At 40.4% G+C, this 144179-nt stretch overlaps 1 protein-coding gene across 1 annotated transcript; it reads left to right on the forward strand.

Annotated features, from left to right (window-relative positions):
- The first annotated feature begins 2673 nt into the window (after window positions 1-2673).
- Window positions 2674-89187, forward strand: LOC124595658 (oxidized low-density lipoprotein receptor 1-like). Its single transcript, XM_047134500.1, has 5 exons — window positions 2674-2719; window positions 48061-48145; window positions 65023-65295; window positions 84638-84826; window positions 87605-89187. Exons 2-5 carry the CDS (start codon window positions 48076-48078, stop codon window positions 87907-87909), a joined length of 837 nt encoding a protein of 278 aa, XP_046990456.1. The 5' UTR covers window positions 2674-2719; window positions 48061-48075; the 3' UTR covers window positions 87910-89187.
- Window positions 89188-144179: the final 54992 nt, after the last annotated feature.

A 144179-nucleotide genomic window follows, 5' to 3' on the forward strand; every position in this document is an offset into this window, starting at 1 on the left:
AACGATCATTCGAAGCAAAAAAGTCGAGTAAACACGGGCACTAAAATGCATAGCTTAAGAGCTGTGAGCACTTCATCTTCGATACTGTGAAACAAATCTCCTCTGCTGCAAGCTCTTCGCATTCCATATTTTGAGAGGAGGTTGTACAGACCAAAACGAGAAAAAAAGTCTGGAAAGCATGAGCTCTAAAATGCATACCTTAAGAGCTATGTCAATTATTCAATAGAAGAGATGCGTTTCACAGAATCGAAGCTGAAAAAGTGTTCATAGCACTTAAGAAGTACAGTTTAGAGCCCACGGTTTTTATCTTTTTTTGGTGTGAATGAGCGTTCCTGTCATATTCCTGAATAATAACTCCTCCTGGAGCACTCCCTATAGTAAATTATGGAGGAAATTACTCTCAACAGCTCGGTAGATAAGACTGGAAGACAGTGAACGAAGTACTCGGATTAAAAAGGCTGAAAGACAGGGGTGCAGTCTTTCGCCACTATTGTTCATTCTATACATCGATAAACCAGTGACGAAAATAAAAGAAAGGTTCAAGAGTGGGATTAAAACTCAGTGTCAAAGGATATCAGTGATAAGATTCGCTGACGACATTGCTATCCTCAGTGAAAGCGAAGAAGAATTAGAGGACCTGTTGAATGGAATGAACAGTCCAGAATATGGACTGAAAGTAAATCGAAGGAAGACAAAAGTAATGAAAAGTAGCGGAAATGAGAACAGCAAGCAACTTAACATCGAATCTGGGGATTAAGAACTAGACGAAGTTAAGGAATTCTGCTGCCTAGGCAGCAAAAGAACCCATGATGGGAGGAGGAAGGAGGACACAAAAACAGAATAGAACTGACAAAGAGGGCATTCCTGGCCATCAGTAGTCTAGTATAAAAAAATGGCTCTGAGCACTATGGGACTTAACATCGGAGGTCATCAGTCCCCTAGAATTTAAACCTAACTAACCTAAGGACATCACACACATCCATGCCAGAGGCAGGATTCAAACCTGCGACCGTAGCGGTCGCGCGGTTCCAGACTGAAGCGCCTAGAACTGCTCGGCCAATGCGTCCAGCTTCTCTAGTATCAAACATAAATCTTAATTTAAGGAAGAAATATCTGAGAATGTGCGTCTGGAGGACAGGATTGTATGGTAGTGAAACACAGAGTATGAGAAAACCGGATCAGAAGAGAATCGAAGCATTTGAGAAGTGGTGTTATAGAAGAATATTGAAAATTAGATGGACTGATAAGATACGAAATGGGAGGTACTCCACATAATCGACGAGGAAATGAATATGTGGTAAACACTGACAAGAAGGTTCAAAAAATGGTTCAAAAGGCTCTGAGCACTATGGGACTTAACTTGTGAGGTCATCAGTCCTCTAGAACTACTTAAACCTAACTAACCTAAGGACATCACACTCATCCATGCCCGAGGCAGGATTCGAACCTGCGACCGTAACGGTTACGCGGTTCCAGACTGTAGTGCCCAGAACCGCTCGGCCACTCCGGCCTGCACAGGAATAATGCACAGGATCTTAGGACATCTGTTAAGACGTCAAGGAATATCCTGTTTAGCACGGTAGGGAGCTGTAGAGAGTAAAGATTGTAGAGGAAGAAACAGGGATGGGAAAACAATGTAGGTTGTAAGTGCTAATCTGAGATGTAAAGGTTGGCACAGGAGAGGAATTTATGGGCGGCCGCGCCAAGTCAGACAAAAGACTGATGATTCAAGAAATAAATAAATAAACAAATGAAATCTTCAAGTTTTGTAGTCCTGTCTTCCTCAGTTGCGTGTAATATTACGGTATATTGATAATTTTTACTTATGGACCATCTGACAGCAACTGAATAAAACACAATTTTAGTGCCATACGCGTTTCGCCTTTATTTTCTGCAAGGCATCATCAATGACAGGTTGCGTGGACAATTTCTTACATATTACGTTCCTGTTGCATTTTTGGTGTTGTTCTTCTTCTTAAGAATGCCAATTTGCGGTTTTTTCCCCCACATTCCACAGCACTATGAAATGAACGCTTGTTCTGTCCAGAAACCAAAACATTGCATTGAAACAAGCGTTCAGTTCATAGTGCTGTTGAATGTGGGAAAAAAAAACCGCAAATTGGCATTCATAAGAAGAAGAACAACACCAAAAATGCAACAGGAGCGTAATATGTAAGAAATTGTCCACGTAACTTGCCACTGATGATGCCTTGCAGAAAATAAAGGCGAAACGCGTATGGCACTAAAATTGTGTTTTATTCAGTTGCTGTCAGACGGTCCATAAGTAAAAATTATCATTATACCGTAATAAAAATGAAAGCTCGGTAGTACGCAGGCGGACGTAATAAGAAGTGTAATGAGAAGTGGTTCTAGGAAAGCTGTGCCAAGTACTTAAGTATGAATTGCAGAGTAACCATACAGATGAAGGTGCTGGTCGTCTGCGTTCTTCCTGTTCTCACTGCTCCACTAGTGGCGCATCCTGAGAAGGCGGAGAAAGTGCGAAGTGCGTGCGTCACCGTGGGCTGCACAAAACCGGCGTTCCGGAATCACGTTCCCGGAGCCTGCCGAGGCTAGGGCCGGCGATGCCCCCCCCCCCCCCCCCTCTCCCACCTGGCGGACTTTCCGGGGCTCAGTGGGTCAACGGAAAGACTCGCGGCGCAGTGCGCACAATAAGCAGCCCCCGCAGTTGCTGCACGGACGTCTCCTCCACCGAGCGCAGGTAAGCTCTCGGCTGACACTGACCTGCATTTACTCGAGTACCGAACCGTTAGTACACGAATACGAATCACAAAAAGTGTAAGTGAGCGTGAAGTACCGTGCGTTTAACAAGCGAGTAGATTACGTGTGAATGAATTGACTGTGGTCGTTTTTCGCTGTGGCTACATAGATACTCGTTTATAAACAAAACGCTCTTTTCTTGCCAGAACATTGGTATTTAATTTTCCTGACGCGTTTCGCCTTTCATATCAGAGCATGTTCCTCAGTAGTTGACAGTTTTATTTTTACGTTAACATGGTATATCACAGTCGACGGCGAAAACTTAACACGGGTGAAAGCATTCAGTAATACAAGCAGTTCCGCGTATCCGCAAATGAACTGTTTCGAGATTATTACAAATTTGTGGTTACGAGCCACCACTGGCTTCAGCATGAAGTATTGTCCTAATGTATTTGAAATGTAAACTGTTCGGTTAAATTCCCGTATAATTGGGCTTAAAATTCACCGATGGTCTATCGTAAAAAGTCTAGTTATTAGAATGAGAATTTCACTCTGCAGCGGAGTGTGTGCTGAAATGAAACTTTCCGAGTTCGAGTCTCGGTCCGGCACACAGTTTTAATCTTCCAGGAAGTTTCAGTCTAGTTATTGTATGGCATGATTCCTCCTAATTGGAAACGTTTTTCATTCCCTCACAGTCAATGTCACCTTTCCTTCCCAAGACTTGTGTCTTAAAGTGTACCTATTGAGTGTAGGCGATTATAGTGGGTGTGCGCAATATTGTCACTTTCCGCTACCTACTTACAGCAATATCTGCACTCGGTAGCTGCGCGCACACGCTGCTGGTTCACCATCAACTAAACACTTACGTGAGAGCGTTCTGTGACCAACAATGAAAAGTCAGATAGGTGCATTATAGTTACACACGGAAAATTCTTCCTATTTTTATTTATGTCACTGATTTCGTATAGATGATGACCAGGTTTGAAGCAGTTTAATTGTTTCTAACAGGTAAGGGGAACAGAAAATTGCGAATCACGCAAAAGAACATTAAACGTCACGTTTTCTGCTAGTGTTTACAAAGTAACTATTAAAAATCCTAATTAATAATGGGAATTTGCAGTTCATTAACAACAATCTCAACAGTTCTGAAGTATATTACAGGTACACGAGACTTTAATAATCTTCCCACGGTATCCAATGGCAATAATTGTACATCTACGCAAAGAATTTTACTCGCATTCCAACAGGCCCTGCTCACAATCTGCAAGTGAGTTCATACGACACTGCTTATTCAACATTAAATTGTAATATAACGTTTTCCGAGGCTGATGTAAATAAACACAGATACGAGAACCACTGCATACTTTTCTGTAACCGAAACGTGGTGCCGAGGGAATAACAAATGTAACCCAATGACACGATATTGCAATGCTAAGACTTCTGAAATCAAAGCTGAGACTTAACACGTACTGACCGAAATGAAGTCAAAACTAAGAACGACAACTGTTTGAAATGGCGCGAGCGTTGGCCTCATAAGGAATCCCGCTAGAATATTAAGCAATTTTGGTTATTAAGTTACAGTCTGAAAATCCCGTGGGTTAAAATTGTCATTCCTAACTGGCAGCTGAAACTATGGTAAGTTTGGTTTAACGGATATTGGATATGGCCGGTAGCTATTAAAATGTATAGAACCAAATTATGTATACAGACTGGGATTCACAGGATTACAAGTTAGGCAATCATACTGAATGTTGAAATTTACTGAAAATCACATAATTCATAATTAGTGAACGTTGTCACATTATACGGGTGTCACCGGAGGCACAAACGTCAGATTAACAAAAGTCTGTGAATAAATCCTGGAATGTTACAGCACTTTGGTCATGATCTATTCCGAACGTTTGGGCTAGTTGAAATCTTTACTTAACAATATCTGATAAACTAAGTTTGGACAAATATAGTTACCTTACTGAACTCAGGGTACATTGCCCTTTGTAGCGAATGGAGTCTTTCCTTTAGATTGAACATATTAGCTCACAGTTGTTTTAGGGCTAGCTGGCTGTACAGAATTTTATGATTACAAACAATTTTTGAACTACTGATTTGTAGTGAAACTAATAATTACAATTCCATCAGAACAGTAAGTAGCATGATCTCAGTAATGAGGTATTGAAGGGGATAGCCGTTTATGCAAAACCCACATTTTGTACAATATGTGCTCACTATCGTAATATTACCATTAATATTTGAATAAGAATATTAGCAAAAAAATTATATATGCTTTAACTTTTAAATTAGGGGTGTAGATAAAGTAGGATGATGTGGGCTAGTCCAGCTTTGTCACTGTCTGTTGTCATGTACGTGTTGCGTGTCGTGACGAAGGAACGGAGAGGTTGGAACCCCGTGCCGGCTCGTAGCCTATTGTAGACCTCTCAGCTAGCGTGGGGCCACCAGGCTTAACATTCCCATCCGACGGACGGGACACCATAAACAGTGCCTCGTGGCCTCACTTCAGGAGACACTACCGAGAGATTGCGAATTTAATGCTGGATGTTGTTTGTTGCTGTTGTCTTCAGTCCTGAGACTGGTTTGATGCAGCTCTCCAAGCTGCTCTGTCCTGTGCAAGCTTCTTCATCTCCCAGTACTTACTGCAACCTTCTGAATCTGCTTAGTGTATAGATCTCTTGGTTTCCCTCTACGATTTTTACTCTCCACGCTGCCCTCCAATGCTAAATTTGTGATCCCTTGATGCCTCAGAACATGTCCTGCCAACCGATCCCTTCTTCTTGTCAAGTTGCGCCACAAACTCCTCTTCTTCCCAATTCTATTCAATACCTCCTCATTAGTTATGTGATCTACCCATCTAATCTTCAGCATTATTCTGTAGCACCACATTTCGAAAGCTTCTATTCTCTTCTTGTCCAAACTATTTATCGTCCATGTTTCACTTCCATACATGGCTACACTCCATACAAATACTTTCAGAAACGACTTCCTGACACTTAAATCTACACTCGATGTTAACAAATTTCTCTTCTTCAGAAACGCTTTCCTTGCCATTGCCAGTCTACATTTTATATCCCCTCTGTTTCGACCATCATCAGTTATTTTGCTCCCCAAATAGCAAAACTCCTCATTTCCTAATCTAATTCCCTCAGCATCACCCGACTTAATTCAACCACATTCCATTATCCTCGTTTTGCTTATGTTGATGTTCATCTTATACCCTCCTTTCAAGATACTGTCCATTCCGTTCAACTGCTCTTCCAAGTCCTTTGCTGTCTCTGACAGAATTACAATGTCATCGGCGAACCTCAAAGTTTTTATTTCTTCTCCATGGACTTTAATACCTACTCCGAATTTTTCTTTTGTTTCCTTTACTGCTTGCTCAATATACAGATTGAATAACATCGGGGACAGGCTACAACCCTGTCTCACTCCTTTCCCAACCGCTGCTTCCCTTTCATGCCCCTCGACTCTTATAACTGCCATTTGGTATCTGTACAAATTGAAAATAGCCTTTCGTTCCCCGTATTTTACCCCTGCCACCTTAAGAATTTGAAAGAGAGTATTCCAGACAACATTGTCAAAAGCTTTCTCTAAGTCTACAAATGCTAGAAATGTAGGTTTGCCTTTCGTTAATCTATTTTCTAAGATAAGTCGTAGGGTCAGTATTGCCTCACGTGTTTCAACATTTCTGCGAAATCCAAACTGATCTTCCCCGAGGTCGGCTTCTACCAGTTTTTCCACTCGTCTGTAAAGAATTCGCATTAATATTTTGCAGCTGTGACTTATTAATCTGATAGTTCGGTAATTTTCACATCTGTCAACACCTGCTTTCTTTGGGTATGGAATTATTATATTCTTCTTGAAGTCTGAGGCTATTTCGCCTGTCTCATACATCTTGCTCACCAGATGGTAGAGTTTTGTCAAGACTGGCTCTCCCAAGGCCGTCAGTAGTTCCAATGGAATGTTGTCTACTCCCGGCGCCTTGTTTCGACTCAGGTCTTTCAGTGCTCTGTCAAACTCTTCACGCAGTATCGTATCTCCCATTTCATCTTCATCTACATCCTCCTCCATTTCCATAATATTGTCCTCAAGGACATCGCCCTTGTATAGACCCTCTATATACTCCTTCCACCTTTCTGCTTTCCCTTCTTTGCTTAGAACTGGGTTTCCATCTGAGCTCTTGATATTCATACAACTGGTTTTCTTTTCTCCAAAGGTCTCTTTAATTTTCCTGTAGGCAGTATCCATCTTACCTCTAGTGACATATGCCTCTACATTCCTGCTTAGCCATTTTGCACTTCATGTCGATCTCATTTTTGAGACGTTTGTATCCCCTTTTGCCTGCTTCATTTACTGCGTTTTTATATTTTCTCCTTTCATCAATTAAATTCAATATTTCTTCTGTTACCCAAGGATTTCTACTAGCCTTCGTCTTTTTACCTACTTGATCCTCTACTGCCTTCACTACTTCATCCCTCAGAGCTACCCATTCTTCTTCTACTGTATTTCTTTCCCCCATTCCTGTCAATTGTTCCCTTATGCTCTCCCTGAAACTCTGTACAACCTCTGGTTTAGTCAGTTTATCCAGGTCCCATCTCCTTAAATTCCCACCTTTTTGCAGTTTCTTCAGTTTTAATCTACAGTTCATAACCAATAGATTGTGGTCAGAGTCCACATCTGCCGCTGGAAATGTCTTACAATTTAAAACCTGGTTCCTAAATCTCTGTCTTACCATTATATAATCTATCTGATACCTTCTAGTACCTCCAGGATTCTTCCATGTCTACAACCTTCTTTTATGATTCTTGAACCGAGTGTTAGCTATGATTAATTTATGCTCTGTGCAAAATTCTACCAGACAGCTTCCTCTTTCATTTCTCTCACCCAATCCATATTCACCCACTATGTTTCCTTCTCTCCCTTTTCCTACTGTCGAATTCCAGTCACCCATGACTATTAAATTTTCGTCTCCCTTCACTACCTGAATAATTTCTTTTATCTCATCATACATTCCTTCAATTTCTTCGTCATTTGCAGAGCTAGTTGGCATATAAACTTGTACTACTGTACTAGGAATGGGCTTCGTGTCTATCTTGGCCACAATAATGCGTTCACTATGCTGTTGGTAGTAGCTTACCCGCACTCCTATTTTTTATTCATTATTAAACCCACTCATGCAGTATCTCTTTTCGATTTTGTATTTCTAACTCTGAATTCACCCGACCAAAAGTCTTGTTCCTCCTGCCACCGAACTTCACTAATTCCCACTATATGTAACTTCAACCTATCCATTTCCCTTTTTAAATTTTCTAACCTACCTGCCCGATTAAGGGATCTGACATTCTACGCTCCGATCCGTAGAACGCCATTTTTCTTTCTCCTGATAACAACGTCCTCTTGAGTAGTCCCCGCCTGGCGATCCGAATGGGGGACTATTTTACCTCCGGAATATTTTACCCAAGAGGACGCCATCATCATTTAACCATAGAGTAATGCTGCATGCCCTCGGGAAACATTACGGCTGTAGTTTCCCCTTGCTTTCAGCCGTTCGCAGTCCAGCACAGCAAGGCCGTTTTGGTTAGTGCTGCAAGGCCAGATCCGTCAATCATCCAGACTGTTGCCCCTGCAACTACTGAAAAGGCTGCTGCCCCTCTTCAGGAACCACACGTGTGTCTGGCCTCTCAACAGGTACCCCTCCGTTGTGGTTGCACCTACGGTACGGCCATCTGTATCGCTGAGGCACGCAAGCCTCCCCACCAACGGCAAGGTCCATGGTTCATGGGGGTATTGGCGCAAAATCTGGTAACCGGGAACTCAACACCATCATCTCTCCTCCCCTCGCCGGCCAAATTCTGGCTGTGAAAATTTCTTTCTCCATCGAGATTTGAACAAGCTTAACTCCGAGTAGAGCAGCATCACATAGACATATGTTGCAGACCCCGGCTCGGAGGTGGGTGCATTAACAAAAATTACAGTAGTAATTCATTACGTCACATGTTACAATTTTCTGTACGCTCGTACTTTTTAAATGAGGTGCTCCATTAGTCGTCCTCGTATTTGGTTGCAATGGTACCCTCCCCTCTGCAATGACTGACGAATTCTTTCAAACTCTCGCAAATTATTTCGTAAATCTTGACAAGACGCTACAATTTGCTTCTCCAGTACTTGAACGTAATTAATGAGAGTTCTGTATGCAGGGTGGTTATAATTAAACTTTCGCTACTGGAGAGGGCTCCAATGAAAAACTAGTGATAGTAGGTCAATGAAACTTTTTTACAACATTTGTAAGAATATGCAAGAGAAATAACAAATAAACCATTGAAAGAAACACATTTTAATTTCATTACGAGAGAGTTCCAGTCTGGTCCTCTTGGTGGTTACGCATTTTGGAACGATCGGCCAATGATTCGGTTTTCTCCTAAATTGTTACTGAGTGACCGAGTGACCTCACGAGCAGTGTGAGCAGGAGCTCCATCGTGCATCAAAACAGTTGAGTCCAGAGAACCTCTGTCTCGTAGAAGAGGAATCACATGTTAGCGAACCAGATCACCGTAACGTGTTGCCGTTCGCGCTGCAGTCCTTGGTCCTTGTGCCGTGAAGCCACACCGCTTTCACTGCGCAGAGGAACTTCATGAACGTTCGTTGGCGGTGACGATCCCCAAATGCGAAGATTGTATGTTCACTGCCCCAGTGAACGTAAAGTGTGCTTGGTCACTCTACAGAATGTTCCAAGTCCACATGTCGTCAACTTCAAGTTTTGCAAGAAATGTAAGAGCAAAGTCTACTCGAACGGCCGGCCGCGGTGGACGTGCGGTTCTAGGCACTTCAGTCCGGAACCGCGTGACTGCTACGGTCGCAGGTTGGAATCCTGCCTCGGGCATGGATGTGTGTGATGTCCTTAGGTTAGTTAGGTTTAAGTAGTTCTAATTTCTAGGGGACTGATGACCTCAGATGTTGAGTCCCATAGTGCTCAGAGCCATTTGAACCAATTTTTTCTACTCGAACGTCTGCCTCACGTGGCAAAAGTTGGTGCGTAATGTGAAGTTTGTACAGGTACCATTTCACAGATGTTTGCAGCACTTTTCGAACGATGGACCATGGAATGTTCTGATGTAGTGGCGCAGCTCAGGGCATTGCTTGAAGATCGCACATTGCGTCCAGCATTCGGAGCCATGGCAATAGTAACTTCAACAATTTGCGGCACAATTGGCCATCAGCCTCTCCCAGGATAAAACGATTCATTGCCTGATCGTTCCTAAATGCGTAACCACCAAGATCTCCACATTTTAACCCTCTCATGTGGAAATTAAAACGTGTTTCTTTCAATGGTTTATTCGTTCTCTTTCATATGTCCTTATAAATGTTTGCAAAAGCTTCATTGCCCTACGATTACTCGTTTTTCATGGGGCCCTGTCAAGCAGCGATATTTTAATTATAACCACTCTGTACTTCACTTTTGAAATGATCCCAGACAAAAATATGCAGAGGATTGAGGCTATATGATCTTGGAGCCGAAGGTAAAAGGCCCTTTTGGACCTAATTATGTCGGACCACGTTGGCGCTTCAGATTATCAATTTACACCAGCAACAAAATGTGCCGCTGCGACATCATACGTGTACCACATTTCCCAACTATAAGCCATGGCTGAAATTTGGCCCCAGTTAGATGGGGACTCAATCGAAATATTTGTATTTTAAATACCTGTTTACTGACTATAACAATACTTCATACTGAACTCAGTGGTAGCTCGTAACACATATTTGTAATTATAGTGCTAACGACGATTTCCGGCCCTATGTTTACCACAACGTTTCTGCTTTTACAGTGTGTCCATAAAAGAATGACTCAGTTTCAGTGGCATTTTGTAACAGTTAAATTTAAATTTTTTACAACTGATCATACATCACATTGAACGTAAACCAGTATTTTCTAGGGGACTGATGACCTCAGATGTTAAGTACCATAGTGCTCAGAGCTATTTGAACCATTTTGAAACCGCTTATCACGAGCAGTCACCTCAACCACTTTTTCGTTTTTTTTTTTTTTTTTTTTTTTTTTTGTTATATTTCGTTGTATTTGGTCGCAGCGGACGTCACATGACATCTGCTGAAGTCCATTGTTGGTCCTTACACTCGGTTATTTGTTAGAGAGACCAGCCAACTCTCTGACCAAACACGCTGAGCTACCGTGCCGGCACCTACGCTCATGCTTCCAGGACGAACCCAAACCTCCATACATCATTGTATGTCTACCTCATTTACTTGAGCAGTTACTGTGATTTGCGCACAGGGAGAAAGTTCCATTATTATTATCGGGGCCTTGTCTAGGCATGAAATAGTATGTCTGTGTTAAATGATGAACTATGCAGTGTCCTTCAGACATGCATGCACTGAACACCACATGATCAAGAAAGTCATCTTCCCACTGCAACACTTCACTTGCAGAGTTATAATGTACACCGTAAACGTCTGCCTTTAAAGCGTACACTAACTGTAACTGCTTTGAATGCATGTGAAATTTTCTAAAAATATTCTACACTGTCGTCTTTGGCAACTGAAGTGTAAGACTTACTTTCTGAAAAGAATTCTTAGGACTACGAAGACGAGATGCTCTGAATTGATAAGCATCCTCCGCAGTGCTTTTCCCTTTTGATCGACTTAACGCACGGAATTCCATCCCACAGATTGACATCCAACACCTGTGCAACACAATGCATGCACGTCTGCACGCTTGCATTCAACATTCTAGCGGTTACAACTGCTATTACTGTACCGTCCGTCTAGGTAGCTGAATGGTTAGCGCGGCGGAATGCCATGCCATGCCATGGGGCCTGGGTTCGATTCCCGGGTGGGTCGAAGATTTTTCTCCACTCAGAGACTGGGTGTTGTGTTGTCTCCATCATCATCATCTCATCCCCATCGACACGCAAGTCGCCGAAAAAAAAAAAGTGGCGTCAGCTAAAAAGATTTGCACCAGGTGACCAGACTACGCAACGGGAGGCCCTAGCCACACGACATTTTCAATTCCATCAATGTACCAGCATGTCACATTTCCTATAACTCATCTCCCACTTGTGATATTCCAGTTTTAATCATTTACACTATGTGATCAAATGTATCCGGACACCTGGCTGAAAATTACTGACAAGTTCGTGGCGTCCTCCATTGGTAATGATGGAATTCCCCCATCCTAAGCCTTGATGACAGCTTCCACTCTCGCAGGCATACATTCAATTAGGTGCTTGAAGGTTTCTTGGGGAATGGCAGCCCATTCTTCACAGAGTACAGCACTGAGGACAGGTATCGATCTCGGTCGGTGAGGCCTGGCACGAAGTTTACGTTCCAAAACATCCCAGAGGTTTTCTATGGGATTTAGGTCAGGACTCTGTGCAGGCCAGTCCATTACAGGGATGTTATTGTCGTGTAACCACTCTGCCACAGACCGTTCATTATGAAAAGGTGCTCGATCGTGTTGAAAGGTGTAATCACTATCCCCGAATTGCTCTTCAACAGTGGGAAGCGAGAAGGTGCTTAAAACATCAATGTAAGCCTGTGCTGTGATAGTGCCACGCAAAACAACAAGGGGTGCAAGCCCCCTCCATGAAAAACACGACCACACTAAAACACCACCGCCTCCGAATTTTGCTGTTGCCACTACACATACTGGCAGATGACGTTCACCGTGCATTCGCCATACCCACACCCTGCCATCGGATCGCCACATTGTGTACCGTGAGTTGTCACTCCACACAACGTGTTTCCACTGTTCAATCATCCAATGTTTACGCTCCTTACACCAAGCGAGACGTCGTTTGACATTTACCGGCGTGATGTGTGGCTTATGAGCAGCCACTTGAGCATGAAATCCAAGTTTCCTCACCTCCCGCCAAACTGTCATAGTACTTGCAGTGGATCTTGATGCAGTTTGGAATTCCTGTGTAATGGTCTGGATAGATGTCTGCCTATTACACAACTGTCGGCAGTCTCTGTCAATCAACAGACGAGGTCGGCCTGTACGCTTTTGTGCTTTACGTTTCCACTTAACTATCACATCGCAAACAGTGGACCTAGGGATGTTTAGGAGTGTGGAAATCTCGCTTACAGACGTATGAAACAAGTGACACCCAGTCACCTGACCACGTTCGAAGTTCGTGAGTTCCGCGGAGCGCTTCATACTGCTCTCTCACGATGTCGAATGACTACTGAGGTCGCTGACATGGAGTACCTGGCAGTAGGTGGCAGCACAATGCACCTAATATGAAACACGTATGTTTTTGGGGGCGTCCGGATACTTTTGATCACATAGTGCATTATTCCTCTGGCGCTTGCTATGCTCGGAGTAATCTGCTGCGTCAACCGATTGGCCTGGAGGAACCTTAGAGCACCTGTACCAGTTATCGGAATAGGGAGACACCACCAGATTATGGGACCTGTGTAACTGTCCCCTTAATTATTCAGCGTGTCACAACGGTAAACCATCCCATATTGAATTCCAGCATTACCGGTGGAGGGCGCCACGAACTTGTAAGTCATTTTCAGCCAGGTGTCCGTGTACTTCTGATCACATTGTGCAAGAAAAGCGCCAAGAACTTCATACTTATTCTCGATAACTCTTAATCCATATTTACCATTTTTCTCGTAAATATTTTACGCGGACTCAGCCATGTGGGTATAAATTAGTGGTGGAAGTTCACAAATTATGCTGTTTCCACGCGGGCTAAAAAGGCAGTAGTCGCCTAGCGACAAGAACTGCTGTGGAGTCCTGTTGAATGTTTTCTCTTGCTCGGCAGCAGCAACCTGGCACACTTCGCTGCCGTGAAGCAGCGGTTCGGAGTCCGGATTTCTTTGCTGCTTTTCGCCGCAACAGTGTACTCAACTTATTTCACTATTTTCAAAGAGTTCGCTTATCTGTCTGTTGTGGTCTTTCAGTCCCAAGACTGGTTTGATGCAGCCCTCCATGCTACTCTATCCTTTGCAGGCCTCGCCATCTCCGAGTAACTACCGCAACCTACATCCTTCCGAATATGCTTAGTGTATTCATCTCTTGGTCTCCGTCTACGATTTTTACCCCCAAAACTTCCCTCCAGCACTAATCTGGTGATCCCTGGATGACTCAGAATGTTTCCTACCAACCGATCCCTTCTTCTAGATTTCTTTTCTTCCGAATTCTATTCAGTACCTCCTCATTAGTTACATGATCTACTCATATATTCTTCAGCATTCTTCTGTAGCACCACGTTTCAAAAGCTCCTACTCTCTTCTTGTCTAAACTATTTATCGTCCACGTTTCAGTTTACATAGCTAAACTCAACACAAATACTTTCAGAAAAGACTTTCTGACACTTAAATCTATACTCGAGGTTAACAAATTTCTCTTTGTCAGAAAGGCTCTTCTTGCCACCGCTAGTCTATATTTTATGTTCTCTCTACTTCGACCATATCATTTATTTTGCTGCCCAAATAACAAAACTCATCTACTACTTTAAGTGACTCATTTCCTAATCTAATACCCTCAGCATCACCTGATTTAATTAGACTGCATTCCATTATCCTCGTTTTGCTCTCGTTTTTGTTCATCTTGTATCCTTCTTTCAAGACACTGTTCATTCCATTCAACTGCTCTTCCAGGTCCTTTGATGTCTCTGACAGAATTACAGTGTCACCGAAAACCTTATTTCTTATCCTAGGACTTTAATTCCTGCTCCGAATTTTTCTTTTGTTTCCTTTACTGCGTGCTCAATATAAAGAGTGAATAGCATCGGGGATAATCAACACCCCTGTCTCACTCCCTTCTCAACCACTGCTTGCCTTTCATGTCCCTCGACTCTTCTGGTTTCTGTACAAATTGTAAATAGCCTTTCGCTCTATGTATTTTACCCCTGCCATCTTTTGAGTTTGAAAGAGAGTATTCTAGTCAACGTTATCAAAAGCTTTCCTAGGTCTACAAATTCTATAAATGTAGGCTTTCCTTTCCTTAACCTATCTTCTACGAGAAATCGTAAGGTCAGTATGGCATCACGTGTTCCTGCATTTCTCCAGAATCCAAACCGATCTTCCCCGTGGTTGGCTGCTACCAGTTTTTCCATTCTTCTGTTAAGAATTCGTATTACTTATACTATTTTGCAACTGTGACTTATTAAAATGATGGGTAGCTAACTTTCACACCAGTCAGCACCTGCTTTCTTCGGGATTGGAATTATTACATTCTATTTGAAATCTGAGAGTATTACGTCTGTCTTATACATCTTGCTCACCACATGGAAGAGTTTTGTCATGGCTGCCTCTTCCAAGGCTGTCAGTAGTTCCAACAGAATGTTGTCTACTCCCATGACATTGTTTCTACTTAGTCTTTCAGTGCTCTGTAAAATTCTTCACGCAGTATCATATCTCCCATTTCAACTTCATCTATGTCCTCTTCCATTTGCATAATATTGTTCTCAACTACATCGCCCTTGTATAGACCCTCTAGATACTCCTTCCACCGTTCTACCTGCCCTTCTTTGCTTAGGACTGGTTTTCCATCTACGCTCTTGATATTCATACAGGTGGTTCTCTTCTCTCCAAAGGTCTCTTTAATTTTCCTGTATGCGATATATATCTTTTCTCTCGTGATATATGCTTCTTTGCCCTCTAGCCATTCCTACTTAGCCATTTTGCACTTCCTGTCAGTCCCATTTTTAGACGTTTGTATTCCCTTTCGCCTACTTCAGTTACTCAGTTTTTATATTTTATCCTTTCATCAGTTAAATTTAATATCTCTTATGTTACCCGAGGATTTCTACTAACCCTTGTCTTTTTGCCTACTTGATCCTCTGCTGCCTTCACTATCTCATCTCTCAAAGCTACCCACTCTTCTTCTACTGTATTTCCATCCCCTGTAATTGTCAATCTTTCCCTAATGCTCCCTCAGGAACTCTCTACGGTCTGTGGTTCTTTCAGTTTATCTGGGTTCCATCTCCCTAAATTCCTACCTTTTTGCAGTTTCTTCAATTTTAATCTACATTTCATAACCAATAAAATTTGGTCAGAGTCCATATCGGCCCCAGGAAATGTCTTACAATTTAAAATTTGGTTCCGAAATCTCTGTATTACCATTATATAATAAATCTGAAACCTTCTGGTGCATCCAGGTCTCTTCCACGTATAAAATCTTCTTTCATGATTCTTAAACCAATTGTTAGCTACGATTAAATTATGCTCTGTGCAAAATTCTACCGGGCGGCTTCCTCTTTCATTCCTTTCCCCCCAGTCCATATTCACCTACTATTTTTCCTTATCTTTCTTTTCCTACTTTCGAATACCAGTCCCCCACGACTATTAAATTTTCATCTTCCTTAACCATGTGAAAAATTTCTTTTACCCCGTCATCCCATTTCTTGAATCTCTTTATCATCTGCGGAGCTAGTTGGCACATAAACTTGTAAGCTACTACTGTCGTAGGCGTGGGCTGCGTGTCTGTCTTGGCTACAATAATGCGTTCACTACGCTGCTCGTAGTAGCTTATCCGTGTTCGTATTTTTTATTCATTATTAAACCCTCTCATGCATTATCTCTTTTCGATTTTGTATTTCTAACTCTGAATTCACCTGACCAGAGGTCCTGCTGCTCCTGTCACCGAACTTCACTAACTCTCGCTATATCTAACTTTAACCCATCTATTTCCCTCTTTAAATTTTTCAACCTACCTGCCCGATTATTAAGGCATCTGACATTCCACGCTCCGAACCGTAAACATTCCTCGCTCCGAACCCTAGAACGCCAGTTTTGTTTCTCCTGATAACGACATCCTCCTGAGTAGTCCCCGCCCGGAGATCCGAATGGGGGACAATTTATCTCCGGGATATTTTACCCAAGAGGATCCCATTATCATTTAACCATGCCCTCAGAAAAAAATTACGGCTGCAGGACCGCCTCTCTAGAAAGAAATGAAGTTGTAGGAGACACATTTGTTTTGTATGCAGGTGTACGTCCATGATTCGTCAAAAGTAAGAATATAAGGCCAAAATGCAACTGTTCCTTAAATTTAGCGGCCCCAGGAACTAGCACTTTCAATACTTTCGGTCTTCTGAGGGACATTCAAAAGGATTGAAACATATGCTAAACAGTCTTATCGAATTTCAAGTGGTGCTAATATTCCTGTTAAAAGTAGGTCACCCGCCTCTTCGAATGAGCTTTTGAACTTTTTCTGAGGTAGGGTCCCTTCATAGTCACAACTAACGAATCATGTTAGCAACGCCATCCCTCCACCAAAAAAATACTACATTTGTAGATTTCAGAGATTTGAAGTTCCAGCACCAAACTTTGCACACAGACTCTTCAGAGTTTCATCCTTTTATACATCTCCATTTCGCAAGAAAATAGACAACAACGCAATGTGGTCTAGCGTGTATAATTCCTGTCGCCCTCATCGTGATGCAAGACTCATTCAAAAACTAAGTTACACTCGTCCTTTATCAGTGGTAGTAGTTAGTGTATTTAGCGTACTTTACAGATAAGAAAGTTGACGTCAATGACGGCGTGCGTTTAGCATCTTAGTGGTAGATGTGAGAAAGTAGCATAGAACAAAATAAAACACCAGAAATAATCTATGCAACGGAAATTCTTAAACCGACTGCAAAAGAGAGCTCGAAAAATTAAAAAAAAAAAAGAACTGGAAGAAGAATCCTAAGAAAAAACTGAAAGAAGAATCCTAAGAAAAATACTAGGAACCAAAAACGGCAGTGATTCCGAATGCAGATGGCAAATGGTTCAAATGGCTCTGAGCACTATGGGACTTAACATCTATGGTCATCAGTCCCCTAGAACTTAGAACTACTTAAACCTAACTAACCTAAGGACAGAACACAACACCCAGCCATCACGAGGCAGAGAAAATCCCTGACCCCGCCGGGAATCGAACCCGGGAACCCGGGCGTGGGAAGCGAGAACGCTACCGCACGACCACGAGATGCAGGCTCCGAATGCAGATTAAGATTTAATACAGAAATATGTCTGAAAGATGAAAAATTAACAAATGTAATGAGAAAAAGGAGATTAGAATCTTACGGAGACAAATACAGGATAAATTATGACAGAATAACTAAGCAAATCTTTGACTTACTAGTCAGTTACGAATTAACAATCACGTTTCTGAGAGGTAGGCAGAGATAGCGAAAATGAGAAGTTTGTGCCCATGTGTAAACGAAGAAGTAGAAAAAAATCACCTGATCATTTGAAAAATCATTCCAATCTACATCTACATCTGTACTCTGCAAACCACTGTGAAGTGCGTGGCAGAGAGTGCTTCCCGTAACACGACAGAAAGTACTCGCCATCTAGCACGTATTAGGTTTCTTCCCGTTCTAATCGCGTATGGAGGACGGGAAGAATGATAGTGCATCCGTCCGCGCTGTATTACGTAGCGGGCAAGTACTACGTAGGCTGTTGTAGTATAGTCCTAGGTTCTTCAGTTAATACCGGTTCTGGCATCTTTCTAAGTAGGCCTTCTCGGGATGGTTTGTATCTGTCTCAACGTGTCTGCCAACTGAAGTTTTTCAGCATCTCCGTCATACTCTCCTGTGAGTCAAATAAATCTGTGATCATTCGAGCTACATTTCTATGTACACTTTCAGTACTCCTTGTAAGTCCCATTTGGTATGGGCCCCATACTCGTAGCAATATTCTACGATGAGTCCCAAAAGTGTTTTGTTCGGAATTTCCTTTGCAGTATCTTGCCCAAGAACCCATGTCTACCACCTGCTTTAACTACGATCGAGCCTATGTGATCATTTCATCTCTTATCCCTACAAATTGTTACACGCTGGTACATGTGTGATTTGACTGATTCCAATTGCGACATATCGGTTTTGTAGTCATAGGATACTAAGCTTCTGCATTTTGTAGAGTGCAAAATTTCACATTACTGAATATTTAAAGCATTTTGCCCATCGTTATACCATTTTGAAAGGTTATTAATTTCTGACTGATTGGTAAAATCCGTGGAACTACATTTTCTGTGGGCCGAGTTTCGTCGCATAATAGCGTTGTGTGGGTCACATTTCACGGCTAGTTGTAGTAAATAGTGACATTCCATAGATGACCCATTCACCTTTGGCATTTCAGAATGCCAAAACAGCTGCTTATTCCAGGCACAATATGTCCGGCGCAGCGTACATGGCACATGATTACAACTGACGAGTGAGCGTCACAGATATTGTATAGGAAAAATTGGAGATTTGTGGTATGTTCCTATGGGACCAAACTGCTGAGGTCATCGGTCGCTAGGCTTACCCACTACGTAATCTAACTTAAACTAACTTACGCTAAGGACAACACACACAACCATGCCGAAGGGAGGACTCGAACCTCCGACGGGGCGAGCCGTACGAACTGTGGCAAGGTGCCTTCGACCGCACGGCTACCCCGCTCGATTATTGTATAGGACATAAGTTTACATATCCATTGGCAGTAAGCAAATACACTGAAGACCAAAAGAACACACCTGCCTAATATCGCGTAGTGTCCCCGCGGACATGCAGAAGTGACGCAACACGACGTGGCATGGACTCGACTAATGCCTGAAGTAGTGCTGGAGGGAATTGACACCATGAATGCTGGAGGGCTATCCATAAATCCGTTAGAGTACGAGGGGGTGGAGAGCTCTTCTGAACAACACGTTGCAAGGCATCCCAGATATGCTCAATAATGTTCATGTCTAGGAGTTTGGTGGCCAGAGGAAGTGTTTAACTCAGGAAAGTGTTCCTGGAGCCACTATGTAGCAATTCTGGACGTGTGGGGTGTCGCATTGTCCTGCTGGAATTTCCCAACTCCATTGGAATGCATAGTGGACATGACTGGATGCAGGTGATCAGACAGGATGCTTATGTGTATGTCACCTGTCAGGGTCATATCTAGATGTATCAGGGGTCCCATATCACTCCAACTACACGCCTCACACCATTACAGAGCCTCCACCAGCTTGAACAGTCCTCTATTGACGTACAGGGTCCATGGATTCATGAGGTTGTCTCCATACCCGTACACGTCCATCCGCTCGATAAAATTTGAAACGAGACTCGTCTGACCAGGCAACACGTTTCCAGTCATCAACAGTCCAATGTCGATGTGACGGGTGTAAAGCTTTGTGTCGTTCAGTCATCAAGGGTTCACGAGTGGGCTACATCAATGATGTTTCGTTGAATGGTTTGCACGCTAACACTTGTTGATGACCCAGCATTGAAACCTGCAGCAGTTTGCGGGAGGGTTGTATTTCTGTCACGCTGAACGATTCTATTCAGTCATCGTTGGTCCCGTTCTTGCAGGATCTTTTTCCGGCCGCAGCGATGTCGGAGAGGGGATGTTTTACCGGATTCCTGATAGTCACGGTACACTCGTGAAATGGTCGTACGGGTAAATCCCGACTTCATCGCTACCTCGAAGATGCTAAGTCCCATCGCTCTTGCGCCGACTATAACACCACCATCAAACTCACTTAAATCCTGATAATCTGCCATTTTATCAGCAGTAACCGATCTAACAACTGTGCCAGACGCTTTTTGTCTTATACAGGCGTTGTCGACCGCAGTGCCGTATTCTGCGTGTTTACATACATTATCTTTGTATTTGAATACGCGTTCCTATGCCAGTTTCTTTGGCGCTTCAGTGTACATTATCAATAACTAGCTGTAATTTCGGAAATTGTGTACGCACTACTTACTACATCTACATCTACATTGATACTCCGCAAGCCACCCAACGGTGTGTGGCGGAGGGCACTTTACGTGCCACTGTCATTACCTCCCTTTCCTGTTCCAGTCGCGTATGGTTCGCGGGAAGAACGACTGTCTGAAAGCCTCCGTGCGCGCTCTAATCTCTCTAATTTTACATTCGTGATCTCCTCGGGAAGTATAAGTAGGGGGAAGCAATATATTCGATACCTCATCCAGAAACGCACCCTCTCGAAACCTGGCGAGCAAGCTACACCGCGATGCAGAGCGCCTCTCTTGCAGAGTCTGCCACTTGAGTTTATTAAACATCTCCGTAACGCTATCACGGTTACCAAATAACCCAGTGACGAAACGCGCCGCTCTTCTTTGGATCTTCTCTATCTCCTCCGTCAACCCGACCTGGTACGGATCCCACACTGATGAGCAATTCTCAAGTATAGGTCGAACGAGTGTTTTGTAAGCCACCTCCTTTGTTGATGGACTACATTTTCTAAGCACTCTCCCAATGAATCTCAACCTGGTACCCGCCTTACCAACAATTAGTTTTATATGATCATTCCACTTCAAATCGTTCCGTATGCATACTCCCAGATATTTTACAGAAGTAACTGCTACCAGTGTTTGTTCCGCTATCATATAATCATACAATAAAGGATCCTTCTTTCTATGTATTCGCAATACATTACATTTGTCTATGTTAAGGGTCAGTTGCCACTCCCTGCACCAAGTGCCTATCCGCTGCAGATCTTCCTGTATTTCGCTACAATTTTCTAATGCAGCAACTTCTCTGTATACTACAGCATCATCCGCGAAAAGCCGCATGGAACTTCCGACACTATCTACTAGGTCATTTATATATATATTGTGAAAAGCAATGGTCCCATAACACTCCCCTGTGGCACGCCAGAGGTTACTTTAACGTCTGTAGACGTCTCTCCATTGATAACAACATGCTGTGTTCTGTTTGCTAAAAACTCGTCAATCCAGCCACACAGCTGGTCTGATATTCCGTAGGCTCTTACTTTGTTTATCAGGCGACAGTGCGGAACTGTATCGAACGCCTTGCGGAAGTCAAGAAAAATAGCATCTACCTGGGAGCCTGTATCTAATATTTTCTGGGTCTCATGAACAAATAAGGCGAGTTGGGTCTCACACGATCGCTGTTTCCGGAATCCATGTTGATTCCTACATAGTAGATTCTGGGTTTCCAGAAATGACATGATACGCGAGCAAAAAACATGTTCTAAAATTCTACAAGAGATCGACGTAAGAGATATAGGTCTATAGTTTTGCGCATCTGCTCGACGACCCTTCTTGAAGACTGGGACTATCTGTGCTCTTTTCCAATCATTTGGAACCCTCCGTTCCTCTAGAGACTTGCGGTACACGGCTGTTAGAAGGGGGGCAAGTTCTTTCGCTATTTAAATCGTGTACAGCAAGGGGAAAATTTAAGCTTCCTTCAATGTTAGCCGGCGGAAGGCAATGTTTTCCTAAGTTACCAGAATGCGGGTGACGTAACTCTGATCGAGAATTTCATCGTCAAAACGAAGCGACTATCGGTGATCATTTTGGACAGTGAGCTCTCGGAGTTTTGTCAGGTAACTTTGTTGTTAGTTGGGAAAAACAAGAAAGAAGGATATGCCTGTCGATTCTCAACTTGTCTGTGAAGTTGGGTCCAAGCAAAAGTCTTGGCGGACTCGAACTATTCCTTTTTAGCAGAACGAGGTCTTGCGTTTCGGAGTCGTGATGAAATTGTTGGATCACCTTGCATGTGAAATTATTTAAGTTTATTAGAATTAATAGCCAAATTTGACATTTTTCTTGCCAAACGTATACATATTCATGGAAGTAAAGGAAGGAGATATTCCATATTTGTCAAAAACATCTTGGGGGAATTTATCCGTCTAATGGCATCGAGCATACGAAATCATGTTATTAGGGAAGTTAAGAGACGCAAACTTATTTTGTCTCATTGGATTCCAAACTAGATGTATTGCATTTAGGCCAGCTGACTCTGATACAGCTCTATGTCCTAACATCTGGCCCAGTGAGAATATCTGTAAGGTTCTTGGTCATGGATGGCTATAGGCTGAGCAACTCGCCCAAACTCACTAGGTTTTTAAATTGAGAATGACACTGGTATTAAAGATTATGGTGGGGAAAGATACGACAACGCCAGCAACATGAGAGGGACGTATAGCGGCTTAGAAGCACGAATTAAGAAGACAAATAAATGCACAGAATACATTCCCTATTTTTGCAAGTGCCCTTCAGAATGTTATACAGAAACATCATTTTTCTTCGATTTTGTTGAAAGCTTCTATCTATCAACGGGTCTTCTTTTGAAAGCATTGAAAGAAACCAATAAAAAATTCCTATTTCAAAAGGTTTCCGGCCACTAGGCTGTTGGCCCGAGTAGACGCTAGGAAGGCACTTGCATGTTGTTTTACCATTATTAAGCACGTTTTGGATGACATTAACATGGGTCAAAAGATAGAGTGTAGTAATCGGGCTTATGAACTAGTTTCAAAAATGGAGGCTGGAAACAGGAATAATGACTATCACTTGGTCCGAAATCCTAGAACGCTTGCAAGCAGCAGACGAAAAACGGAGCGGCAACGCTCCAACAGGTCGTGGTGAGCGGGCGCGGACCGCAGGGGGAACGCTTGGTACCCCAGACCGTGGATGAAACCCCCAGGAGCGGGTTTGGTGGGCGCGGAGCGCAGAGGGAACACCTAGAACCGCAGCGGACGGAAAACGGAGCAGCAACGCTCCAGCAGGTCGCAGGGAATGGGCGCGGACCACAGAGGAAGCGCCTGCAGCCGTTGGTGGAGGGGGAAGGCCATGGGCATAAATACTGGACCACCTCCACTCGAGGAGCAGTCTCAGGTCGCACCTGATGAAGGTTACGAGCTACGTGACTGAAATATCGTGCAAGTACGATGCTGATATCCGGCAGAACACCCGACAACTCAAGATGTCATCTTGTATTATGTCATGGAAGGGACGACAGCGCCATCTGGTGGCAGTATTGTGTACTAGATCATTTGGACTCCGGATCTCATGGTTCACACTGGATGGAGCTACTGCCTCAAATTTTTAAAATAAAGACTGCCTGCAAAATAAAGGCATCCTATCCAGGAGCCTAGCACAGGTTGAGTCCTTTTCCCACCAGTTCCAAGGAAGAGGTGGCAGTCGTATGACTTAGGTTAGTGGAGATAGGCCAAGTGACCTTTTTTCCGACATTTTCTTAGGTTAGTGGAGATACCCTTTTTCCCCACCAAAATTTGAACTTTCCACCATTTTCTGTGCTAGGGAAGGGGGGGATCGGAGGGGAGGGGGTTTACCAAATGGGGAGAGGTTAATTAATTGTTCAATTTAATTAATTAACCATTCAAAATGATGAGAGTGAGAGGGACTATTCCAATAACTGATACCTGAAAGTGTACCTCTGGCAGCAAGGGTAAGGGGTGGGTTGGAGGTTTCCTGACAGGTTGGGGGAGGGGCTGGGGAACAATAGGTTAAGTACCTGTCAATCAAAAGGAAGGATCCTTTTAACAGAACAATACGTTAAGGACCTGTCGATCAAAAGGGAGGATACTCTTAGCAGAGCAATAGGATAAGGGCCTGTAAATCAAAGGATAACATTAGGTTAATGACCTGAGTGCATATCTATCCCTGATGTAGGCAACCTGCACTAACAAAATGCACCAAAACGAAGTGTGTCCCACTACTGACACTGTGTTCTGTTACTTCCTGAAAGCCTTTGATACAGTTCAGCGCTGATGCGTAGTAAACAAAATACATGCATACGGAAAGTCCAAACATCTACCACTGAACTGAAGATTTCCTAGCAGACAGCATTCAATCTGCTGATAACGAGTATACAACATCAGAAGCAAGGGTTACAGCCAGCATACCTGCATATAGTGTCACAGAGCTGCTGCTGTTGTACAGCATGAACATTAATAAAACTGACAAACTGTAGAGACAGATTCCTGACTGGAAATGGAAGAAGGAAGGTTCAGTGTACCCAGAAATGCATTGCTGCCATGTTACACAGCACTGACAAATGACGGTTCCTCTGACCACATGCCATGTGTTCCTTGTGTGTTGCAGGCAGTGTGAATGACGCAGCATACTTTAAGCATCAGGATGGTCTGGTATTCGTAACGGGAACAAGCTGAGATAGTGTTTGTGTACGGCCAAGCAGATGGAAACAGTTGACAGGGAGCATAGCTATATCAAACAAGTACCCTCACAGACACCAGCCACATCACACAACATTTCAAGCCCTTTTTGGATGTTTGTGTGATTTTGGGTCCTTTTGGACAGATGGAAGTGCAGGAAGGCGGCAGTATGGGCATACACCATATTTGGAGGACTGGGCTCTACAGGATATTGAGATGAATCGTAGAACAAGCTCCTGACAAGTGACCCGCCAACATGGCGTAAACCAAAGTACGATGAGGTGTGTCCTGCATGGCAATCGCTACTACCCCTATCACCTGCACACCTTCATTCATGTGGAGGCCTCATTGAACATCTGTTGTGATGTGGATGCAATGCAGCTCTGTTCTGTACCCCAGGATGATTTTTTGTCATTGCACGCACACCGTCCATTTTCAGACACGTGTTCATTGGACTTTTTCTCCTCCATTTCCAATCGTGAATCTGTCCCTGCAGTTTGTCGGTTTTATCAGTGTTCACCTTTATATGTTGTTGTTGTTGTGGTTGTCAGTTCAAAGACGGTTTGATGCACCTTACTACACTAGCCTATCCTGTGCAAACCTCTTCATCTTTCTGTAAACACTGCGACCTATGTCTATTTGAATCTGTTTACCAGACTCATGCTGAGTCCTACCTCTACAACCTCCCTTCCCCTCTCCCCCCCCCCCTCCCCACATACAAACACACTTCCCACCACTACCAAACTGACTCAGAATGTGTCCTATCAACCGATCCCTTTATTCAGTCGATTGTGCCACAAATTTATTTTTTCCCCAGTTCTATTCTGTACCATCTTATTAGTTATTCGATCTACCCATCTATTACTCAGCATTCTTCTGTAGTACCACATTTCAAAGGCTTCTATTCCTTTTTTTCTGAATTGCTTATTATACGCATTTCACTTCTGTATAAGTTTACACTCCAGGCAGACATCTTCAGAAAAGACTTTCTAAACACACGAATTTATATTAGGTGTTAACAAATTCATGTGTATCAGAAATACTTTTGGTACTACAGCTAGTCTCCACAGTGCAAGGCATAAAAATAGCAACACCTTAAATGAATTGTCAGGAAGTCTACTACACTACTGGCCATGAAAATTGCTACATCAAGAAGAAATGCAGATGATAAACGGCTATCCATTGGACAAATACATTATACTAGAACTGACATGTGATTACATTTTCACGCAATTTGGGCGCATAAATCCTGACAAATCAGTACCCAGAACAACCACCCCTGGCCATAATAATGGCCTTGATACGCCTGGGCATTGAGTCAAACAGAGCTAGGATGGCGTGTACAGGTACAGCTGCCCATGCAGCTTCAACACGATACCACAGTTCATCAAGAGTAGTGACTGGCGTATTGTGACGAGCCAGTTGCTCAGCCACCATTGACCAGACGTTTTCAATTGGTGCGAGATCTGGAGAATGTGCTGGCCAGGGCAGCAGTCGAACATTTTTTGTATCCAGAAAGGTCCGTACAGGACCTGCAACAAGCGGTCGCGCATTATCCTGCTGAAATGTAGGGTTTCACAGGGATCGAATGAAGGTTGGAGCCACGGGTCATAACACATCTGAAATGTAACGTCCACTGTTCACAGTGCCGTCAATGCCAACAAGAGGTGACCGAAACGTGTAACCAATGGCACCCCATAGGATCACGCCAGGTGATACGCCAGTATGGCGATGACCAATACACGCTTCCAATGTGCATTCACCGTGATGTCACCAAACACGAATGCGACCATCATGATGCTGTAAACAGAACCTGGATTCATCCGAAAAAATGACGTTTTGCCATTTGTGCACCCAGGTTCGTTGTCGATTACACCATTGCAGGCGCTCCTGTCTGTGATGTAGCGTCAAGGTAACTGCAGCCATGGTCTCCAATCTGATAGTCGATGCTGCTGCAGACGTCGTCTAACTGTTCGTGCAGATGGTTGTTGTGTTGCAAACGTCCCCATCTGTTGACTCAGGGATCGAGACGTGGCTACACGATCCGTTACAGCCATGCGGATAAGATGCCTGTCATCTCGACTGCTAGTGATACGAGGCCGTTGGGATCCAGCACGGCGTTCCGTATTACCCTTCTGAACCCACCGATTCCATATCCTGCTAACAGTCATTGGATCTCGACCAACGCGAGCAGCAATGTCATGATACGATAAACTGCAATCGCGATAGGCTACAATCCGACCTTTATCAAAGACATAAACGTGATGGTACACATTTCTCCTCCTTACACGAGGCATCACAACAACGTTTCACCAGGCAACGCCGGTCAACTGCTGTTTGTGAATGAGAAACTTTCCTCATGTCAGCACGTTGTAGGTGTCGCCACCGGCGGCAACTTTGTGTGAATGCTCCGGAAAGCTAATCATTTGCATATCACAGCATCTTCTTCCCGGCGGTTAAATTTCGCGTCTGTAGCACGTCATCTTCGTGGTGTAGCAATTTTAATGGCCAGTAATGTATATGCCCCAGGACCACTGTTGTTCTCTGTATATGAGGGTTGGAACTTTAATAGTGGCAACTATTAATTTACAAAATAGGTACGTGATTTAAAGTTTTATTGACCTTCCAAATAGTCACCAGCATTGTGTATAACCCATTGCCAGCGATGTGGAAGTCGTAGGATACTCTTAGCAGTGCCAGTTCGAACAGTGCGGTCTATTGACCGACGAATTTGTAGCAGCTCTGAAGCGAATGCCGTGAAGTGTTTCCTTCAGTTTAGATAACGAGTTGAACTCATGAGGGCTTAAGTCAGGGGAGTGCAGTAGGTGGTGTAGCACTTATCATGCCCCCTCAGTCAAACAAATCAGTAACAGCTTGCACTGTACGTGCTTGAGCATTGTCCTTCAAAATGATGGTCAGGTCTTGCAGAAAGTGTCATCACGTCTGTCTCTAAGGTGGTCATAGGTTGTGTTCCAAAAATGAACAGTCGGTGGTTGTTTGCTGTTGCTGCTGTGTGGTGTACAGGAAGGTATCGAAGATAAGTGACTGTAGGAAGACAAAAGACGACTTTCACAAAATTTCAAGTTGTTGTGATGTTCTACATGTGGGAAAATGTAAGGTAATGCGGATGAGTAGGAAAAACGAACCTGTAATGTCCGGACACAGGATTAGTAATGTTCTGCTTGACACAGTCATGTCGTTTAAATATCTGGGCGTAACGTTTCAGACCGATACGAAATGTAACGTGCATGTGAGGTCTGTGGTAGGGAAGGCGACTGGTTGACTTCGGTTTATGCGAGAATTTTAGGAAAATGCAGTTCATTTGTAAAGGAGACATCATACAGGACGCTGGTGTGATCTATTCTTAAATACTTCGCGAGTGTTTGGGATCCGTACCAGGTCGGATTGGAGGAGGACATCGAAGCTCTTCAGAGGCGGGCTGCTAGATTTGTTACCAGTAGTTTCGGACAATACGTAAGTGTTATGGAGATGCTTCGGGAATTCAAATGGGAATCACTGTAGGGAAAGCGACGTTCTTTTCGAAGAACACTATTGAGAAAATTTAGAGAACCGGTTGACCGCCGAATAATTCGACCGCCGTCAACATACATTGCGCATACGGACCACGAAGATACGAGACATTAAAGCTCATGTGGAGGCATATTGACAGTCGTTTTTTTCTCGACCTATTCACGAGCGGAATGGGAAAAGAAATGACTAATGGTGGTACAGGGTACGCTCTGCCACACACTGTACGGTGGCTTGTGGAGTATCTATGTATATGTAGATGTAGATGCTTGAGTATGCAAATGATTAGCGCTTGTGCGCAACCTCACAAAGTAGATGGGAATAATGCCATCTATACTCTGTATATAAGGAAATATTTCGCAGCGGGTTTGTCATTCAGAAATCGCATTTGAATGTTGTTTGTTTGTGAGAAGGTCTTGTTATGCCTAGCCTAAGAACAATAAATGTCTACCAGCATCTCCACAGTTCTTGTCGTCTGGCCAATCTAGGACATGCCACATTAAAGGAGCAACGGGGCCAGCTGCAACACTACACAAACAGAAGAACCAGAGACATGAAGATGGAAAACGAGCCCCTGACGGACTGCCAGGCGCACCAGACCGAAGATGGAACACCCAGAAGTGGGACTGGTGGGCGCGGACCGCAGAGGGAACATCCAGAGCCGCAGCAGACGAAAAACGGAGCGGCAACGCTCCAACAGGTCGTGGTGAGCGGGCGCGGACCGCAGGGGGAACGCTTGGTACCCCAGACCGTAGATGAAACCCCCAGGAGCGGGTTTGGTGGGCGCGGAGCGCAGAGGGAACACCTAGAACCGCAGCGGACGGAAAACGGAGCAGCAACGCTCCAGCAGGTCGCAGGGAATGGGCGCGGACCACAGAGGAAGCGCCTGCAGCTGTTGGTGGAGGGGGAAGGCCATAGGCATAAATACTGGACCAGGTCCACTAAAGGAGCAGTCTGAGGTCGCACCTGATGAAGGTTACGAGCTACGTGACTGAAATATCGTGCAAGTACGACGCTGATATCCGGCAGAACACCCGACAACCCAAGATGTCATTAGATCGCCGGGAAAGCCTGAAGAGTTACATCAAAAGTCTCTACAGGGAGGAGATGTATCAGAATATCAAGAAGCTGGACAAGCTTCGGCAGAAGAAAGGGAAGATGCTGAGTTCTCTCAGTTTTTTGCTGAGGTGTCGAGATGGAGATGTGGTACCAGTATTTGCCAGAATTAAACATCAAATCAACTCCAGAGCGGCGAACAAGAAAAAACGCAGAGCCAGCATGGCACTGGTGAGAGAGAGGATTCGAGATATGCGCCACAGGTTAGATGTTGTGGCCAGGGAGCTGTTACACATTCATCTGTACATGGCAGCCTCCTTAACAAGAGAAGATTGGGATTGGGTAGACTGTGCCTCCTGGTCTTTAGCTGAGTGTGCTAGAAGGAATGCCTCATCTTGCCAATCCGCAAAGTTTGACTGCATGAGTAAGAAAGCACAGCAGATGGAAGAGACAGGCACTGTGACGAATCTGAGTGGCATACAGTTTGGTGATATAACCTTAAAGGTACTCAGCAAGGGTCTCAACTTTGCTACGACCCCTAGAAACGTACCCATTTCAGGTTTTGATAGTGCAGTAGAGAAAGTTGCAGCCACACTACCACCTAATGTGGCAGAGGAAGTCCGCCGAGAGACCTGCAGGGCCCTCATCAAGGCCAGGCCGCCGAAATTGAACATCACAACCAAGGAGAGGCTTGCACCCAACAAACTCCGGGAAGATAACAGCATTGTGGTACTGCCAGCAGACAAAGGGAACTCCACTGTCATCTTGCAGCGGGTGGATTATGATGAGAAAGTATGCCAACTTCTGGAGGACCCTGCATACAGAATTCTGGAGTGTGACCCCACGGACAAGTTGGCCAAGAAGACTAGTGCTCTCTTGAAGGAAACAGGGATGCCCGATAAGATCATCAGACAACTACGGGAAAAAGTGCCAGTGCCACCTAGACTGTATGGTCTGCCTAAAATACACAAGGAGGGCGTGCCCCTACGTCCAATTGTCAGTAATGTTGGGGCACCTACGTACACAACAGCCAAGTACTTGAAGGTCTCCTGTCTCCATATGTGGGGAAATGTATTCACCACATCCACAACTCAGAAGATTTCCTGCAACGCCTCAAGCAACTGCACATCACAGATTCGGACATCATGGTTAGTTTTGATGTGGTATCGCTGTTCACCAGGGTCCCACTGAAGGACTCACTAGAACTGATTGCAGAGAAATTTGATGGTGCTCTGTTGGACCTGTTCAGTCATACACTGACATCCACGTATTTCCTGTACAGAAACCAATATTACGAGCAAACTGAAGGTGTAGCTATGGGCAGCCCACTGTCCCCTGTGGTTGCCAACATGTTTATGGAGAGTTTTGAGGAGAGGGCATTGGAGACAGCCACATTTAAACCCACATGCTTCTTTAGGTATGTAAATGACACCTTCGTGATCTGGCCACATGGGATGGACAGGCTCAATGAGTTTCTTGAACATCTTAACTCATGCCACCCTAATATCAAGTTCACCATGGAACTGGAGAAGAATGGCCAGCTGCCATTTCTGGATGTACTAGTCCACAGGAAAGCAGATGGATCAATTGGCCACAGTGTGTACCGAAAACCAACACACACTGATTTATATCTGCAGGCCAGCAGCTGTCACCACCCTGCACAGAAGGATGGGGTTCTGAAGACTTTGGTCCCCAGAGCGCGGGCCCTGTCAGACCAAGAGAATCTACCTATAGAGATAGAACGTCTCAAAACATTTTTCTTCAAGAATGGACACACGGACAGACAAATTGAGAGGGCACTCCAACCAGCCACTATACCACAGGTTCCTGAAGAAGACCAAGATGAAGCAAAGAAGGTGGCATATCTGCCCTATGCTAGCTCTATTTCTGCCAGAATCGGTAGGATCCTCCGTAAACACAATATCAAATGTGTTTTCTGTCCATCCAACAAGATCGGGGGACTGCTGGGGAGTGTCAAAGACGACCTGGGGTTACGAAAACCAGGGATTTACAATATACCTTGTCAATGTGGCATGTCCTACATTGGCCAGACGACAAGAACTGTGGAGATCAGGTGCAAAGAACATCAGAGGCACACTAGATTAAGACAGGTGACTAAGTCAGCCATTGCTGAACACTGTCTAGAACTAGATCATGCCATGAAGTATGAGGATACCAAGATTCTAGCACAAACACCCAGATTTTGGGACAGTGTTATAAGAGAATCGATAGAAATTAAAATGGCTGACAATCTTATGGATCGTGACACAGGGTACCAGCTAAGCAGAGCCTGGGATCCGGCTCTGGAATTGTTAAAGGAGCAACGGGGCCAGCTGCAACACTATACAAACAGAAGAACCAGAGACATGGAGATGGAAAACGAGCCCCTGACGGACTGCCAGGCGCACCAGACCGAAGATGGAACACCCAGAAGTGGGACTGGTGGGCGCAGACCGCAGAGGGAACATCCAGAGCCGCAGCAGACGAAAAACGGAGCGGCAACGCTCCAACAGGTCGTGGTGAGCGGGCGCGGACCGCAGGGGGAACGCTTGGTACCCCAGACCGTAGATGAAACCCCCAGGAGCGGGTTTGGTGGGCGCGGAGCGCAGAGGGAACACCTAGAACCGCAGCGGACGGAAAACGGAGCAGCAACGCTCCAGCAGGTCGCAGGGAATGGGCGCGGACCACAGAGGAAGCGCCTGCAGCCGTTGGTGGAGGGGGAAGGCCATAGGCATAAATACTGGACCAGGTCCACTCGAGGAACAGTCTCAGGTCGCACCTGATGAAGGTTACGAGCTACGTGACTGAAATATCGTGCAAGTACGACGCTGATATCCGGCAGAACACCCGACAACCCAAGATGTCATTAGATCGCCGGGAAAGCCTGAAGAGTTACATAATACAATATGGTAGTCTTGGGGGGGGGGGGGGGGGGATGGCAGGAAAAGGACTCAGCTTGTGCTGGGCTCATGGAGAGAGGAAGGAGTGTACTTTATACTTTATTTTTCTTTTTGGAACATTTTATTTAAGGATAGATTTCACATAGTTCATTTATTACACTGATACAAAACACTCGCCCTGATATGCCTACATAACCTAAATATCTGCAAACTACTCGTAAATTATCGAAATAATGCAGTACACTGATGTACAGACACGCAAACAACTTGTAAACTGTCGAAGTAATGCAGTACACAGCATACAGACTTACAAACTACTCGTAAATTACCGAAATAATGCAGTACACTGATGTGTAGAGAGGCAAACAACTCGTAATTTACCGAAACAATGCAGTACACAGCATACAGACACGAAAACAACTATAAAATTGTCAAAATAATGTATGTAGAATGCTCTGCAGACATGCTTGCTAATTGTAAACTGTCGAAATAATGCAGTACATAGCCCACAGACCAGCAGACTACTGGTAAATCACCGAAATAACCAGTACACTGCAGTATAGACACACAAACAACTTGTAAATTGTCAAAAAATAATGCATGTAAAAGGCTCTGCAAACACGCTCACAGCCCTTAAACAGCCGAAAATAATACACTTCACAAACACTGATTCCATGTAAAAAACGCTTTCAAACTGTTGTCAACCGCAACATATCAGAGGCTCCAATGCATGCATGTGCTGATGCGGCCACCACCAGGCAGATGAATGCCATTGTGTGAGCTGTTGCTCTCAGGCTGCTACCACATATGGCTAGTACGTGAAAGTAATGGCTACAGTTAGAGTCCTTCGAGCATTATACTGATGTCATATGTCAATGTAAATAAGAGCCAAGTCACCCTCTGGACACGCACGTGTTTACCATTCCTGGCATGATGCCTCTCTACCTGTGGTCCAGCAAAGACTTAATTTCTGAGTGATTCGACTTCACAGACGCAGTTAAAAGGTTCTCAGTGCTATACTGACATCACGGATTGTGCCATAGAAATCTGTTCCAATGCTTCCCAGCGATCCTAACGGGAAATGTGAGATACCTCATGCCATGCATGTGTTTACTGAGACTAATGTCTACCTGCAATTCCACCATCAAGCGAGAGATGTCTGCATAGTGGCTCACCCGTACAGGCGCATCTAATGGATTCTCAATGTTATACTGACGACACTTGGCTATGTAAATAAGAGCCAAGTTGACCTCTCAGAAATTGTAAAGTGTTACAGGAATAGTTAATGGGCGCTTTTGTAGGAGCTTTCGTGATTTCTCAGCTTGTCTGCATGGAAATTCTTGTCCTAACAGAACCTGTTTACGAAAATAGCCCAGAATAACGCCTAATGCATTCCTCCTGATGGTCCTAACGTGGCTCCCTGTCTGTCACATGTTACCCCTCCTGGAAATTATCAAGTCTTGTTTTCAACAAACATCTCCAAACCGCAAACGTTCTCACTGCTATACAGAGCCTTCTACACCCCAGCACAACGGATATATTGTGAATGAGTGGAGCATTATGATCGAATGTTACTGAATTTACCTGCCAAATTACTGATGGTGCTAGTGTGGAAGAACTGTGTGCTTTTTCTTTCTGTAGATGAGACTTTCAGCAGCAAAACTATTTTGTACAGATCACCATATTGCACTGACAGTTAAACCATGCAAAAGTGGCTTACAGATCGTCAAATACAGAGACTCTAACTCACTGCCACTGAGGATGGAAGCTTGAATATTAGTGTGTGAACCGATCTCCAACCCAACAATATACCACATAGTGTATCGAAGTAGTAAACATACAATTCGTATCCTGCACCATACAAAATCACCCCATTTGCAGCATTCATATAGCTATCAACCACCAGACACATGTACATACACCACGAAGACAGACAGCATAAGCACATGCACCATAGGACTAAATTACGCTGCTGTGCCATTGAGAACGGAACCTTGAATGTTAGGGCATGAAACCAATCTTCGACCCAGCAATATATTACTGCATACCATGCCGATGTAGTAAACATACAATTCGTATCCTGCACCATACAAAATCGCCCCTTTTGCATCATTCATATACCTATCGACCACCAGACACTCATACATATACTGCGAAGGCAGATGGCACCTTATATACTCCTCGCAGCGCCAGATATTTCCCATGAGGTTGGGCGGTCGCAAGTCATCCACTCCCGACACATCACCAGAGTGCCCTCAGTGTACCGAAGTATCTCTGGGAACTGCTGTACAAAGAAGGGCACGCTTCCCTTCGGCACAAAGGCGTTACGGTTTCTGTCCCCGACCTGCATGCTTGCTTGCTTTCTACACCCTCTCCAGACTATATAATTTCACATAGTTTGCCGTTTACCGAAATATCATACCATTTACGCGATACTGCTTGATATCAAGCTCACAGGAATATCGCTTGCATAGCAGTAGTACCACTTGCACAGCATAGTTCTGAAGATATAGACTGGAAATTATTGATTCCGCTCATGAACACCGATTTCGGTGATGTAACAGATTCCAAATCATTCTTATAATTTACAAAGTGAACTAAGGTATTTATAATGTCTAGAGAACCAGCAAACGTGTCTTCCACCTGCTAGATGAGCACACCACAATCGATTTTCTGTCAGCTAAAGAAAGGCGCGAAATGTGCAGCAGCAGTCAATCAGACAATTTACATGGGAGGGAATAATGGTCCAGCACAAACACACATCCATATTGAATCTTCTGAAATTTCCACATGATCACGAAAGCTGTCCAACACATACTAAGTATTAGTTCACTATTCAGCTGTCTAGAAGGCGACATGGTTAAGTCACCTACATTCCCGCATCGCAACAGGCCTCTCCATTCTCTCAGCTCCTACCGTTAGCTCGAAATGTGAATCATTCCCGCCAAAGGTCACCGGCGCTGCATGCCAATCACATATGGACAGCATCATCCTAGTAAACTAGTTATATATTTATTATCACTGTACTTACAATTAAATATTACAATCGTGGTCTCAATTGGACAACATTGAGCAATGAGCAAAGTATCGGAAATACATGCTGCTGATGTCCGTGGCCCTGGAAATAGAAATATCTGTACCATTCTTATAACTTGACATAACCTTCGCTTTGCTGTCACAGTATTCCATGTCAAATCCATACCTTCCTTACAACTGGACATAGTCATTAACCGTGCACATGTCGGAACAATACACATGTACTTTATAAGGCTGATGCTCAGGGTGATCCTATCACGCATTCCCTACTACTAAGTATAATACTTCACCAATAACTGATTACTGTTGTTGTTGTTGTTGTGGTCTTCAGTCCTAAGACTGGTTAGATGCAGCTCTCCATGCTCCTCTATCCTGTGCAAGCTTCTTCATCTCCCAGTACCTACTGAACCTATATCCTTCTGAATCTGCTTGGTGTATTCATCTCTTGGTCTCCCTCTACGATTTTTACACTCCACACTGCCCTCCAATACTAAATTGGTGATCCCTTGATGCCTCAGAACATGTCCTACCAACCTATCCCTTCTTCTAGTCAAGTTGTGTCACAAACTTCTCTTCTCCCCAATCCTATTCAATACTTCCCATTAGTTATGTGATCTACCCATCTAATCTTCAGCATTCTTCTGTAGCACCACATTTCGAAAGCTTCTATTCTCTTCTTGTCTAAACTATTTATCGTCCATGTTTCACTTCCATACATGGCTACACTCCATATAAATACTTTCAGAAACGACTTCCTGACACTTAAATCTATACTCGATGTTAACAAATATCTCTTCTTCAGAAAGGCTTTCCTTCCCATTGCCAGTCTACATTTTATATCCTCTCTATTTTGACAATCATCAGTTATTTTACTCCCCAAATAGCAAAACTCCTTTACTACTTTAAGTGTCTCATTTCCTAATCTAATACCGTCAGCATCACCTGACTTAATTCTACTACATTCCATTATCCTCGTTTTGCTTTTGTTGATGTTCATCTTATATCCTCCTTTCAAGACACTATCCATTCCATTCAACTGCTCTTCCAAGTCCTTTGGTGTCTCTGACAGAATTACAGTGTCATCGGCGAACCTCAAAGTTTTTATTTCTTCTCCATGAATTTTAATACCTACTCCGAATTTTTCTTTTGTTTCCTTCACTGCTTGCTCAATATACAGATTGAATAACATCGGGGAGAGGCTACAACCCTGTGTCACTCCCTTTCCAACCACTGCTTCCCTTTCATGCCCCTCAACTCTCATAACTGCCTTTTGGTTTCCATACAAATTGTAAATAGCCTTTCGCTCCCTATATTTTACCCCTTCCACCTTCAGAATTTGAAAGAGAGTATTCCAGACAACCTTGTCAAAAGCTTTCTCTAAGTCTACAAATGCTAGAAACGTAGGTTTGCCTTTCCTTAAACTATCTTCTAAGATAAATCGTAGGGTCAGTATTGTCTCACATGTTGCAATATTTCTACGGAATCCAAACTGATCTTCCCCAAGTTCGGCTTCTACTAGTTTTTCCATTCGTCTGTAAAGAATTCACGTTAGTATTTTGCAACTGTGACTTATTAAACTGATAGTTCGGTAATTTTCACATCTGTCAACACCTGCTTTCTTTGGGATTGGAATTATTATATTCTTCTTGAAGTCTGAGGGTATTTCGCCTGTCTCATACATCTTGCTCACCAGATGGTAGAGTTTTGTCAGGACTGGCTCTCTCAAGGCCGTCAGTAGTTCCAATGGAATGTTGTCTACTCCCAGGGCCTTGTTTCAACTCAGGTTTTTCAGTGCTCTGTCAAACTCTTCACGCAGTATCATATCTCCCATTTCATCTTGATCTACATCCTCTTCCATTTCCATAATATTGTCCTCAAGTACATCGCCCTTGTGTAGACCCTCTATATACTTCTTCCATCTTTCTGCTTTCCCTTCTTTGCTTAGAACTGGGTTTCCATCTGAGATCTTGATATTCATACAAGTGGTTCTCCTTTCTCCAAAGGTCTCTTTAATTTTCCTGTAGGCAGTATCTATCTTACCCCTAGTGAGATAAGCCTCTACATCCTTACATTTATCCTTTAGCCACCCCTGCTTAGCCATTTTGCACTTCCTGTCGATCTAATTTTTGAGACGTTGGAATTCCTTTCTGCCTGCTTCATTTATTGCATTTTTATATTATCTCCTTTCATCAATTAAATTCAATATTTCTTCTGTTACCCAAGGGTTTCTACTAGCCTTTGTCTTTTTACCTACTTGATCCTCTGCTGCCTTCACTACTTCATCCCTCAGAGCTACCCATTCTTCTTCTACTGTATTTCTTTCCCCCATTCCTGTCAATTGTTCCCTAACGCTCTCCCTGAAACTCTGTACAACCTCTGGTTTAGTCAGTTTATTTAGGTCCCACCTCCTTAAATTCCCACCTTTTTGCAGTTTCTTCAGTTTTAATCTACAGTTCATAACCAATAGATTGTGGTCAGAGTCCACATCTGCCCCTGAAAATGTCTTACAATTTAAAATCTGGTTCCTAAGTCTCACTCTTACCATTATATAATTTATCTGATACCTTTTAATATCTCTGGGATTCTTCCATGTATACAACCTTCTTTTATGATTCTTGAACCAAGTGTTAGCTATGATTAAGTTATGCTCTGTGCAAAATTCTACCAGGCGGCTTTCTCTTTCATTTCTTATCCCCAATCCATATTCACCTACTACGTTTCCTTCTCTCCCTTTTCCTACTACCGAATTCCAGTCACCCATGACTATTAAATTTTCGTCTCCCTTCACTATATGAATAATTTCTTTTATTTCATCATACATTTCTTCAATTTCTTCGTCATCTGCAGAGCTAGTTGGCATATAAACTTGTACTTCTGTAGTAGGCGTGGGCTTCGTGTCTGTCTTGGCCACAAAACTGATTACTAGTGATACGAAATAATACTGACAGAAAATCAGCGATGGGTGGACATGTCTCACTGTGTCTTAGAAAGAGAAGTGTAATAAATCGAGGTGTGACATTACCTCTGAATGAAGTGGTTTTTCCAGACAAATACCGTGACACTGAATATAGACGGTGATCGCCAGAATGTGTATTATCAGACCAACAGTGCAGTTACACGTCACTGACGGTGCAACCTCATTATAAAATCTCTGAATTTAGAAAGTGATATGGTTAAGGAACGTGGAATGAAGCCAGTATTTGCAACTCCCTCACGCCATCACGACATATTTCTCCAGCATTCGTAATGCATTCTGCCTCGATGCCATGTCAGAGTTTCGGTGATATATCACCTGCGTTATAGGTGATTGTTGACTGAGAAGGACCACAAACAGTAGATGGTGTACTGATTGAGGTTGTAAGAAATGTACACTAGCTTTCCAGATCTATAGTGCTACACTTTCCAGTAGGAATGATGTCTATGATTTGGAATCATGTCTTTCTATTCAACCACATAGCAGCGTTGCAACTGATGGAGAAGTCCTTTAATGATTACAGCCACTATTGAATCATATTTCTGGAACTCTCATATCTAGAAACGAGTCACCTTTTTCGAAGCTGTTAAAGTAAAATTTCAGATATTCTCTATGCCTCTTGCAACTGCTGCCATTTCTGCAGCTTTGCGCATGTGATCATTCCAATTCAACAGAACTTCTGCAACCTGTATAGAAACAGAGTGACCTGCATTAGTGCAACAGGACCGTGTTTTGACCATTTGGTGGAAATGGGAACAAGTTTTTGTAGCTCTGCCATCACCGAACAACGTGTAAGGCCAGCGCCAAATGAAGCCTGATCCTGCAAAATGAGATAGTATAAAAGACAGTAAAGGAACTGGGAGGAAGACAACAATTTTGCTATTGCATTGTGGTGCGTCCCCAAACTACATACAGGTACTACAGTCTGAAGCAGATCCGCATCACTCAAGGCCCATTCATGTCTGTCACGCCAACATGCTGTCATCATTATTCTGTACCATCCAACAGAGAAAAATTATGAACTATAAAAGCTCCACTATCTTCATCCGATGGAGAATTCCGTAAGATTTTTACTGCGTCTCTCTCCTCCCATATATTGAAAACAAATACCATTTGCTTGCAGGCATCGAGCACATGTGATGATCCTATTAAATATACAGGTATTGATCCACTGCACAGACCACTGTAAAGTTACATCGCCTGTACTGTAGGAGGATGACCGTATCCCAAAACTACACTGTAAGTCGCAAGACGCACTCCCTGCTACCCTGTGTCACTGTTTGAAACATTGTTTTTTCTGCTGTAACAGGCTTTGTACACTGCCATACATTCATTTTTCCCCTCCACGACTTCGATGTCTGTGTCAGGTTCTAAACTGTCATTAACAAGTTCTGATTCATTGCTTCTCACAGTAAACTAGACATTACGTGGTATAAAACATGTTGTCATGGCTTCTACCATAGCACACCACACACACTGGATGATTTTAAATAAAAACAGTTACATCATAAGGAAACTGGGAAAAATTGGCAGCATTGTGGAGCATTTGCAAACTGCAGTCCGAAGGTGACTGACGACCTTTACATTTGAACTGCTTTGTCACAGTGATGGAATAGCTGATGATTCAGCATCCCATTTCCACTGATTCCTCATATTGCAGTCATGTGCATGATCACTGTTGCGGTACTAGCCATCCCCAGAAGGTGTTGCCCCTCCACCAAAACTCTTTCAACATCTCAAACAAACGATGTCAGTCAGTCATTATGTGGTAACCAACAGCGTACCAGTGGATGGTTGGAGTGGAAAAGACACCGTCGATGTACTGTAATAACAACCATCACAGTTGATAGTGCAAACGAATTTAGCAATGTTACAGTAATTTCAATATCAACCAATGATGTGACAGCATGTTACCCAATTTTGGTATCATTGGTAAATTGCCCCTTCTCTGTTTTGCGAGTATCATTGCAAATGTAGATAAATGACTGTGCAGTATGTCCATTCATTGTTAGTTCTCAAACATATACATCATCAAAGTATACCAGACCACGCTCTACATATTTCTAGCACCTCGTGCATAGTGCTTAATTTATGATCTGTTTCTGTGTGGATGAGAGTCACAGAGCATTCTCGCTGTCTTAGGATAAAACTAAAGACTGAAAGACCCCCTCACATTGTCTTTGACCAATCCACCTTGCTGCATCGTTACTGATTTAATCTGCAGCTGACCAGAAGCAGACCGCTACATTCCAAGTCTTGTGAATGAATAGAGCTTGCCGAGTCCTTGCTCTTCCAAGTGCACAAGATTTCTCCAGATGCGCCCATGTCAAGGAGGTTAGCACTCCTTACCGGTGTATAGCAACAGATTTTGAAGTGTTGTGATGTAATAGGAGATGATTAAGAAGAACGGGAAACGTGTGATTTTTATGCCTGATGGAGCTCCAGACAGATGGAGTTCGAAGCATTTTATGTAAATCAACTATGCTATCAATTTTAAAGTATTGTTCTAGTGTCTGGGATCAGTACCAGGAGGGTATTGGTAAGAGAGAACATAAACACATGCATTCCTAAGGCTACACGGTTCTGCACTTAAAACAGGCTGTAATGTTAGATCGCTTGAGTTTCCAACCTATCACTCGTGTGGAATGCAGCACTGTTAATATTTCAATGTAAGAAACATATTTCCACTGCATGACATGCATCCTTCTTGCAGGTTTCTCTACGATAAACTATGGTAATAAATTGTAAAATGAAAAAACTACTTTCTTAAAACATTGGTTCTGTGTGATACATGCGCAATATAGCTTTCCAGATATGTATAGCGTTCACTATTCACATCCGATCATGGTTCAGAAATTATACTATGCCCACACCAGTCCTATATAAAATGATTGTTAAGGAAACAGATAAATGCATAGCAGCAGCGTCCGACATGTGAAATTACAAGTAATACCACCACTAACTTGCAAACAGTACATCTGTCAAGCAGATGTATACACGGAGATTCCAGTCTCTTACAAACACCCATTACTAACTTAGAATCGTCTTAGTTATGAAGCTGAGGTCTCAATTTTACATCCAAGATGCGACAGGGGGATGGAGTACATCGCATAAATCTTCATTCGTTTAGAGGAAAGTGTCGAAAGAGGATGGTCACTTTTCATCACACATGAGATGGAAGTCCTCTGATGACCGAGAGGTTTTCTGTTAACGATGACAAGTAGACAGTGCTCTAAATGACATACAGAACATGTGGTTGTATACGAGTTGAATGCAGACTATGTCACGTGACTGATGCATCCTGACAGAACAGCGGAAAAATCTGTAAGTGTTGACTTGCAATAGAGGCTGTGTCCCAAGGTTCCATCTGCTTTCCTTCACACCAAAACATCAAGAAAAGGTGAAGTACCAACTTTTTCCACATCCATTGTGATGTTTATAGTTGGATGGAGCGAATTTAAATGCTGAAGAAACGTAGGTAGAGTGTCAAGTCCATGTGGCCACACCACAAATGTATTATCTACATACCACAGAAAACAAGAGTGTTTGACAGTTGCTTCCTGTAGTGCTTTTTCTTCAAAGTCAACCATAAAATAATTGACCACCATAGGAAAAAGAGGGCTTCCCATGGCGACACAGTCTACTTGTTCAAAATATTGGTCATGAAATAAGAAATATGTTGAAGTAAGCAGGCATTTAAATAATGCCACAATGTCCTCCTCAAATGTGTTGTTAATGAGCTCTGAAGAGTCCTGAAAGGGTAAGTTTGTGAATACAGGCACAACATCAAAACTTACAAAGAGATCAGCCGATTGCAATCTAAGAGTTTTCACACGACCTATGAAATCTTCAGAGTTTCGAATATGATGCTCGTACTTGCCCACGAGAGATCCCAATAGTGATGTCAGATATTTGGCAACAAAATAAGTAGGTGCTCCTATGTTACTCACAATGGGATTGAGAGGCACCTCATTCTTATGGATCTTAGGTAGGCCATAGAGTCTAGGAGGAACTGCAGCCTGTTGACTCAAACCATTGGTGACTAGCACTGGAACTGAGCCCATTCTGATGAGTTCCAAAGTCTTTCTGTGGATCTTACCCATCGGATGAGTTCTTAATTTACTGTATTTGGGATCATCGAGCAGCTTGTATATCTTGCTGTTATATTCTGTGTGTGAGAGAAGCACAGTAGCATTTCCTTTGTCAGCAGGTAAGATCAAACTCATCTCGGGGTTGAACTGCACATGTCGCTTTACACACCCTAAATTAGACACTTGTGACCTTTTAGTTAAATTGTCTGGCTGATGGCAAGTTTGCAAAATACAAAGTTAATATAACATATATTAACAGTAATAATAACATCGGGAACTAAATTAATGACCCATAAATGATGGGCCACACAGTTGCGATTTGGTTCAAATAATGTTTATTCAGAAAGAAAACTAATAGTGAATGTGGCCATTTTAGAATTACTATTGCACTCGAGCGCATTTCCATTGGACACAGTTTGATCATTCACAATCTCATCGCAAAACACAATATTCCACCTTGATATTTAGATGAAAAGTTAGAGTTCACTCTAGGCATGCAGCTGCTCACCGCTCAGAGACTGTCCTATGATATCACACAACGCAAAATTTTCTGAGTCGTTTCACTTCCTAGCTGCCTAAAGACTGATTGTCCACTTTTGTGTCTCCATCCGAACTGTCCCCTTTGGTGTCTCGACCAGAACTGCCCTCTGCCCATCTCCGACCACGTTTCCTGCGCGCCGAACACCTTCACTCAACTGACTAGCACAGTTCCCTTTCCTGAAGCTGTCCATCTGATTGACTACAGCTTATTCAACATTACTCTACATTTTAACATAGTTAAATAATCAAAGCTTGACCACTTTCATGTTCTAAATAAAGTAACAATAATATCAATTACACAATAAATGTTAATTTCTTTTACATAAAACCAATACAATTTCCTTCTTAACTTTGAACGTCATGACCAGTAGCCTTGCACCAATGTGCTTTCCGATAAATAAAGAACAAAAGTCACTATTATGCACTAAACATGACAACAAATATTCTATTACCTAATGATTCAATAAGGTGTCATGCTGTCATCTTTCAATGTGTTTTTTGTGGAGAAAATGATGATCTGATGTTTAACTGAAAATACTGATAATTTAAGTTTACTATATCTTTTAAACAAATGAAGTTACAGAGTTGATATTTACAACGTTTGTCATTTTAATTTTGCGATTCTATATGAAATATTGATAATTAGGATCGACCAAAGCATTCAGAGTTTAGCATTCAGGTCCTTGTTACAAAACTTGTCAATTTAATTTTAACAGTAAATCCTAAACCATTATAGATATGATCAATATTCAAGTTTTATTAGGATCACCGTGAAACTTTATGGAGGATGGCAGATTAAATTTACTGTGGCTTGATTCCCTGAATTACTACAGAATTAAATAGTTTTCATAAATGTTTCCCTTTATGACCGATCTCAGGTCTGCCATATTTAACAGTGCTATGCTTCCCTGTGACATAGGTTCTCTTCTGTACCACTCGCACATTACAGAGCTTAGGCCTCAATAGACAATAGAAGTCTGTGAGTTTACCCATCTCGTGGTGAATCTGTGCCCTTTGTGGCGAACAGTCCTGGACCACAGGGTTCATTTCACAGTTCCTGAAGGCTGACTCTTTTGGCCATATACTTAAATGAGAGTGAAATGCTCGTTAACTCAGACCCTTCTCTAGCACCAAAACTGTAGTGTCATCCAAAGTATTTTAAAACTTTTAAATAACAATGGAAAGGAATTTTGTGAAGCCTGACAGAGGAAACCTTTCAAAATTTCATGCATTTACGCCTTACACCCACATCATTCGGTAACAAATTCAGACTTCATCTCTCTCTGCTGGAATTGTGGAGTGTGTAGTGCCTCCTTTTCTTTTCTCCCAGTAACTCGCCCAAAAATCTTAACACAAGGTTTAATATGTAAGTGTAACATTACTGAGGATGAGGAACCAGGGAATATGAATCACCCACGAGCTTCACTGTAAGTTTGCATTTATTGCAACACAGCAATTTGGTTAAAACACCAACGATTACACGTTGCAATTAACTAGGTAGGTCACAGCTATACTGACAACAATTTACACAAAACAGATTAAGGCATACAAATTTAGAAATTTTAAATTCCATGAAAATTAGGGAATAAACAAGTAAACTGGAGAACAACTTGGTTCAGATTTGTCTGGTATACATTGTAGCACTGAAACATCTTTCAATGAGATAAATCATAGAACACGGAGAAGTAAGCAAATTCACATGTTACAAGAAACCTGATCAGTTAGTTTAATTTGAGAGTGAAATTTCAGTGGGCGTACTTAAACACTAAACAAGACAGAATAAATCTAGCACCCATTAAAAGGGGCATATACAGGGCTATTACAAATGATTGAAGTGATTTCATAAATTCACTGTAGCTCCATTCATTGACATATGGTCACGACACACTACAGATATGTAGAAAAACTCATAAAGTTTTGTTCAGGTGAAGCCGCACTTCAGGTTTCTGCCGCCAGAGCGCTCAAGAGCGCAGTGAGACAAAATGGCGACAGGAGCCGAGAAAGCGTATGTCGTGCTTGAAATGCACGCACATCAGTCAGTCATAACAGTGCAACAACATTTCATGACAAAGTTCAACAAAGATCAACCAACTGCTAACTCCATTCAGTGATGGTATGTGCAGTTTAAAGCTTCTGGATGCCTCTGTAAGGGGAAACCAATGGGTTGGCCTGCAGTGAGCGAAGAAACGGTTGAACGCGTGCGGGCAAGTTTCACGCGTAGCCCGCGGAAATTGGCTCATGCCACAACTGGAGACCGACAGCGCCAACTTCATCTTTCAACAGGATGGTGCTCCACCGCACTTCCATCATAATGTTCAGCATTTCTTAAACAGGAGATTGGAAAACCGATGGATCGGTCATGGTGGAGATCATGATCAGCAATTCATGTCATGGCCTCCACGCTCTCCCGACTAAACCGCATGCGATTTCTTTCTGTGGGGTTATGTGAAAGATTCAGTGTTTAAACCTCCTCTACCCAGAAACATGCCAGAACTGCGAGCTCGCATCAACGATGCTTTCGAACTCATTGATGGGGACATGGTGCGCCGAGTGTGGGAGGAACTTCATTATCGGCTTGATGTCTGCCGAATCACTAAAGGGGCACATATCGAACATTTGTGAATGCCTAAAAAAACTTTTTGAGTTTTTGTATGTGTGTGCAAAGCATTGTGAAAATATCTCAAATAATAAAGTTATTGTAGAGCTGTGAAATCGCTTCAATCATTTGTAATAACCCTGTATATTAAATCATGGAAATAGCACAATAAATTTAAAGATATCATAAATATATGTAAACAGGCTTCTAACTCAACTTTGTTTCACCCTGAACAATTTAGCATATAAAAGGGGTTACAAATTATTCTTAAAACCATCACTTTTGGATCACATTGGCCATGTAAAATCAACGTAATAAACTCGACCACAATAAGTTACTCTCTAGAGCTATATAAAACTATCATAAGATCAAAGGACTACTACTGGACCAGCGCTGACCTAAAGCTCGATTGAGGAATTAAACCCCTTCCTAAGGCTGAGGCAGGTAAAGAAAGGGTAAGATTGACCTCGACAAGGTGTTAAACTCATTAATTGGACCGATTGGCTGAAGAACAAACAGGTCACGATAGAAATCGTAACAGCCACCAGGAGCCGGGCAACTGTAATGGTATATAGCAGGTGGAGGGTCCCTACTGTTTTGGGGTGGCATTATTTGGGGCTGACATATGCTGCTGGTGGTCATGGAAGGCGCCGTAACAGCTGTACAATACTTGAATACCATCCTCCGACCGATAGTGTGACCATATCGGCAGCATATTGGCGAGGCATTCATCTTCGTGGACAACAATTTATGCCCCCATCATGCACATCTTGTGAATGACTTCCTTCAGTATAATGATATCGTTTGACTAGAGTGGCCAGCATGCTCTCCAGACATGAACCCTATAGATCGAGCCAGGGCCACTCTGAAGGATCCATGCTGAATTGCCGTTGAGGAGTAGGACAATCTGGACCAAGAGTGCCTTGATGAACTTGTGGATAGTATGCCATGAAGCATACAGGCATTCATAAATGCAAGAGGTCATGGTACTGGGTATTAGAGGTACCGGTGTGTACAGCAATGTGGACCACCACCTCTGAAGGTCTCGTCATATGGTGGTACAACAGGCAATGAGTGGTTTCCATGACCAATAAAAAGGGAAAAATGATGTTTATGTTGATCTCTATTCCAATTTTGTGTACATTTTCCAGAACTCTCATAACCGAGATGATGCAAAACTTTTTTTGATGTGTGTATTTGCCAACTAAAGACTCTCAACCCAGAAGTTTTAACAAAATTAAACACTGACCATGAAAGCTTTCATTATATTATATTCACAGCTTTGTTTGACTGATGGAAACCATGGAAAACCTACACTGGCCGACTCCTGAAGACAGCCTCCTACACATTACTCTCATAGGGACCACTGAAACACTAATTAGTGTGCACAGAGTCATTCTTCCTGCATTCCATACATCAGTGGAATAGAAAAAAGTGTTAATACAGGGCATTTCAAACACCCTAACAATACAGGGTACAACTGGAAATACCTTCTTCCATGCACTTCAGCTGTTTGCAGAGTATGGACATACACATAGATGAAAAAAAAGAGACTAGAAGAACCAGTATTAAGTGACGAAATTAGAAATGTACTACAGCCTCCTGCATGTCACTCCCACAGGGACTACTGATACAAGATTAGACTAAGTAATTTCTTAGACTTTCCCAGCAATTCGGTGTTATCTTGTGGAATTTGGTGTACTGCCTGTGGTCTCAGTCGTCTCAACATAATATTATGATGTTTTAACTTGGCATATTTGTCAGGTGTTTCCCGTGACTGATCGACAAGCTGACTGTGTTCCATACTTGTGCCTGGGTGGTGTCCAGTGTTTCCTTTGCCATACATGCCCTCTGCGGCTGTTTCTGGTGGCACCATTTGTCTCTAGGCATTCTGTCTTCCATCCATGACCGTTTCCATGGTTTTCCCCGGTGGCAGCCATATGAAGGTGTTCTCTACTATGTCTGCACCCACCAGGTGCATTACTATCGCTATCGAGATGCTACAGACATTCCTTATGCTGCTGGCGACCACTTCAGCTTTCTGTCATGCTTCTGTCATTTTCCTGTTGTTATGGGTGTGGTACATGCCTAAAAGGTGTACTTCATGCCAATCAGGCTGCTGTCGGAATTGTGTATTCTGCTCATGCATGCCACAGCAATCTCTCGTGAGAGTGGCCACCATCTGGAATTCTGTACTATGACTCTGTCTGCTCCAAAACCTGGGAACAGACACAGAATGCAATTCCAGAGATTTATGTGGCATGCATGGAAAGAATATGCAATTCCCAAAGCATCAACATTCAACACAAAGTGCACCTCATATGTGTGTACCGAACCTATAATGCCAGGAGAATGACAAGGGCATGACAGAAAGCCAATGCAGTCTCCAACAGCACAAGGAATGCCTGCACCATCATGTCAGTAGTGCTAGGAACACACCTGATGGGCGTGGACCTAGTACAAAATGCTATGGCATGGTTGCTGCTACTGTGAGCACATAATCATTGAAACTGGTGGTCATTGATTTGAGTATGTCATGATTTTTACAGCAGCTGTTATTTGGTAATTTAATTTAATCAGTTCTGTTACTTTTTTGCTGGTTAATAATGCTGCATATCATTTTTGCTTTATCCTTTAAATATATTTTCTGGAAATATGTTATTAAAGTTATTGGTCAATAAAGTACATTATTTTTATAGTTAATTCTTTGCTTTCAGCCATCTGAAACAGCAATGGTCTTCTTTTCAAGAATTCATATCTGGCTTACACTACTGGTTGCCATACCTAGTACAAAATCAAATGGTAAGTCACCCATGGATTATATTACGAATATATTTGGTGGTTGACTATATGGAACATATACAGTGAAGCTGTTGTTCCTTAATGAGCTCCAGGATTAATTAATTAACAGGATTAATAATTATCTCATGGACACTGCAGGCAATGGGTGATGGAAGGTTTCTGTTCCATTGATAATGTTTATACTATGGTAGCAGTATTCTGACAGGACAGTTTTCAGAGATATTTGGAAAATATGTTTATTAATTATCCCTCTCAAATTTGAAGGGACTTTTTCTAGGACTTTTGGTCCTGTTTATGATGCCTTTGATTTGTATTTCATGGCACTGTTTATGGGCTTGTGGATGAGGTTCCATTTCCTGGCATTGTAATCTACCCTCCCTCCTTTTTTGTTGTTACTACTGTTATCAATGGTAAAGTCTTTTCAGAAAATATGAGATGAGTAAGATTTACAATAAACTTATTACTTATTGTCTTTTCTCTCAGCTGGTTCCAGATCTTCATGTCTGTGGGTCTGATTCTTGAAGCAGAAATTTTCACAAAGTAGGTTCCCATGTTCCAATTGATGTAAATGAATTTGATAAATGCCTGTGAAGATATTTTGTTTTTTGATGTTTATTTGCTTCACATTTTACTAGGCCTAAATCACACTGTCTTTTGAATTTTCACATTAACAAAGCTGAAATTGCATTGTTCTTCCAAAATACAAAAAGTCTGATCACATCTGAGGCATTCCCACTACTACTTCCTCACTCTGTGGTAATAATGATAGTCCAAGGGTTTTGCGAATTTTCTTGACAAAAGAATTTCTATTAATGTATAAATGAGTCCAGAAATAAATTTATTAAACAGTGCCAGATTGCATAATTAATAATAAAAATTTTAAGTGTGCTTGTTTCATAATTTCAAATGTTTCTAAACTGTACATACAGAGATAGTACATATTGATTGTAAAAATGAAAATAGAGCAAATCGATTTCATAGTTTTTAGCTTGAAATATAACATATTGTTTATAAAATTATATGAAATTTTTTAGATAAACAGTTGAGATAATACTGAGCTGTCCAAAGTTTAAAAATTAGTTCTCGTATCGACTACTTCTGCTGAGGAAAAGTGATGCTAGAAGAGAGTGTCCCTTTGCAATATCCCCCTCACAAAATTTTGAGACAATGTCTTTACAATATTTTGTGATGTACTATTAGGTGTACCAAACGGTGTACAAAATCATGCCAAAAGATAGAATACAGATGTATAGAAGTATCTGATACATAACATATTGCAGAAAACACAAGAAAAATATCTACTATACAAGTCATAATTTATACATATATCAGGATATGGAATTTCAATTTTGAGATCTGTGCAACATTCTGTCACGAGACAAATGATACAAAGTCAAAATTAAAACTTTACAACACTAAACTACAGAAATAAATACAGAGACAATGTAAATTACTAGAGTTACAAATTGCAAGTTTATGTCTATAAAATCACACCTTCAAAATCTTCAGAAGAGAAGAGAAAAAATTTAGAGCCTAAGTGTGCAATGAGTGAGTTGACTCAAAAAACTCACAACGAAGGGTAGAGACCGGAAGAATATACTCAATCATGATTAGGAATATAACACAACATCAATCAGCCACATAGACCAGAGTATTTAAGGATATGTTGATTCATGAACGAAGAAAATAATGAAAAATTATTAGCGTCTAAGCTTACAATGTGGGGACCGACCCATGAATCCAAAGCACATGGGTACACACCAGCAAAAAATGTTTCGACACAACAAAATGAATAAAGTTCACAGTCATAAATCAATAAGTTCAGTCATATGTAAAGAGTAATTATAGGAAGCATCTAGCCTCAATCAATAGTTGAAGCGTGCACACGAATAACACTGTATGGCACATTTCGCAGTTGTTGGGAAACTGACAAAAACTGTTAGTTCCAGAGAATTAATATGATATAATAATGGAATAGCAGATATGTATTGTTTGTGCATACAGACTGTGGAAAATACTAATTTCTGGTTTTTAAAATTGCGCTAAGCACAGATTTTTCGAAAATAAGTAAGTTTTAAAATGGAATAACGCTGTATGGCAATGGATATACAGCATTATTCCAGATCAGCCAGTGCTCTGCTGTAATTATAAGGTGTCTAGAATACAAAAATAGTAAGTAAGAGATTTAAAACAAGATACTAAATAATATTTATTGTAAACTGAATTGCCTGATCTTAAAAAAAAAATACAGCATTAGTTTATCAAGTTTAGGCTCAAATCTAGTACATTATAGTCAGTTGTCACACTGCAGGTTTTCATAAAACAGCCTGTATTTTGGTTCCATACATTTCGTCATGTCCAATAGATCCCTTTTCTTCTCCTTATGAACTTTCAGTGTCCCATTATAGGGTAACTGGAATTCAGAAGGCAATGGACAATTTTTTACTTGATGTTCACAACCATGCTTTACAATACAGTGTCTTTCCCATGGGCTAAGCACATTGTTGGTACGGCGCACGCTTAAACCTCGAGGATCGTCACTACACAGCTTCAACCAAAGTACATCGGTAATTTTCAGAGCAGGCGGCTTCTTCAAAAGCAACTCGATGGATCCTATGTCCTTGAAGTCTTCCATCATCATCTCGTGAATGGTCAGTTTTTAAGGATTGACAAAGGCCTCAGCAATGATGTGCTTCCATTCTGAAGGAACCATGAGTTTTGACACTTTCTTCCTTTTCTCGATGACTGCAAAATCCCTGTCACAAGGTAGGAAACTGTGACCCGAAATTAAAAATTTCTTATGTATATCTGTAAAGTACTTGCAGCTGATCAGATAGAAATAAAACACTAAAACTCTCCAGTTGTTGTTCTGCCCGACACAGCGGTCAGACCAAACAATCAGTTTTCATTCCATGCCTTCTTCAAGGGTATCATAATTGTGCGTCACAAATTTAAGCAGACAGGAAACTATTTCGGTTGTACCTCTCCTTGCGGTGGATTCATCCCACAATTTTACGGTGATGTTTCCAGTACCAACGTCATGAATCGTGAATTGTACGATGACAGCTCTGTCTGGTAGAATACCGTGGAATCAGTCAATGTAGGACAAAGTAAAGCCTGTTGTAGGTCAACACATATAACATGTATATTGTTATTCCTCTTAGCTATTTCCATACCACTTTTTAGGGCTTTGTATGCTTGGTCTGCCCTTGAATGATGCAACTGACTCTCAATTTCGATCTTGTGCAGTTCTATTTCATCTGAAGCTGCAATCATTTTGTTACACAACAAATCACACAGTCTGCAAGTATCTGATCTAGGTGTTCCGAAACGCAGATTAAAATCTGTTTGAAACACACTTTGATAATATGACCTGCTTATTGACTTATCAGGAAACTTTTCGGTAAACAACCAATACATTCTACAGAGGTTGAGATTGGGGTGCAGACATTCTTTTGAGGATTTATTCCTGCTGTAATGGCTCATCTGCTTTGGGAAACTCAACATGTGTTGCCGAATAAGAGCCCTGTCGTCATTTGATATGGCATGTGGCCTATTGCAATGTTTTCCTCTACCGTCTTTAGGAGTGGTTATTCCACCTTTTACTTTACGTTGCAGAGTCTGCATTAGTCACTGGGTGATGGAGAATATGTCAAGCAATGTTTTTTGACACACTTCTTTTGAGTAAACTTTGTATTTGAAAGTAACTTATTTCCGTGAAGTATCGTCTGTTTTACCTCTCTTGCGCCTGGCTGGAACGCCTATTTCCATGGATTTTATTAAGTATATGGACTGCTCATCGTATGTTAAGGCATGATATTCTTCGTATAGCTTTAGCTTCATTTCCAGGTTTATGTCCTTGCATCCTTCTTTTGAGCACACTTCTGCATTGCATACACGATCCTGAATCACAAAAACAATCACTATTACTACCTAATATTCAACTAGATTATCAAATTTTACATTCTCTTTTAATAATATAGCATTACTCAGACTGGGTATTCTATTTTTTCGCCAATGATAACTACAGAACTGTAGTTAATTTCATTCACGTTATATACTTTTACTGTAATGTTTTCAGAAGATACACATAACATATCATTAGAGCCATGTACTCTACGGGGCACGTTGCCCCTTTACAGGACACATATGCTTCTCTAAAGACATACACCTTTTTACAAAACCCATACAGCATTATTCTACTCACTTGTGTTGGAGGCTGTTTTGCAGGAACTCCTTTCCTTTTCGTGATTTATGTTCCAGTCCAGCATCACGAAGCATTTTCCTCTTAATATCCTGCCAACTACCATTGTTAATTTTCCTTTTCCGTGCATTATTTGCACATTTCAAACCACTTGGGGTAAGCGTCACCTTGCTGCTCTCCGCCATTCTTGTACCATACAGCATTGTTAGCTCAGAGGCGCGAAAACTGTGTGCATCTTGTCGCTGTTTAGTGCTGCCCTCGGACAGTGAACATGTCAATTATAACAGCAGGCGATGCAGACTGCCGTATACAGCATTATTCCACGCGATTCTACGAAATGTCAAAATGAGCCATACGCTTCAGTTGTATGCTCTCCTTGAGTACACACACACACACACACACACACACACACACACAGAGTCTCGATGACCAGGGGTACCCAAAACAGAGTTAAGCATGAGTCTGTCCACAACTCGAGTTCCAATCAGATACAATATTGCAATACTCAGGATAAATACAGGTAAACAGAGTCATAAATGGCTTTGAATGATGACATAATGGAGTAGCTTGAGGACTAAAATCATCGTGTGAAATCAGAAATATATACATCTTGTTATACTGTCCATACTTCCACACTATTTGCTAACTGTTCATACAAACTAACCTACATACATAGAGGCATAGAAGAATCATTTGCAATTGATAAAAAGTACATACTGATTTAAAGTTACATAATGTATTGGGAAGTTAATCCCCCTATTTAAAAAAAAAAAAAAAAAAAAAAAAAAAAAAAAATACAATTATGTGAAATAACACTGTCCATGCAATTGATGATTTTTCTAAACAAATAGTCCCATGAATTCTTCATACAGGATAATTTCTTGGCTAACAATTTACAAATCTCAGTCACAACACTGATGTGGTTGACAGTTGCTTGTGTACATTACCCAGCACCTACGATCTCTTGTAAGCCAACTGGACCAGCAAGGGTACAACCATTCAGCAGTGTGGGAGTGGATCCACTCACATCTTTCAGTTTTCTCCCTAGATTTCTCCTCACACACTCCAACAGGTAGGTTACTTCCTGTCCAGCATTCACATCAATCGTGAAACATTGTTTTGTGTACTAAGTATGCTGTTCAGTACCTCCCTCACATCACACTGCATATGCTGTGCTTATTTATATTGTAAAATAAAATAAAAAAATAATAAAAAAAAACGTATACAGAGTTTACGTCTGACTGGATTTAAAAGTGTTCACATATGAAACTTCAATAAACGGAGCTAAATACAATAAAAAATGAACTAGTAAAGTGATCCTAAGATACTATTCCTAATTTTTACAGTACAAAATATAAAAATTTATTACTAGATATTTAATGACATTATCCCATTTCAACACTCAAAAAATGTGCTCATTTATTATCGTGGCATATATTTATCAAATTCTAAAGCAGAAATCTATTACAAAACATAATTATATAGTTGTATGACCCTACAAATATAGTGTGTCATTGATTTAAACTCAGTCAGTAGATAATACAGAACTTTAGAAACCACATCTTGCATATGACATTCCTGACAAACAAAACACAATTATATAGTTGTGTGACTCTGCAAATGTAGAGTATATTTTCTCCAAACTAGGGATCATTATGCATCCATATTTAAATGGCTTGTTCTTTATACCAAAAGTTAACAGTACCTGAAATTTTACAAACTTGCTTTGCTTACCAATAGCTCCTCTTATCTTTACACGTGCAATGACAGTTCCACAAAATTCTTACTATACTTGATCTTGTCTCTAAATTGTTCAGATATACCTCAAATTGGGCTACCTGTAGCAATCAAACAGTTACATTCCTAGTGATCAATCTTAATTTTAATGTAATGAGACACAAAATATGAATCATCTTCTCTGTTGTCAGACACTTCATGAAAAGATCATTTTTCCTTTCGTCAGATGCTACATCCACACTGTCTTCACAGAGTTGTATCAACTTTACTGGTATCATAGCATTACTTTTTTTATTCTTGTTGTCATGTAAAGATTGAACACAATGAATGGAGTCTGTGGCACAACTAACATCACTTGTTACAGAAGGAACACAAAACACGTTACTGTCAAAATTACACTTCCTGCTCAGATCTTCTTTCACTTCATTCCACCAATTGGGATACAGATTGTGAACAACCACAGCTAACTTATTCCAGAATACACATTTATCTATGTTATCATCAATCTGGTCCCAAAAAAACTTCAAAAAGTTTTCACCTTCATTCCCTAGGCTCACTGATGCCTCACCTTTACTGTTTGGATCATTACTCTGCATGACATTAATGAAAAACTCTTTTGACTGGATGGGTATTCCGTGACTCTCACTTATAATATCACATACTTCCCTTACCTTACCTGTATTCTCAACATCATTCACAAATAACTCTGAAACTTCATTTTTCTTAAACTACACAAGTACCTGATACTCATCATCATCATATTCCTCCATCAACAACATCAAATGAAATGAAATCGCTATCAACACAAGTCTCATCTCCATCACAGTCACTTACCTCACCTATATTCATTTGCAATAAGCCACCAGTCTCAGATTTACTAACCTCAGTTATTTCACAGCTCTCATTCACATCTACATAAAAAATATCACCTAGTTTAGATCCAATATAGTCAACACATGACTTACATACATCAAGGACACTGAAACTTCCTGGCAGATTAAAACTGTGTGCCCGACCGAGACTCGAACTCGGGACCTTTGCCTTTTGCGGGCAAGTGCTCTACCATCTGAGCTACCGAAGCACGACTCACGCCCGGTACTCACAGCTTTGCTTCTGCCAGGAGAGCTTCTGTAAAGTTTGGAAGGTAGGGGACGAGATACTGGCAGAAGTAAAGCTGTGAGTACTGGGCGTGAGTCGTGCTTTGGTAGCTCAGATGGTAGAGCACTTGCCCGCAAAAGGCAAAGGTCCCGAGTTCGAGTCTCGGTCGGGCACACAATTTTAATCTACCAGGAAGTTTCATATCAGTGCACACTCCGCTGCAGAGTGAAAATCTCATTCTGGATCAAGGACACTGTTTTCTGACCAGATGGAGAAATCATTAGTACATGCTACATCAAAATTGTGACTACTCTCACGTTCTGGTTTGTGATTAGCACCTACATCATCATAATTATACATAGTATCCCAAAACTTTTGATCAACACATAAATGAGAAATCTGGTATTCCTTCTGTTCAATTCCGGATACATGTTCAATATCATTAGCACTGTGTTTGTCTAATTGCAAGTGTAACTTGGGGGTCCTGTGCATGTAGTATTTCCTTGCCCCAAAACTGTGGGCCTTTATTGAGGCAAACTGCCATTCCCTGAGGCACTTCTATGATTGTTTCTTCTATTAAAATGTCCACGGCTATCCCCGTTGTTCCATTTTTGCTGATGTTCAAAATTTCTCTCTCTATTGACACTATGATCTTGATAGAAGTTACCATTATCTCAGTTTCTGTAATTACTCCCAATGTGATTTCTATCATTCCGATTATTATGGTACATACTTCTTTCTACTGCTCTATCCAGTCTGTCAGCATTAAGTAAAAAATGTTCAAGACAATCATCGGGTTTGTGTACTAAATCCCACTGCAACCTTTTTGATAATCTCCTTTTAAGTGCATGAATCAAGAGCATTTCATCAAGTGGTTTATCAAGGTGTGTTAATTTTTTAAATTGGTTGTTACAAAACTCTTTCAAAGTACCGTCCCTATTCCTATAATTAGGACCATTCAAAAATTCATTTTTGATTCTACCCTGTTCAGCTTCTGACCAAAATTTATTTAAAAAAACTTTTCTCAGAACTTTGATATGTTTCCCACTGACTTAAATTTAAATTTACCCATGATAGAGCTTCGTCTTCAAGACATCTTTTTAACAAATTTAATTTTTTGATTGTCATTCATGCCTGACACGAAACTATCTCTACAGTGGTGTAGATAATTCAGCGGATGTAAACTGTCTGATGGAAAACTTTTGATAGGAAATAAACATAATAAACAGTACCATATTGCATAATTAATAATAGAAATTTTAAGTGTGCCAAATATTTCTGAATTTCAAATGTTAAAAAAAAAAAATGATATTAATTGTTCAGAGCTAGTACACATCAATTGTAAAAATGAAAATAGACCAATTCAGTTTCATAGTTTTTAGCTTGAAATATAACATATTGTGTATAAAATTGTATGAAATTTTTTAGATGATCAGTTGAGATAATACTGAACTGTACAAAATTTGAAAATTAGTTCTGGTATCAACTGCTTCTGTTGAGGGAAAGTTATGCTAGAGGAGGGTGCCCCTTTACAGTGTCATGGTTGTGTTGTGTGATGGTATATTGAGTATTGGAAGGATATCTGAATTTTGTCCAGCATAGAAGTTTGTATGGGTGTACGTGGGGTAGTGCTATTACCTTAATTTCTTTGAATGCTGACCTACATGATTCTCTCCATTTCATGTAGACTAACATTCTTATTGCTTTTTTTGTAATTTGAATATTCTATTAATGTTCGTTTTTGAGGTACTTCTCCACAAAATTATGCCATAATTTAATGTCAAATGGATTAGTACACAGAGTATCTTTTTCATAATAACTGTGCTTCTTAGGTAGCTGTGTTTGTGCAGAACACACATATTTGAGTTGAGTTCCCAACTTATAGCTTACATTCTATCTGCTTATTCCAGTTTATATTGTTCCAAGGAATTCTGTGTGTTCGGAGTTTTCTGCTATGCATTGTTCCATGCAAACATTGGTGTCTTCATTGTCTTGATTTTTCAGTGTGAAATGTAGAGGCTTTTCAGTAATGTTATTACATAAATTTAATTAATGGATGGCATTATTTACTTGTAAGTTGGCTTTAATTTCTAGATATTCTGTGTCTTCATGCATGAACAGTAGAGTTGTGTCAGCTGCATAAGCAACTATTATTGTTTGAGATGTGATTCATGTATAAAATGACAAGTGATGGACCAAGAACAGATCCATGTGTGACAGAGAAGTGTTGAACCTTCGCTTCAGATCTTATGGGCTCCTGTTTGTCGGGTATGATAGGATCCAGTCTCCTGTATATAACTGTTACAGTTCTACTAAAGTATTGTGGTTTGTACAGTCAGAAGCCTTTGTTAGATCCATAAATGCCCCTACACAATGGGAAATCCATGATGGAATAATGACAGTATTATGAAATGATATTGTCAGTATTCCTACATATTTATTTTTAGAGTCTAAGTTGCTTATGACATTCTCAATGAGATACGTGACTGCCTCCATGTTGTGTTTCTTATTCTGGATCCAAATTAGTTGTTTTTGATTATTTCATATTTTATCAGAGATACAATTAGTCTCTGTTCACAAGCACACTCAAATATTTTTGATGTGACTGGTAGACAATCTATCGGTATATACATTTCCCTTTTCATGTATTGGTTTTGTCAATGCTACCTGTAAGCAGTTAGGAACAGTTCCTTCCAGGAATGATTTACTGATTAGCTGTTTAAGAGATTTCTTGAGTTCCTATAAACAGTATTTATTTCTATTACTTAATTTCCATCAATTCCATGTGATCTTGTTTGTTTTAGGTATTTATTTATCTGTAGTATTTCTTCCTCTGTCACTGGAAAGAGTGCCAGTTTTTTTGTGGGTACTATTAGTTGTTTTCCAAGTGTTATTGTATTTGTTCCTTCTCTTAGTTTTTGGCCTACTGTGACAAGAGTCATTGAAGAGATTTGTGATATTATTCTGTTGTGGTGTATTTTTTATTTTCTGATCATAAACTGTATTTTGCTATGTTCCTACCTGTTTGGTGGTGCACAATTTGTGTTTATAATAGACCAGCAAGCCTTGTCTTTATTGCCAATGCTACTTATGCAACTTTTTTCATCTAGTTGTTAGGCTGCTTGTAATACTTTGGAATATATTTTCTGTAATACACTTTAAACTTTCCATCCTTGCTAGTTTGATATATACTGTTTAATTTTTCTGCTATAATGCTGTATGTAATACTTGGAAATTCCCTGTGGCACCAGGCTGCCCACACATTACACTTTATTGCCAATGGCATCTGCGGATGCTGGCCATCAGTGGCTAATGCTGGCCATCAGTGGCTAACTTTGATGGGCCACATGACTGGTGCATATGGTATGGCATTCGTCACACCATCTACCAGAGCTCTCCTCATTATAAGTGCAGTGCAGCAGGCACTTGCTCTCATATTGTGTTCATACTTATTGTTGGAAACTGGCTGTATCAATACTTGCATTGTTTCTATGTTGGTGTCTATGTTGTCAACTGTTGTTTGGATGTAAAAGAAGAATAACCTTTGGTTCATTGTGGCCATTCTCTTGTTTCTGCCATACAGTATGATACAACTGGCAATGAGTGTGGTCTTCTCTTCTGCATGCTTAGTGTATTTGGCTGTTCATTAGGTCCTTCTGTCCATAGAGTCAGTGCTCCAATCTCTCCTTGAGCGCCAACAGGCTCTTACAGTTGCTGTCATGAGCTTGTTGGCCACATTAGGTATGTAGGCTTCCACTACATTGCTGTACCTGCTGCCTTTTCCCCTTATGATGTTGCAGCCAAAACCTGGGAAGCCTATGAGAAGCAGCTTCAGCAAAACTGTCTTGCTTTTGGTGTCACTGATCCAAACATATGCAAGGCTTTCTTACTTTCTTGGATTTCTTCTTGGATCTACCAGCTATTGTGGCAGATTGTTCGGCAAAATGTGTAAGTTGTTGTCAAATTCTCACCATACATCACGCATATCACTGCACTGCATGTAGAATTCTATTGTTGTCATAAACAGCCCCACCAGACCTGCCGAGCTTGGGCAGCTGAACTCCATGACCTCTGTCACAAATTTCAGTTCGTTACCAATGATCATCATGATTCCTATGCTGTTTCTAAGGTCCTTGACACCATCATTTGGTCATCGCATGACCAGAAAGTGCATCAGTGTGCACTACAGTGCAAGAATCCATCTTTGGCAGAGGTGTTAAATATTTATTAATCTTTCAAGGTATCACTTGCTGCTGGTGATCAGATTGAGGCTTGGTGTGACATCGCAGAGTGGCTCCTATTCGTGGTCATTAGGCATCATTAACAGCAGCATTCCATGGTCCCATCTTGCCCATACAGTTTTGCGCAACATGACAGAGTCGTGTGCCCTAAGGTCTGGGTGACTTGCAACAACTGTAGGAAAAAAGGACATATAACATTTGTGTGTCATTCCGAGTCCCCTCTTGCAGATGTGGACAAGCAGCCAGCACTGTCACTGTCAGTGCAGTTGCATCACATCGAGGGACTGGATGTTGGACACTGCCAGCACCCTTGTCTCTGGTCCCCTTTTATGGTACTTTGCGGGGGAGTGGCCACTTCAAGTGACTGTGGCTGTGCCACTTCCACCCCTGCTCACTGGTTCTAGCCCAGAATCTCCTCCACTGTCACCATTATCGCCTGTGGTGTCAACTGTAGAGGCCATGGATGTTTCAATTGTCATGCCGACACCCACATCAGTGGAGTGTGCTTTCCCCAAGGGGGCAGGGAGAGGTGCTGTAACCCTGCATGTAATACTGGGATACATGTCATAGCACCAGGCCACCAACGTACTACACTTCAAATATTATACCAATGACATCTCCTTGAGCCGGCCAAAACCGGCTGCTGCAGTGGTCCACATGACTTGTGCACATGACACTGCATCTGCCGCACCACCTAGATGAGCCCTCCCCTTTGTAAGTTGTACTTAATAATTCATTGAATGTTGTCTGGTGACATACGTCTGACTGGGGAGAAATCAAGCATGGTGTTCCCCAAGGCACAATCTTAGGTCCACTGTTGTTCCTCATAAATGTACACAGTCTTCTGTCTAATATACAACAAACAGAAATAGTTCTTTTGCAAATGACACTAGTATTGTAATCAGTCCACACATACTTACAGAAACAATGGTAAATGAAGTTCTTAAAAGTCCCAACATTGACTGGTTTTCAGTGAATGGTTCCACCTTCAATTTAAAAAGACACAACATATTTAGTTATGGACATCTAGGGGTACAAAATCAATGGTATGTGTAAAACATTGTGAGGAAATAATAAGTAGGGTGGAAACTTTAAAATTGTTAGGTGTCCATATTGATGAGAATTTAAATTGGAAAAAGCACATTTTGGAACACTTAAAACAATTTAGTTCAGCCACATTTCCACTTAGAATTTTGAACAGGATGACCTCCTCAATACTAACCAGCATAGATACCAAAAACATTGTTCATGTGAAACCCAACTCACACTTTTCTCGCACAACATCCTAAAAGCTTTGGATTAAGGCAGTCAGGTAGATGCAGTATTTCTTGATTTCCAAAAAGCATTTGACTCAGTGCCACAACTATGCCTATTGTCAGAAGTATGATCATTTGGGGTATGAAGTGAAATTAATGACTAGTTTAAGGACTTTTTGGTAGAGAGGACACAGCATGTTATCTCAGATGGAGATGACCGCCAGATGTAGAAGTTACTCCAAGTGTGCCCCAGGGAAGTGTTTTGAGACTTTTGCTGTTCATGTTGTGAATTAATGACCCTGCAGATAATATTAATAATAAACTCAGACTTTTTGCAGATGAGGTGGTAGGTATTATTAATAGTAACCTCAGACTTTTTGCAGATGAGGCAATTATCTATAAACAAGTATTATCTGAAAGAAGCTGCATAAAGATTCAGTCAGATCTTGATAAGATTTAAAAGTGTTGCAAAGATTGGTAACTTCCTTTAAATGTCCAGAAATCTAAAACGAGCACTTCACAAAATGAAAAAACATAGTATCCTGTAACTGTAATATCAATGAGTCACTGCTGGAATCACTCAACTTATACAAACACCTGGATGTAACACTCAGGAGAGATACAAAATGGAATGATCACATAGGCTCAGTCATGAGTAAAACAGGTGGTAGACTTCAGTTTACTGGTAGAATAATGGGGAAGTGCAATCAGTCTACAAAGGACATTGTTTACAGATCACTCGTGGAGCTGGCTCTAGAATATTGCTCAAGTATGTGGGACTCTACAAAATAGAGGATACTGACTAACAGGGGATATTGAATGTATACAGAGAATGGCAGCAGGAGTGGTCACAGATGTGTTTGATCTTGGGAGAGTGTCACAGAGATACTGAAGGAGCTGAACTGGAAGAATCTTGAAGGTAGATGTAAAGTGTTCCCAGGAAGTCTATTAACAAAGTTTCAAGAACTGGACTTAAACAATGACTCTCAGAATATACTACAATCCTCCATGTATCGCTCACATGTGGGTCATGAGGATAAAATTAGAATAATTTCTGCATGCACAGAGGCATTCAAACAATGATACTTCCCAAGCTCCATATTTGAATGGAACAGGAAGAAACCCTAATAATGGTACAATGGGACGTACTGTCTGCTATGCACCTCACAGTTGTTTGCAGAGTATAGATGTAGATACAGAATCATTGGAAATCTTGGGGAAAAGCAAATCAGTAAGTTGACATATTTTGCATGTTTTCATTCAATAATATCATATGGAATAATGTTCTGGGGTAACTCATTTTCAAGAAAGAAAATCTTCATTGTGAAAAAATGTAAGAACAATATGTGGTGCTCACCCAAGATCATCTTGCACAGTATATTTATTCCCTCTTGAAGTTTGTTGTTAACAATCTGCTACAATTCGAAATGAGCAATGATCTACTTTATTACAATACTCCACATTAATATTGCCTTTAACACAAAAAGTGGTACACAATGCTGCGACAAAAATTTTTGATCACTTACTCAGTGATATAAAAGTCTGACAGACAGCAAAGTAAAATTTGAAAATATACTGAGGAAGTTTCTCTTTGACAACTCCCTCTAGTCCATAGAAGAATTTCTATTGCTGTAATGTGTAAAAGGTAGTGCGTAGGAATTGCTCACATCTGTAAATAGATAAAACTAACTAGTGCAGCAGCCACTCGCCCTCATATTGTGTTCACAATTATTTTCAGGAACTACTTGTATTAGTAAGTGGATTCTCTATATATTAGTAAGTGGATTGTTTCTACGTTTGTCTCTGTGTTCTCAACTGTTTGCTTGTATGTGGAAGAAGAACAAACTTTGGTTCATTGTGGCTGTGCTGTTGTCTCTGACTTTCAATACAATTCAATTTTATCTTGTTCCTGAAGACCAAAATACCTCTTGTTATATATTTTTTGTTCTTATGTGTGATTTTGACATTAGTATTTTTTACTAGACTTTTTGATTGAGACAGAAGATATTTATAAAATGTCATTTATGACCCAGTAAAGAGTCTTTATCCAGCATTTCCATCCCTATATCTTATGTTTATGCTTGATGGTTTTGCTAATTTAGGCTTCATTTTCTATTTTTTTTTTTACCTTTTCTCTTGTGGTGGTGTGATTTAAAAATAATTTTCTTGGATAGTGGTCTGACAGAGCTATTACTATAACTTCACTTTTGTACTGAGAAAGGCACATATATTTGAGAATATGTGACTTATTTGTGTACAGAAGTTTTCAGTTGTACATGTTGGATTTGATATTGTATTGTTTAAGTTGTATGTTTTCATTGTGTTAAATAGCAGTTTGTTGTCAATGGAATCTTGTAATGTCTTTATTGTTAGATCAAGTAGTAGTATAAGTGCACAACTTTGACTTAAATGATGTGTAGAAGTTCTCTGATATTTTTACTGAGAGTGTCTGGAACACGACAACGGGTACATGACTGTACTCATAGTTAATGGAGATGTTCAAAGTGTTATCCTTGTACCTGAATGATGGCCTATACCCATTGACGGAATGAGTTTCAAGTACTTTCAAACCCTCTTGGATCATTTCCAAATCCTTGACAAACATTGGCAAGTCCACTTCAGTTCTTCAACCGTGTGAATGAGAGTGGCATACACTAAACCTCTAAGGTGACTCCGAACATAGAAATCCATGTGGCTCAGATTAGGTGATCCTGGACATTGTGGTACAGGTCCTCTTTACCCTATCCATCTTTGGCCATATTGGTGTGTTAGGTTTTGTCTCATCATAGCAGCAAAATGTGCCAGTGCTCCATCATGCATGCACCACATCCTCTGCTGTTGCTCAAAGAGAGCTTCCTCAAGTGACCCAGCGAGATGCTGCTGCAGAAACTGCAGGTAATTCTGTACATTGAGTTTGTCTGATAACATGTAAGGCCCAGTAAGAAGTCACCTAGTACTCCTAACCACTCATGCAATGAGAAATGACACTGAATTGGAAACACATGCATAGTTTGTGGATTGGGGCCCAGATGACTCCAAACATGAGAATCGTGATAGTTAAACACACCATCATGAGTGAACTCTGCTTCATCTGTAAATAAAATGTCATTGTTGAATGTAGGGTTGCCTACAGTCTGTTGTTGCATCCACTGACAGATCATTAGTCTACAACCAAAGTTTGTTTCATTAAGACACTGAACTCATTGGAGGTGGTATGGGTACATTGCATTGCGATGCATTATTCTCCAAACACTACTGTGGCTCATTCCCGGAATTTGTGTGACAAGTCTCCTTGTTGAGATTCCTGGAGAGCGTTCGACTGTTTCCACCACCACATCTTCAAGCACACACCACCACATCTTCAAGCACAGATGTAATGCGCGCAGCCTACCTGCTCCAGCATCGTGTAGAAAGAGGAAGATGGTGTAGTGATGCCCGTAGGAATGTGCAGAGATGTGGTAGTGACAGAATGGTGGGCTGCTAGATGCAGCATCAGGATAACTGTGCTGAGGAGGGAGGGGCAAGGGGAAGAGAAGCAATGAAATGGAAAGGACTACAAATGTTTGCTTTGGAGAGGGGGAGGAGGAGGAACAGGAGGCATGTGAGAGAATGAATTGGAAGCAGGGAAGGTGACAGAGACAAATGGAAAAACGGTACTTTGAAAAATCCCACTGCTCCTCCTTTTATATTGTATACTATATTTTATCTGATACTTGAAACGAAGCATTTATATAATTTTGCACAGACCACTATCAACTGCATGTGTACTGGTAAAGTGAATATCGGTTTAAGGCAAACATTGAATGATGAGAAATTTACACCTGAGTTTAAATATTCTGATTAATCACAGGAGTGGTTAATGAAGTATTCTTTTAGTTTGTTTTTGAATACTTGGGAATTTTCAAATTTTTTACTGATGTTTACTGGCAATCTATTAGATTTTTGTCCCAGAACATAAAACTGCCCTCTGAAACCTAGACAGGACTGTATAGTCTACAAGGAAGTTATTTTTAAATAAAGAACTGTGTATTTTAACTTTCTGTGTGTTGTGATTCTTAGGTGGAGGTGGAAAATTAGCCTGTCATTTGCCTAGTGAAGTGTAGAAACCATCTAAAAAGCACATTCACACTGTTGATTGTATCATACCTGTTGTGGATAATCTGGCAAGCAGACTTTGTCATGTATGCCTAATCTCTATGTGTCACTAGCCGGCAGAGCACAAATGATTTGGTCTATCACTGCTGTAGATGTAAGGAACACATATTCTGTAAACAGGCAAATAAATAAAATAAAGTTTTTCATACAAATGAAAAACAAATAATGCGTTTCACTTATATACAGATGAAGAAACTGCTTCAGGACAAGATTGGGATCCAGAGCTGCAAGGACTCATCACACCATTATTAGAAAGTTTAGTAGCTGTAACTGGAACCCACCGTGGCCAAAAGGTTATGCGTGTACCACCAACAAGGGATGTGTCAGAAACAGATCTCTATTTACTTGGGGCTATAGAAAAGCTGGCATACCGCTTGGATTTCATGGATAAGAGGATACGCAGAGTAGAGGAACTTATTTACTATGTTATGGACAGTGCAGGACAACATGCAAATCAAGGTAAGTCCTCCAAACATGAGTCATTATTTTTCATTAGCAGTTCATAAATAAAAATTTAAGTGATAAATTAGTTGTATACAGATATACCTTTCATAATATTTTGGAATTCAAAACTGGAATCATCAAATACAGACTTAAGTTTTGTACACTATTATTAAAGTTAACTCAAATTAATATCACCTACTGTACACAATCACATTAGCTTTTCCCTTGGCTATGCATTTCAACTTGGGCTCTCCTTTCCGCTTTCAGTATTTTTGTATTTCTTTCAACATTTCCCTAGGTAATTTTTTCTTTCTATCTCATCTCCTCTTCTGCTATTAAAAAAAATCCCTATTCTTAGAGCTTGAAATTCTTTGTGCTTTTTAAAGTACACCCTGCATTTTTGCTAAGGATTGTGTCCTAACTGATGAAGTTCATATTCTCTATATCTTCTTAGATAAGACCCACTTATTACAAATAATTTACTCCTACACTGAAGAGCCAAAGAAACTGGTAAACTTGCCTGGGCTCCTGTGAGCATGCAGAAGTGCTGCAGCATGACGAGGCATGGACTTGACTAACACCTCAAGTAGTGCTGGAGGGAACTGACAACTTGAATCCTGCAGGGTTGTTCATAAATCCATAAGAGTAGGAGGAGGTGGAGATCTCTTCTGAACAGCACATTGCAAGGCATCCCAGATATGCTCTATAATGTTCATGTCTAGGGAGTTTGGTGTCCAGTGGAACTGTATACACTCAAAAGAGTGTTCCTGGAGCCACTCTGTAGCAATTCTGGATGTGTGGGGTGTTGCATTATTCTGCTGGAATTTCACAACTCCATTGGAATGCAAAAGCACTCCATCTGCAGGCCACAAGTGGCCCACCGGGATCATCCGACCACCGTGTCATCCTCAGATGAGGTTGTGGATAGGAGGGGCGTGTGGTCAGCACACCGCTCTCCCGGTCGTTATGATGGTTTTCTTTAACCGGAGTCACTACTATTCGGTCGAGTAGCTCCTCAGTTGGCATCACGAGGCTGAGTGCACCCCGAAAAATGGCAACAGTGCATGGCGATCCAGATGGTCACCCATCCAAGTGCTGGCCTCGCCCAACAGCACTTAACTTCGGTGATCTGACGGGAACTGGAGTATCCAGTGTGACAAGGTCATTGCTCATTGGAATGCAAAGTGGACATTAATGGATGCAGGTCATCATACAGGATGTTTATGTATGTGTCACCCATCGGGGTCATATCTAGATGTATCAGGGGTCCCATGTAACTCGAACTGCACATGCCCCACACCATTACAGAGCCACCACCAGCTTGAACAGTCCCCTGCTGACATGCAGTCCATGGATTCATGAGATTGTCTCCATACCTGTACACGTCCATCCACTTGATACAATTTGAAATGAGACTCATCCGACCAGGCGACATGTTTCCAGTCATCAACAGTCCAATGCTGGGTTGATGGTCCTAGGTGAGGCATAAAACTTTGTCGTGCAGTCATCAAGGGTACTGGCAGTTGTTGATGGTCCAGCGTTGAAAGCCGCAGCAATTTGAGGAAGGGGTGCACTTCTGTCACGTTGGATGATTGTCTTCAGTCATCATTGGTCCCATTCTTGCAGGATATTTTTTCAACCACGGCGATGTCAGAGATTTGATGTTTTAAAGGATTCCTGATATTCATTCATGAAATTGTTGCATGGGAAAATCTCCACTTCATTGTTACCTCAGAGATGCTGTGTGACATCACTCATGCACTGACTTTAACACCACACCCAAACTTGCTTAAATATTGATAACCTGCCATTGTAACACCAGTAACCCATCTGACAACTGCACTAGACAGTTGTTGTATTATATAGGCATTTACGACCACAGCCTGTTTGCATATCTTTGTGTTTGAATACACATGCCTATTCCAGTTTCTTTGGCACTTCAGTGTATTGTGAATGAGGTTTTTTCCACCATGAAATTACAAAAGTCAACTTGACTGAATGTTGAACACTATTGATTAACAGAATTCAACTCTCCAGAATACAAACACTTCAAAATATCCATTTTGTTAACACTGTGTGCTGCATATTAACTTTTCAAATGTGTGAAACAGTCTTCGCATCCTAACTTGCCCATAATTAACCAAAGTCTCTGGCATACTGCCCTTTGTTTGCCGAACCTACTTCACAGCACTGTTGGCATCAGCAGTTATACTGCTTTCATTGCATACTGTGGTACTTTACCCTAACATATACCCACCAAAATTAAATCTTTTTATACAAATTTATTTGAAAAATAAAATTTGGATTAAATGTTCTATGAAATTAAAATAACTATAAAATGTAGTAATTAATCAGAGACAATTAATCACTCTTAATTAATTATTGATTATGCCAGCATTATATCAACTGGCATAATGGTGTGTGTGAGATTGAGTAATGATACACTAACTATACAAAAAATACAATATAGAAATATTAACCATTGGCACAGATACCACTATAACACATACAAGAAAGATCTGTTACCTCAATGAGGCAAAGTTGAAGTTAACTGCTGTACAAATTGCATTAACACAACTCATCTTTATAATTATAAAAAAGTGAATGTACAGTAAATAATGACTGTCCTATCATATCTTCACTCAGAGTGCAAGAATGTGCATGTAAAATGATATAAGGCACATTATTAAAGTATGTATGAAATCTGTATTATCACTAGTGAAGCATTTGTCTTAAACAAAAGTACAGCCCGATAGAGAGAGTTCTGAAAAAGGGGTTGGGCTGCAATAAGTGGAGAAATTTTGATTTTCAGGTCCTTCTTCCACTTTTGTATTAACTGCTGTCTTGAAAAAAAAAAAAAGAAGACACTATGAAGAGCCAATTTTTTCATTTTTCCCTCAGCATCTTGCTTCTAGTGCATTTTAGGCAAAAAATGCTGTTATCAGGTTCAAAGAGCGTTAAATTTCCTGCAAGTTTCATATCTAGCATGTTGGAAAATTCGTAACAGCTACAGAGATGCGGACTGTGAAAACATGCAAAATATTAAGAAACTACAAAAAATTACAATGTCAATGACTTCACCTTAATGACTTTCTGTAGTGTTATACAGGGTGATTATAATTAAAGTTTAACTTTCAAACTGCTGTAGAAATAACACCACTGGTCAGAATGATTTTAAATTGCAGTGGAATATTATCGGAGAAGGAAGAAAACATATGGCAGAAATAAATAGTTAAAAAATGTAGTGATAGAGGGCACTGTACGCATCATACTGTAGTAGTGGTCGACTAAAATGACAAATGAATCATACAACAATGCCCAAGGTGTATGCTTGATGTTAAACAAACTGTACTATTCAGTGTGCATGGGTGTACAGGTGTGATACTGTTAGTTATGCGAGCCATCCACCACGGCAAGGTCATATCACATCGGATGGGAAAAATTGGCTTTTAATTGCCCTGAGGCCAAAAACCGCATAAAAAGCATCAATCACATTGGTTTTTAATTGTCCTGAGGCCAAAAACTGCTTAAAAAGTATCAATCAAAATCAAATCGAATTATTAATTTCCATGTGACTGGCACAAAACACGTTCAGTATGGCTGTCCACTGTTTTCTGCGACAAGTTGAAATCAAGAAACAGCATGTTCCACAACTGATCGAAGTATTTACGGGGTCACATTCAGAATGTGTTGTGCAGTGCATGCCTTCAGTGCAGCTAAGTTTGCAATTGGAACACTGAACACAACATCTTTCATATAGCTCCACAGCCAGAAGTCATGTGGAGTAAGATCAGGTGATTGGAATGGCCAGGCTGTAGGGAAATGGTGGCTGATAATTCTAGTATAATTCTAGTATTCTAGTATAGATAATTCTAGTATCTAGTAGTAGATATTCTAGTATATGCTTCAGCAGCTGCTTAACTGGATTTACAATGTGTGGAGGTGTGCCATCTTGCATAAAAATTATCCCATCCACACATTGACGCTGTTGGAGAGCTGGAATGACGTGGTTGCACAAAAAGACCCTCATAGCTCTTACTAGTGATGGTACAGGTAACAGGATCAGAAGCACCTGTCTCTTCGAAAAAATATGGCCCTATGATAAATGATACCGTAAACCCGCACTGCACAGTGACATTTTCAGGATGAAGTGGTACTGTTTGGTTTGTGTGTGGATTTTCTGTTGCCCATGTTCGACAATTCTGTGTACTGACATATCCTGTCAGATGGGAGTGGGCTTTGTCTGTCCACAAAATCTTCCATGGCCAATCACTGACCATTTCCATGCGAGCAAGAAATTCTAAAGCAAAGGTCTCTCTTGCTGGCAAGTCAACAGGAACCTTTGCTTTAGAATTTCTTGCTCGCATGGAAATGGATAATGATTGGCCATAGAAGATTTTGTGGACAGATGAAGCAACTTGTGGACATGGGTAATTTTGAATGCATAGCAAAGAAGGATGTTTTGTAGGATTTTATGCACCATGCTCATGGGTATTTCAAATGTTAGGGCAATTCTCCTTGCACTACACATTTGCACACCACCACTCATCTCCTCCTGCATTGCTGTGGCTACTGTTTCCACTGATGTTGAATCAATTCATTTCCTCACTCTATCAGGTTGCGCACCAAAAGAACCCATCTTCTCAAATTTCCAAATTATTTTCTCCAGACCCACGGCAGTCATCGAACCAATGCCTTTTTTTAAACCCTTCAGTGTCTGGAACTTCTGCACAGCAACTTGTGCACAGTCATCATTCTTGTAATACAGCTTTACAAGCAGAGTGCGATCCTGCATTGAGGCAGTCATGGCGAACATCGCATATGAGAATGGAGGAAAAGCCATTTACTCGGCATTTTACCAACTTCAATGGGTTGTGCACATGACAGGTGTTTTCATTTATGTATTATGACACACACAGCACCATCTCTTGATCAATTTTCACAATATTTTTTTTCTTCTGCCATATGTTTTCCGCCTTCTCCGATGATATTCCGTTGCAATTTGACTTCATTCTGACCAGTGGTGTTATTTCTACAGCCTTTTGAAAGTTTAACTTTAATTATAATCACCATGTATATGAAACTTGCAGGAAATTGAACACTCTTTAAAATTGATAAGGGCAAATTTTTGCCCAAAATGCTCTGGAAGTGAGCTACTGAGGAGAAATGAAAAAAGTGGCATTTCTTAGCGGTGTTTTCAAGATAGTAGATAACACTCAAGGGGAGAAGGTCTAAAACTTGGAATTTTCATGAGAGGGATAATATATACAACGTATCTGCAAATCAAAATTACTCTACATTTTGCAATTCAAGATGATATCTCTACTAGCTTGGTAGCAAAAAAGAGCAGCCAGCTGTAGTATATTATTATGTAAATAGTGAATTATTGCATCTGTGTTGTGCTAACACATTAAAAGTGCAGAGTTGATAAAACATGTAATCATGAAAATGAATGTGAGGTAAAAAGTAGAAGCATTCACACAACTGAAACTAAGTACATGCATACCAACTTAGGTATATCGATGCACACAGTTAAACAGTGACCGAAAGTGTGTAATCTTGAGGTATACTAATACTGAATGTGTATACTGAATAAGTGTCATCAGCATAAAATAGCAACAACTTCAGATTGCAGGTAAATAGACATTTTTTAATTTTATAAGTAAAAGCAGTGGATATTAATATATTTGTTGGAAATGTAGCTATGTTGTACAGGTAATTATAAACATTTATCATACGTAATTTTGGTATTGTATGACTGCTAAAAAGAAATTTCATTGGCAAGCATATTTGTGTCTACTTGTACAAGAACATTCATATTCACAAAGAAGTGCCAAAAAATTGAATTTTAAGACATCATAAAACACTGGTAACCAATGCATTACACTATACAGTTGTAAACACGTCATTAGTTAAGATGTTAGGTGCAGAGTGAAAATTTCTTTCTGGAAACATCATTAGTTACTCTGCTTTTAAGATCCTGTCTACATGTTAAACCATACCCCTCTATGCGCAATCTCACATTTTCTTGAAGCTCTAGGTTGTGACATCAGTACTGCAGAGGATTAAAGAAAACACAAAAGTGTTGTAAACATGTCACTAGATGCTATGCTTTTTATGCACTGCTTATATGTTTGGCCATAATTCACATGTAATCACACAATTTCTTGAAGCAATGGGGTATGGCATTGATGCTACTGTGGATTAAAGAACATGTTGTGGAGTGCATGGCAGCTTGAGAGGTCTGGGGTTGCAGTAATGTCATACTCTTATGCATGCTTCTGGTTTCTCAACATGTGTAGCACGTTACTCAACTGATCACCCCATTTTCCTGTGGCTCTGTGTGATGAATCATCACATGCCACTCAGTGACTCACCAACAAGCAATCACTAACAACAAAAATTACAGCTGCATGTTGAACAATGCAACAGTGTGACTGTGAAATATACAGTTGTGCAACGCATGTTATCTCACATACCTGGCTGCCTATATAGAAATTGACAGAAAAACACCACCACATGATTTGCTAGTGTCTTCTGATGCAACATCTCATGAAGTACACTATCTGAATGTGATGACGTGATGCACTAGAACACAGCAAGTTCACTTCATCTGACTACTACAGTCACTTAAACAATTACAGCAGTTACCTATTACTCTCCAGGCTCGCAATAGCTACCAACTATTGTCTGTTAATCCAAACTCATAGTAATTCACATATTAATGGAAAGCAAACTGCTACTCACTAATTATTATACTCTAGTCACATTTCTTGATGATGGTACAATTTTAAGTTTTCAACATACTGGAGAAAATAACATTTTCCAGACTTTGCTCTGGCAACTTCAACAGAATTTGAATGAGCAATCGTTCTAATTTTAAATGCTCCATGATAATAGTGATTGAACTTGTTTTCTTTGTTCATTATCGAGGATTTGGAATGAGATTTAATAAAGACTCAGACTCTTACTCTATACATAATTGTCTTCATAATTCTGTCATGTGCAAGTTTTCTTTCTTCTGCCCTTTGCTTCACTGTATATAGTACTATTCTAAGTCATCCTCCTTGCATTAGCTCTTCCCTCTCTGGTAAATTAATGTATTCATTGAAAATACTGTCTGGTTTCTTACCAAAGAGAGCTGTGCGTGGTGTTAATCTGGTTGAGTCATGATGCACATCATTGTTAACTGTTTCAAAGTCACCTAATTTTTTGATCCACTTCTTAATAAGCAAATATCAAAATGTGCTAAATCCCCTGCTCCTGCATAAAATCTTTCCAAAGATTTGAATGAAATTGAGGCCCATTGTCTGATTAAATTCACTCTGGTTTGATGTGATTTACAAAGTATTCATCTTTCAGTTTTTTAATCATAATTTTGCTATCAGCTTTCCTTAATGGACAGAGCCACACAAATTTCAAGAAGACATCCATAACTACCATAACTTGCATGAAATTTCCTATAAATTGTGACAGTGGTTTATAAAGATCAACTGCTGTCACCGAATGATGAGGGCGTAAGCCGTAAATGCATAAAATTTTGGAAGGTTTCCTCTATCAGGCTTCACAAAATTCCTTCCATTGTTACTTAAAAGTCTTAAATCCATTTTGATAATGAAAAAGTAAAACATTTGTGGAAAAAAGTATGCAAAGTCACTAGTAATTTCAGCTAACACTCGTGCGATATATGTAAACAGAGCCAACCTACTCTTAATTATGTAAAAATTCCAGGTATTTTGTGAGAATATTGACTGAAACTGTTTTTTTGATGTTACAATCATTCACAATGACAACACAAACCATATTTCTAACAAAGGAAAACACTCTATTATGAACTCACTTTCCACATGGATGCGTCCTGGTGAGCTTTCAGTAACAAAATCACTAAATCCGAAGCTAAAACTGCTCAATATGTCTAAAATAACAAATTATAAGTGTAAATAAATCACACTGAACTGAACTAGTGGCCTGTACTGAAGCCTAAAACCTCTCAGTACAGTTCTTAAAAAATCGGCGGGAGGACCGATCGGTAACAGGACTCAGAAGCTTACAGAATAGCAACTTCGGATAAAGAACTGAAAATGATGCCACAACTGAAGCTAACCTACTGCACTGGTCAATATGAATGATACAGAATAGGACCCCATCTGTGATCAGTTGAAATCCCACAATCCTGTTGATTAGATTATCAGCTTTATGGATGTTTATTGCTTCCTTAATGAAGCAATCCCAGAAAGATGATGCCGGGATAAAAAACTTCTGTCTTTTCATAAATCATGAGATATCCTGTATTCAGACAGTGTTCTGCAATTGCCAACTTTTCTGGTTGGTGTAAGCATGTATGACACTGATGTTCATCACAGAGTTCTCATGCTGTGCGACATTGCACTAGGAACTTGAAAGGTGCATCTACCTGCTTCACAGACAGCCAAATTGGTGAGCCTCATGTCATGCTCTCCTGTTGTTAGATTTACAGCTGGAGTAGATCTATTTGACTCTTTAAATCTCACTTTCTCTTCCAAAGATCTACTGGAAAATGGCCTCTTTAGCAGATCATCTACAGAAAATACTCTCATACTAAAAGAATGTGGTGTTTTATACATCTGCTCTATTAACTTTATTTGGTCATGACTAGTTTCAGCCTTCCAGGCCATTCTCAACAGATATGGTGGTTTTACAATAGAAAACTATGCCTTACATATTGAAATGTCAGTGTCTTTAAATTTGCATCTTCTGTTTGCTTTGGTTCACAAATGCTGTCTTGTTCATTTGAAAGCCTGATATTTACAAATGTGTTCTAACTACATAAATTTCAAGCTGTCAAACCAACAAGACAACATTTTTGTGCCAAAACAAATAGAGAACACAAATTTAAAGATGCTGATATTTCAAAATGTAAGATGTGGTTTTCTACTCGAGAATCACAAAATCATTGGAGAGTTGTCTAGTCAGCTGAAACTAGTTGTAAACAAATAAAATTAATACAGCAAAAGTGGAAAATGTCACCTTCTTTTAATAAATTCCTTGCCGTGGTACCCATCACGTAAAAAAATCTTTCATACTAAATTTACTCATATACTCCCTTTTTCTTTTTCTGACCATCTATAGCGCGCTGGCAGGTCGATAGACACACAAACAAACACAAACATACACACAAAATTCAAGCTTTCGCAACAAACTGTTGCCTCATCAGGAAAGAGGGAAGGAGAGGGGAAGACGAAAGGAAGTGGGTTTTAAGGGAGAGGGTAAGGAGTCATTCCAATCCTGGGAGCGGAAAGACTTACCTTAGGGGAAAAAAGGACAGGTATACACTCGCACACACGCACATATCCATCCACACATACAGACACAAGCAGTTAATTCCATAAATTATCTGGGAGTACGCATTAGGAGTGATTTAAAATGGAATGATCATATAAAGTTGATCGTCGGTAAAGCAGATGCCAGACTGAGATTCATTGGAAGAATCCTAAGGAAATACAATCCGAAACCAAAGGAAGTAGGTTACAGTACCCTTGTTCGCCCACTGCTTGAATACTGCTCAGCAGTGTGGGATCTGTACCAGATAGGGTTGATAGAAGAGATAGAGAAGATCCAATGGAGAGCAGCGTGCTTCATTACAGGATCATTTAGTAATCACAAAAGCATTATGGAGATGATAGATAAACTCCAGTGGAAGACTCTCCAAGAGAGACACTCAGTAGCTCGGTATGGGCTTTTGTTGAAGTTTCGAGAACATACCTTCACCGAGCAGTCAAGCAGTATATTGCTCCCTCCTACGTATATCTTGCGAAGAGACCATGAGGATAAAATCAGAGACATTAGAGCCCACACAGAGGCATACCGACAATCCTTCTTTCCACGAACAATACGAGACAGGAATAGAAGGGAGAACCGATAGAGATACACAAGGTACCCTCCGCCACACACCGTCAGGTGGGTTGCGGAGTATGGATGTGGATGTAGATGTAGATTACACCAGTGAGTATACACTATCCATTCTGTGTCCATCTGTCCAAACTTGAATACCTCACCTGCTGCCCAGGGGGAAAAAACATTAATGGCTTGCTTGTGCCATGCATACTTAGAGATATTAACTAACCTAAAAATATACCATCTATAATAGCTACAATTATTGGTCTGTAAATGATGTAATGTTGTTCAGTACACTGTTGTCAGTCATCAGAAGAGATATCTGCACCTATACCCCAAACACCCTGTATATATTTTACACATCTACTCCCAACCCACTGGATTGATTTCAACCAAAATTGGTTCACATAACTCTTACTGTCTTGGAAGAAGTACTGTGTTGGTAACAGGCACCTACACCCCATTGGAGTGGGAATGGGAGTGAAAAGGGTACGTAATGCCTGACATCTAGCTGGCCTAAAGGATTGGTGTGTTGTGCAGATAGTATCAGACTGCTTTCCAGGTGGTATATGTGTGGATGGGCAAGGCTGAGCAGAGAGGGGCAGGGTGAGGGGTGAGAGCAGGAGGAGATGGATAGTAAGAGAGGGGACAAGTTGGTGGACAGAGACAGGAGGGATGAGGAGATGGACAGAGAGAGGGGCTAGCATGAGATAGAGTAGGAGGAGATGGACAGAGAGAAGAGGGAGGAGGAAATCTGCAGAGGGGAGGGCAGGATGAGTTGGACAGACAGAGAGGGGGAAAGAGGAGATGGACGCAGATAGGGGAAAGGTGGTGATGGACAGAGAGAGGGATATATACATATTGAGTTAAGCCTCATGTAAAAAACTAGTATACATATAAAATGGATATGTGCGAGTATGTATGTTCAACATCTCCCATTCCACTGGACTGATTTCAGTGAAACTAGTATATGTATTACTTACTGTCAGGAAAGAGATACTGTGGTGGTAAGAATCACCTAATTTCCAATGAGGTGGGAGTGGCATGAAAACAGTGTGACATAGGTGACAGACAGAAAGAGGGGGAGGAGGAGATGAACATAGAGAGAGATAAAGAGATGGACATAGAGAGAAAAGGGGGGGGGGGGCAGGAGATGAACATAGAGAGGAGGAGGAGGAGGAGGAGGAGATGGACAGAGAGAGGAAGCATGGGGGATGGACAGAGAGAGTTGGTGGAGGTGATGGACAGAGAAAGTAGGGAGGGGATGATAGACAGAGAGAAGAGAGGGGAGTCAATAGACATAGAGTGGAGGTCAGAGGCGATGGACAGAGAAGGGAGGAGGAGATGAGTGCAATTTATTTCTCGTATACATGGGGGTGAAGCTGCCTGTAAAAAAGCTAGGATAAGTATGAAATGGATTTTAATTGGATGCTATTAGGCCCTTCCTCTTTCTTATGTGTGTTATCTTCTATTTATTAAAATTTACATAAGACTGTCATTCAGCAAACATTCAATTGTTTTGCCTTTTTGCATGACTACTGAGTGGTAAAACTACCATATAGTCAATATAGAAAATAATTTAAGAGTGATGATGCCTCTATTTGATGATTTGTTGATGTATCTTGAGAACATTAATGATCTTTTTTTCCTTCTTTCGGAAACACTAAATATTATTTTGGTTTCTGTTGAACATTTGCTGTCTAACACACTGAATTCTATTATTTGTTCAATTGGATAAATTGGAATGCTGTGTCGTTATAAAATTCTTGGGTCTGGACAGTGCATTGCCAAGTAAATTCATCTTATCAGAAAATTTTAAATATACAGTTGAATTAATCATGGTTCTACTTCTCCTGAAGATGATCTACATGAATGATGTTCCAAACTGCAATCACAAATAAAAGATTGGGAAAACTTCATGATACGATACTGGATGATCCTTGATTAAAGATGCATATCAGATGAAATATTTCAATACATTTTAGATGAAAGTCAACTGAAAGTTTATCTCTCTCTCTCTCTCTCTCAAAAAATAAATAAATAAATAAAATAAAAAAAAAAGACCCAAGGCATACAGTGCTTTGTAAATGAAGAGGGAGGAAATCTAATAAAACTGACAGAGGACTCCTGCACACTGAAAGATGGAAGGTAAAAATGATGTAGATCCTATAGAAATAGCAAACACTTTTAACTAATACTGTGTACACTGAGTAGCCAGAACATTATTTTGACCTACTATCAGTATGAACCCATACAGATGATAGCAGAGTCACCTGATGAGGAATGGCTGTTAGTTAGACATACACATGGAGCATATAGTGTCAGTGAGGATGCTGTCTGTGTGCAGAATGGGGAAGGTGCATGATGTGTCTGAGTTTGACCAAGGGCAGATTGTGATGGCCCGCAGGCTTGGCATGAGCATTTTGGAAACTGAGTGACTTGTCAGGTGCTTGACGAGTGCTGTTGTGAGTGTTTTCAACCTATGGTGCAACTGAGGTGAAACCATATGCAAACATCTTGGGGTTGGGTGGCCACACCTCATTACAGATGTTATAAGCCATAGCCTGGGCAGACTGGTAAAACAGGACAGGCAATGGACTGGGGTGGAACTAACATCAGACTTTACTGCTGGGTAGAGTACAAGTGTGTCTGAACAAAGAGTGCATCAAACACTCCTAACAATGGGCCGCTGCAGCTGATGGCCCATGCGTGTGCCAATGTCAACACTATGACTTCGGCAACTATGACTGAAATGGGCATGTGACCAATGGCAATGGATATTGGCTTAGTGTCAAAGTGTTGCATGGTCTGATGAATCCCAATACCTTCTTCATCATTCTGGTGGGTGTGTGAATACATTGTCTTCCAGGGCAACAGCCCCTTGACACCTGTACTGCAGGACAGAGCCAGGCTGATGGAAGCTCCATTATGCTCTGGGAAACATTCAAGTGGGCATCAATGGGTACAGAGGAGCTTGTGCAAGGCACAATGATGGCCAAGTAGTATTGTATGCTGTTTGCAGATCACATACACCCCCTTAATAATGATCATGTTTTCCAATGGCAGTGGCATTTTTCAACAAGATAATGAGCACACCATGTCACAAGGCCAGGAGTGTGATGGCATGATTCAAGGAACACAGTAGCAAGTATAGTTGATGTGTTGGCCCCCCAACTCACCAGATCTGAACCTGATTGAACACATCTGGGATATGATTGAACACTGAGCTCATTGCCCCCTCCAAAGATTTTACAGGAATTAGGTGACTTGTGTGTGTAGATGTGGTGCCAACTCCCTCCAGCAACCTACCAAGGCCTCATTGCTTCTATGCCATGATGTGCCACTGCTGTTTTCCTTGCCAAAGGTGGACATATTGGCTCTTAGGTAGGTGGTGATAATGTTTTGGCTGATCAGCATAACTGTAGCAGATGAACTGATAAAACAAAGTAAAACAAGCAAAGAAAGTACAATTCCAAAAATTCCACATATGAAACATACTGGTGCATTCATCCCAGCAACTGATATAGAAATTTCATACCTAGTAATGAAACTAAAAGTTAAACATTCATCTGGCTTCACCTCTCATAAACGAATGTAGGGCAAGCCTATTAAAACCTGTAACATATGTGCTGTATGCTGCAGCGGCAGTAGAGAAACATATATTTCCAGAGTCACAAAAAGCAAGTTAAGTAAAGCCAGTACTTAAGAAAGGAAACAGAGGTAAATTAGGGAACTACAGGTCAATAACAGTGATCTCCAGCTTTGCTAAAATGTATGAAATGGTAATGAAGAATAGAACTGTAAGTTTTATAAATAAATTTAAAATACTACAGCCATCACAACATGGTTTCAGAGAAGAGAAATCAACTATAACAGCATCAACAGATTTAGTTGAATATTCTGAGTTCACTTGACAGACAAAAGATGATGTGTGGGATTACCATGGATCAGTCTAAAGCATTTGACTGCATAAATCATTGCAGGCTAATGGTGAAACTGTATCAGTGTGAGATTCAAGGGAAATGCTATTACACAGTCAAATCGTACATTATGAATAGGAAAGAAGTCAGATATACTAGTGGGGGAAATATAATTAATCACAAATCTGCATTACAAATGTTTATACATGTTGTGCCACAAGGTTCAGGCCAGTACTGTTTATTCTTTATGTAGTGATTTCCCAGAATGTGTACAACAGAGGCTTGCAATGTATGCCATCTACACTACAGTTACATGTGCAGCTGAGACAAAGAAGGAACTTGAAAAGGTAGCACTACTAAATACTGAAACTGCAAACAAATACCTACTACAAAACAATCTTTTTATAAATCAGTCTAAAGCAATGTATGAAAAATTATATATAAAAACAAAGATGAGGTGACTTACCGAACAAAAGCGCTGGCAGGTCGATAGACACACAAACAAACACAAACATACACACAAAATTCAAGCTTTCGCAACAAACTGTTGCCTCATCAGGAAAGAGGGAACGAGAGGGGAAGACAAAAGGAAGTGGGTTTTAAGGGAGAGGGTAAGGAGTCATTCCAATCCCGGGAGCGGAAAGACTTACCTTAGGGGGAAAAAAGGACAGGTATACACTCGCACACATGCACATATCCATCCACACATACAGTCTGTATGTGTGGATGGATATGTGCGTGTGTGCGAGTGTATACCTGTCCTTTTTTCCCCCTAAGGTAAGTCTTTCCGCTCCCGGGATTGGAATGACTCCTTACCCTCTCCCTTAAAACCCACTTCCTTTCGTCTTCCCCTCTCGTTCCCTCTTTCCTGATGAGGCAACAGTTTGTTGCGAAAGCTTGAATTTTGTGTGTATGTTTGTGTTTGTTTGTGTGTCTATCGACCTGCCAGCGCTTTTGTTCGGTAAGTCACCTCATCTTTGTTTTTATATATAATTTTTCCCACGTGGAATTTTTCCTTCCATTATATTAAAGCAATGTATGTATTGTTCCAAAGCAAACAGAGTGAAACATATAATGTATATAATTAATTATATAGCAAGGCAATTAAAGAAGTAAGCAACACAAAATTTCTTGGAAATATTATAGATAAGCATTTGTCTTGAGCGAAGCACATCAATGTACTGTGTAAAGATTAACACACAGATTTTTCTTATGTGCAAAAAGGAAAAAGTTGTGGATGATAAATTTCTCATTACAGTGCACTGTGGACTAGTGTTCCCACATCTGTCTTACTCAATTCACATATGGGAAAGCACATAAGAAACCAATTTAAAAAGAATATTTAAAATTCAGGAAAGAGTAGTGAGATGTACAGGCAAAATACCACCCAGACAAACTTGAGGACAAGCTCTTGTGCACCATAAAATTATGAAAGTGTACTCACTGTACGTATATCAGAATATTATGGCAGTGAGGGTGTAGTGACTCGAGAATTTCGGTGTAAATTCTAGAGACACTCGGCCTTCCACCATCTCGAACACCCAATATTTTAAAGGTAAATAAGGGAGCGGAAACGTATCTACTGCACCGCCGGTTTCTGTGTGCAGGTTGGAAGTCTGTAATGAGAAGATGATAAGCGGGGCAGTCGATCGACGCCAACAAGTGTTTGTCACAAGAGCCACAGATGCTGTGTTAGAGAACATGGAGTAATTAAATGCTATTCCTTGCTGTGTTAGTGAATGTGATTGTTGAAAGAAAAGAAAAATGAACATTTGACTGTAGACTTTTAACATACTTCATGTCTCAGATCTGAACAAAGCAAGATGCATGGGACATCTATAAATTATTTGGTTGTTAAAACCAGGCAATTGTGATTATATGTAATTGTATCTAATGGGTATTGGTGTAGTTGACTTGCAAGAGTTGGTATGTTTATATGAAACTTGTGAAAAGGAAAATACACCTGAGCTATACTGAAAGTATGAGTACTGAGTTATTGCAAGTGAGAGAGATAGTAATTTTTTGGTTCCTCTAACCAGTATTATTTCTTCAGAGAAGAAGTTATCGAGATCGACGCAGCCGCATATCCACAGGAGAGGATTGGCTAAACATTTCAAGTAAGTCAACTGTAGTAAGAGAAGTGTGAAGTTAGCACTCCAGTTTTGCACTGCTTCTCTTTTCGCCGAAACCGTTAGAAGAGTAAGTGACAAACACCTCACAAATAAAGATGTACATGACCACGCAACAAGAGGACAGGGAAATTATTACACAAGACAATCTAATCTCAAATTGATGATGTGTGCTCCTGATGAAGCAGGCAGAAAATGTTACAAGCTACAAATATCAATTAAAGAAGTAAAGGAATAAAATTTATTTAAAAATTGTTTAAAAGTGTATCTTATAGAGAAGTGTATATACAGTATGAGTGAGTATTCAAACAAATATTAGCTGTTACATTTTAACAGAAAAATGTAACAACTTCATATGTGCATGTAAAATGTAATCCAGTACATTTAATGTATGTATAAAATTGTATGATGCATACTGTAGTATCAGCTGAAAATTATCAGCTAGAGTCCATGGGAAAAGAATTAATAACTAACTAAATAAATAAAGCAAGCTTTGTGAAAGATGGGTGCCACATTTGTTGAAAGAAACCAAAATAAAAGTTGAAAACATATGTCTGGATCTTATTATAAATATGCCATTGACGTTGAAATTTGTTATTGTGAATGAGGTGTAATGCCAATACTTCATGCCACAAACAAAACAGCAAATGAAGCTGTTGCTGAAAACCAGTGTCCCTGTACCTAAACATGGCAATATTAGTTTCGCCCACTGTAAAAAATATGGCCACTATCTTTTAGGCTGATAAAAAAATTATTGTCATTGATTATGTTGGTTTCCTTGGAAAGGTTGGATCAATAGTCAGTGAATACTATGGATGTCTTCTGAACCAACTGTCTATGGGAAATTTGAAGTACAAAGCTATCACAACATCTGCCCTCTTCATAGTTAATGGCACTCTCTGATTTTCTAGTATTCCCACACCTAAAGAAATCTGGCTAAAAACATTTTGAGTTCAGTGAAAGATGTTATGGCAGATTCTAATGGGCATTTAAATAATTACATTGTGACTCCTTCATAAGCTCCTTAGTGATTATAATTTTATATTGGGCAACTAGTTTCTGTCTGCAAATAGTAATTAAATGAAGACAATATTTATTAAACACCTTACGGTGCTTTCAAAAGGAAGTTATTTCAGTATCCTGAAGCAATGCAGCACTACGTATAAAAACTATTAGAGATAAAATCAAAAAATCAAGGTTGGAATAATGACAATATTATGAAAAGAATAGTGTGCTACTCACGGGATAGCAGAGACGTTGAGTCGCAGATAGGCACAACAGAAGGACTGTCAAACAAGTAAGCATTTGGCCAAAAGGCCTTCTTCTGACATGACCACTGTGTCTGGCAACTGTGGCCAGACTGTGAGCACCTGCACATGATAGGGAAGTAATCTGGTTGGTGACAGTAAGGAGGAGGCAGGGGTGGGGAGGGGGATGGATGACAACATAGGTGTGGGGGACAGTAAAGTGCTCTTCATGGGAGCATACAGAAATGAGATGGAGAGAGGGTAGATCAGCTAGGTGCAGTCAGCAGGTTAGACAGAGGGTAGGGGGTGGGGGAGGGGTGGTTGGGAAAGGAGAGAAGTTAAAGGACTGTCGGTCATTGGTGGAATAGCTGTGTAACACTGGAGTGGGAATGGGGATGGGGATAGGTGGGTGAAGGACAATGACTAATGAAGGTTGATGCCAAGAGGGTTATGGGAACACAAGACATACTGCAGGTGGAGTTCCCACCTGCACACTTCAGCTGGTGTTGGTAGGAAGGGTACAGGTGGCAAAGGCTTTGAAGCAGTAATTAAAATGAAGAATATGGGCTTGACAACTAGCAAACTGTCTGTCTTCATTAAATAGTTGGACTGCCCAGCTGCTGAGCATGCTGGCCAACACAACATTCATTTTAATGACTGCTTTACAGCCTGTGCCATCTGGATCCTTCCTGCTGACATCAGCTCTTCTGAATCGTGCAGGTGGGAACTCTCTCTGCAGAACATCCTACATTCCTGTAACGCTCCTGGCCTCATCCTTCATTAGTCATTGTCCTTCACCCACCTATCTCTTTCCCTGTTCTCACTCCAGCACTACACAGCCCTCTGTTCCATAAAAGCATACACAGTCTTTTTACTTCTGTCCTTTTCTGGTTCCCCTCACTCCCCCTCCCCCTCCTCCCAGCCCTCTTTCTAACCTTCTGCCTGCAGTTTAGCTGCCATACTCTCTCTCCACCTCATCCCTGTATGACCCCATAAGCAGCACTTTACTGTCCCGCACCCCTACCCTGCTATCCTTCCCCTCCCCCTCCCTTCCAGCCTCCTCCTTACCCTCACTACCCGGCGGAGGTTCGAGTCCTCCCTCGGGCATGGGTGTGTGTGTTTGTCCTTAGGGTAATTTAGGTTAAGTAGTGTGTAAGCTTAGGGACTGATGACCTTAGCAGTTAAGTCCCATAAGATTTCACACACATTTGAACATTTTACCCTCATTACCTAGATTGCTTCTCCCACCTTGCACAGCTGCTCACAGTCTGACCTCGGCTGCCAGAGACAGTGGTCATGTGTGTGAGAGTTGTGTTTGTGTGTGTGTGTGTGTGTGTGTGTGCATCTGCTGACAAATTCAGGAGAAGACCTCTTGGCTGAAAGCTTACTTGTTTGACAGTCTCTTTGTTGTGCCTATTGTGACTCAGCATCTCTTCAGATAGATATTTTTAGGCCTTCCAAAATTGCACTTGAGATATGGTATCTACTTGTGAATGTTTCTCTTTGCCCACCTATTTCCATATACAAAGAGTTTCTTATTGCCATATTATCAAACATATAATTCTATTTATGTGAAGTCACCACTGTCAATAGTTCTTTAAATGCTGCCTGATCCTTGCACCTTTTGTGGATCAATAAAAAACCACATATACAAAACTCTTACAGATTTTCATTTATTTTGTGGTGTTATAATACCTGCAGAGTGTTTTCATTTTTATAATAACTGAACATCTCAAAGAATGCAAGTAATACACACATGAAAAGGTGACTGAAATGTAAGTTACAACACTTGCAGAATAAATTAGAATTTTAATTTGTTGGATGGCATGTTTTTTAAAATTATATATTTGTGTGGACTGAAGGTGACATATACAATAAAATTTTTTTGCAAGACAGTCACTCTGGATGCCTAAGACAATATCCCTGGTCTTTGAAGGTATAGGTCCGAAAAGTGTGAAGGCACAATACATGAACAAAAATCACAGACTGAATGGAATGAAGATTTAAAGTTTTTCCAAGGAGTGCCTAAAAATGAAGAGTGTGATTGCTAAGAATAAGAGAGGGAAGAAGTTAAACAGAGAAAGGAGGATTTATTTGAAAAAAATAGCTGGTCAAACTCTAAAAATTAATTCAACATGACTTTCCTCCTGCAGTATTGTTAACAGATACAATTGATATACATTTTCAGGTAAAGATCCTTGCCCCAGAAATTTCACACGCATTAAAAACAACTGTTATCACTTCAGCAATAACCAACTTAATTGGAAGGCTGCAAATTCAGCTTGCAAAGGATTGGATTCCAATTTAGCAGAATTTGAGACTATTGAGGAGAATCAAGATATTGTCACTTCTATACTGGCACACAAAGAATACAAAGGTAAGTATTCTGTTTCTGTCATAGAACATAAATGTCTATAACAAACAAAGTCTGTTAGATCATGCTACATTTTATTTGGTGAACCTTTGCTTACCCAGAAATATGAAAAGTGCCTGTGGTACTACGGAAGTGAATCATTTAAAGAATATGTTTGTATATGATGATAGCAAATAATGTAAGGAATAAAGGTGACCCCTCACTGTGTAGTTCAAACATAGAGCAGTTTACAGATGCATAAATAAGAATAACTTGTTGCTGAGCCTTCAGACAATATCATTCTTCAGGGGCAGCTAAAACACACACACACACACACACACACACACACACACACATGTGTGCGCGCACCTGCACACACATACACAACAAGATTGTCCTTGCTAGCTACACTGTCATGACACTGCAACCTAAATGGAGTGAGAGATGATGTCAGGTGTTAGGAAGGGAAGGAGACAGAGACAGTGACAGTTAGGAATGAGATTCGCCAAGGGAATGGAACCATGAAACTTCCTGGCATATTAAAAATGTGTGTTGGACCAGAACTTGATCCTGGGGCTGTTGCCTTTGCATGGATGTGCTCTGCCAGCTGAGCTACTGAAGCACAATGCATAATCCATCATAACAGCTTTACTTCTACCAGTACCTCATCTCCTACTTTCCAAAAAAACCTGTGAGGATGTGTCATGAGTCCTGCTGATTAGGTAGCCCAGTTGGTAGTGCACTTGCCCATGACAGGCAAAGGCCCCAGGTTCGCGTTCTGATCTAGCAGACTGATTTAATCTGACAGGAAATTTCGTATCAGTACACACTCTGCTACAGAGAGAAAATTCATTCTGGAATGGAATGATGATCTTGCTGTGGCACAGGTAGGGGGTGTGTGGTACACAATGAAGTTCAGTAGTAAATTAGTAAACAAAGGAACAGTGGACACAGGAAGAAGGAGACCAATGAGCAAAAATTGCAAGTGTAGATTACAGTAGTGAAATGGTATACGTGAGGAAAGAGGTGGAGGTACCAGAATGACATTTTCACTTTGCAGTGGAGTATCGCTGGTACGAAACATCCTGGCAGATTAAAATGTGTGTTGGACCGAGACTTGAACTCGGGACCTTTGCCTTTCATAGACAAGTGCTCTGCCAACTGAGCTACCCAAGCATGACTCACAACCCATTCTCACAGCTTCAATTCTGCCATGGCTCATCTATTACCTTCGAAAATACACAGAAACTATTCTGTGAATCTTGCAGAACTAGCACTCCTGGAAGAAAGGATATTGTAGAGACATGACATAGCAACAGCCTGGGAGATGTTTCCAGAATGCGATTTTCACTCTGCAGCAGAGTGTGTGCTGATATTAAACTTCCTGACAGATTAAAACTGTGTGCCGGACCGAGACTCAAACTTGGGACTTTCTCCTTTCACAGACAAGTGCTCTACCAGCATAGTTTTAGTTTGCCAGGAAGTTTCATATCAGCACAATCTCTGCTGCAAAGTGAAAATCACATTCTGGATATATCCCCCAGGCTGTGGCTAAGCCATGTCTCTGCAATATCCTTTCTTCCAGGAGTGATAGTTCTGCAAGTTTCACAGAAGAGCTTCTATGAAGTTTGGAAGGTAGGAGATGAGATACTGGCAGAACTGAAGCTGTGAGGATGGGTAGTGAGTCATGCTTGGGTAGCTCAGTCGGTAGAGCACTTGTCCACGAAAGTCAAAGGTCCCTAGTTCGAGGTTCGGCCCAGCACAGTTTTAATCTGCCAGGAAGTTTCAGGTGGATGTGCATTTGGGACAGTGACTGATTGTGAGGGATATTGAGGCAAGGGGGATTGTGGGACTGAAGAGTATGTTGTAAGGAAGATTGCCATGTATATAACTGAAAGAAGCTGGTATTGAGGTGAATCCAGGTGACATGCTTTATGAAGCAGCTATTGAATTTTAGTACATTGTCCTTTGTGGCATGTTATGCTACTGGATAATAAATTTATTCTTGCCCACAGTTTGGCAATGGTTATTCATTTGAGTGAATAGTTGGTTGGTAGTCTGCTTTCATAGATGGTACCATGTTTGATAGGGTCAAATATTCCTGTAATAGGACTGGAATAGAATGTGCTGAGTGAGTTAATAGGACAGATCATACACGTGGGCCTTTTGCTGGGTTACGATCCATGTGTCAAGGGTTTGGGAATACACTTGGTGTAATAATGGATCAGGAGATTTTGAAGATAGGGTGAGTGAGGGAATATCACTTCGGCAGAGGTGAGAAGGTTTGTATGAAGGATGATACTCGTTTCAGTGTATGATGAAAGACAGTTAAATCCTTGGTGGGTGATGTTGTTCCAGAATATGTACACAGATACACTTGTATCAGTAGTTCCTGTTTCTTTATTGTAGACAGTCAGGTACTTTGTACTGTCTCAATCTTTCTTAACTGTCTTGTTAACCAAGCTGAAACACTCTGAGCTCTTACAATAACTAAAGTACAACATACTATTTTATCTTTTTTCAGTTTGGTATTGTGGTACTCCAGTTCAATTGCTGAGTGGTTTGTCATTTATTTATTTTGATATTCTGTTTAAAAATAGTGAACTGAAGCATACAAAGTATCAGGAGCACACTATAAACCTACAAACAATGTCAAAAGAGATGTTATGGAGTACAATGTGCTGTAAAACAGATCCTTATGCTACTTTATGTTTACATTTATTTTGCTAGTTTATTATTTATTTTTGTCAGTTTTAACATGAATTAAATCCACATATTATTGGATTGACTTTTTTCATGCAGGAAAGGATTACTGGACAGGTGGTCTCAATCCTGGATTGCTGTGGATATGGGCTAATTCAGCACGTCCTCTGTCTCCCAATTCATCATCGCCCAATACAACTGCATCCTATATACAAGGAACTGGTCGCTGCCTTAAGCTGGCATACAGTCCTCCTCTGAGATCATACAATTATCGGGGAATGGACTGTGGTCTAAAATCACACTTCATATGTGAGCATGAAGAAAATTCTACTAGTAGAGCTTTAGAAAGAATAGCAAAATCATTGAAACATCATGGAAATTCAGACATAAGGTACAACAGCTGATGGACTCATTGCAGTAATGAAAAGTTGGTGTAATTTTTTTATTTTTTTCACTCAGTAGTGCAACACTGCTGCAGTTTGAGCTTACAACAGATTGGGTTACTAATATTAAATATCTGAATAGGAAATACTGAACTACATTATTCATAAATATTTACACATTAAACATATTTTCTCAAGATCCTTCAGCATGGATTTTATGGCATCCTGTATATTGGTTTCACTTGATCCATATCCACTGGAAATAAATTCTTTCTGCAGATCTGAAAATTTTAAATTCCGGTATCATATATGTTTTCATTGTTTAATGAGTTTAGTGAAATGATGTTATAAGATTATTGTTCTGTCTCATTATATTACATGCATATTATTTTAAAAATGAGAAATCAAGTATAAAGAGTCATAATATAGATCACATCACAATATAATTATATTTTGCAACTAAAACTTATTCTGTAACCAATAAAATCTGTTTTTCAACTCAATAAACTTTACCAACAGCCATATACTTCAGGTTATTTTATTTTATTTCGAATGTAACCAGTTTTGGCAATTCATTTTGCCATCTTCAGGCCCCATACACTTTTTTTAATCAACAATACACTATACGATAAGCTCATTGATTCAAAAAAAGCGTATGGGGCCTGAAGATGGCAAAATGAATTGTTGAAACTGGTTGTGTTCGAAATAAAATTACCTAAAGTATATGGCTTTTTGTAAAGTTTATTGAATTGAAAAGTATGTACTAGCTGATGTACCCTGGTCATAATGGGCCGACAGAGACAGAGAGAATAAAATATGTTGTTGGAAGTAAATTAAACTTGGTGCATGCAGTGATAAGCACTGTAAGGATTTAATGATAAAAGGTGATGAATACTGACTGAAAGAGATTTAATGTTAGAGAAGCAAATAGCAAATACATCACTGAAAGTTGAAGAGAAATCTGAAGGCTGCAAACAGTTTGTTTTTCTTCATATTTTATGATTAAATATAGTACCAGCTGTATGAAATATATTTGTTACATGTCACATTTGTCAGTTCAGCAGACAGTTTATATCCACTACATAGTTGGCAGAAAGTGATAATGAGCTCATTAAATTTGACTATAAGATTTATATTAGTCAAACTTGATAAATGGCAGACTGTAATCAAAGTGGCAATGAAAACTGAACACATGCTGTTTCTATGTACATTTGTGAAATAAAAAGAGACACAAAAAGTTGTTAACAGTAAAAATTTGTTTCAAAGCCAGACTTCAGATAAGACTGAGAGAGAGCAATCTATTATAAGGAAGGTTCTAAAGTTGTGGAGAGTACAAAAACATATGCTTGGCCTTTCTTTCTTGATAATAAATTTAACCTACAGTCTCTGGATGGATCTAGTTGACCAGTATTTGTTATTATTTAGTTTTCTTGTTGCATTTATCCTCTCTCCCAACTCTGATTTCTTTGTGGAACTCCCTTCTCCCACAGCTTTGATGCCTTTGAAACAGTTTTCTTTATCCACTGCTTGTTGCTCCTGAATGAAGTTTTGTTTACGGAAGTTCAAGACTTCTTGCATTTTCATTTATACAAAGCTGACAGTTCTGAGTTAGTAGGGCTTTATGTACCAAATGAAGTTACTCCACATCTAAAGAGGCTAGGTTGTAAACTTCGTTCATGGCAACGTGAAATTTTAACTGTGCAAAAATATCAACAATGTAGGAAAAGATAAGATTGCTACTTACTGTGAAGATGACAGCTTAAGTTGCAAGACAGGCACAATTAATAGACACTTGCTTAAAGCTTTTGGCCATAGTTTTCATTAGGAAAAGAGAAACACACACCATTCTACAATAAGCAAGCACACTTCACGCACACATGACTACCAACTGTGACAGCTCTGGCGCAAATGCTTGTATCAATGAGCGCGTTTCTCTTTTGCTGGTGAAGGATGTGGCTGAAAGCTTTATGTAAGTGTCTTTTAATTGTATGTGTCTGCAACTTAGCATATCTTCTTTATGGTAAGTAGCAATCTATTTTTTCCTACATTGTTGATGTTCCTAGTTGGAGTTTCAGTTTGGTTTTAACTGTGTAAAAAGTTGTTTCTGATATCAAAATTATAGCATCAACCTCTATCAACTATCATACGAAATACTACTGTTAAGTCCTGTGAGGTTTTTAAACAGTAGCTCACATTCTGAAATGAATTTTCACTCTGAAGTGGAGTGTGTGCAGATCTGAAACTACGGGGGAGATTGAAATTGTATGCTGGACCAAAACTTGAATGTAGGATCTTTCTCTTTTGCTGGCAAATGCTCCACTGACTGAGATATCCAAACATGACTCACAAGCTACCCTCATACTTTCACTTCCACTGGAAGAGGCACTTTGATAGCTCACTCAGTACAGCACTTGTCTGCGAAAGGTGAAGGTTCCTGATTTTAATCTGCCATAAAGTTTAAAAATAGCTCATATTCTAAACTAATAATACCTTGGCCTGCCCAATCATTCAATGAACAATTTATATAAATTTTAAAATGAAACATATAAATACTGGAAACTGTAATATACAGTGGTCCAAATGAAGATGTGTAGAGAAGGGAACCAGAGGAGGTAAGTGTAGGTTTTCCCACTAAAACTTACATTCTTCTTAGACATTCTGCTACACTGACTTATCAGTTCTACACTGACATTTGGTAATCAAGACATGGTGTCATCTTGAGGCGAGAGTGAATGAGTGTCGAGCTAATCCACCAGGGCATCATTTTGTACCCTTACTGGTACTACAATTCAAGACAATTACTGCTATTAACACTGTCTAAAAGCAAGAGGATTGGTGATTACCTTAAGAGCCCCCCCCCCCCCCCCCCCCCACTTCATTACTGAATGACATGGCCACTTTCCAGTCAGTATTCTTGGCAATGTCCTCTGTGGCTGGTTATCAGAGTTCTGTGTGACATTTACACTGATCAACGAGGACATTATGACCACATACCTAATAGTCAGTATGTTCACCTTTGGCACAGAAAACAACAGTGATGCATTGTGGGTTGGGCTGGTTTGTTTTGGGGGAGGAGACCAAACTGTGAGTCCATCGGTCTCATCAGATTAGGGAAGGATGGGTAAGGAAGTCGGCCGTGCCCTTTTCAAAGGAACCATCCCGTCATTTGCCTGAAGAGGTTTAGGAAAATCACAGAAAACCTAAATCAGGATGGCCAGATGTGGAATTGAACTGTTGTCCTCCCGAATGCAAGTCCAGTGTGCTAACCACTGCGCCACCTCACTTGGTGATGGACTGTTGCGTGGAAGCAATGAAGCCTTTGTAAGTTGCTGGAGGGAGTTGACATCACATCTGCACACACAAACCCTCTAATTTAAGTAAATTCCAGGGAGGGTGCAGTGAGCTCTGATGACACATTCAATCACATCCCAGAGGCGTTCGATTGGGTTCAGATCTAGTGAGTTGGGGGCCAACACGTCAGCTGGAACTCACCACTGTATTCCTTGAACCACTCCATCACACTCCTGGCCTTGTTACATATCACATTATCTTGATGAAAACGCCACTACCATCTGGAAATGTGATTGTCGTGAAGGGGTGTACATGGTCTGCAAGCAGTGTACGATACCCCTTGGCCATCATGGTGCCTTGCATGAGCTCCACTGGACCCATTGATGCCCTACTGAATGTTCCCCAGAGCACAACGGAGCCACCTCCAGCTTGTCTCCATCTCGCAGTACAGGTGTCAAAGATCTATTCCCCTGGAAGATAATGGATTCACACCCTTCCATTGGCATGATGAATAAGGTATTGGGATTCATCAGACCATGCAACACACTTCCACTGTGCCAATGTCCAGTGCCAATGCTCACATGCCCATCTGAGTCATCGTTGCCAATGCCATGGTGTTAACATTGACACAAACATGGATCGCTGGCTATGGAGGCCCATCATTAGGAGTATTTGGTGCTCTGTTCATTCATACACACTTGTACTCTGCCCAGAATTAAAGTCTGTTGTTACTTCCACCACAGTTCACTGCCATCCTGTTTTACCAGTCTGCTCATCCTATGACGACCAACATGTGTAATGAGGAATGACCACCCAATCCCATGACATCTGGATGTGGTTTCACCACTTGTTAAAGGCACTCACCACAGCACCCCTTAAATACCTGACAACTCATGCAGTTTCCAAAATGTTCGTTCTGAGTTTCTCACCTACATCTACATCCATACTCCGCAAGCCACCTGACAGTGTGTGGCGGAGGGTACCCTGAGTGCCTCTATCGGTTCTCCCTTCTATTCCAGTCTTGTATTGTTCGTGGAAAGAAGGATTGTCGGTATGCTTCTGTGTGGGCTCTAATCTCTCTGATTTTATCCTCATGGTCTCTTCGTAAGATATATGTAGGAGGGAGCAATATACTGCTTCTGGACCATCACAATCTGCACTTGGTCAAACTCAGGTGGATAGTGCACCTTTCCCATTCTACACATGGCCAGCACACTTACTGATACTAAATGCACCAAGCTTGTGTTTGACGAGCAGTCATTACTTGCTAGGTCACACTGCTATCTCAATAATGGGTTTATATAGATAATAGCTTGGTAGTAATAATATTCTGGCTGATCAGTGTATATATGTGGCACCTTTCCTGAGTTATTTATACTGTTTTGTCAATGTAGACATTGCCCTGCTGGCAAATCTGATGGAAAATCTGAGATTTGATATTTTGCATATTACCTTTAAATGTTTGAGCTCTGCTAGTACGCTCTTTTCAACATAGCTAACTCAGCTCCTTGTACCAATATGTGTAAAACCTTTCATACTATAAGATATGGTAGCAGCTAGATGCATGTATACAAATCAGTGTAAGCTTTCTAACACACTGGGTCCCATTGTGGTATCAACTTGTTGTTTCTTTAAGACATCAAAGAACCAGAGGACTCGGCTGAGTTTTATCTCCATGGCAAACTATATGCAGGCACGAAATGAGCTCATAAGTTACAGAAACTAGTCTTAAGTTTCCCGCCCATGTGGCAACATGGCATATTTTCTCCTGAATGTCATCTATAAATCCTACAAATAAATTCACTTCCACATGTGGCAGAGGCAGTCCTATGATAATGCTGTCTGCCTTTCTGTAGTTGTTGCTGACAAACAGCATAAGCTCAAAACTACTCTGTCATCATGACTCCACATTGGACTCATCTAGTGGCACGCATGTGAAGAGGGGTACCATGTCGAAGTTCACCATTTTATCACCCTATGCAAGGTGGAGTTTATGAATTGTGTAAAGTGTTGTGAATATCACATGTAGTATTGGCACAATCCACTTCCTGAATGAGGGATAAATGCATTTCCAAGTGAGGAAACTGGATAAGTTTTAGAAAAGGAAAGAACAACTGGTTTAATGTCTCTTGTAATTGCTCAAATACCACAACAGTTACATCATACTGCCATTTACAGCACTGTCCACCAAGTAAAACCTCACAAACTATCTGCATTGTGGGACAAATGAATCTGAAACTTGTAAAAGAGAAAATCCTGTAGGCACATTGAGAGAACTAGTGGTGCTTCACTTGGAAATGACTGATACACTCTTCCCTGACTCTTGGAAATGGCATGGAAGGATGCCAACAGTAGCTGATGAAAGACCACTAACAAACTGACCTCAAAGTCTGACATAGAAACACCACTGACCATGTGGGCAACCATAATACCTCATGATAAACCACTTGGGCAGGACAAATGCCAATGGTCTTTTATTGATACCTGAGGTAAGGACTGAATTTTGCCCCCACTCTAATTTTATTACCAGCTGTGGATATCATATGCAGGCCATCTGATAAGAACAGGAAACTAGGCAAATGTTCCAGTAACACAACACTCACTGTCTGACCTATCCAATTTTCCACAAGGCAGCAGTTGTAGTTTGTACATCAACACTGAAATATGCTAGCACTCAATCAAGCTGGAACCAAAGGTTGCCATATGCATCAGGTGGTACAGTGTCCAGCATTTGTTCATTCATTCATTGTGTTTCATTGATCCCATCTAAAAGGAGAAATTCCAGGGATGTGGAACAATGCTACATAGTCATTGACAAAACACAAGGAAACTATAGAAACTTAATCTGTATACTATATTAAAAATCAACATTCTCTACACTGCTTATTTCAGTAAATTAGAAAGAAAGCTGCTACTCTGGAAAAACCTGCTGCCTTCTCTGTTAAACTGTAGAGAAACTATGTCTGTTATTAATAGCTTAATATTTACTTGACTGCAATGCTATATTTCAAAAGAATATCGTCCTAATCTGTAAATACTGAGTTTTATTATGTAGTTTTACAATGAACACTGCTACTTGCCTCACAGCTAAGAGAGATTTTTCAGATTTGAATCTAGATATTCAAATAATTTAGAATGGCTGATGAGATATGTTTTAATATTTTTTTGAATTGGCAAAGATTCTTAATTTCTTGCTTTATGTTGGATGAGAGCTTCTTCAATATCTTCCCATCAAAGTACATAACTTCACTATGAACCATAGACAAGGAAGTGAAGTCTACATGAAAATTATTTTTGCATCTTGTACTGTGACTGTGTAAACCACAGTTCAGCTGACACTTATCATTAGCAATAAAAACCATTAAAGAGTAAATCTATCTGGAAATGAGTGTAAGAATTCCAATAACCTTACAAAGGCTTTTGCAAGATATATGGTTATCTACTTTACTTCTTACTGTTTGCTTCTGCTGAATAAACACTTTCCTTACTTTAGGTGCACTATTCCAGAACTTTATTCCATAAGACAACAGAGTGTGAAAATATACAAAATTTGCCAAAACACAGCGAACCAAACTTCTTGATTAGTTTCCATTTTGACTCATTATCCAACTGCATCCTAAGGAATTTTATGAAATGTGTTTCATTTAGTGTATGGATATTAGTCTCTTATTCTGATGCTAACAGGTTATTATTTCCATCTTGGAATTGTGTAATATGCATCTTGGTGAGAGTAAGACTAAAACTATTAGCTGTGGAAACTCCAGGTCGGAAAGAAGACACCTTAAGTTGAAGACAGGCATAATTAAAAGACACTTACATAGAGCTCTCAGCCACAGCCTTCATCAACAAAAGGAAAATACATACCATTCACACACACGAACAAGCACACCTCATGCACACATGACAGCTACCTGCAGCATCTTGGGCCAGAAATTCTGGAGGTGGCAGCCTCGTGTGCATGAGGTGTGCTTGCTTGTGCATATGAGTGGTGTGTATTCCTCTTCTGCTGATGAAGTCTGTGGCCGAAAGCTCTTAGTAAGCGTCTTTTAATTGTGCCTGTCTTCAGTTTAACATGTCTTCTTTACTATGAACTGTGAATAATTTTTACACATGTTCAGCAGTCATCTGTGCTATGTCTGCCAAGACTGAGTTTGGAGCCTTGATTATTAAGCTAGTCTCATTAACAAACATTACAGTTTTTGAACTGCCTTTCAGAGTCAGTGGAAAAGCATTCGTGTGGTACAGAAACAAGAATAGGCCCAGTACCAATCCTTGTGGCACTCTACATGTTATGTTCCTCCATTCTGAGGTTAATTTTATTCCTGTGATACATTCTGTTAAAGAGACTCTCTGCTTTCTATTATGAAGGTTAGACCCCATCCATGTAAGAAGGATGTAATTATAATTTTCGTGTTAAGTTCTTCTAGCATCTGATTTCTGATGTCTCACATTGATAAGTGGGGAATCTTTCATGAAAACCAAACTGAGAGACAGTTAACAAGTTCTGATAAATTAAATGAGTCAGTATTCTATCATAAGTCACTTTCTCAAGTACAGAAAAGATTGAAATACATCTGTAAATAGAGGGATGGTTTTCTTATCACCAGTTTTATATTTAAGTCTGTCAGGAAGTGTGCCTCAAGTTCTTGGTTGGTCACAAAGTTAGCTTAAGGGAATCCTACCAAGTGAGCATAATGTTTTAATATTGTACTGGAAACATTGTCACAGCCAGAAGAATTATTACTTTTTATTGTCCTGTTGAATTTAGTAACCTCCTTAGGCACTGTATTTTTGAAAATGTGGGTGGTCGATGCAGTGTCTGTACAAGAACACCTAATGCATATGCATTTTGTTGTTTGTTATTGGATGCAGTGTTTGTTGCCACTGTGAGGAAGTTATCATTGAATTTGGTAGCTAATGATTTGCAAGTGTCACTATTCCTGCTGGTACTTTTTTCTAAGGGCTCTGTTTCATTTGGGTCTCAATTTTGGTTTGTTTTTTCTTGTTTAATACTGTTTCAAGTAGTTTTTGTCTTATGCTGGGAGTGTACATGATTCTGCTTTTTTAATTACAGACTGGAGGGTTTTACAATACTGGTGGCAATGGAGTTTCAGATCTTGACTATACCTTGCTCTCTGTGTCAGACAGCTCTCTCCCTCAGCACAAGATACTTTAATCCCATGAAGTAGTCATTGCTTATTCATGTTTCTTTTCAATTTTGCCATTATTTGTGTTGGGGGAGCAAGATTCAAAGTGCTGTAAGGAAGTGTTTAAGGAAGAGTTAAACTTTCCATCAACGATGTTTGTGTTATAAATTTCTCTCCAATATTCTTCCTGTAATTTCATTTAATCACTATGACTGAGTCATGATTATGATTCCACATTGTGGTATTTTCTTCTGTGATCTGCACCTAACTGACTAGTACATTTTATTGTTGATATTTGACCATCAATAATCCACTGACTATTGTTTTTAAAGCTAAATCACTGGAGATTTTTAGGTCTAAAAACAAACTGTCAATATTCATGAATCTTCTTCATAGGGAATTTAACTTTTGAAAATAATTGAAGACTGGGCCTCAACCAAACTAGGTGTTCTCAATAAGTGCTATATGACAGAAAAGCAATACTGAAGTCTTCATAAATAATGATTCTACAATTAAATTTACATAACCTCATTAGAACTGTTTCTGTCTTGTGAAGGTGATGATGGCCTATGAACTGCCAGTACTACAAGCTTGTGTGTTTCCTGAGCCATCATTGTGGCACAGAATTCCAAAATCTTTGCAACACAGCATTCTTTAATCTGAAGGTCATGGGACTTAACTCCTTTTTGTGCATATATAACCACATCCCATTTTGTCTTATTACTTCACAGTTGGTTATCTTGGAGCCATCAGGATGAAGCTGTTCAATTTCTGTCATTTCCATGTGATGTGCGATGCACAAAAAGTCTACTGAAACTTCATCTATCCTTTCATTTTCATGTATGGATATGAGAAGTTCATTCTCTTTGTTAACAAGGATTCTGGTGTTGTGATGGAAGAAACTAAATAAATTTACTATAATAGTCTTGGTTTTGTTCAAGTTGCAGTGTTTTAGTGTGAAAGTAACTGTTTCAGCTAATTTATCCTGCAGCCCTGTCTCTCATATGAATTTACCTTAAAAAGTCCTAGGGAACACATTGGAAAATCCTGAAGTAGGATGTATACTACTTCTGTTGAACCAGATGCATCTAGCAGCTAGATGTGCAGGCAGTCTCTTACCAGAAGTATTCAGCGCCATTCTTGGAGTATCTGATGCATATCACATGTGAATGTCCTTCTCTTGTGAGTGATCTACTGAGCTCGCCATTAACATGTTTCACAGAGTGTTGCATCCAGCACTTATCATACCACTCGAAGTGATGAGCTTCACACTGAGGAGCATTCTCGGTGCTTAATGTTATTTTTCAGCTTCTCCCACCATAATGCGTGATGAAATAGTTCATCCATGAACAGCCAAATGTTAGTATCCAACAGACATGGTGTTTCAACAAATGACCACATTGTTGTCATCATGTGTGCTGGCGAACTGAGTGCCTAGGAGCTGGCGCTAGACATATGCCCATGTCTGGACATGTACCTCATACAGAACACCATGTAGGAGGGAGGTGGGAGGAGGTATAGGCCCCATGCCAGCTCCTAAGCATTCAGTTCATCAGAGCAACTGATGATGGACATGGGGTCATTTGTTGAAATACTGTGTCTATTGGAGACTAACATCCAGCCATTAACCCATGAACTATTTAGTCATGAATTATGCTGGGAGAAGCTGAAGAATTACATCACATACCTCTACATAGAGGACATGTATCACAGTATGAAATGAGTTGATAGGCTGCACCACCAGAGGAGCCATTTGCTGAGTGTCATTTTATTCTGTATGAGAAACTGTGAAGAATGTGTGGTGCTAAAATTTGCCAAGGTAATGCATCACATAGACCTTATGGCAGCCATAAGAATCGAGAAACTTGTCAGCCTAGACATGGTACAGGAGAGAGTACACTTTACTCACTTGTGCCTGCATTCAACCAACAAAGAACTACTGAAATTACATCTACATCTAGCCAACCAGTTCAGTTTCTAGACATGGGAATAGATTGACGGTATCACCTGGGTCACAGCACTCTCTGCTCAAACCAAGGCCAATGCATGTCAACCATTGAAATTTGATTGTATATGAGAGAGATATTTTCTGATGTTCCCTGCAAGATCATCATCAATCTCATGACCAAAAACCAGATGAGGATGTGGCTTAAGTTCTTTAGATAGGACTAGAATTTGCACTAACTCCTAAATGCACACCTATCACTAATGTCATCAGCACAGTGGAATAGGCAGCTATACAACTATCAACTGAAGCAGCTGAAGAAGTATACTGCAAAACCTGTTGTGCACTGGTGCAAGCTAGACTTATGAAACCAAACATCTCCAGCAGGGAGATGGCTGCCATACAGTCACTAAGAGAAGAGCCAGATATTGTGGTTTTACAAGATGACAAAAGCAACACAGCTGTGTTCCTGTGTCACCAGGATTAAATCGAGAAGACGTGAGGTCTGCCAGAAGACAGTGCATATTGCAAGACTGATTCAAATCCTATCAAGATAGATAAGAGGAAGGCCATGGTGCTTTTCAAAGACTCTGGCTTGCCAGATGAAGTTGTTAGGAAGCTTAGAGAGAGAGCACTTGTTCCACAGAGACTATGGCCTTCCAAATTTTCACAATGATGGAGTGACTGTTTGCCCAATTGTTAGCAACATGGTGCCCTGACTTAGTCACTTACCAGATACCTGAAGGATATGCCCAGCCCTTATGCCAGAAAATGTCCACATATTCACAGGTTTGCAACCTTTGTTGACTGCTTTAAAAAATCTTTGTTGTGAGCTTTGAAAACGTTCAAATGTGTGTGAAATCTTATGGGACTTAACAGCTAAGGTCATCAGTCCCTAAGCTTACACACTACTTAATCAAAATTATCCTAAGGACAAACACCCACACCCATGCCCGAGGGAGGACTCGAACCTCCACTGGGACCTGTGAGCTTTGACATTGTCTTGTTTTCACCAGAGTGCCTTTGTAAGTATCTTTGGACTTTACTGGCCAGAAATTTGACATCGAGATGACAAACCTTATTAGGCACACCTTGACGTTAACATACTTTCTTTTCAATGGTGGTGACAGTGAGAAGATGGAAGGAGTAACGATGAGAAGCCCATTTTCACAAATTGTGTGAATATATATAGGGAACACTTTGAGGAGGAAACCCTTGAATCAGCTCAGTGGGAAACAACCTGTTTCTTCTGGTGTGTCAACAGCACCATTGTCATAGGGCCACATGGAAGAGACAAGCTGAATGATTTCCTCAGATTTCTCAGTTCCATACACCAGAAAATCAGTTATACCATGGACATTGAATGGGATGGATCCTCCTCTTTCTGGATTTCCTGGTAAAAGAAACAGAGGATAGCACATTGGGGCCACAGCATGTACCATAAGAAGACAGGCACTGTCCTACACTTATATGTGGATAGCTGCCATCGTGTAGTGAAGCAGAGTGGTGTGCTCAAAACATTGGTACATAGGGCTCACACTTCCTCCAACAATGAGAGTCTCAATCAGGAACTGAAACGTCTGAGGACAGTGTTCCTGAGAAACTGTTACATAGAATGGCATCCTACACTGACTGCACAACTGGCGGAAACCTCAGGAGGATATGGCCATTGCATTTATTCCATTTTGTGGTACATTATCTGTGAAAATTAGACAAATTATTCACAAATGTAAAGTGAAAACTCTCTTCTGCCAAACAGTTAAAACACTGGCTGTGCTTGATAGTGTAAAGGACTATAGAAATCCAGGATCTCTGCCAATATGGCATGACTCATATAGGCCGAATGGTACATATTGTCAAATATCACTACTGAGAACTGCAATGGCATGTCAGACTGCAGCAGCTTAACAACTCAGTAGTTGAGGAACAGTGATTAGCAGAATTACATGGAAAGGATTATGACCATACTAATGTTCTGACACAGACATCTAACTTCTAGGATGATGTAACTAAGAATCTATTGTGATTCAAGTAAGGGAGCTGCTAATCAATTGTGATAGTGACTACATACTTAGCGAAGCCTGAAACTGCAGTGAGTTGATTATGAAGAAGAAGAATATATTGAGCTGACTTCAAGGACAAGCAGAGCAACAGCAGAGATGACATCAATACACATCTCTGGATTCAAAACTTGGGCAGAATGACTTGGTGGAGGGGGAGGACATGCTGGATGCAGACACCCACACCCGCACCTGATCACGGACCTCGTAGAGTATGCCAAGTAGGAGGGAGTGGTGGTGGGGGAGAAGATAGAAGCCCAGTGCCAGCCCCTAGGCATTCAGTTTGTCAGCACATCAGATGATGACAATGTGGTCATTTGCCAAAATATTGTGCCCATTGGATCTGGACATCGAGCTGTTCACTTGTGAACTATTTCATGATGTGCTAGATGTCATCCTTTGTATAATTAATATCTACACTACTTACTATTACAGTATTATATGATATTTTCCAAGATCCTTCCCAATAGAGGCTAAATCACAGGTTGCATACTACTGCTGGGGACATGTAGTTGTACTGCTACAATTGCAGGGCGTAGAAGATGAATGCCAGCCATTTAACCCAAATGTACATGGAAAACCTTTGTTAGTGTGACATAACAGCGATTATGTGAGGTCCTTACAGCCTCAGGTGTGACTGACTGTGAACATAACTGGCATGCATAAATTAGACCATATCTTTGAGCAATACATATGTGTGGAAGGTAACACCATTAGAACTGTGACAAAGAAAACATCACACAAACTACATATAAGATAAGAAATTTGGTGACTCTGGCACTGTATCTTCTGAGGATGATACTCTTGCAATACTCTTACAAGACCTGCACTTTAAGTATGGACCAAAACACATATACCAATTAAATGTGCATTACTATTGTATCAATAGATGGATTTATATAAATATTTAATAGTTACTTTCTCAAGGAAACAATACAGTATGAAACTAATAAGACAAAAAACCTGAGATTACAAAGTGAACCAAAATGTCATGTGGAAGGAAAAGGAATAGGGCTGATTTCATATTAAAAGAAGTATTGTGTCATCTTGAGGAAAATAGTTAAAAACCATGTATTCTTTTTCTTTCAATTACCATTTACCCCATATAGTTGTGGGCTCCACTTTACTCAAGTTTCAGCATTTGTATTTGTTTATCTAAGTTTGCTCCATGTACCCTTGATGTTACTGCAGCCACCAGTTACCTAAAGAAGGGAAAACATGTGCACCACCTGTGTGTGAATTGTGTAAAGTCTGATGGATGTGTGATCATATTGTAAGTATATATCATATTTTCTGATGCAGAAAGTGGTGACAAGCCTAGCATTTGCCTAAACAAGCATGGGAAACTCTAAAAAGCACACTCAGGTTGGCCAGTGTGCTATACACATTCATTAATCCACCTCACAGATTCGATGCAGATCAGGCTCACTTTCATGTCTCGCAAGCTAGTGTGCTGTGCATTCTCTTGTATGTGCATGTATTAAAAATCTCTATATAATGTCTGAAATTAATAATTTAGATAGTAAAATTAAATCTATATGGGCAACAGCTAAATAGAAACTGGGAAATCAGTTAAGGAATATGAGGACATTTCAATTAAAGAAAACAGCCAAATAATAAATGACAGCTCTCAGGTAGCCAATTACCACTTTCTGGAAGTAGCTCAGAAGATTGGCATGGACAGTTAAAAACCCTCAAGATGTTGACAATGTCTCATTTTGTGGGCCTCAGTCCTCTGACTGGTTTGATGCTGCCTGTGTCTGAGTCTGACCTGTGTAAGTCTGTTCATATCTGTATAATTGCTTGTAAAGGGACACACTCCTCTAAATTACCTTTCTTCAACAGAAGTCATCATTACCAAAATTACTTTCTACCTTTTAAACACGTTAATATTATCTCAGCTATTTTTCTGAAAGAATTTCATATGTTTTGTACGTGATGTGGTATATTTAAGGCTAAAATGTGTAAAAAGAAATTAATTTATTTTTGCTGTTTCAATCGATATGTACTAGCTCTATATGAACAGTTAAAATTACTTTTTTTTGTTAAGAAATATTTGAAATTACACACACTTAAAATTTGTATTATTAATTGCACAATCTGATGATATTTATTAAATTTATTTCTGGATTCATTTATAAAATAATGATATAACTTGGTGAAGATCCTTCTTTTGTCAAGAAAGTTTGTAAGCTCATTGGAATATTGTGAGTAATGCAGAATGGAGTAGTAGTGGGCATGCACCTGATGGAATCAGACATGTTTTTAATTTAGCAATAACAATGTAATTTTCAATTTAAAAGTGGAGACTCTAATGATGGTGTGATATAGAAAAATGTGAAAAAATAAAAATAGAGATAAAGACAGGTAGTTCTTCAGTATTGTCATGTCATTTGGAACCAACAAAGTCAAAAATTTTAGTCTCAAGAATCAACCCCTAGGTGTGATAAACTGGAGCCACTACAAGAAAAGAAGGTAAGTAAAAAAGTTATTTGTAAATCTTACTCCTCTCATAGCTTATTTAAAGAGTTAGTTAATTTGAAGAGTGACAACCAACAAATGATATGAGGGAGGGTAAGATTACATGCTGCAATGTACATCCATTTGAATCTGCTTACTCTAGAATCAGATGCTGCAGAGATTGAATGCCTGCCAGAGGAGATGGACTTAAGATGACTGTTGGGTGTCACCACAGCTGCTCAGAACTGTGCTTCCACAGTATGAGTACCACAGTCTTGTGTCACATGAATAAGGGTGGCCAGTAGCATTATTCATGGCTGATATACTGGCGACTGCCATCACACATCTGGTGCTTAATATTATTTAACCTGTCTTCACTGTATTAGGACTGCTTGATAACTACCTTGCTTGCACCTGCATACTCTCTTTGGTCGTGCCTTGTATTTGTTGTCACTTTGCGGCTCTAGGCGTTGTCATCATCTCTGTAGCAAAGGCTTTGTTTAGCACATGGGTTGTCTGTCCTTGTCCTGGATTGCAGTTTTGTCTGCAGTCTGCCTGTCTCATTTCAAATGCCTACTGTTAGTCTGAGTTACTCTTCCACAGCCAGCTCTCCCATCTGGTGGATTCCCCCGTTGCTTTGTTTTCTTCCGGAGCTCTGACGTGCACACCAATATTTTTATGCTCACAGATATAACACTTACTGCAGTCAAAACTTGGTCTCCATCTACAATTTTTATCTCCACACTTCTCTCCATTACCAAATTGATGATTCCATGATGCCTCAGGATGTCTCCTATCAGTTGATGACATCTTTTAATAAAATTGTGTTGTAAATCTCTTTTCTCCTCAATCTGATTCAATACGTCTTCAATACTTATCGAATCTACCTGTCTAGTCTTCAGCATTCCTCTGTTTATTGTCCATGTTTCAGTTCTGTACAAGGCTACACTCCAGACAAATACCTTCAGAAAAGAGTTCCTGACCTTAAATTTATATTTGATGTTGACAAAATTCTATTTTCCAAAAATTCTTTTCTACCTATGCCAGTTCATATTTTATACTCTCTCTCCTTTGGCCATTGTCATTTATTTTGCTGCCCTGGTAACAAATTTATCCATAACCTTTAGTATCTTATTTCATAAAATATTTCACTCAGAATTACCTAGCTTAATTTTACTACAGTGCACTGCCCTTGTTTTATTTTTGTGCTAAGCTCATCTTGATACCCTTTTCCAAGACACTATCCATTCTGTTCAACTGATCCCTCAAGCCTGTCACTTTGACCACAATACAATCCCATCAGAAACTTTCAAGTTTTCATTTCTTTTCCCTGAACTGTATTTTCCTTTCCAAATTTCTCTTTGGTTTCATTTACTGTTTGCTCGATGTGTAGACTGAATAACATTGGGGGGGAGGGGGGGGGGGTAGGGGGGGGAGGGGGGGGGGGGTAGGTTACAAACCTATCTCACACTCTTTCTCAACTATTGCCTACCTTTCTTGTCCTGTGACACTTGGAATTACATCTGGTTTCTCTGAAAGCTGTAACTAACATTTTCCTCCCTTTTTTTTGTCCAACAATCTTTGGAATTTTGAAGAGAGAACTTCAGCCAGCAGTGGCAAAAGCTTCTTCTAAGTCTACAAACTTAGATTTGCCCTTTTTCAATATGTCATCTAAGTCATACTTACGGAACATCAATAATGTAAGGAAAAGATAGGTTGCTACTTATTGCAAAGATGACACATTAAGTTGCAGACAGGCAGATACTTAGGGAATGTTGCCTACTCCAGGCACCTTGTTTCAACTCACATCTTTCAAAGTTCTGACAAATTTTCTTCACAGTATCATACGAGGGTGGTTTGAAAAGTTCTGAGAATGCAATAGAGAAAAATTACTTATATCACTGAAACTTTTTTTAATTTTTAAATGTAGTCTCCTTGTGGATTAATGCACTTGATCCAACGATATTCCAGTGTCTTGATCCCATCATGAAAGTGAGTTTCCTCCAGGCCTGCAAAATAGTTGTCAACTCTGGTTATCAATTCTTTGTTTGAAGTGAATCTTCATCCAAAAATAAAAATTTTAAGTTTTTGGAAGAGATGGAAGTATGACAGAGCCATGTCAGGTGAATAAGGTGGGTGAGGCAACAATTGAGACCTTAATTCATGTAATTTTGCCATGATGGTGGCACGTGTGTGCGTGCATTGATCCAGCATTAAGAGTGGCAGCACCCATCTTGCAGATGATTTCTAATTCTTCAGTTTGTATGTGATTTACCCTTTCAGATGACATCTGGAAAGTGTGAGCAATTTCATGCACTTTCAGTCAACGATCCTCCATGACCATTTTGTGCACTTTTGCAATGATTTCTGGAGTAGTGACACATTTTGGCTGACCACCATGGGTAATCATCTAAGTTCTTCCAACCTAATTTAAATTCATTTGTCCACTGGGCAACAGTTGAATATGAAGTAGCAGAGCCCCCCAGTGTATTCTGGAAATCGGCATGCATGTCCTTTGCTTTCATAACTTTCTTTACTAAGTACTTAATCACTGCTGGAATCTCGATTTTTTTCCATCTTCACAAACCACTAGGTGGGAACAACAACAGAGCCATGCCACGGCCACAGCTCTCTTCCAAGAGCACTGATGTGGCACATGTTTACAGACAACAGTCCAATGAATATCACGTGAACAGCTTGTTGCACTAGTGCTGACCTCTAATCGTGATTCCAAGAACTTTTCAAACCACCCTCATATTTCACCTTCATCTACTTCCTCTTCCCTTTCAATAACACTGTTTTCGTTTTTTTTCTTTGGACAACACTTCTACACATTCCTTTCCACCTTTCATCCTTCTCTTCTTTGCTGGCGTGTTGTTTGAGCTCTTAATATTGATACATCTGCTTCTCTTTTCTCCAGATGTTTCTAATTTTCATATATGTCATACTTAACATTCCATCAGGCATCCATAATTCTACAGCTTTGCATTTCTTCCCCTACCATTACTACTTTGCCACTTGGCACTTTCTGTTAATCTCATTTTTAGACATAGTTTTAAGCATCTACATTTCCCTTTGGTTGATTCATTTTCTGCATTTTTATATTTACTCCATTCAATAATTAAATTCAGTATTTCATGTGTTGTTCAAGGATTTCTACTTGGCTTTGTCATTCTGCCCATTTGATCATCTGCTACCCTCAATATCTCATCTCTCAAAGCTATCCATGTATCTTCAGTTCTGATCCTTTCCCCTGTTTCAGTTAATACTTGCCTAAAGCTGCCTTTGAAACTCTCAACAACCCCTTGTTCTTTCATTTTATTCAGGTTCCATCTCCTTAATTTTTTCAGCTGTAATCTGCAGTTTGTTACCAAGAAATTATGGTTAGAGTGCACATCTTCCCCTAGAAAAAAAGAACAAAAAACAACAGTATTATTTTTTAAAAGCTATATGTTTTCAATTGTTTACAAAACAGCCTTATCCCCTTCAAAATAGTCTCCATTACAACTAATACATTTGTCTCACTGGTGCTTCCACTGTTCGAAACATTTTTTGTAGTCGTCTTTGGAAATAGCTGGCAGCTCCTCCATAATTTTTTTCTTAACTTCTTCAGTGATGTCAAATAAGTGTCCTTTAATGCCCCTTTTCATGCATGGGAATACAAAAAAGTCACATAGAGCCAGGTCAGCCAAATAAGGTGCATAGGGCAGTGGAACCATGCCATTTTAAGCCAAAAATTGTCTAACTTTGTGTGCAGGTGCAATGTTGTGGTAGAAGAACTAGTCTTCTGTCCATTAAAATTCAGTGAACTGAGCTCCAAGATAACCCACTTATCTCTGACAGTTGATCAATTGCCTGTCGACAATCTGTGAGCACAAGCTCTCGAATTTTCCCAATATTTTTGTCAACTCAGGCAATTGATGGAAGTCCAGAATGAGGATTGTCATCAATCAACATGTCGCCATTTTTAAGTCAAGCAGATCTCTCATACTTTTGAGTTTTTCCCACAGTGTCATCTTGGTAAGTTGTTTTCAACATTAAAACAGTTTCAGCAGCATTTTTAACAAGCAGAATATGAAATTTCATAGCTGCACAGTGTCCACTTAACCTTGCTAATATAAAAAACGAAACAAGAATGAAACAGCACTAGCAAAAACGATCACTGCCGATGAACAGAACTATGGTTGGTGCTGGTTTTATTTCTATTTTGGCTATGAAAAAGCACTCACTATAGTGTTTTGTTATTTATCTGCATTCCTGTTTTCTTAATCATAGTTAGATGTGCACTCACATTACCACTATAAAATTTTGTGTTAACCACCATGTACTATCCTGAACAGATAGTCTTTTCTTCCTGCTGCCCCACATTGCGAATTCCCTCTACATAACTTTGGCCTATCCATTTCTATTTTCACATTTTCTAACCTAGCTGTCTGGTTCAGTGATGTAATTCACAGTAGGCCAGATTTTATTTTTTATGAAAACATCCTCTTGAGTGTTGTATCCTCCAGATACCCAAATGGAACATTATTTTTCCTCCATAATATTTTACACAAGAGGATTCCATTGTCATTAAACCATGAAGGAACATTCTCAAGAAATATAATGGCTGTAAGTTTTCCTTTGTTTTCAGCATCAACATAGCAAAGTCATGTTGTCTACTGCACCAGGTCTAGAACAGTCAATCATTCAAACTATTACTGCTGGTCCTTTTTGGAAATCATATGTTAGTGTAGTCTCTTCACAAATACCAGTCTGATGTGGTTGAACCTGTGGCATGGCTATCTGTGTCATTAAGGCCTGCAAGCCACCTCACTACAGCAAGATCCATGGTTTGTAGGACTTTCATTAGTGCACATTCACAAAACATTCACTGAGGTCTATAAAGTTGTTATGAGAAAATAAATACAGGGTTTTTAAAAAGAATGACCTAATTTTGGATGGTAATAATTAGAAAACATGAGATGTGCCAGTAAGTAATATGTGATGTTTGAATGGGTGTGGCCTTGAGTTTCAGAAAATTGCCATTAGATGTCCGTCAATGTGTTTTCTCAGTTGCATCACTGGTATCACCAATTTGATGAGACAGGATGCCTGTGCAAAAGTAAGAGTCCAGGTGGACCTGACACAGGAAAATGCAGTTACTGGAATGAGCTATCTTCAAATGCTGCAGAATTGCTTTTTTCCATAACTTCAAGAGGACTTTTATAACTTCATTTTCCAACAAGATGGAGCTCCACCACACTGGAACAACAATGTATGTCCATTTCTCAATGACGCTCTGTCTCAACACTGGATAGGGGGCACGAGACCCCAAGATACGGCTCTGCATTCTTGGACTCCATGACACCAAACATGACCACAAGCGATTTTTTCTTGTGGGAATTTGAGAAAGAAAGTGTGTCCATCTCCCTTTTACCTTGTGGCACAGAAGTGAAGAACAGAATAACAGCTGCCATAACTATTCTAAAAGCAAATACATTGTGTAAAGCTTATGACAAATTTAGCTACTGTCTAGATGTTGTTCAGCTGCTGGTTGTGGACACACAGAGTATTTGTAATAGTGTCATTAAAAATTTATGATTTTGTGAGTACTATGCAGACATCTCATGTTTACAGTATGTTTTTATCAATAAATATGGAGTTTTTAAATGAGGCCATTCCTTTTTAAATACACTGCATTATTAGTATTTGCACTGGGAGTGATAAATGAGTAGTGACACTTTCATCTTGTAATATAAATTTGTTATCTGTAAATAAGCATCAGAATAAAGTGTGGGAGACACATGAAAAATTATTAATCAAATAAGGGAAAATTGAGGATGGAATCAATACAATATTGTGAAAACAACAGATTGACATTCACCACATAGAGTAGGAGTTGAATTACAGATAGACAGAATAAAAAGACTGCTATTGGCCACAAGGACTTCATGTAAAGTAGAAAACTCACACACATTCACACAACATGAGTCACACACACATGACCACTGTGTCTGACTACTGAGGTCAAACTGAATTGTAACCGCATATGATAGGAGCAGCAGTCTGGTGGTGGGGATAAGGTGGAGGCATGCGGTAGGGAGGTGGGAATAGCTTGGTGGAGGGGAGGGGAAGGTCTAGTGCAGTGCAGCTTGTGAGAGTGGGCAGGGACATGGTAAAGACAGCGTATAGCTGCTAGGTGTGGTTGGAAGGTTTGGGGGAGGTGGGAAGGAGAGAGGAACACAGAAAAGGAGAGAATGGGAACTGGACTAGTGGGTGTTTTGGTGGAGTACAAGGCTGTGTAATGCTGAAGTGGGCACAGGGAAGGGAATAGATGGGTGAAATACAGGGACCAGCAAAGGTTGAGGCCAAAGGGGTTACAGGAACATAGGATATATTGCAGGGAGAGTTTACACCTGTGCAGTTTAGAAGAGCTGGTGTTAGCAGGAATGATCCAGATGGCACACGGTGTGAAGCAGTCTTTGACATAAAGCACATTCGTCAACTGGTTGGTCCAGCTGTCTCTTGGCCACAGGTTGTTGATGGCCATTCATGTGGAAAGACAGCTTGTTGGTTATCATGCCTACATAGACAGCAGCACATTCATTGGAGTTTAGTTTGTAGATCACACATGGGTCTGTCTTTGAAGGGAGTGGAGATGCCTGTGACCAGACTGGAGAAGGTGGTGATGAAAGCATGTATGGGACAGGTTTTGATCAAGGTCTATTGAAGAGATGTGAAAGGCTAGGGACTGGGGGCAATGGTGGAGTAGGGCATTTATGGGACAAGTCTTGTATCAAGATCTATTGCAGAGATATGAGAGGCATGGGACTGGGAGTAATGGTGGAGAAGGGATGAACAAGGATATATCATAGGTTCAGTGACAGTGGAATACCGCTGTAGGAAGGAAAGAGGTTAGGACATTGCTCATTTCATGGCAAGATGAGAGGTAGTTGAAACCCTGGTAGAGAATGTGCTTCAATGTCTTCAATCTCGTGTCATACTGAGTCATATGGGGACTGCTTTTTTGTGACTGGATTGTGGGCATGTGGGAGCTGGTAGGTGACTGAAGAGAGAAGGCATGGGAGATCTGTTTCTGTACAGGGTTGGGTGGGGAATTTTGGTCTGTGAAGGCCTCAGTGAGACCCTTGGTGTAGTTGGAGAGAGACTGCTCATCACTATGGATGCAATGACCATGGGTGGCTAGGCTATATGGACTGGACTTCTTGGTATGGAATGGGTGAGAGCTGTCAATATGCAGGTATTGTTGATGGTTTTTAGGTTTGATTTGGACAGAGATACTGATGTAGCATTGTTTAGGTGGAGGTCAATGTTGAGGAAGGTGGTTTGTTCAGTTGAGGAAGACCAGGTGAAGTGAATGGAGGGAAATGTAGAGGTTGGGGAGGAATGTGGATATCGTGCCCTCACCCTCAGTTCACATCACAAAGGTGTTATCAATGAATCTGAACCAAGTGATGGGTTTGGGATTCTGAGTGTTTAGGAAGGATTCCAGTAGATGGCCCATGAATGGGCTTGCATAGGATGGTACCAAGGGCGCTCACTGCTGCACCACATATTTATTTGTAGGTGATGCCTTCAAGGGGAAAGTAATTGTGGGTGAGGATATAGTTGGTCGCACTGACCAAGAAGGAGGTTGTTGGTTTGGAGTCAGTCAGGTGTTGGAAAAGGTAGTTTTAATAGTAGCAATGCCAAGGGCATTAGGGATGTTAGTGTAGAGGGATGTGGCATCAGTAGTGACAAGCAGTACACCATTTGGTACAGGAATGGGAACTGTGCAGCATTGATGGAGTATGGTTGGTGTCTTTTATATAGGAGGGCAGATTATGGGTAATAGACTGAAGGTGTTGGTCCATGGGAGCAGAGATTCTCTCAGAGGGACACAGTAACCACCCACAATGAGTGTTCTGGGTGCTTGGGTTTATGGATTTCAGGAAGCACAAAGATGGTAGGAGTGCTGGGAATTGTAGGGGTGAGGAAAGATAACCTCCAAACCTCCCCCACATCCCCTCATATCTGATAAACTTTGCCTTGCAGACCTACTACATTTAGCACACCCTCAGAAGCTCACTCCCACCACCATTCTGAACCTAGAACCTAAACAGACCTGAAATAGAGTCATGAACGTTTCCTCCAAGGGCCTTAGTCCCATAGAAGTATCACCTCTTTCCAAAGTCTGTCCCTTTGCCCCATTCTCGTTCTCATGGACCCTACAGTGGAAACACTTTTCTGCCAACAATCCTACCAATCATACTCAACCCAACGCAATGATGATCCCTGCCTGACTCAGTTCACTCCACCATTCAACTGTGATCAACCCTCACTTACCCTAAATCACTCATTATTAATGTTCCAGAATTTCTTAACCTTAAACCTTGCCTCACCATCTTCCCCAAATCCCTCAACATGGAAACCAAGCTTACGTATGCAAAAGAATTGCAACCTACCACCTAAAAACTTATCCTGACCTTATAGTCCTACTTGCTGACAAAGGGTCCACCTAGAAGTCACCTAGCAGAGGGACTCTGCTGGCTGTCAGATTCTCATTCACCAATAATCCCTGCCACAGTGGCCCCATTCCAGAAATCCAGCAAGATTGTCAATCTCTCCTCAGGTCCTTAGGCCCATCCCAGAACCTCTCACCTGAGTCCATTTCCCTCCTCATGTCTGCCACTTCCCACACTCCTACCTTCTTCATGTTTCCTAAAGTCCATAAACCCAACAACCCAGAATGCATCATTGTGGCAGTTACTGTGCCCCAACCGAGAGAATCTCTGCTCTTGCAGACCAACACATTCAGCCTGCTACCCATAACCTACCCTCCCATATAAAAGACGCCAACCTTTTTTTCCACAAACTCTCCACAGTTCCTATTCTTTTACCACATGGTGCCCTGCTCATTATTGATGCCACCTCCATCTACACTAACATCCCTAATGCCGTTGTCGTCTTTGCTACTATAAACTGCGTTTTACAATCCCAGCTGACTCCAAACCTACAACTTCCTTCCTGGTCACTGAACCATCTATATCATCACCCACAGTTACTTGTCCTTTGGAAGCATCATCTACAAAAAAATACATGGTACAACAATGAGCACCCTTGGAACTATCCTATGCTAGTCCATTCATCAGCCATCTACTGGAATCCTTCCTAACCACCCAGAATTCCAAACCCCTCATGTGGTTCAGATTCACTGATGACATCTTTGTGATTCGACTGAGAGTGAGGCACCCAATCCACATTCCTACCCAATCTGTACACCTTCTCCCCCATTCATTTCACCTAGTCCTCCTCAACCCAACAAACCACCTTCCTCGATGTTGACCTCCACCTCAACAATGCCATGTCAGTACCTCTATCCATATCAAACACCTATCACCATATAGTGGAGTTGCACATAGGCGCAAGAAAATGACTCTCACAATTATAGCTTTCGGCCATTGGTCTTTGTTAACAATTGACACACAGACACACACACAAACACACACACACACACACACACACACTCACAGAGAGCTGCAGTCTCAGGCCTACTATTCTATCGCTCTGCCTCCCTGCCCCAGCCTCCTCCTTACCACCACCCACTCACCACTCCCATCATGCACTGGTGCTGCTGCTTCCAGTGCGATTTCAGGTGCTAGAGACTGCAGTCATGTGTGTGAGAGTTGCGTTTGGATTTGTGTGTGTGTGTGTGTGTGTGTGTGTGTGTTGTCTATTTTTGATGAAGGTCTACCAGGCTAAAAGCTTATTTGTGACAGACTTTTTGTTTGTTGTGCCTACCTGTGACTCAGCATCTCCTCTATATGGTGAGCAGTAACTTCACTTTTCATAATGTTGTTAATCCCACGTCCGGCCATCCTGATTTAGGTTTTCCGTGATTTCCCTAAATCACTCCAGGCAAATGCCGGGATGGTTCCTCTGAAAGGGCACGGCTGACTTCCTTCCCAATCCTTCCCTAATCCGATGAGACCGATGACCATGCTGTCTGGTCTCCTTCCCCAAACCAACCAACCAACCATAATGTTGTTACATTCCATCCTGAATTTTCCATTGTTTGACTATTTAAGAAGCTCCTTTTGTGGCAATACATACTGGAAATATTACATTTCACTAAGAAAGGCATTAACAAACTTGATAGAAATATGGATTGCCACCATCACGACACAAGATCAGAAACTTATTTAAGGCTAATTTCCACTTAACAAACGTGTTCAGTAATGGTGTTAAATATATGGGAATAAAATGATATAATCACCTTCCAGCATCAACAAAAGAAGTTCAGGAAGTCAATATATTTAAAATGAATATAAAATCTCTTTTAATGAAATACTGGCTTTACACCATCCAAGAATGTTTGAAATCTGACTTGTCCTAATAAACAGAAGTATATCAAAACAGTCATTACTTAAGCCATTTTCATGCAGCTCTTATGCTATCTGTAGAAATAAAAATAAATTAATTACAAATGTTAATGTTGGCATATACAAGCCATCTTGCCCTCTCATGCAGGATATAAGAAAATAAGACAATAAACCATAAGAAGTTGTGGCTATTAGTTGCTGTGCTATGTAGGTAAAAATAACACTATCTTTATTATAATGTTACGCATGCTGTTTGTAAAAGCCTTTAGAAAAATTCTGTGAAAATACTGTGAGATATTTATGCTGTATATGTTGTAATATGTAATTTGTATTGTCTTATTCCATGTAATATGTATTTTCGTTTTGACTTATCCCATATCAATTGTACAAGCTTCTTTGCCGATTTGATCCACAGGACAAATAATAAATAAATAAATAAAAACTCAAGCTGAATAGGGTTGAAGAAATGTAACATCTCATGTTGCTGCAGTATCACTGCATGTTGTAAAGAGATGGGGATATGCTTCTCACTACCAATGCTTGAATAGTGGGGATAAATACAAGTTGGCAGATATGCCAGGAGAAAGTGTAAATTGGATCACCATCACACAAAGAAAAACCCAAATGGTTATTGGGGTCAGGTAGTCATTTTACAGGTTAAATTTCCAATTTAGGCTGACACTATGAAAGGTAATTATAGTGACAGACTCTTCAGTTAATCATACAAGGATAGATGGAAAGGTGCAATCAACTTGCTTCATTAGAATCTTATTAGTGTTGTTAATTTGTTAGCTGAATCTCAAGATTGGAAGGAAATACCTCACATAAAATGTACATCTCAATACAATGTAACCATAGAGACAAATTATCTTAATGTAGCTGGTAAGTATGAAAGTCAAATTGTCACATCTATAAAAAAAACATAGGTAATAAGTGGAAAATATAAAAATAATTATGTAAATTATAGCTAAGGACAAACACAATGTTTTTGTGATGATGATACAATGTATCATTTTGCCATTAGGAACTCTGGCCTGGAAATGATTGAGTGGAAAGTTAGGAAGCCATGTATGTTGTGAGATAACTCAACCAGCAGACTACGAGAACCTTCAGATACTTGTTTTTACAATAGAGTAAACTGATTTCTGGTGTAGGCTACATATTTGATAACATTACAGAGTAGGCAAACACGACCAACATGTAAGCATACATAATGATGGGTGAGAAGAACAAACTCCACTAATGAACTGCAGATGTCATAATATGTTCACTGACATAGTCAGTCCTTAAGTAAATGTTAGTATTAATGGAAATCTGATTGAATTTACAAGTGATATGTACAGGCAATCAAGCTTAGTGAAATGGAAATGTAATATTATGGAACTGGCAATCATTTTTTCTGTCCATGGGAAAGCAAACAAAACTGTAAGTAAATTGGGAGGTTGAACCTGGCCAATATCCACGTAGGAGAAAGCAGATTCACAGTATTTTTCCAAGATGGTATGTTTCTGAGGCTGTTCCAGTTTATTAAGGGAAACAGGTAAGTGGCATCACCTTACAAGACCAAGGAGGTTGGAAGTAGTGATGCTTACATGGATGAAGAACCTTTAATCCACACCTGATCAGTTGTATGTCAGATCTGTGACATGTAAGATACTGTGTGCAAAGTAACATGGAAAGTCAGCTACATTTCTGTCATTTACAGAAAATGTTTTAACTTATGTTGACTCTGGATCTCACACTATGTTAAGCTAATGGTTGTTCCAGTGCTCTGTGATCGATTCTCACTTTTCTGCATATACACTCATATCAAATGAAACTAGTTTCACCAGAGATGGAATATTGGATATTTGTAACAGTCATGTATGGGTTGTTGATAATCCCCACACTACAGATTTGCAGTTAACTTGCTTCTTATTGTCTTATTTAAAGCACTGTGTACTCCTCATATCATTGGAAGATATCCCACTTTATCTCTTGCATGTATGTGGCTCCAGCATGATGAAGCCCCTGCTCATTTTGCACATGGACATGTTCCCATTTTCTCTTAAACACAAACAGAAAGAGAAGGAGGTCATATGCAGACTGTTCACCTGCTCAGGTACAAGTAGATTTCCTCTTATGGGGTCATGGGAAAAATGTAATGTATGAAGCACCTGTTGAGACTGAAAAGGATCTCCTGGCAAGAATTCTTACCACTGTTTTAACAACACCAGAGTTGTGTGAATTGGTATGAGAAAACTTTCTGGATTTTTAGAAAATGGGGGCTCCGCTTTGATCAATTTGTAGCATTAATGTGCAAGTTGTGCAGGTTAGTAAAATTATTGAACTTGGACTTCTGTTATCATTATCAGCTAAAATTTAAATTTAAGGTATTTTCATTCATAGCTTCTGATTCAGCAATTTCCTATTAAAACTCTACAATTTTTCCTGTTTCAAACTTATGTATATGCTCTTCTCCACAATACCTGAAGGTTTGAATAATCATCAAGGAAAATCATAAAAGCATATGCTTATCAATTAATATTAGCCTACATATGAGTAATATTTGCCATTGTTCCAGTATAAATAGTCCCCAATGGGAAATCAAGAAATTTTAATGAAAAATTGTGAAATCATACTGCATCAGAAACAAGATTTAGTAAATTGGATGGATTTTAATCTAAATTTCTTAAAGGCATTTGAGAGAACAACTGAATTAGGATTGCTTCTTGCTATTTACAATTTAACATTCAGATACCCCCTTAACTGAACAGGCAAAAATAACAGAACACTGATGTACAGTGTTTCCCTACAACAAACTTAAGCTGAAAAAACATTTGACTATATTGTCATAAAGCGATGGTCAGAGCATGATGCACTGTTACAATATGTCATTACTCAGCTCTTGTGCAAATGAGAAAGAAAGTGATAGAGAGTGATAGAGATACTGTCTGTGCTACTCTGCTTCTTGTATTCTTCCTGCTTCAAGCATCATGTGTTACTTGGACTCCGAGGTAGAAAAATTTTTCACTCTGTTTACTACGTGGTGCTCAATATTGATGTTAAGTTTATCACTTAACTCATTTCTGAGTTGCAGATAGGCACAACAAAAAGATTTTCACACTTAAAGCATTCGGCCAATGGCCTTTGTTAACAATAGGTGCACATAAGCACATGCACACAGCACACAAATGCAACTCACACACATGACTAGTCTCAGGCAACTGAAACCACACTGTGGTTTCAGTTGCCTGAGACTGCAGTTACGTGTGTGAGTTGAGTTTGTGTGTATGTGTGCGTGTGTGTATTTGTGTCTGTTGTTGACAAAATTTTAGGTGTGAAAATCTTTTTGTTGTGCGTAACTGTGACTCAGCATCTCTGCTATATGGTGAGTAGCAACTCTCCTTCTCATAATATAGTTACATCCCATCCTGGATTTTCCATTGTTTGAGTTAATCTCGTTTCTGCTACTCCTTGTTCCTTTAGTCTTTCTTTATTCTACTGTCAGTTTATATTCTGTGCTTATTATATCATTCACTCTATTCAACAGGTCCTGTAGTTCTTCGACACTTTCTCAGGTGATAGCCATGTCCTCTGTGAAATGTATCATTATCCTTTATTTGGCAGTGTTGCTCTCAAGCAACATCAAATTTACGTTGGCCTTATGGGACAGCAAACACTTTCCAGTGCCTTTTACTGGCATTGATGCCTCCAGGCAACGTTCCTTTACACACTGCGAATGCCAGTTGTTGTAATAGTTCAAGGTTTTCCACATGAGATGGCAGTTTGTGCAGTGGTGTTACAGAGATCTCCTTGTGTGAGCAACAGGAGTGTCTTATTTTTGGGCCCAGAGTCTGTGCCTTTACATATGTCTGCTTGTGTCAGTATATGTGCAGATGGATATGTGTGTGTGTGCGAGTGTATACCTGTCCCTTTCTCCCCCTAAGGTAAGTCTTTCCGCTCCTGGGATTGGAATGACTCCTTACCCTCTCCCTTAAAACCCACATCCTTTCGTCTTTCCTTCTCCTTCCCTCTTTCCTGATGAAGCAACCATGGGTTGTGAAAGCTTGAATTTTGTGTGTGTGTTTGTGTTTGTTATCGTCTCTATCAAGGTACCAACGCTTTTGTTTGGTAAGTTACATCATCTTTGTTTTTAGATATATGATTATCATCTAAAATATCTTCAGTTTTCTTTTCCATTATTGAGTATACTGGTTTTGCCAGGAACTTGGATTCATGAGCTGTTAAGTTGCTTGTGACATTATTTTCCCATTTCTATGATACTGATATTTTCGGGATTGTGTGGCTGATATTCTTTGGAAAGTCTAATAGTATGTCACCAGACTCATATATTTTACACACAACCTTGAATAATTGCTTGGTTGCAACTTCACTCAATTATTTTAGACATTTCGAAGGAATGTTATCTATGTGTTTACTGATCACCCAACAGCAATGTAAACATTTTCTTTAAAAAACTTGACCTTGCACTAGGGAAACTAAAAATACTTGCAAAACTATAGTTCTGTGTGGTGATTTTAATAGTGACCTCTTAACACACAGCCACCAAAGAGAAAAATTCCTTAATATTATTCAAGAATATAACCTGTGCACTAAAATAAACTCCCCTACACACATAACAAAAACTAGTGCTACACTTATTGACCGATTTTTGTAAACACTGACATGCACACCTCAGAAAACTTTAATACCGGCTACAGTGACCACAATGCACAGCTACTTGCCGTATGCAGAAGTGTTGATTTGTCTAGGAATGGAAGTGTTATCTACAAGAGAAAATTCAGCATGCACAATATTGAGCACTTCAAACATATGCTAAGTACCCACTCGTGGAATAAAATCTACAACAGTTACAACACAGATGAAAAGCTGGATAATTTCATGGAAATTTACAGACATTGTTTCAAAATTGCATTTCCAAAAAAGAAAATAATTTGTAAAGGCCCCAGCAAACCCAAAACTTGGATTACATCAGGGATGAAAGTATCACATAGAAGAAAAAGAGAACTTTTTGCACTATCAAAAACAGATAGCAGCCTGAATTTGCTCACTACTTCAAAAAATACAAGTTAACTCTGGGTCGTGTAATAAGGGAAGCAAAATTAAGGGAAAATGACAAACTTATTATGGAATCATCAAACAAAGCTAAGACAATGTGGAATATGGTACAGAGACTTACTGGAAAGGCGGAAACACACAAAAATATTGTATTGTCACAGGCGGGCAGCAAGATCACTGATCCAAAGTAATTGCTAACCACTTCAATTCTTACTACTCCAATATTGGTCGTGAGTTAGCGAAGGAACAAATGGGTAAAACATCAAACAAAATATTACAGGAAATTTCTGGAAATAGTGTAACAAGTACATCCACGTTCCTCCGACCAATAAATAGGGAAGACCTATTATAAACAGCATAAATTCATTAAAAAATAAATATTCAGCTGGAGTCAACGATGTGCCAGACTATATTATAAAAGTATCAGCTGAACAGATACTCGCACCACTGCTAGATATATGCAATTCTTCACTATCAAGTGGTATTTTCCCACAACAGTTAAAAACTGCAAAAGTTGTACCCCTTTACAAAAAGGGCGATCGGCAGCAGATGGTCAACTATAGGCCTGTGTCACTCCTATCAGGTTTTTCAAAAATCATTGAAAAACTAGTTCTGCTACAACTAACTGATTTCTTTAACAAAAAAATATGATTTCAGGATGTCAGCATGGCTTCAGGCCTCAGTGCAGTACTGAAACAGCCATTTTTAGCCTCATAAATCGTATTTTAAATTCAGTGGATAATCACAAAAATGTTTTGGGGATTTTCCTGGATTTAACAAAAGCATTTGATCTAATAGACCACGAAATTCTCCTAAGAAAGTTAGAGTGGTACGGTGTAAGAGGCCTGCCACACGAGTGGCTGAAATCCTACCTAGAAAATCGCTCTCAGATAACAGAGGTAAAACACATGGGAAAAAACGAAGATATTACAGGAAGCAAAGGATGCCAATATACAAAACCACGGACACCTCCGGTTTTGTACCTAATAATGTTGTTCAAGAAGAGCTTCTGAGTGGTCCTATCACCTTCGTAGGATGCAAGATTAATTTTTCGTGTACTACTACCGAGGTTGTTACTGGCAATTCTTGGTTAACAGTTGCTATTGTTCGAGGTGCTGATAAGCCATTACTAGGATTGGAATCCTACTATGACAGAGACATTATCGCCCATCGTACCTTTTCTATAGGAGTAAAAGGTGATAGGAATTATGGTACAGCTATTGTACTTACTGATAAACCGTTCTCATTATATACAAGAAACAGGAGACGTGTTATCAATCGAAACCTTCCACATTAACCCATGGTGTACCACAAGGCTCAATTTTAGGTCCCTTTCTCTTCCTAATTTTCATAAACGACTTCCCCCTACACGTTCAACACTCCGAACCAGTGCTATTTGCAGATGACACAAGCATATTAATTGAAGGTGAAAATGAAATGGCTCTAAGTTTAAATGCTAAAGTCACAAGTGAAAATGTCCCAGAGTGGTTTATGAGGAATAAATTACTGATAAACCCTCAAAAAACAGTCATCTTACACTTCCATACACAACAAAATAAAAACCCATTGAAACCAAACATGTCAATGGAAAACCAAAGAATTAACAGTGTCACTGAAACAAAATTTCTTGGCATTAACTTACAAGATAATCTTAAATGGAATTCCCACATCACTTCATTAAATTCTGAACTATCCAAAATGACTTATGTGATGAGGATTATATGGAACAACACAAGCCCTGAAACAGTTAGAGCAGTGTATTACGCTTGTATACACTCCCTATTGAGATATGGCATCATGTTCTGGGGAAATTCTCCTCATAGCATAACCACATTCCGGAAACAGAAAAGGATTGTGAAGATAATGAAAAATGCCAACAGCCGAAAATCATGCAAACCATTCTTTAAAGAACTGGGGATTCTACCCCTACCATGTATCTATATACTAGAAGTTGTAATATTCCTAAAAAAAAGCATGCTAAAAAATGGAAATGTATTTATTCAAAATAAATCTGTACATGAACACCATAAAAGGGCAAGTAGTGACATACACAGACATCATTGTTATACCACACTGTGCAAGAATGGTGTATATCACTCAGGTTCACTTTTGTTTAATAAGCTGCCAGGTAACCTAAAGGCCATAAACAAAATCCATAGCTTTAAAAAATCTGTAACATCATATCTCTTGGAAAACTGTTTTTACTCAGTAACACAGTATCTTGAAAAATAAGTTAACTTTGGTTGTAACAATATAAAAATGTAACAATTTATAAATGTAATGTATACAATCAATGTAACAGTATATTAATGTAATTTCATTTTGTCCAACACCTAAGGTATGGTATATGTACCACAAAGATTCAGGATGTAAATAAATAAATAAATAAATCCCTTCTGCCTTGCTTGATTACAAGCCTTTAAGAGCTTTTCTATCATGTCTGTAAACAGTTCCCCAATCCATAGCAGCCTTTAATGTAATCTTTCTACCTGCCCACTCTCTCCTCTGTGTTTAACACTGCATTTTCTTGTGTGCTGTTAATTTTGACACTCTTGTTCTTACTTTCACTGAAGGTTATGTTAACTTTTCAAAATGTTCATGTCCTTCTGATGACCATTCCCTTTTAGATATCTTCATATTTTTCTGCATCCATTTCATTTTGCTTTTATGCTTCATCCATCAGTCCTAATATTAATATTGCAACTTTGCTGGTTCTATGTAGTTTATAGCATAATTTGGTTAGCCAGAATAGTTTCTGATGTCATGCCTTCAAAAATTCTGAAAATCACTAAATCTGATGAGTTGTTTAATTACACCTAAGAAAGTAATTTGTATCAAAATAACTTCATAGTCAGACTCAATTTTGACATTGGTAAACATTACTAGAGACAACTAGTAGCATTCTGTGTCAGTATGTAAAATGTAACAATTGTTACTGTGATAATCAGTCTGCATGTTGAATATTTGGGAGTTAGTAATGGTAAATGATCAAGTGAGTTTGTACAAGAAAGTTCAGTAATTAATAATGTACATGTTTTCTGATAACAAGCACTTATTAATAGTAAGATAGGACATTAATTAGATTCCTCATCATGACTGTCATTAACATCTCGCCTGAATGGTGAGTGGAGAACCATACGTAACCTGATGAGAGGAAGGAATCTACCATAATGGTGACTATGAAAGTCCTTCTGTCCAACAGTTTGATTCTTTGTGAAGTGCATGCAGCTGATGTATTCGTAACCTTACATGAGGTACATTTAAAATCAATGAAATACTTGGTACAGTTCAGTTTGGGTGATGAACCATTGTGACAAATTACCTTTCTAATCATGGCCAACAAACAATGTCTAATAGTTTCAATTTGATAACATCTAATATAGTCTGAACAGCTTTAAACTAGACTGGACTTCATGTAATGTCAAATAATAGAACAATGGGCATCTGTGAGTTAACAACATTGTGAGTTCAGTTATATTTTCATTGCTTGGACAGATATAGTTTTATGTTTCATTTGGAATCTGCTTGCAGAAGTAACAATTACATACTGCAGTAAATCATATACCTTGAAATTTTTCCTCAATGTCACTTAGTTTCTTTTCAACACTACAGTGACTCTCATGAAGGTGTTCAAGCAATTTCTTTTGGCAAATATTGAAGTCAATGGCTGCCTCTGGTTGTGGATAGCCTAGATGTAGGATAAAATAAAATCAGTTTGAATAAATAAGTAAACTATGACTAACAAAAGTTTTAAAAACCTTTAACTGTCATTTCAAAACAAAACTGACCTTAACGTGTGTAAGGAGACACAGCATTGTTGCTAACTAGAGAAGGAACTGACTAATCCCAAGATACATAAAATAAAAGCAGAAAATAGTGAAATTTCATAGAAAGTTCTTTGTCAGAGCTAAAAAGACACTTGCAGTGAACTTAGACACTCATAGAGCCACTGTTGACTCCTGATACTGTCACATGACTAACAGTCATGGGTAGGATTGGTGGTGAGGAAATAGAGAAGGCTTTGGAGATAGGATGAGGTAGAAAAGAGGTAGGCGTGGGACAGATTAGGTGATCATGCTGTGTTTAAACATGCAGGGACATAAATAGTCTTCACGGGTTTGTCACCGGATCATGTTGGGCACTGGCTGACTGGACTGAATGACATGTTAAGGTTTGTCGAATGACTAAATACAATCGACTCAAAGCCTGAACGTAAGAAGACATGCCAAGAAGACGTACTGTGTTTAATCTCCTGGAGAAGATTTTGGACAATGCTGCAGTTTCAGTGCTAGAGAACGGTCTGAATTCTGCATCTACACCAGGGACCTTTTCCATATGAGATATGAATAGTGGAATAGAGCAGGCTGTTTCAAAACTTCCTGCCAAAGAGATTAGGCATGACATATGTTGCATCTTGACTCAAGCTTCACCTAAGAGGTCCAACTTTAACATCACCTCAGCTGATAGAAATGCTCTACGACAATTGAGAGAAGACCAAGACATCGTCATCTGACCTGCTGACAAAGGAAATGCTACTGTGCTTCTCTCACACACAAAATATAACATTAAGATGTACAAACTGCTCAATGATCCTGCATACAGTAAATTAAAAAGTGATCCAATGGGTAGGATCCAGAGAAAGACTTTGGAACTCATCAGGAAGGGCTCGATTCCGGGGCAAGTCTCCAAGGGTTTGCGTCAACAGGCTGCAGTTCCTCCTAGACTCTACGGCCTACCCAAGATCCAGAAGAATGGAGTGCCTCTCCCTCCCATTCTAATTAACATAGGAACACCTTCTTTTTTTGCTGCCAAATATCTGACATCACTATTGGGACCTCTTGTAGGCAAGTGCGACCATCATATTTGAAAATCTGAAGATTTCATAGGTCATCTGAAAACTCTTAGACTGTGATCATTGGTTCTCTTAGTAAGTTTTGATGTTGTGTCTTTATTTATAAAGGTGACCTTGCAGGACTGATTATAGCTCATTAGCAACAAGTTTAAGGAGGACATAGTAGCATTATTTAAACACGTGCTTACTTCAACATACTTCTTATTTCATGACCAACATTTTGAACAAGGGGTCAGTGTAGCCATGAGAAGCCCTCTGTCTCTTATTTTATGGAGTACTTTGAAGATAAAGCTCTACAGACAGCCATTCTCAAACCCTCTTGTTTTCTGCAGTATGTGGATGATACATTTTTGGTGTGGCCACATGGACTTGATACTCTACCTATGTTTCTTCAGCATCTGAATTCACTCCATCCAAATATAAACTTCACAATGAAAGTGGAAAAAGATGGTACTTTACCTTTTTTTGATGTTTTGGTATGAAGGAAAGCAGATGGAATCTTGGGACACAGCATCTACTGCAAACCAATGCATACAGATCTATATCTGCAGGCCATAAGCTGCCATCATCCTGCACAGTGCAGTAGTGCATTATGTACGTTAGTTCATAGAGTGCTTGTGGTATCTGATCCTGAAAGCTTGTTGAGTGAAATACAACATTTGTAGACAGTGTTCTGACAAATGGTTATTCTGAGGGACAGATACGCAATGCATTCTGGCCCAGGCATGTTCAATGTATGGAGTGGAATGAAGATGCAAAGACACCCATCACTTTGGCAATTTTGCCATATTTTGTGCCACATCATCAAGAATCAGAAGAGTCCTTGGAAGACACGGAATTAAGTGTTTTTCAACCATCTGCAAAACTGAGAAATCTGTTGGGTTCGGTTAAGGATGACCTTGGCCTGAGGAAATGTGGTGCGTACAAGATTTCTTGTCACTGTGGGGCAATGTATATAGGCCAGACATGCCACACAATACAAGAACACTGTGATGAACATCAGCATCATACATGCCTTCATCAACCGGAAAAGTTAGCAGCCTATAATCTCATCAACAGGGATGAGGGATTTCAATTGAGCACAGTCAGGAACACTGCATTGGCTGCTATTAAATCACAATGCAAAAATCAAGATTCTTCGATAACAGAATCGTCATAACATTGGTCAGAGAGCCGCTCTGCAATTTTCAGCAGAGGGAGTTTGAATATGGCACCATCTGTCTGCAAATCATTGTGCTTGTGTGATTTCTGTGCCTGCTCATTCTTTGCATGCATGTTCTAGAAACAGGGTGTGAACGTGTGGATACTGTCAATTGTACCTAGCCACCAGCAAGGCTGAACCATCTGAAGATGTGGGACAGTTGCCCTGAGGAAGTATTGTGGAATTTGCACAACATGATCCAGCAGCAAACCAGTGAAGACTATTTACAACATATCCGCCGGGAAAGCCTGAAGGGTCACATGCCAGGTCATGTTATGGAATACGCTTTGAAACATAAAATAGCTAGGAGCTTTCCCACTTCTTTAAAATTTATTGCCATCAGATTCTCACCCACATTTGATTAACTGAAAAGCTAATAATATGTCAACAGTAATCGTATGCACAGTCAAATATGTGCAATATAGGTAACACTATACTTTGGGAAATGTTATGATAAATAAACCTGTACAAAGTATTCCTTATGCCTCAAGTAGACACTGTAATTGGTAGAAAGGTTTGAAAGCATGATACCTGCTTAAAATCACTAAAATATAATTATGATCATTGTCTGTGACATGTATTTTAAATCTGAATAATGACAGAATTATGAAAAGGATAGATTGCTACTCACCGTATAGTGGAGATGCTGAGTCACAGACAGACACAGCCACAGCAAAAAGACAGATAACAAGTTAAGTTTTCAGCCATAAGGCCGTCTTCTGCATTAGGCAAAACACACACACACACACACACACACACATACACACACACACAGTCATGCAACTTTCACACTCACATGACCACTGCCTCTGGCAGCTGAGGCCAGACTGTGAGCAGCAGCATATGGCGGGAGGGAGGGAGGGGTAGCAGGGTAGGTGTGGGGGACGCTACAGTGCTGCTTGGGGGAGCATACAAGGACGAGGTGGAGAGAGGGTAGGTCATCTAAGTGCAGGCGAGAGATTAGATGGAGCATGTGTGGTGAGGGGGAGGGGGAAGCAGAAAAGGAGAGAAGTGAAAAGACTGTCAATTTGTTGGTGGAATGGAAGGTTTTGTGGTGCTGGAGTGGGAACTGGTAAGGGGATAAGTGGGTGAAGGGCAGTAATTAATAAAGTTTGAGGCCAGGAGGGTAATGGGAATATAAGATGTGTTCCAGGGAGAGTTCTCACCTGCACAATTCAGAAAGGCTGGTACTGGTATGGAGGAGGCTCAAGATGGCACAGTCTGTGAAGCAGTCATTGAAATGAAGAACGTTGTGTTGGGCAATGTGCTCAGCAACTGAGTGAGAAAACTAATTGCAGACTGGAATCAAAATTTGATGATGTAATGTCTCAGACTGATGGTAGTATAAAGTCTGAAGTTGCAGACTTAAAGCTGAACTTGTTGATAAAATGGATGAAGTGTGCAGCAAATTTGATAATATGCTATCAACTTCTGATGAAGTAATAAAGGTGAATAATTGTTGTGAGAAAACTGGGGAAAGGGTTCTAGGAGTGGATAAATCAGACTGTGAGAAGGGTAGAATCAGGCGTGGGAAAGTGAATCAGAAATTAACGATGAAATGGATGAAGCCTGTGAAGAATCAGATCACGTTGAGGACAAAATTCTTGAATTTAATGATATTAAAGTTACAAAAAGCTGTTCAGGAATGGAAGATGTAGCATAGGTTGGTTGGTTTGTGGGATTAAAGGGACCAGACAGCTACGGTCATCGGTCCCATGTAGCATAGGAAACAGGGGCTTTTCATAATAACAATTTATTCTGACACCCATTTATAAGTAGTTGGACGTCACTCAAAACAGTCACTCAGCAGTTTGAAAGTGGACAATTGACATCTACATCAGAGATGCGCTAATTTTTTTACTCAAACCACAATTATGTATATTTTGCATTTGAGAAGACTGTAAAGTTCAAGAACTTTAACTTGTAAAAACTTTCTTGTAATTATGGTACTTCTTATTAATGAACATTGTGATTCAATTCTAATGTTATCAAAAATACTGTGAATGTGAACAATTGTCATCTACACCAGAGATGCTCTCATTTTTTGAGTCAAACCACAATAATGTTTATTTTGCATTTGAGAATACTATAAAATTCAAGAATTTTCATGTGTAAAAACTTTCTTGTGATTATGCTACCTTTTATTAATGAACATTGTGATTCAATTCTAATGTTATCAAAAATACTGTGAACTTACATTTTCATGAAATTTCCATTAACAAATGACTTAAGAACTGTGCTGAATTTGAACTGTGCTGTAATAAATGGGAACATGATATTTTTGTACAGGAATAGGAAGATTGTTTAGTGGTGCAATAAAACAAGTTACTTCTCAATGTAATTGAAGGTCTGCTGTTTACATTTAATAGTGTAAAAACAGGTCACCATAATTAATAAGTGAGACTTCAGGTGGAATAAAATGAGTGTGTTAATGCCATCTAAAATAAGTCATTACTTACATTATTGGATGAACTCCATTTCACATCTGTATGAACTTTCAGGTTTGAAGTGATCAAGATTGGTACTACCAAGAAGAGGCTACAAATAACAGATCAGTTCGATTGCACATGATTAAAATCCCCAGATGATGACCATTACATAAAAATATAACAGAAAGAAACAGGTCACCATAATTAATAAGTGAGACTTCAGGTGGAATAAAATGAGTGTGTTAATGTCATCTAAAATAAGTCATTACTTACATTATTGGATGAACTCCATTTCACATCTGTATGAACTTTCAGGTTTGAAGTGATCAAGATTGGTACTACCAAGAAGAGGCTACAAATAACAGATCAGTTTGATTGCACATGATTAAAATCCCCAGATGATGACCATTACATAAAAATATAACAGAAAGAAACATTCCACATGGGAAAAATATATTAAAAAAGATGCTGTGACTTACCAAACGGGAAAGCGCTGGTAGATAGACACAATAAAAAACACACAAACACACAAACACACACACAAATATCAAGCTTTTGCAACCAACAGTTGCTTCATAAGGAAAGAGGGAAGGAGAGGCAAAGACGAAAGGATGTGGGTTTTACGGGAGAGGGTAAGGAGTCATTCCAATCCCGGGAGTGGAAAGACTTACCTTATAGGGGAAAAGGGACAGGTATACACTCGCACACACACACACACATATCCATCCACACACACACAGACACAAGCAGAAATATGTAAAGGCAAAGAGTTTGGGTAGAGATGTCAGTCAAGGCAAAAGTACAGAGGCAAAGGTGTTGTTGAGTGACAAGTGATGTACCAGGGGCGGCAACTTGAAATTAGTGGAGGTTGAGGCCAGGTGGGTACTGGGAAGAGAGGATATATTGAAGGGCAAGTTCCCATCTTCGGAGTTCTGATAAGTTGGTGTCAGCAGGAAGTATCCAGACAACCCAGACGGTGTAACACTATGCCAAGATATGCTGACCGTGCACCAAGGCATATTTAGCCACAGGGTGATCCTCATTACCAACAAACACTGTCTGCCTGTGTCCGTTCATGCGAATGGACAGTTTGTTGCTGGTCATTCCCACATAGAAGGCTCCACAGTGTAGGCAGGTTAGTTGGTAAATCAGGTGGGTGCTTTCACACATGGCTCTGCCTTTGATCATGTACACCTTCCGGGTTACACGACTGGGGTAGGTGGTGGTGGGAGGGTGCTTGGGACAGGTTTCGCACCGGGGACGGTTACAAGGGTAGGAGCCAGAGGGTAGGAAAGCTGGTTTGGGGATTTCATAGGGATGAACCAACAGGTTACGAAGGTTAGGTGGACGGCGGAAAGACACTCTTGGTGGAGTGGGGAGGATTTCATGAAGGATGGATCTCATTTCAGGGCAGGATTTGAGGAAATTGTATCCCTGCTGGAGAGCCACTTTCGGAGTCTGATCCAGTCCTGGAAAGTATCCTGTCACAAGTGAGGCACTTTTTGGGTTCTTCTGTGGGAGGTTCTGGGTTTGAAGGGATGAGAAAGTGGCTCTGGTTATTTGCTTCTGTACCAGGTTGGGAGGGTAACTGCGGATTCAAAAGCTGTTTTCAGGTTGTTGGTGTAATGGTTCAGGGATTCAGGATTGGAGCAGATTTGTTTGCCATGAAGACCTAGGCTGTAGGGAAGGGACTGTTTGATATGGAATGGGTGGCAGCTGTCATAATGGAGGTACTGTTGTTTGTTGGTGGGTTTGATGTGGACGGATGTGTGAAGCTGGCCATTGGACAGATGGAGGTCAATGTCAAGGAAAGTGGCATGGGATTTGGAGTAGGACAAGGTGAATCTGATAGAGCCAAAGGAGTTGAGGGTGGAGAGGAAATTCTGGAGTTCTTCTTCACTGTGAGTCCAGATCATGAAGATGTCATCAATAAATCTGTACCAAACTTTGGGCAGGCCTGGGTAACCAAGAAGGCTTCCTCTAAATGACCCATAAATAGGTTGGTGTACGAGAGGGCCATCCTGGTACCCATGGCTGTTCTCTTTAGTTGCTGGTATGTCTGACCTTCAAAAGTGAAGAAGTTGTGAGTTAGGATGAAGGTGGCAAAGGTAATGAGGAAAGAGGTTTTAGGTAGGGTGGCAGGTGATCGGTGTGAAAGGAAGTGCTCCATCGCAGGGAGGCCTTGGATATGTGGGATATTTGTGTATAGGGAAGTGGCATCAATGGTTACAAGGATGGTTTCCGGGGGTAACAGATTGGGTAAGGATTCCAGGCATTTGATAAAGTGGTTGGTGTCTTTGATGAAGGATGGGAGACTGCATGTAATGGGTTGAAGGTGTTGATCTATGTAGGCAGAGATAACAACTTTCGTTTTATTTCCATTCCCGTTTTTCCCACATAACTGATCATTTTTTAGCAGCTTCCCATAGGTTTTAAAATTATTATTTCTTCGTCAGACAGTTGTTAGCCTCATTTTCATAAGCTGCCACCACATAACCAGTCCTTTTAATACATTTACAAGCAGTTTTTCCGAAATTTTACCATATTTCTCCACCCTTTAACGTGTTTTGGAGTCAACACAACTACCTAACCTTTGTACACATCATTGTTTACCAACCTAAGTTCACCACAGGATCAACGTAGCTCAGTTTAAACCAACACTTTTTTACTTTTTTCACACCACAACTCCAGTTGCTTTCTACTTCACCTTTATCTCTCCCCATATATTTTTATTTTCACTTTAGCCTCATGTTACACTTTCCACCTTCTAGTACCATGTCACCCTCACAACATCCCCACAACGACCCCGTTAAGTTTTATTTACATTCCCTCCGCAAACTTGCCTTCACTGTAGCCAGATTATTCTCCCATATTTTATTCACTCAGCCTCATCTGACATTTGGCATTACCCCCAAAGGCCTCACACTTAAAGTTCCCATCTCTGGATGTAACCCTTCTTTCCATCAGTCCCTATACCAGTTCCAAACTGAACAATCCATAGCCCTCACCCACCTAATCCTTCACCTACACATCAACTCAGCCAATGAACACACCCGTCAACTCCAATCCCTTATCAAATTCCTCAATCTTTCCTCTCCCACATCCACACCGGCTGTTCAGAGCATCCTCCTACAGGCCAACCGCAAATTAGAACAGCATGCCACCCTCCACCTCCAAAAACTATCCAATCTCCTGGTTTCCCACCTCTGGAAAGGCAACTCACTCACCCTCCACAACCTAACAAACCTCAACCTCCTCTCACTGCACACAGACCCGGTCTCTCCCATCTACTCAATCTCCCACTTCCAGCTCCACTCCCCCCAAAACCTCTAAATTCTAGTCAACACAACCTGGAACCACAACACCCCAATCCAGTAGATTAACCTTTCCTCCAAGCCTCTCTCCCAATCCGAAACCTCTGTCCTATCCAAAGGCCTCACCTTCAGCCCCACTCCCAGATACAACTAAACAGCCCTCGTCAAAGATTTACTATCCTACACTCGTAGTCTCTGCTGGAATTATCACTTTGCCACAAAGAAAAATAATCCTAATCCTACTCCCAATGATCCAACACCCCAAGACACTATCCAAATTGAACCCTGCCTGGAACAGTTCCGTCCTCCATCACAGCGGGACCCACCTCCTCTTCCTCAAAATCACCCTCTCCAAACCTTCCAGGAATTTCTCACTTCCAGCCTTGCCTCTCAATCTTTCTTGAAAAACCTTAATCCTACTCCCAACATCACCACAGCTGAAGCCCAGGCTATGCGTGATCTGAAAGCTGACCGATCCATCGTCATTCTTCTGGCTGACAAAGGTTCCACCACCGTGGTACTTGATCATCGGGAGTATGTGGCTGAGGGACTGCGTCAGCTTTCAGACAACTCTACATACAAAGTTTACAAAGGTAATCCCATTCCTGATCTCTAGATGGAGCTTCAAGGAACCCTCAGAACCTTAGGCCCCCTACAAAACCTTTCACCTGACTCCATCAATTTCCTGACCCCACCGACACCCCGCATCCCTACCTTCTACCTACTTCCTAAAACTCACAAACCCAAACATCCTGGCTGCCCCATTGTAGCTGGTTACCAAGCCCCCACAGAACATATCTCTGCCTATGTAGATCAACACCTTCAACCCATTACATGCAGTCTCCCATCCTTCATCAAAGACACCAACCACTTTATCGAATGCCTGGAATCCTTACCCAATCTGTTACCCCCGGAAACCATCCTTGTAACCATTGATGCCACTTCCCTATACACAAATATCCCACATATCCAGGGCCTCCCTGCGATGGAGCACTTCCTTTCACACCGATCACCTGCCACCCTACCTAAAACCTCTTTCCTCATTACCTTTGCCACCTTCATCCTAACTCACAACTTCTTCACTTTTGAAGGTCAGACATACCAGCAACTAAAGAGAACAGCCATGGGTACCAGGATGGCCCTCTCGTACACCAACCTATTTATGGGTCATTTAGAGGAAGCCTTCTTGGTTACCCAGGCCTGCCAACCCAAAGTTTGGTACAGATTTATTGATGACATCTTCATGATCTGGACTCACAGTGAAGAAGAACTCCAGAATTTCCTCTCCACCCTCAACTCCTTTGGCTCTATCAGATTCACCTTGTCCTACTCCAAATCCCATGCCACTTTCCTTGACATTGACCTCCATCTGTCCAATGGCCAGCTTCACACATCCGTCCACATCAAACCCACCAACAAACAACAGTACCTCCATTATGACAGCTGCCACCCATTCCATATCAAACAGTCCCTTCCCTACAGCCTAGGTCTTCATGGCAAACAAATCTGCTCCAATCCCGAATCCCTGAACCATTACACCAACAACCTGAAAACAGCTTCTGAATCCGCAGCTACCCTCCCAACGTGGGACAGAAACAAATAGCCAGAGCCACTTTCTCATCCCTTCAAACCCAGAACCTCCCACAGAAGAACCCAAAAAGTGCCTCACTTGTGACAGGATACTTTCCAGGACTGGATCAGACTCCGAAAGTGGCTCTCCAGCAGGGACATGACTTCCCCAAATCCTGCCCTGAGATGAGATCCATCCTTCATGAAATCCTCCTCACTCCAACAAGAGTGTCTTTCCGCCGTCCACCTTACCTTCGTAACCTGTTGGTTCATCCCTATGAAATCCCCAAACCACCTTCCCTACTCTTTCTCCTACCCTTGTAACCACCCCCCGTGTGAAACCTGTCCCATGCACCCTCCCACCACCACCTACTCCAGTCCTGTAACCCAGAAGGTGTACACGATCAAAGGCAGAGCGATGTGTGAAAGCACCCACCTGATTTATCAACTAACCTGCCTACACTGTGAAGCCTTCTATGTGGGAATGAACAGCAACAAACTGTCCATTCGCATGAACGGACACAGGCAGACAGTGTTTGTTGGTAATGAGGATCACCCTGTGGCTAAACATGCCTTGGTGCACGGCCAGCATATCTTGGCAAAGTGTTACACCGTCCGGGTTATCTGAATACTTCCCACTGACACCAACCTATCAGAACTCTGGAGATGGGAACTTGCCCTTCAATATATCTTCTCTTCTACATCTACATCTACATCCATACTCCGCAAGCCACCTGACGTGTGTGGCGGAGGGTACCTTGAGTACCTCTATCAGTTCTCCGTTCTATTCCAGTCTCATATTGTTTGTGGAAAGAAGAATTGTTGGTATGTTTCTGTGTGGGCTCTAATGTCTCTGATTTTATCCTTATTGTCTCTTTGTGAGATATATGTAGGAGGGAGCAATATACTGCTTGACTCTTCGGTGAAGGTATGTTCTCGAAACTTCAACAAAAGCCCATACCGAGATACTGAGCGTCTCTCCTGTAGAGTCTTCCACTGGAGTTTATCTATCATCTCCGTAATGCTTTTACGATTACTAAATTATCCTGTAATGAAGCGCGCTGCTCTCCGTTGGATCTTCTCTATCTCTTCTATCAACTCTATCTGGTACGGATCCCACACTGCTGAGCAGTATTCAAGCCGTGGTTGAACAAGCGTACTGTAACCTACTTCCTTTGTTTTCGGATTGCATTTCCTTAGGATTCTTCCAATGAATCTCAGTCTGGCATCTGCTTTACCAACGATCAACTTTATATGATCATTCCATTTTAAATCACTCATAATGCGTACTCCCAGATAATTTATGGAATTAACTGCTTCCATTTGCTGACCTGCTATTTTGTAGCTAAATGATAAGGGATCTATCTTTCTATGTATTCGCAACACATTACACTTGTCTACATTGAGATCCAATTGCCATTCCCTGCACCATGCGTCAATTCGCTGCAGATCCTCCTGCATTTCAGTACAATTTTCCATTGTTACAACCTCTCGATATACCACAGCATCATCCACAAAAAGCCTCAGTGAACTTCCAATGTCATCCACAAGGTCATTTATGTATATTGTGAATAGCAACGGTCCTACGACACTCCCCTGCGGCACACCTGAAATCACTCTTACTTCGGAAGACTTCTCTCCATTGAGAATGACATGCATTCTGTTATCTAGGAACTCTTCAATCCAATCACACAATTGGTATGATAGTCCATATGCTCTTACTTTTTTCATTAAACAACTGTGGGGAACTGTATCGAACGCCTTGCAGAAGTCAAGAAACACGGCATCTACCTGTGAATCCTTGTCTATGGCCCTCTGAGTCTCGTGGACGAATAGCGCGAGCTAGGTTTCACACGACTGTCTTTTTCAAAACCCATGCTGATTCTTACAGAGTAGATTTCTAGTCTCCAGAAAAGTCATTATACTCTAACATAATACGCGTTCCAAAATTCTACAACTGATCGATATTAGAGATATGGGTCTATAGTTCTGCACATCTGTTCGACGTCCCTTCTTGAAAACAGGGGTGAGCTGTGCCCTTTTCCAATCCTTTGGAATGCTATGCTCTTCTAGAGACCTACGGTACACCGCTGCAAGAAGGGGGCAAGTTCCTTCGTGTACTCTGTGAAAAATCGAACTGGTATCCCATCAGGTCCAGCGGCCTTTCCACTTTTGAGCAATTTTAATTGTTTCTCTATCCCTCTGTCATCTATTTTGATATCTACCATTTTGTCATCTGTGCGACAATCTAGAGAAGGAACTACAGTGCAATCTTCCTCTGTGAAACAGCTTTGGAAAAAGACATTTAGTATTTTGGCCTTTAGTCTGTCATCCTCTGTTTCAGTACCATTTTGGCTGCAGAGTGTCTGGACATTTTGTTTTGATCCACCTACCGCTTTGATATAAGACCAAAATTTCTTAGGATTTTCTGCCAAGTCAGGACATAGAACTTTAGTTTTGAATTCATTGAACGCCTCTTGCATAGCCCTCCTCACACTACATTTCGCTTCGCGTAATTTTTGTTTGTCTCCAAGGCTTTGGTTATGTTTATATTTGCTGTGAAGTTCCCTTTGCTTCTGCAGCAGTTTTCTAACTCGGTTGTTGTACCATGGTGGCTCTTTTCCATCTCTTACGATCTTGCTTGGCACAAACTCATGTAACATATATTGTACGATGGCTTTGAACTTTGTCCGCTGATCCTCAGCTCTATCTGTACTGGAGACAAAACTTTTGTGTTGAGCCATCAGGTACTCTGTAATCTGCTTTTTGTCACTTTTGCTAAACAGAAAAATCTTCCTACCTTTTTTAATATTTCTATTTATGGCTGAAATCATTGATGCAGTAACCGCTTTATGATCGCTGATTCCCTGTTCTGCGTCAACTGTTTCAAATAGTTCGGTTCTGCTTGTCACTAGAAGGTCTCATATGTTTTCGCCATGAGTCGGTTCTCTGTTTAACTGCTGAAGGTAGTTTTCAGATAAAGTGCTTAAAAAAATTTCACTGTGTTCTTTTTCCCTGCCACCCGTTACGAAGATTTGAGTCTCCCAGTCTATATCCAGCAAATAAAATCTCCACCCAGAACTATAACATGGTGGGCAAATCAACTCAAAATATTATCCAAATTATCCTTCAGGTGCTCAGCCACAACAGCTGCTGAGCCAGGGGGCCTATAGAGACATCCAATTACCATGTCTGGGCCTGCTTTAACCGTGACCTTCACCCAAATTATTTGACATTTCAGATCTCTGTCAATTTCCTTCAATACTATTACACTTCTTATCACTATAAACACGCCTCCTCCTTCACTGTCCAGCCTGTCTCTGCGGTATACATTCCAATCTGAGTTTAAGATTTCATTACTGTTTACGTCTGGTTTCAGCCAACTTTCTGTCCCTAGTACTATATGGGCATTGTGACCATTTATTTATGAGAGCAGTTCTGGGACCTTTCTATAGACACTCCTGCAGTTTACTATTAGCACTTTAATATTGTTATTCCCTGTTGCATTTCACCTACTCCTACCTTGCCGCGTCTCAGGAGGCGTCTTGTCAGGCCTAGGGAGGGATTTCTCTAACCTAAAGAACCCACATGTGCACTCCACACGTACTCTGCTACCCTTGTAGCTGCTTCCAGCATGTAGTGCACGCCTGACCTATTCAGGGGGACCCTACATTTCTCCACCCAGTAGCGGAGGTCGAGAAATTTGCACCCCTGATCTCCGCAGAATCGTCTGAGCCTCTTGTTTAATCCTTCTACTCGGCTCCAAACCAGAGGACCGTGATCGGTTCTGGGAACGATACTACAAATAGTTAGCTCTGATTTCACCCCACGAGCAAGGCTTTCCACCTTCACCAATTCTGCCAACTGCCTGTACGAACTGAGGATGACCTCTGAACCCAGACGGCAGGAGTCATTGGTGCCGACATGAGCAACAATTTGCAGTCGGGTGCACCCAGTGCTCTCTATCGCCACTGGCAGGGCCTCCTCCACATCTCAGATGAAACCCCTCAGCAAGCAGACAGTGTTAACACTGGCCTTCATCCCGACATTTCCGCTATTTCCCTAAGGGGCTCCATCACCCGCCTAACGTTGGAGCTCCCAATAACTAATAAACCCCTCCCCCCGTGTGCCTGCTCGGACCTTGCTGAAGGAGTGGCACATGTCCACTCACAGGCAGAGCGGGTGACGCCACACGGCCAGCTTCCCCATTGACCCTCCGCCTTGTGCGCCGTGAATGCCGCTGAACCTGCCACTCCCCTTGGGGAGAGGGTGACCCAACTGCACCCGGTACCCACGAAGATGTCTCGACAGCAGGGACAGTGGGTGAAGCACCACTGCCACTACACTCCAAGGCAGCAGCCTGAAGACGGCTGACCGCAGCCATCAACACGTTCAGCTGTTCGCGAACAGTGGCCAGCTCCTCCTGCAACACAGCAGTCACACATCCTATCCATCCGAAGAAATCAATTTACTGTAGAGAGCTAATCAACTTTTAACTGGACTGGTAATTCACTAAAGGTGGCTGATAGTTGACTAAACTGTGGTTGCTAGACACTTCTTGTAGAAAACAATGAAAACAGCACTACCTGTCTCTGGACTGTATTGAAAACAAACACTAGCACTACTAGCACTATGGCTGACTATAGGGACTCTCTCTGACTGTATTCAAAACAAACATGAAATCTATGGAACACTATTACTAGCACTCGACAATTAAAGCTTCCTAAAAGCAAAAACACAAAGAAGAAGAAGTGGCAAGTAAGAAAAATACAGGTAATACTTAAACTAACATAGCTCGCTGCACAGCAGACGTGAAGCAGACGGCAGTTACGACGACACTCCCGTTACCCACCTGGCCTCAACCTCCACTAATTTCAAGTTGCCACCCCTCGTACATCACTTGTCACTCAACAACATCTTTGCCTCTGTACTTCCGCCTCAACTGGCATCTCTGCCCAAACTCTTTGCCTTTACATATGTCTGCTTGTGTCTGTATATGTGCCGATGGATATGTGTGTGTGTGTGTGTGTGTGTGTGTGTGTGTGTGTGTGTGTGTGTGTGTGTGTGCGCGCGAGTGTGTACCTGTCCCTTTCCCCCCCTAAGGTAAGTCTTTCCACTTCCGGGGTTGGAATGACTCCTTACCCTCTCCCCTAAAACCCACATCCTTTTGTCTTTCCCTCTCCTTCCCTCTTTCCTGATGAAGCAACCATGGGTTGCAAAAGCTTGATATTTGTGTGTGTGTCTGCGTGTTTTTTATTGTGTCTATCTACCAGCACTTTTCTGTTTGGTAAGTCACAGCATCTTTTTTAATATATTTTTCCCATTACATAAAAATTGTGACTCACTGCAACCCAGAGGAGAATGCAACAGTTCTGCAACAAGGGCAAGATTTGGCATAACAGAAGTGTGTGGAAGAACCATGTGCTTCTCAGATGTACTGTCTGATAGATTCAGCTAGGGGGTGAGTCAGTCACGTATTAGACCAACACTAAATTTGGATGTGAAGTGCATCTCATTATTATAGAGTGTAATTTAAGGGCTGCACAGAATTGGGACAGGATCCTCCAACCTATTATCCAATCTCACAGTCAACATGCTGATGATGGGTTCATCTTTCAACATGAGCACACCACAGAATTCATGAACTCTATTGTCTAGGAGACTAGCATCAATGCAATGTCATGGCTTGATTATGAGCCCAAATGAGCATATGCCATCCACCCAAAAAGTTTTGAGATTGATTTTATTCCTGGTGTATAAGCCATGTCAATGGAATAACTACTGTAGTGTTGTTACCCACCCTTTTGGGAAAAGTAATAAGCCTTTTATCAAACGAAATAAGAAGCAGTGAGAAAGCTGTTGTGAAGTACTGCATTAGCAGCCACAGGCTGGTAACCAGAGAGTGGTGATGTGTGGATCAGAATAACATACACATAATGAGACTGGGGGCTGAGGCTAGCCGCACTTAGGAGGAAAACAGACATATGTCTGCTTGTGTCTGTATATGTGTGGATGGATATGTGTGTGTGTGCGAGTGTATACCCGTCCTTTTTTCCCCCTAAGGTAAGTCTTTCCGCTCCCGGGATTGGAATGACTCCTTACCCTCTCCCTTAAAACCTACATCCTTTCGTCTTTCCCTCTCCCTCCCTCTTTCCTGATGAGGCAGCAGTTTGTTGCGAAAGCTTGAATTTTGTGTGTATGTTTGTGTTTGTTTGTGTGTCTGTCGACCTGCCAGCACTTTCATTTGGTAAGTCACATCATCTTTGTTTTTAGATATATATTTCCTACGTGGAATGTTTCCCTCTATTATAACCATATTTTTACATATTTAAGTTGATATTGCGCATTTCTAAAAATTCTTCTAATGAATAGAATGGATTAGTTAACAAGAAGTTATGAACATTATCTGTAAATAATTTGTCAGGCTTGATTGACCCATTTTTAGACAATTTGTTATATATTTTAATTGCCATATACTTATGACTATTGTTAGTTTTAGCTAATCTATTTTGTGGCAACAGCAGAGAAGTACACGTTCTTGTATAGTAGCCATGCCTTTCATTTGTTACACTTAAATTAGGTATTTCAGCAAGTATGTAGTTAACACTGTCAAGAATATATAAGTTAATTACTGTTAAAATTCTATATTTAATGAACAATGGTTTACAATGTGTTCTATTATCTACCTTAGCCATTACTCTGATTGCTTTCTTCTGGATCACCATAATTTCATTTATTTTTCTGCTGTTTTCCCAGAGTATTAACCCATACCTTAAAACAGATTGAAAAAAGGCGAAGTACACTGTCCTTACGTACTCAAATGTCACACAACACATCAGTCTCTTCAACAAATATATAACTCTTGACAACCTAACCACTATGTGATCAACATGAGAGTTCCATGTTAGACTGTTGTCAAGTACAATACCTAAAAACTTTGCCTTTTGTTTTTCTATTTTTGTAGTCTTTGATAGACTGAACCACATATTCTGGGTCTTTTCCTCATTTAATAGCAGACCATTGGCATTAAACCATGATGTTGCGTTTTCTTTTGCCAATTTCATATCACTTACAAGGTTATCAAGTACATGGTTTACAGATAGAAAAGTTGTGTCATCTGCATACATATATGTCTTTACATGTATATTTCCTGGTAAGTCATTTATGTCTACAAGGAAAAGAAGTGGTCCCAATTTAGATCCCTGTGGCACTCCATGTTGAACCTCGAGTATGTTTGACAGATGACTTCCTGAACTCACCACCTGGTTCCTTTTATTGAGGTATGATTTGATGAGTTTTAAACTTTTATCACATATTCCATAGTACTCAAGTTTAGAGAGCAGAAGTGAGTGGTCAACACAGTCAAAAGCTTTGCTCAGATCACATAAGGTTACCTGTGCGTGCGCATGGTCCTCAAATGCTGCTAGAATGTCTCTGACTAAGAGCTCTATGGCATGTATAGCTGACCTTCCTTTTCTGTAACCAAACTGTGATGCACTTAACATACCATTTAGTTCTAGGTACTCATACATCTGCTTATATATTATACCTTCAAAGACTTTTCCTAGTACTGGAATTAGTGAAATTGGTCTGTAGTGTGCAGGATCTGATTTGACACCCTTCTTAAAGACTGGAGTTACCTTGGATAGTTTGAGAGGATCAGGAAAAAACCCTTCTATGAGACACAGGTTTATAGAATATGTTAATGGTGCTTCAATGTAATGTATGATTTCTTTCAATAGATTATTTGACATATTAAAAATATCTGTACTGTATGAATTTTTCATTTCTTTGACTATTTTAAGAACTTCATGTTGGCATACCTCTTTGAAGTGTTTCAATGATGATCTGGCCCTATTATGATTTAGGTTTGCTCTCTTCAGATAATCTATACATGTTACATTGGGTTTTCTGATCAGCTTTTTGATATCATCAGCACAGCTTACAAAATATTTATTGAATGTATCTGCTGGTATTGGGACTGTCTTGTCGAAGTTTCTGACTTCACCTTTAACAGTATTAATTACTGACCAGGCTGTTTTGCATTGGTTTTTACTATTTTTTATGAAATTTGTGTTGTATCTTAGTTTCGCCAATTGCAACTCTTTCTTATACTGTTTCTTAGTGATTTTTTCAAGATCCTTAATTTCATTAGAATTGTTTACTTTGGCAAGGCACTTCAACAGCAGTAGCTTATTTTTTAGATTCTCCAGTTCTTTGGTGTACCAAAATTTACCCTTTCTTGTTTTATGGTATTTCTTTTGAACAAGATGGGCTTTTAAAATATCTGTTAAGTAATTGTGGAATGTTTCATAGACTGTTTGGGCACTGGAATCACAGTTTTGAAATAATTTGTCCCAGTTTGTTATGCTCAGCTGGTGTGTTACTTTTATGAGATTGTGTTTTGTTAATATTAAGGTATTAGATTTTGTTAACTTTTGTGCAGCCTTGCTCTCATCCCCTTTTATAAAATGTCTTAACTCTACCGTTAACATGGAGTGGTCTGAGAAAACAAATTCCTTTACCTTGGTGGAGTACATATCACGAGCACAGTTGACAAAAGCATTGTCCAAGCACGCTTGTAGTCTTGTTGGTTCTGAATTTACATGATGGAAGTTGTGCTGCCTTAGCATATTCAGTAACTTATTTACACTGGGTTTGTTACATGTTACATCAAAGCTTGAATTAAAGTCTCCCCCAATTACAGTTACATACTGTTTCCATTTCGTTATGTAGCAGAGTACACTGTCTAAATTATCTAAAAAAGTTTTATCATCTGAGTCAGGGGAATGGTAGATACATACTATGATAATTTTCATCGTATCACATATGTTCCCGGTAATTTCAAAGTGTTTCTCTACACATGCCCAACTAAGATCTAGTTCTCTACACTCTATTTCATTTGAAACATAGATAACAGTACCACCATTACGGTACTGAGATCTGCAAAAACTGTTTCCATATTTATAACCTTCTGGTACATAGTATTGTATTTGTTCCGGTTTAAGCCAATGTTCTGATAGACATAAGAAAGAATACTTATTCTGTGGCAATGACTCCTCCAGAATTTCAACTTTATTTTCAAGACCCTGAATGTTTCAAAATAGGATGTTGTTGTGACTTATCTGTGAGTTAGCAGGCTGGTTTTTCACATTTTTATTTTCTTCATGGCTTGAAACCATAAAAAATTATCACTGAATGACACAGATGTATTTTTCCTTTGGCTCCTCCTTAAGCATTGCTGTGTTGCTGCTCCAGTCATTGTTGGTTCTGCTGCTGCTGCTGCTTCTGCTGATAATGATGGTGCTGCTGCTGTTTCACTTATTTCTGGTGTTTGTTGTTCTATAACTGCTGTGCCTTTCTGTGAATTGTTAACATTTGGAGTGTTCACTTGCATTAATAAAATTTCACATTTGTCTTGGAGGGGTGTAGCTTCACTGACATCAGATTTCACATTGGATTCTACAGGATACACACACTTCCTGTCCATGAGAGGTATGACTTTTCTATCATCACACTGCACATTTGAGATTTTATTTACAAGTTCTAAAATTTTTGTTACTATTACGTTTTTTCCAAGTACATTTAGATGGGAACCATGTGCTGTGTGAAATCTTTTCCCTAAATTGCTGATGTTCACAAATGTTACATTTTCAAACCGCTTGCAAATATTTTGCATCTCTTTATTTGCAGTTTCAATTTCTTTGTTTACACAGGACCATTCCATCAAGTCGTAACGGTGTGGCACTGAAAAAACAATAACATTTGTTCCTCTCAGCTCATACAGTTTTCTTTTTAGCGAGATTAAGAGATCGTTTTTTTCGTTCCTAGCTATATCATTTGATCCCGCCAGGAAGATGGAAAAGTCCTTTTTGCTCAATGAGGAAATTTTTTCTTGACTCATTGACATAGCAGCACTGAATTTTGCTCCTGGTTTTATTGTACAGTTAAAACTAAAATTCTGACTACTTGTACGCCGAAATTCAGCGGCTGTATTTCGTCCTTGGCTGTCAGCATACAGTTCAATTTTACCGGTACTTGCTGTTCCGAGATTTCCTGTTTCCTGCCTACCTTTGCAATAAGCGAAGTCTTGTTTGGTACTATTTATTGTGTCTTGTTTGCTAACACATGTCGATATTGTCTCAGTAGAGCAGCTTAGCGGTGGAAGATTTTTCGTGAGCACTTTCGCATATGATCTTTTACTTAACTGCTGCTGAAATATTCCATGTTTTACCTTATTCACAAAGTCGTTTGGTTTTCCACATGGTACACTCGCACTGTTAACTTCACTTTCACATTCCGTAGTCGAAAGTGCTTGAAAGTAATTTTCGTTCACTATATTTATGTTTCTTTCGCCGTTTTCTGTATCTTGTATTATCTGTTTGCGTCTTTTGTACTTCACTTCCGTCCAATTCTCTGACATATTCGTACTTTCATGGCGCGAGTTTTTCATGTTCCGTTCACTTTTTTCTTCTTTAAGTTTCTTGATATCCATCTTCAAGGAACTGATAATAAATTGTAAACTAGACACCCGTTCGCTGAGCTTTGTAATTTCATCCTTACAACTGTCACAATTTTTCTTTTTCACGGCAAAATTCACACTTTTTCTCGGACAAGCACAACGAATTTTTACACTAGCCGCCATGTTGAAATCATACAGTCATACTGTAATCATCAGTGGAGATTTTAATCATCCAACAATTAATTGGGAAAATAAGTTTTATTAGTGGCAGGCATAATGAAACATACTGCAAAACTTTACTAAACATATCTGAAAACTACCTAAAACAGATAGTTAGGAACCCCGCTCATGATGGAAATATATTGGACTTAATGGCAATAAATAGACCTGACCTCTTTGAAGATGCCCACATTGAAACTGCTATCAGTGACCACAATGAGGGTTGTGCCAATGATGATTACCAAAGTACAACGGACAACTAAAACAAACAGGAACATATGTTCAGTAAACTAGATAAAAAATTCAGTAGTGTCATATCTCAATGAGGAACTTGAAACTTTCAGCACAGAGCAGGAGCATGTAGAGGAACTCTGGCTCAAGTTCAAAGAAAAATTGACCACACACTGGATAGATATGTTCTCAGTAGAACAATTCATAATGGAAGGGAACCTCCATGGTATACAGTCACTGTAAAGACACTTCTAAAGAAACAGAGATGACTGCATAATAGATGTAAAACAAACCATACTTCTATATTTAGAGAGATGCTGAAACCCGAAGAAATTCTGGTCATAAGTAAGAGCTTTTAGTGGCAGACTTTGGTTTATTCTTAGAATACCAGGGAAGTACAGTCAGACTAGAAAAGTGATTGCTTCCAAATTACTCATGCAACCCATCCTAGAATATTGATCAAGTGTGTGGGACCTGCATCAAATAGGATTAGCATGGGATATTGGATCTATACAGAGAAGGGCAGCATGAATTGTCATGGATTTGTTTATTCTGTGAGAGAGTGTCACAGAGATACTGAAGGAATTAAAGTGGCATACTCTTGAAGACAGATGCAAACTATCCTGAGAAAGTCTGTTAACAACATTTCAAGAACTGGCTTTAAATGATTACTCTGGGATCTCTTTCATAGGGATCATGAGGATAAGATTAGAACAATTACTGTACACACAGACACACTCAAACAATCATTATATCCATGCTCCATACATGAATGGAACAGGAAGAAATCCTAATAACTGGCACAATGGGACGTACCCTTTGCCATGCACCTCATGGTGGTTTGCAGAGTATAAATGTAGATGTAGTAGATGGGGGGGGGGGTGGGGGGTGGGGGGAGGGAGACACCTACACAGCACCCTCTCACCTCAGCAGAAGCCACCCCTGCACACCAGTGTTGGCCATAGTCAACCGAATGAGGCACATTTTGCCTCACAGAGTCACAACAAAGTGTATATTAAGACTGAATAAAAGGCTTGTTTATTGGCAGCAGGGTTTTCAATGGGGCTCTCAGGCCCATCAGCACCAATACTCACCCTTCTGAGTGCAACTGCACTGTTCTCTACATAAACAGCCAGCAACAGCAAAAAACAGATGTGGATTAAACCAGTCAGTTGTGAGCAGGCAGCATTAAGTAGTGGGCATGTGATAATAATGCATGAATGACATTATCTGATAACTGCAGTGGAGCAACATCTCTAAATCAAGTGTTGGAGACGTTCTCCATAACATTTTGAAGAAGCAAAAAAGTGTATCCAAAGTTTGTCCCATGCATATTTACTCCCAAACAATATCAATGATGTGTGGTATGCCTGCTGTGACCTGACTGAAATGCAAAATACAGACAATTCGTTCCTGGAAAAAACATCACTGGTGATGTGACTTGGTGTTATCAATATGAACCCATCGCAAATGACAAAGTGCAGAAATTCACATGAAAGATCAACACTTTGATGACATAAACAACATTCAGGTCAAATGTAACATGTGAGTTGAATAACACCCAAGCATTTGGGGTTGGGAGGCTATGGGGAAGAGGGGGGGACATGATGCAGGACACCTGAAGTATTAAAATCACCATCTTCATTTTTCTCTATTTTTTTTTATTAATCCAATCTCAAAATATTT

Source organism: Schistocerca americana, chromosome 2 (genome assembly GCF_021461395.2).
Source record: "Schistocerca americana isolate TAMUIC-IGC-003095 chromosome 2, iqSchAmer2.1, whole genome shotgun sequence".
Lineage (NCBI taxonomy): Eukaryota > Metazoa > Arthropoda > Insecta > Orthoptera > Acrididae > Schistocerca > Schistocerca americana.

Coding starts and splice junctions, on each gene's coding strand:
- LOC124595658 (XM_047134500.1), top strand. CDS start 48,076: ATGGTCTTCTTTTCAAGAATTCATATCTGGCTTACACTACTGGTTGCC. Junction 48,146..65,022: donor ACCTAGTACAAAATCAAATG/GTAAGTCACCCA, acceptor ACTTATATACAG/ATGAAGAAACTGCTTCAGGA. Junction 84,827..87,604: donor GGCACACAAAGAATACAAAG/GTAAGTATTCTG, acceptor TTTTTCATGCAG/GAAAGGATTACTGGACAGGT.